The 116,250-nt window shown below is 45.7% G+C and overlaps 2 protein-coding genes across 7 annotated transcripts; one reads left to right on the top strand and one right to left on the bottom strand.

Annotated features, from left to right (window-relative positions):
• Positions 1-22,466: 22,466 nt before the first annotated feature.
• On the bottom strand, positions 22,467-87,422 carry LOC115659419 (zinc finger protein 850-like). Of its 3 annotated transcripts, XM_030579505.1 has the most exons (7): positions 87,201-87,282; positions 85,173-85,228; positions 59,675-59,757; positions 48,138-48,264; positions 35,803-35,805; positions 25,356-27,090; positions 22,467-25,103 (listed from the first exon to the last, which is right to left on the bottom strand). In XM_030579505.1, exons 3-7 carry the CDS (start codon positions 59,696-59,698, stop codon positions 24,944-24,946), a joined length of 2,049 nt encoding a protein of 682 aa, XP_030435365.1. In that variant the 5' UTR covers positions 59,699-59,757; positions 85,173-85,228; positions 87,201-87,282; the 3' UTR covers positions 22,467-24,943. The 3 variants fall into 3 exon arrangements, with proteins under 3 accessions (XP_030435365.1, XP_030435363.1, XP_030435364.1); XM_030579503.1 differs by lacking the exon at positions 85,173-85,228 and having other exon boundaries at positions 87,201-87,422; XM_030579504.1 differs by lacking the exons at positions 35,803-35,805; positions 87,201-87,282 and having other exon boundaries at positions 85,173-85,206.
• LOC115659421 lies at positions 87,309-99,860 on the top strand. 4 transcript variants are annotated; one of them, XM_030579510.1, is made up of 6 exons: positions 87,309-87,380; positions 98,526-98,645; positions 98,739-98,822; positions 98,913-99,026; positions 99,120-99,186; positions 99,284-99,860. In XM_030579510.1, the coding sequence occupies exons 2-6, from the start codon at positions 98,532-98,534 to the stop codon at positions 99,298-99,300; spliced, it is 396 nt and encodes a 131-aa protein (XP_030435370.1). In that variant the 5' UTR covers positions 87,309-87,380; positions 98,526-98,531; the 3' UTR covers positions 99,301-99,860. The 4 variants fall into 4 exon arrangements, 3 of the variants coding, with proteins under 3 accessions (XP_030435370.1, XP_030435369.1, XP_030435371.1); XM_030579509.1 differs by having other exon boundaries at positions 99,120-99,197; XM_030579511.1 differs by having other exon boundaries at positions 98,913-99,021; positions 99,120-99,860.
• The last annotated feature ends 16,390 nt before the right edge of the window (positions 99,861-116,250 follow it).

Genomic DNA, 116,250 nt, shown 5'->3' with positions numbered 1-116,250 from the left:
ATTATATTTTGGATGTTTTTTCAATGTTTTCAAATGTACTGATTTCAATTACAACACAATACAAAGTGTACAGTGCTCACTTTACACCTCTATCCCAATATAACGTGACCCAATATAACACAAATTCGGATATAACGTGGTAAAGCAGCGCTCCAGAGGGCGAGGCTGTGCATTCCGGCAGATCAAAGCAAGTTTGATATAACGTGGTTTCACCTATAACACAGTAAGATTTTTTTTTTTTGGCTCCCAAGGACAGCATTATATTGGGGTAGAGGTGTTTATTATATTTGATTACAAATATGTGCAGTGTTAAAGAGAGAAACAAAAGAAATAGTATTTTTCAGTTCACCTCATACAAGTACTGTAGTGCAATCTCTTTAATGTGAAAGTCCAACTTAAAAATATAGGTTTGTTTGGTTTTTTTGTTAGGGAACTGCACTCAAAAACAAAACAATGTAAAACTTTTGAAGCTGTAAGTTTACTCAGTCCTACTTCTTCAGCCAATTGCTAAAACAAACAAGTTTGTTTACATTTATGGGAGATAATGCTGCCTGCTTATTTACAATGTCACCTGAATGTGAAAACAGGCATTCACATGTCACTTTTGTAGCCAGTATTGCAAGATATTTACGTGCCAGATATGCAAAACATTGATATGTCCCTTCATGCTTTGGCCACCATTCCTAAGGGTTCACTTCCTACTACCACCAAGGGGTAAAGACTCTCTAGGCTATAGCCAAGGTAGTGGACAACTGGAGGAATGTAGATTCACTGCCCTCCCTGCTCCCAGGAGAGGAGTGGGAGGAGGCACTGGAAGAACCCAGTCCTAGTTTCAAACCCAAAGTTTATGGGTGGCAACAGAGCTTGCCTTACCATGAGGCGAACTGAAGTGGCCACCTCAGGTGCCAGAGTGTGGGAGGCGCCACTAGGCCCCAGAGTGTAGAAAATTGTGTCTGCTGCTGGTGCATATGTAATCTCCCTGCTCTAGATGCACAGAGCTGGTTGAGTGCTGTGCTGGAGGAAGCAGGGCACAAGAGACATGGCAGGCAGGCAGCAGAAAAGGTGAGAGGGAATAACAGAAAGCAGCAGGAGTTGCAGGGAGAGAGAGAGAGAGAGAGAGAGAGAGGAGGAGGCACCTCTTATGTACCTCTCCAGCATCCCCAAGAGCCTGGACTGATTCACACCAGCTTCTCAGGGAGCTTCCTGTTTCCTGCTGCTTCCCTGAACCCACTTGAGAACAGGCAGTCAGCTGAAGTAGTAGGAGCCAGTTATATCTTCCCTCACTCAGGCCCTGATACCAGCCTGTTTATTTGTCCCCTTCAACTGAGTGTTGAGAGCCACTCTAGCTGGCGCAGAACAGCAGTCATGAGTGAAAGAAGAAAACGCCCCTCAGGGGGCAGCATTCAGAAAAAGACAGAAAGCAAAGGAAGCTTTTCTAGCTAAGCAGGAAGGAGCTCTCCTGAGATACCTAGACACAAATGTTCAGGGTGAGCCTTCCAGCCCCAGTGAGGATGTGAGTGGTGAGGAGATACCTGATCTTCCAATTAGTCAGAGTGCAGGTGACCTGGCAGCTACTGCAGCATCCATATCTCCATCTCAAATGGATGTAAACTTGCACATTCCTGAAGAAAAGTGTAGATCAGAGAAGAGTGTGGTGGAGGTGCAAGAAACAGCTGCTGCTGAGTTTAGTTCCTTAAATCTAGATTCAGGACTGTGGACCCACTTAGCAGTAGCCTGAGGGACTTCCTTGCACTGCCTGGGCCACAGCAAGTGAAAAACTTCATGTTCCCCAAAGACAATGAAAATAGAAGTTTCCATCCAACACATCACTGGCGTGAAATCCCCAGTGGTGACAAAGTGGAGAGGCCATGGCTTGTGTACTCAAACCCAGAATACTGCATACTGTTTTTGTTGCAAACTCTTCCAGTCTAATGTTCCAGCCACATTGGGTTCTACAGGAACAAAAGACAGGAAAACTCTGGCTAGAAATCTGGCATGCCATGAGAAGGCAGCAAGTCACCACACAGCATTCCATAGGTGGAAAGAGCTTGAGATGAGACTAAGATTAAAGGCCACCATAGATGATCAGCATCAAGAGAAGACTGCATCAGAGTCTCTTTACTGGAAAAATGTTCTGAAAAGGCTCATTGCCATTGTGACAATGCTTGCTACCCAAAACCTAGCACTTCAGATCGGCTGTATGTGCCAAACAATGGAAACTTCCTTCAAATTGTGGAGCTGATGGCTGAGTTTGATGCTGTACTCCAGGAGCATCTAACAAGAGTCACCACCAAATGTACACACACCACAAACTTGGGAAAACAATTCAAATTGATATCATACAGTTACTGGCAACAAAAGTCAAAGAGAAGATTGTGGCAGATCTGAAGACAGCAAGATATTACTCTGTTATTCTGGACTGCACACCTGACATCAACCATATGGAAAAAAATGACTGTTAATGGCATGTTTTGTAACAACAACAGAACTAGTGAAAATGTCCCTGTAGTGGTGACTGTCAGAGCATTTTCTAGAATTTATTGACATTGATGATACTACAGGAGCTGGTATAACAAATGTGCTTCTTAAAAAGCTGGAAGATACGGGAATTGCGATAGCTGACATGAAAGGTCAGGACTACGATAATGGTGCCAACGTGAGAGGAAAGAACAGAGGAGTGCAAACACGGATCCGAGAGTTAAACCCTTGAGCTTTTTTTGTCCCATGCAGTTCTCATTCATTGAACCTGGTGGTCAGTGATGCAGCATCAGCTTCTAGTGAGGCTGCTGAATTTTTTAATGTAATTCAGAGCATCTATGTATTTTTCTCTGCATCAACTCATCAATGGCAAGTTTTGAAGCAACCTCTGGGAACATCCTCTGACATTGAAACCACTGAGTGCCACATATGGGAAAGTCAAGTGGAGGCGATAAATCCTATCCAACACCAAACTGGGAAGATAGATGATGCCATAGTTGCCATTATGGAGGATAATGCTATGACAGGAACTGTTCATGGGAGAACAGTGGCAGAGGGAAATGGAATCACCAGAAACATACTGTGATAGACCCAGGCCAGCTGGGAAGAGCAGAGTGATAGAAGGGAGCTATACTGGCTACTGGATAAGCAGCTTCTGTTCCCTGAGTGACCAGAGCAGGGGCTGCTCCAGACTAATGAGAACACCTGACTCCAATGAACCTGCTAAGAGTCAGGTGAGGCTGTTAAGCACCTGACTCTAAGGCCCTTCTGATGCTATAAAAGGGCTCACTCCAGTCAGGCTAAAGGGAGCCAGGGGGGAGGAAGTGCATGTGAGGAACTGGGAGCAAGAGGTGTGCAAGAAGCTGAGTAAGTAGGCAAACTGCTGGAGGACTGAAGTATAAGTGTTATCAGACATCAGGAGGAAGGTCCAGTGGTAAGGACAGAGGAGGCCATGGGGAAGTAGCCCAGGGAGTTGTAGCTGTTGCGCAACTCTACCAGGAGGCACTCTAGACAGCTGCAGTCCACAGGGCCCTGGGTTGGAACCTGGAGTAGAGGGCAGGCCCAGGTTCCCCCCCAAAGCTCCCAACTCCTGATCAAACACACGAGGAATTGACCTGGACTGTGGCTTCTACCAGAGGGGAAGGTCTCTGGGCTGTTTCCCAACCCACAGGGTGAATCTGTGAGGCGAGCAATTCTGCCAATAAGCACAGGACCTACCAAGGTAGAGGAAGAACTTTGTCACAATACATATCTTCAAATTTCTGTGTGGCTTAGTGTTGTGGCATGACCTACTGTTTGAAATAAATGTTGTAAGCAAGAGATTCCAAGGTGTTGACCTTGCTATATCTGGAGCAATGGAACAACTGGACAAAGCAAAGTCATACCTACAGTCTCTTATGGGTCAGATGAGGGATTTCAAAACGTTCTGAAGACTGCACAGAAGTTGTCAGAGGAACTTCCCACTGAAGCTATTTTCCTCCCCATTCAAGCATCCAAGAATCACCAAAGAAGACATTTTGATTACGAGGCAGAGGGTAATCCCATAAGAGACTCCAAACTACAATTCAAAGTTGAATTCTTTAACCAGGTGCTAGATTGTGCAATATAGTCAGTTGAAGAACATTTCATGCAGCTCAAGGAACACAGCAGTACATTTGGGATGTTGTATGATTTTCCAAAACTCCTCACTATACCCGAAGAAGACCTGCACCAGCAATGCAGGGCACTAGAGACTGTGTTGACACATGACATGCATGATATTGATGCAAGTTATTTAGGTGATGACCTGAAAGCCCTCTCAACATACATTTCAGCAGCATCAACTCCAAAGGCTGTTCTGGAATATATGTGCACAAATAAGATGACCACCCTCTTTCCAAATGCTTTTGTTGCTCTGCGCATACTTCTAACACTTCCTGTAACAGTTGCCAGTGGAGAACGCAGCTTCTCCAAGCTGAAGTTAATAAAAACACACCTACGCTCCACAATGACACAGGAGAGGTTGGTTGGCATTGCAACCATCTCAATAGAGCATGAGCTGTCCCAGACTGTGGACCTTTCAGCAGGAAGCAATTCAAATCTTTGCAACCAAGAAGGCATGGAAAGCACCACTTTGATTATTCAAACAGATAAAAATGCCAGTGTTTACTGTGCAGACAAGAAAAGTCACATTTGCTGTTTAGGCGTTTGAAAGTTAAGTGTTACTTAACATTTTTTTGAACAAGGCATTTTAAGTTTTTTTCCTTTATTGGGATAGGTAGCAGAGAAGTACCATGAGAAAAGTAGAACAGGAAGAAGGCAAAATTGAGACCTTTCAAAGTTTTGGCCCAATCAAGGGAGCGTGGGGGCGTCATTTGAGCTCTCCACCTCAGGTGCCAAAATGTTGTGGGCCAGCCTTGGGTGGCAAAAGTGACAAGACTGAAAAGCCTACAGATATTTAAAAAACACCATAATAGAAGCTTAAACTATTTTTATACCTCTGTGATACAGCATGCCATAGGGCAGCAGGAGAGGGTTAGAAGGGAGCCTTATTCCCTGTAAAGGGAAGAAAGTTTGCTAGATTAATTAGAGCACCTGAAGCCAATTAGAGCATCTGCAGTCAGTCCCATGATAAAAACCCCTGATTCAATCAGACAGTGTGGGAGCTGGAGCAGAGAACAGTTTGAAGGGAAGCAGAGGAAAGTTTGGAGAAGTGCTGCTGGGGGCTAAGAAGCCCAAGACCCTAGGTAAGGGGCACCTGGCTTGTGCAGAGGGAGGGCAGGAAGCCCCCCCCCCAAGCTGAAGGGCAGGAGAGGGAAGTAGCCCAGTGGAAGAAACCATCAGTTCAAGTGATTTACCACTATCCTCAGGGCCCCTGGGCTGAGACCTGGAGTAGAGGGCTGGCCCAGGTCCCTTCCCCTCCTCTAGGACATTAGTGGGGCAGGTAATATTCCAATTCAGGGGCAAGAAATGGCACCCTGAAACCCCCCCCCCAAAAGAAGAGACCACAAGACCCATCATAATAGTGCCGGCAATTTGCCACACCTCAAATAAGCAAAAGACACAGAAGCAAACAACAATATATTTTTTTCAAGTACATGAGAAGCAGGAAGCCTGCCAAGCAATCAGTGCGGCCACTGGACACTCAAGGGCCTAAAGGAGCACTCAAGGAAGACACAGCCATTGGGGAGAAGCTAAACGAATTCTTTTCATCTGTCTTCACTGAAGAGCATGTGAGGGAGATTCCCACACCTGACCCATTCTTTTTAGCTGACACATCTGAGGAACTATCTCAGATTCAGGAGTCAATAGAGGAGATTTTGGAACAAATTGATAAATTTACACAGTAATAAGTCACCAGGACCAGATGGGATTCACTGAAGAGTTCTCAAATAACTCAAATTATAGAATTATTAACTGTGGAATGTAACCTATCACTTAAATCAGCCTCTGTGCCAGGTAACTGGTGAATAGCTAATATGGCACCAATTTTTTTAAAAGGCTCCAGAGTTACACACCAGTAAGCCTAACTTAAGTACTAAGCAAATTCATTGCAACTATAGTAAAGAACAGAATTTTCAGACCAGTAGATGAACACAGTTTGTTGGGGAAGAGTCAACATGGCTTTTCTAAATGGAAATCATGTCTCATCAATTTATTAGAATTCTTTGAGGGAGTCAAGAAACATGTGGACAAGGGTGAGCCAGTGAATATAGTGTACTTGAACTTTCAGAGTCTTTGACAAGGTCCCTCTCCAAAGGCTCTTAAGCAAATTAGGCAGTCATGGGATAAGAGGAAAGGTCCTCTTGTGGATCAGTAACTGATAAAAAGATAGGGAGAAAGAGTAGGAATAAATGGTCAGTTTTCACAATGGACAGAGGTAAACAGCAGGATCCCACACCGATATGAACTGGGACCAGTGTTGTTCAATATATTCATAAATGATTTGTAAAAAGGGGTTAAGAGTGAGATGGAAACGTTTGCAGAAGAGACCCATCTTGAGTAAATTTGGTAAATCCAAAGCAGAGTGCAAAGAATTACAAAGGCATCTCACAAAACTGGATGTCTGGACAACAAAATGGCAGATGAAATTCAAAGTTGATAAATGCACGTTGGAAAACATAATCCCAACTATACATACAAAATGACTAGGTTTGTTACCACTCAAGAAAGATCTTTGCATCATTGTGGATAGCTTTCTAAGAACATCCACTCAACAGCAGGAGTCAAAACCACTAACAGAATGTTAGGAACTATTAGGAAAGGTATAGATAAAAAGGTAGTAAATATCACAATGCCACTGTAAAAATAAATGGTACACCGACACCTTGAATATTGTGTGCAGTTCTGGTTGCCCCATCTCAAAAAATAAATATTAGAAATGGGAAGGGTACAGAGAAGGGAAATCAATATTAACTCTATGGAACAGTTTCTGTATTAGGAGAGAGAAAAAGGACAGGGACTGTTCAGCGTGAAGAAGAGATGACTAAGGGGGTATAAGATAGAGGTCTGTAAAATCATGAATGGTGTGGAAAAGGTGAATAAGGATGTGTTATTTACCCTTAAACATAGCACAAGAGCCAGAGGTCACCCGATTCAATTAATAGGCAGCAGGTTTAAAACAAACCAAAGGAAGTACAGTTGAACTCCGTTTATCTGACCCTTCGTTATCCGGCTTTGTGTATTAACTGCACAACCAGCGCACATAGGTCCAGAAGCAGCTGCTCTGTCCTGTGGGCATTAGGTGGTGATGCAACATCACACTTATCTATTCTCTGAATTATCCAATTTTTAAAATTATCCGATCTGGCCCAAGTCCCTATTCGATCAGATAAACAGGGTTTGGCTGTATTTCCCCATCCAACATACGCCCAAAACTATAACTGGGTTAAAAAGGGAATTATTAGATAAGTTGATAGAGCATAAGTCCAACAATGGCTGTTAGCCAAGATGGTCAGGGATGCAACCCCATGCTGTGGGTGTCCCTAAACCTGTGACTGCCAGAAAATGGGATGGGGTGAGAGGGATGACAGATCACTCAATACACTTACCTGTTCTGTTCACCCCTCTGAAGCATTTGGCACTGACCACTATAGGAAGACAGGGTACTGGGCTAGACAGACCATTGGTCTGAGCCAGTATGGTCATTCTTATGTTCTTAACTGTTTGTTTATGCTCACCATCTTTGGGTAAATCACATGCCTGATACCTCAGATCTCTGCCCCCACAGTTAATTTGCTAAAAGAAAACTGGTTCACAGTGAACCTGCAGCAGTCAGGTGTAGATGACTTCCAGATGGTTATAGCAACCGCTTCTGGACCAAATTCACCCCCTTCTTGCATGTCTTCTGACACTGCAGAGTCAGGGCAAGCTCCTTGCAAAACTCCAGAAACATCACTTTCTGCATATGAAAGTTCTGCAGCCACGGCTGGTCATCCCAGGCCTGCATAACAATGTGATCCCACCAGTCTGTGCTTGTGGCCCTTCTCCACAGGTGCTGAACTACATAGGAGGCATCAGCAGTTACACCAAGAATCATGAGCAGCATCAGCCAGTTGACTTGTATCTTCCTCCTCTGACAGGAGCCTTCACTAGCTCTGAATCTGCCACCAGCATCTCACCTATGTTTTGCTCACCTTATGAAACAGGAGTGAAAATGCAAGCATGACAAATTCTTCAAATGGGGCCTCCCCAATGTTACTGGCTCCAGTTGCCGGCAGCTTGCAGACCCAAAACACAGCTTGGCTGGCTGTATTGGTGGGTGAGACAACTTCTGATAAAGTGCTGTGGGAGGGACACTCAAGTGTTTCCATGGTGCAGAAGGAACAAAGGGCTGAAGAGGCTACAGCTGGGAGAGCCCTAGGAAACCTGGGAGCTGATTTGACTAGGTCTGCACAGTGCACTGTGGGCACGTGAACGCTAGTGTGAGACTCAGGTCTTGAAATTCTAAACCCAGGGTCACCGTTCAGTGTGGACTCTCCTGCACAGGCTTAGAAACACTGAGCCAACAGATCGAGTCCCACACACCCGGGCTCACATTGCAGTGACTGTTACAGTCTGGGGGAGACGGTTACACAACTTGTCTCCTTCCGTAATTTTCCTCTTCACAGAAAGTTTATTTTAAAGTTGATCCACATAAATTCCATTTGAAACAGAAATAATTAAAGTCTCTATTGGGTGTCTCTACTCATATACGCTACTTCTCTCAACCCCTTTGGAGTGAGGTTTTACTTCAGCACTGCTTAATCCAAAGGGGCTGAATTACAGCAAATAAACTGAGTATTAGTCACCATTTCCTATAATACTGGTGAGGGGGAGAAAAAGGAAGAGAACCAATATAATTTGCAGTATTACAATATAATTCTGGTTATCACATAATCAGTCTTATTCTGTAATAATTAACATAATCTTTAATTCCATTATCACTAGTAACAACAAACATATTCAAAGATTACAAATTCTTATTATATGCATTATTTCCCTCTCAATCCTCATTTCCTCCAAATGAGCCCTGTAGTGCTCTGTCCTCCACTAACACAGGTGCCTTCCATTTCCGTGAGTTCATTTGTCTCTGGGGTATGTCTACACTGCAATGTAAGACTGGGCTTGAGCCTAATCCCCCTTGCATCTACACTGCAATTGTGCTAACTCATGGCTCAGACCCAGGACCCTGCAGGGCTGGAGGGCCCAAGCTGGACTTATCTGAGACCCAGGTTCTGGGTCCCGTTTTATTGCAGTGTAGATATGGCCCCATTAAACTGGGGTCCCAGGAATATGCTGGAAGTATCCCACCTCTCTCACACAAGGTATCTCTGCAGGGGGAGGGAACTCCAGTTCTTAGGAAGAGACAGGTATTTGTAATGGACAATTCGATCACTAGAAACATAGATAGCTGGGTTTGCGATGACCAGAAGAACCGCATGGCTTGCAGACTCTTTTGAATAGTTGCTGCAACAGCTGAGGAAGCTCTTAGACGGACTGTAATATGGATGGTGAGCAGTCAGCTTCTTGTGCCCTGCACAGGATATGCCATGTTTGTCTTTCTTCCACAGTACAGAAGCGACTTTGTCTGTACAAAGTGCAAGCTGGTCTCCATCTTGGAAGAGGAAGATGCAAGGTCTGGAGAAACAAGTATCAACCTTGCATAAGAGAAAATGAAGATTTCCTGGACAGACATCAGGGTATGCTTCTATGGGCACAACATTCTGAAGAATTGGAGCAGGCTGCACAGTGGGGACAGAAGGATGGTAAAGAAACTTGGCAGCATGTGACCTCCAGAAGAAGAAGAGGAGCATCCACGTACCAGCAATGTAGATACAGGTGAGCAACCATTTTCATCTTCTCTGCACAGGTACTAATGCAGAGAGTGGACTAGATGATACATCTGAGGGAAGGGAGCAGAAGGAGACTCCACTGATTGGAAGTCATGAGAAGCATTGTCCTAGGGATGGGCATTCCATGACCACCGCTTCCAAGAGGAGGAGGCGGGTGGTGGTGGTTGAGGACTCCCCCCTCAGGGGGACTGAGTCATCTATCTGCTGTCCCGACCAGGAAAACCGAGAGGTCTGCTGCTTGCCACGAGCTAGGATTCATGATGTGATGGAGACTGCTGAGACTCATCAAGCCCTCGGATTGCTACCCCTTCCTGCTTCTCCATGTGGGCACCAACGATACTGCCAAGAGTGACCTTGCGCGGATTACTGCAGACTACATGGCTCTGGGAAGAAGGATAAAGGAGTTTGAGGTGCGAGTGGTGTTCTCGTCCCTCCTCCTTGTGGAAGGAAAAGGCCCGGGTAGAGACTGTTGAATCGTGGAAATCAACGAATGGCTATGCAGGTGGTGTCAGAGAGAAGGTTTTGGATTCTTCGACCATGGGATGGTGCTCCAAGAAGGAGGAGTGCTAGGCAGAGACAGGCTCCACTTAATGAAGAGAAGGAAGAGCATCTTCATAAGCAGGCTGGCTAACCTAGTGAGGAGGGCTTTAAACTAGGTTCACCGGGGTAAGGAGACCAAAGCCCTGAGGTAAGTGGGGAAGTGGAATGCTGGGAGGAGGCACAAGCAGGAGAGCGGAAGAGGGGAGGACTCCTGCATCATACTGAGAAAGCAGGATGATCAGTGAGTTATCTGAAGTGCCTATACACAAATGCAAGAAGCCTAGGAAACAAGCAGGGAGAACTGGAAGTGCTGGCATAGTCAAGGAATTATGATGTGATTGGCATAACAGAGACATGGTGGGATAAATCACATGACTGGAGTATTGTCATGGATGGATATAAAGTGTTCAGGAAGGACAGGCAGGGCAGAAAAGGTGGAGGAGTTGCATTCATAGACTCATAGACTCAAGGACTGGAAGGGACCTCGAGAGGTCATCGAGTCCAGTCCCCTGCCCTCATGGCAGGACCAAATACTGTCTAGACCATCCCTAATAGACATTTATCTAACCTACTCTTAAATATCTCCAGCAATGGAGATTCCACAACTTCCCTAGGCAATCTATTCCAGTGTTTAACTACCCTGACAGTTAGGAACTTTTTCCTAATGTCCAACCTAATTCTGCTCTCTTACATACATTGTATGTAAGAGAGCAGAATGACTGCTTAGCGCTCCAGTATGAAACTGCAGAAAACCTGAGAGTCTCTGGATTAAGTTTAGAAGTGTGAGAAACAACGGTGATGTCGTAGTGGGAGTCTGCTATAGACCACCAGACCAGGGGGATGAAGTGGACAAGGCTTTCTTCTGGCAACTAGCAGAAGTCACTAGATCACAGGCCCTGGTTCCCATGGGGGACTTCAATCACCCCAATACTGCTGGGAGAGCAATACAGTAGTGCACAGACAATCCAGGAAGTTTTTGGAAAGTGTAAGGGACAATTTCCTGGTGCAAGTGCTGGAGGAACCAACTAGGGGCAGAGCTCTTCTTGACCTGCTGCTCACAAACAGGGAAGAGTTAGTAGGGGAAGCAAATGTGGATGGAAACCTGGGACATAGGTGCTGACTCCGTGGGTCACCCACAGAAAAAAATTGGTGGATGCTCAGCATCCACTGGCAGCTCCCCGTGGCCCCGTCCACCCAGCTGCTCCAGCTCACCTCTGCATCCTCCGCTAGTGCACCATCGTGTCCTTCTTGTCACCCCTCCCAGAGCTTTTGCCATGAAAGAGCTGATTCGCGGGGGAGGATGGGGAACGTGGCGCACTGGAGGAAGAGGCGGGCCAGAGTGGGGATTTGGGGACGGGATCCAAAAGGGTCCGGGAGGGGATGGAATTAGGGTGGGGACTTTGGGGATGGGGTTGGAATGGGTTAGGGTCAGGGGCTGGGATGGAGTGGAGTCAGGGTGGGACCAGGGGCAGCGAAAGAGATGGGGGTGGCGCAGGCACCCACTGGTGCAGGAGAACGTTTGCACCTATAACCTGGGAGGCAGTTACGAGATGATCAAGTTCAGGATGCTGACACCAAGAAGAAAGGAGAGCAGCAAAATACGGACCCTGGACTCCAGAAAAGCAGACTTTGACTCCCTCAGGGAGCTGATGAGCAGGATCCCCTGGGAGAATAACCTGAGGGGGAAAGGAGTCCAGGAGAGCTGGCTGTATTTTAACAAATCCTTATTGAGGTTGCAGGAACAAACCATCCCGATGTGTAGAAAGAATAGTAAATATGTCAGGCGACCAGCTTGTCTTAACAGTGAAATCCTTGCTGATCTTAAATGCAAAAAAGAAGCTTACAAGAAGTGGGAGACTGGACAAATGACCAGGGAGGAGGATAAAAATATTGCTCAGGCATGCAGGAGTGAAATCGGGAAGGCCAAATCACACTTGGGAGTTGCAGCTAGCAAGAGATGTTAAGAGTAACAAGAAGGGTTTCTTCAGGTATGTTAGCAACAAGAAGCAGGTCAAGGAAAGTGTGGGCCCCTTACTGAATGAAGGAGGCAACCTAGTGACAGAGGATGTGGAAAAAGCGGAAGTACTCAATGATTTTTTTGCCTCGGTCTTCTCAGACAAGGTCAGCTCCCAGACTGTTGCACTGGGCAGCACAGTATGGGGAGGAGGTGACCAGCCCTCTGTGGAGAAAGAAGTGGTTCGGGACTATTTAGAAAAGCTGGACGAGCACAAGCCTGTGGGGCCAGATTCACTGCATCCAAGGGTGCTAAAGGAGTTAGTGGATGTGATTGCGGAGCCACTGGCCATTATCTTTGAAAACTCACGGTGATCGGGGGGGTCCAGGATGACTGGAAAAAGGCTAATGTAGTGCCCATTTTTTAAAAAGGAAGGAGGAGGATCCAGGGAACTACAGGCCAGCCATCCTCCCCTCAGTCCCTGGAAAAATCATGGAGCAGGTCATCAAGGAATCAATTCTGATGCACTTAGAGGAGAGGAAAGTGATCAGGAGCAGTCGGTACGGATTCACCAAGGGCAAGCCATGCCTGACTAATTGCCTTCTCTGAGGAGATAACTGGGTCTGTGGATGAGGGGAAAGCAGTGGATATGTTATTCCTTGACTTCAGCAAAGCTTTTGATATGGTCTTCCACCGTATTCTTGCCAGCAAGTGAAAGTACGGACTGGATGAATGAACTATAAGATGTATAGAAAGCTGGCTAGATCGTCGAGCTCAATGGGTAGTGATCAATGGCTCCATGTCTAGCTGGCAGCCGATATCAAGCAGAGTGCCCCAAGGGTTGGTCCTGGGGCCAGTTCTGTTCAATATCTTCATTAATGATCTGAAGCAGGGGTCGGTCACCTACAGTATGCATGCCAAAAGTGGCACACAAGCAGATTTTTTTTTTGAGGGCACACGGAGCAGGCTGAGCTGCTCAGCCTGCTGCTGCTCTGGGGTTCCTGCTGCTGGCCCCTTGCCAGCCAGGGTCCCGCTGCCAGTCCCATTCAGCACCTGCTGCTGGCCTGGGGGAAGGAACCCCAGGCTGGCAGTGGGCTAGGACCCCAGCTGGCAGGAGCTGGAGGCTGAAACCCCTGATTGGCAGCTGGCTGAGCCGTTCAGTCCCTGCTCTGGGGTTCCGGCTGCTGGCCTCTTACACAGTACTCCAGATGAGGCCTCACCAATGCTGAATAGGTAGGGGAATGATCACATCCCTCGATCTGCTGGCAGTGCCCCTACTTATACATCCCAAAATGCCACTAGCCTTCTTGGCATCAAGGGCACACTTGACTCATATCCAGCTTCTCGTCCACTGTAACCCCTAGGTCCTTTTCTGAAGAATTGCTGCCTAGCCATTCAGTCACTAGTTTGTAACAGTGCATGGGACCTTTCCATCTTAAGTGCAGGACTCTGCACTTGTCCTTGTTGAACCTCGGATTTCTTTTGGCCTAATCCTTTAAATTGTCTAGTTCCCTCTGTATCCAATCCCTACCCTCTAGCATATCTACCACTCCTCCCAGTTTAGTGTTATCTGCAAACTTGCTGAGGGGCAGTCCATGCCATCCTCCAGATCAGGGGTCAGTAACCTTTCAGAAGTGGTGTGCCGAGTCTTCATTTATACACTCTAATTTAAGGCTTCGCTTGCTGGTAGTACATTTTAACTTTTTTTTTTTTTTTAGAAGGTCTCTCTATAAGTCTATAATATATAACCAAACTACTGTTATATGTAAAGTAAACAAGGTTTTCAAAATGTTTCAGAAGCGTTATTTAAAATTAAAGTGCTGATCTTATCAGTTTAGTGTGATCCTTTCCATTGCTTTTTCTTGCTGAGTTTTCCACTGTTTGGCACATATTTGGATACTTTAAGCTGCACACAGGCTTCTGAGTGATCAGTTGTTAACTGGCTCCGAGAGGGACAGAGGACAGATTTCATGTGTGAAAATACCTGTTCATACAGGTATGTGGATCCAAATGCTGAAAGCATTGCAAACACAATTTTCTTCAAACAGTTACATTTCACTGGCAGGGATGTCCAGCAGGTCAGAATAGAGGCCCCATGTCTCTCTCGGTAGCTTCAAGTGCACTCCGCAGATCCACAAACTTTAATGTCCACAATTCTGAGCTTTTTAACTGAATGAGTTGCCTTTCGAAATCTTCAACACCCATCCACTGAAATACAGACAAATCCAAGTCGCTTTTGTTGAACTTTTCAGGTTTAATTAGAAAAGAGAGCATTGGGCCAAATTGCTGGAAATCTTGAAACCTGTCAGAAAATTCTGATTCCAGTTCTTGCATGTACTTTCCAATCTCATTGACACTGAGAGTGCAATGTGTCAATAGCTCTTTTATGTGTTGGGGAAGTAGCGGAAAAGTAGAAGATTGACTATCCCTGGAAAAAACTGCTAGTTTCACAACAAATGCTTTCCAGGCTTCATAAAGATCCAGAACTATTTGCCCTGCACCCGGGAGACAGAAGTTGAGTTCGTTTAGGTGAGCGGTGATATCAGTTAGAAACATGATCTTACACAGCCATTTTGTCATCATCCAGTTCAGGGTAGTTTTTGTTCTTTTTCTGACAAAAAGGCCTTGATTGCCTCAAAACAGTTTACGAAGTGCACCAAAATCTTGCCACGACTTAGCCACTGAATGTTGCTGTGAAGTGGGATGTCGTTATAAGCACAGTCCATCTCTTCTAGCAGTCCTTGAAATTGTCTGTGAGTAAAAGCAGATTGAGCAACAAGGAAATTCACAATTTTCACCACAGGTTTTCTTGATGGATGATACAGTGAAATTTGACTGTCTGATGGCCAATTTGATCTTCAAGTAACTTTACAAATCCCTTCTGTTTTCCGACCATGACAGGGGCACCATCTGTTGTCACACAAAATATTATTCTGACGTCAACTCCTTGTTCTTCAAAATGGTTTACAAAACTTTCCAGTGTATCTTCCCACATTGTTTTGCCATGCAGGGGTTTTAGGCCACAAAGTTCCTCTTGGATTTCATCGGAAGCACGATCTCTTGCAATAATTGCCAAATGTGGAATGTCGTTTATATCCACGCTCTCATCAACTGCAACACTAAACACTGCTGTGTCTTTCAATGCAGTAGTCTGCTTTTCCTTAATGTTTTCTGCCATTTCACTTCTGCGTCTCTCAACTGCTCTGGCAGAGATGGGCAGTTCTTTTATTCTAGATATGATTGTTTCCTTATTTGACAAATCATTGAACAAAATCTCCGAACTGCTGAGAAACTTTTTATATATTCCCCATCTGTAAATGACTTTCCATGTTTTGCAATGCACTGTGCAATCTTGTAACTTCCTTCCGTAACTTGACTTTTACTTACACTTAAGCTTTTAAGAACACTGCTTTGCTTCTCATAGGTTGCTACTGCCTTTTTGATTTATTCAGTCTTGTCTGCTTTGTCAAGAAAGATTTTTCTCGTGCTTCATTTCAAAATGTCGAACACTTGATGTGCGACAAACAACACTTTTATAACAGAAAGCACAAATAGCATGGTCCTTCTTTTCAATAAATCCAAATGCATCTGTCCAAGCAGGCTGAAATGATTGGAGATCTAGCTTCACTTTCTTAGGAGCTGCCATTTTGTCAAATGTTCCCTTCAACTCTCAGTGGGGGGGAAAAATGGTGATAGAAGGCAGGCACGAGGTCAAACACAGTATAGTTTGAGATAAGCAATTTTAAGATGGGGATGCTGAGTTGCACCCCCTCTTGCCTGGTGCGCAACCCTCACTGTCTCAGGCTGTGGACAGTGGCCCACAGCGGAGAGGCTGCAGAGCACTGATCCAAGGCCAGGAGCAGAGCCCAAGGTAGCCTGCAGGGACTCCAGGCCAGAAAGCAGGCTGAGCAAGGCTGGAGATCCAGATCCTGGCTGCAGGAGGTCAGCGGCTGGAATCCAAGATTGGCAGCTGAGGTGAGTGGAGCTGGTAGGCCTGAGCAGGGCTAGAGGCCTGGACTCTGTCTGCAAGGGGGCCACCAACCAGAAGCAAGGTGAGTGGAGCTGCGCAGTATAATGCTGGGGAGGAATGTAGGTACCAATGACATAGGGAAGGATAGGAGAGAGGTCTTGGAGGCCAAATTTAGGCTGCTAGGCTGCTCCAGCCCCATAATCATTTTTGCTGCCCTCCGCTGGACTCTTTCCAATTTTTCCACATCTTTCTTGTAGTGTGGGGCCCAAAACCAGACACAGTACTCCAGATGAGGCCTCAGCAATGTCGAATAGAGGGGAATGATCATGTCCCTTGATCTGCTGGAAATGCCCCTACTTATACAGCCCAAAATGCTGTTAGCCTTCTTGGCAACAAGGGCACACTGTTGACTCATATCCAGCTTCTCGTCCACTGTAACCCCTAGGTCTTTTTCTGCTGAACTGCTTTCTGGCCATTCAGTCTCTAGTCTGTAACAGTGAATGGGATTCTTCCGTCCTAAGTGCAGGACTCTGCACTTGTCCTTGTTGAACCTTATCAGGTTTCTTTTAGCCCAATCCTCTCATTTGTCTATGTCAATTACATCATGTAATGGCAGACAGCTGAAAAGTGACAAGTTTTTAAAGTGCTTCTCTACAAATGCTAGGACACTAAATAATAAGATGGGTGAACTAGAGTGCCTCATATTAAATTAGGATAGTGATATAATAGGCATCACAGAAACTTGGTGGAATGAGGATAAGCAATAGGACAAAATAATACCAGAGTACAAAGTATATCGGAAGGACAGAACAGGTTGTGGTGGTGGGGGAGTGGCTCTATATGTAAAAGAAGGCATAGAATCAAATGAAGTGAAAATCTAAAAGGAACCAAAATATACCATAGAAACTCTCTGGATAGTAATTCCATACTCTAATAATACGAATAGAGCAGTAGGGATATATTACCAACCACCTGACCAGGATCGTGATAGTGACTGTGAAATGCTCAGGGAGATGAGAGGCTATAAAAATAAAAAAAATCAATAATGGGGAATTCCAACTATTGCCATATTGACTAGGTCACCTCAGGACGGGCTAACATTTTTTGATACCTTAAATGACTGCTTCTTGGAGCAGCTAGTCCTGGAATCTACAAGAGGAGAGGTAATTCTTGATTTAGTCTTAAGTGCAGCACAGGATCTGGTCCAAGAGGTGAATATAGCTGGACTGGTTGATAATAGTGACCTTAATATAATTAAAACACCACAGCAGCCCAGCACTGTAGCATTTAATTTCAGAAAGGGGAATTACACAAAAATGAGGAAGTTAGTTAAACAGAAATTAAAAGGTACCATGCAAAAAGTGAAATCCCTGCAACCTGCATGGAAACTTTTGAAAGACACCATAATAGAGTCTCAACTTATATGTTTTTTTAATTGGGGGTATACCTTTAAGAGAACCAAAAAAGTGTCACCGTGGCTAAACAACAAAGTAAAAGAAGGAGTGAGAGGCAAAAAGGCATCCTTTAAAAAGTGGAAGTTAAATCCTATTGAGGAAAATAGAAAGGAGCATTAACTCTGGCAAATGAAGTGTAAAAATTAGGACCATCAAGCAATTAAAAAAATTGATTGTGCTATTAATTTCACTGTTAAACTGTATTCTATTAATGTTTATTTAAATATTTTTGGATGTTTTCTACATTTTCAAATATATTGATTTCAATTACAACACAGAATACAAAGTACAGTGCTCACTTTATATTTTTATTACAAATATTTGCACTGTAAAAAAAAGAAGGAATTTTTCAATTCACCTAATACAAGTACTGTAGTGCAATCACTTTATCATGAACGGTGAACTTACAAATGTAGAATTATATAACAAAAAAAACTGCATTCAAAAATAAAACAATCTATATTTTAGAGCCTGCAAGTTCACTCAGTCCTACGCCATGTTCAGCCAATTGCTCAGACGAACAAGTTTGTTTATGTTTGCAGCAGATAAATGCTTCTTGTGTACAATGTCACCCGAAAGTGAGAACAGGTGCTGTTGTAGCTGGCATCGCAAGATACTTATGTGCCAGATGCACTAAAGATTCATATGTCCCTTCATGCTTGAACCGCCATTTCAGGGTCCATGCTGCTGATGGGTTTTGCTCGATAACAATCCAAAGCAGTAAGGACTGATGCATCTTCATTTTCATTATCTGAGTCAGATGCCACCAGCAGATGGTGGTTTTTCTTTTTTGGTGGTTCGGGTTCTGTAGTTTCTGCTCAGAATGTTGCTCTTTTAAGACTTCTGTTTAGCATATCTGGCAAGTAAATACCTTGCAATGCCGGCTACATAAGTGCCAAGCAAACGCCTTTTCTCACTTTCTGGTGACATTGTAAACAAGAAGAGGGCAGCATTATCTCCTGCAAATGTAAACAAACTTGTTTGTCTCTTAGTGACTGGCTAAAAAAGAAGTAGGACTGAGTGGACTTGTAGGCTCTGAAGTTTTATATTGTTTTGTTTTTGAGTGCAGTTATGTAACAAAAAAAATTCTGCATTTGTAAGTTGCAGTCTCATGACAGAGGTTGCACTATAGTACTAGTATGAGGTGACTTGAAAAATACTATTTCTTTTATTTTTACAGTGAAAATATTTATAATAAACATACACTTTGATTTCAGTTACAACACAGAATTATATATATATATATATATATATATATATATGAAAATGTAGAAAAACATCCAAAATATTTTAAGTTAATCGCATGAGTTAACTGCAATTAATCGACAGCCCTCACATTAACCGATTCTCTTCTGACTACCAATCTGTAAGCACACTATGAGAGAACACCCTGGGTTTGCAAAAGAGCTAACTGATCAGGCCTTTGGTAAAATGAGTGGCTTCCTGGTAACATGCATGGTGGGCAGTAAAGTTTTCCCACAGTGCACCACGGTCCTAACGCTAAAGCAGCCACAATTTTGGGGGGGGGGACATTAGGATATGGTTACGTTGACTCAGGTCTGTTGTGTGGACTCCAGAGCCCTAGGTTCCAGCATGGGTTAGAAAAGTCTTAACATAAGGTTAAAATGCAATGCTGACACTCAAACCCAGGGTTTCTTCACACGCGTCATATGATTCAAATCCCACTAAGCTGGGGTTACATTGCAGTGTAGACATACCCACCATCTTCTGCTGTAAGTGTTGGTGGAAGAGGTCTCATGAGGTGGAAAGATTTGCATTGTGAGAAAATCACCTGTATTCTATTTTCACATTTTCTAATCTGTCAGAGTAGCAAAAGGTGATGCAAATGCATAAAACACAAGAGCAAAGCTAAGAGACAAAAGCATAGAATCAGGACTCAACATTCTGGTATCTTGCAGTTTGAATTTGGAGTCTGATGCATTCATTCCTTTACTGAGCATCATCACATGCACAGCATGGAAGTTCTTCTTGTCCAAAAAGGCCGTCAGATGGGGATCCAGGGAGAAGAAATGTCCTCTGAAGGCATCAACTGTTTCTCTTTTTGCCTCATGAAATTTTGGATGCAAAAAGCAAAGGACAATTTCTCCCAATTTAATCACGGCATCCTTTGGGACCAAAATTAATGCCACTGAACTAAGGGGCAGTGTTCTAAAAATAAATAGTTAGCTGGGCCATAGGTCATCATAGTTTCCATCTCTGCAGTGAAAATCAACTGCTGGGTACCTGCTATTTCTACCCGAGTTCTTGTATAATCCTTAGCCTTGGTTCAGGTAACTTGACACTTTTTGTGATAGGATCCTTACCAAACCACATCAAATGTCAGTAGTGTTAGTGAGGAATAGCTTCCCCAAACATACCCAGTATTTTTTAATCTCATGGTACAGATCTAAGATAGAGACTAGATCCAGGCCTGGGTTAGAATCCCTGTCACCCATTAAAGGTAGGGTGTTTATTAAAAACAGGTATAATTCTGCAGCTATGTCACATTCAACACTGAGTTCATTTTATACACATTTGCAGCATCTACAAGGGGTGAGCTCATCCAAAAATGTCACTTCCATTTTCTCCATCTCTATGGAGCTAGGGATTGGGCTTCCCAAATAGTAGGCAGTGTGCACCTGATTTGGAAGAAAATGCCTTCAACAGTAACCTCTTGCACAGCTTTGACCACAATTGGTTTGGGATCCAAATCCAATCAGCTTTTTGCTGAGCTCCAAATCAGTGACTGGTGTCATAAACAGATAGTTAAGGGTTAATAAAACAGGAGTACTTCATCTCTTTTGCCTGTAAAGGGTTAACAAGTTCAGTGAGCCTGGCTGTCACCTGACCAGAGGACCAATCAAGGGACAGGATACTTTCAAATCTTGAGGGAGGGCAGTTTTTGTGTGCGCTGTTAGTGTTTGGTGGTTGTTCACTCTGGGGGCTCAGAGGGACCAGACATGCAACCAGGTTTCTCTCCAATCTCCCTGATACAGGTTCTTATAGATTCAAAATAGTAAGTACTAGGTGATAAGGCGAGTTAGGCTTATGTTTGTTTTCTTTATTTGCAAATATGTATTTGGCTGGGAGGAGTTCAAATTTGTATTTTGCTGAAAGGATTTTAATTTGTACTTGTATACTTAAGCTGGGAGGGTATTCCCAGTGTCTCTAGCTGAAAGACCCTGTAACAAATTCCATCTTACATTTACAAAGATAATTTTACTGTTTTTCCTTCTTTAATTAAAAGCTTTTCTTGTTTAAGAACCTGATTGTTTTTTTTATTCTGGTGAGACCCCAGGGGACTGGGTCTGGATCCACCAGGGAATTGGTGGGGAGAAAGGTTATTTTCTCTCTGTGTTAGGATTATTGTCTCTCTCTCTCAGGGAGAGTCTGGGAGGGGGAAAGAGAAGGAGGGGGGAAGGTGCATTTTCCTCTCTGTTTTAAGATTCAAGGAGTTTGAATCACAGTGATCTTCCAGGGTAACCCAGGGAGGGGAAGCCTGGGAGAGGCAACGGTGAGGGAAAGGGTTTACTTTCCTTGTGTTAAGATCCAGAGGGTCTGGGTCTTGGGGGTCCCTGGGCAAGGTTTTGGGGGGACCAGCGTGTACTAGGCACTGGAATTCCTGGTTGGTGGCAGCGCTACAAGTACTAAGCTGGTAATTGAGCTTAGAGGAATTCATGCTGGTACCCCATCTTTTGGACGCTAAGGTTCAGAGTGGGGGATTATACCATGACAACTGGGGAATACACTTCCCAGATCATCTGAAACAATATTGCCATAACCATCTGAATAACAGTGCAATGACCAAACTAAATTAAAACCCACAATGCTTCATAACACTAGCTAACCAAACTGGACCAGAGGGATTTGCAGCTGGGCAATTGAGTTAATTGAATCAGTATTCTCTTCAGCTAAACTAAAGTGGAAAAATACAGCTTGTGAAATCATGGCAGTGCTGTTGCAGTGACGGCTACCATGGAAGAATGGAATCTTACTAAAACCTGATTTCTACCATGGAACTATTATTCAGGGATGTAAATTTGTTTTATTACAAACTACTAATTTGTCTGGATAAGGTATATTGGAAAATCAGTTCTTTAAAAGTAAAAGGTGAAAAGTGTGATAACTGATAAAAATATAATTCATTATTGTAACAACTATAAGTAGAAAAATGGTATTATATAACCAAAATAGGAAAGTAGTCAATAGTGAATTTATAAAGTATGTTATATTTGAAGTCATTTATATTCATGTTACATTCTCTGTAACTATTACTAGGGCTCTACCAAATTCACAGTCCCAGTTTGGTCAATTTCACAGTCATAGGATTTTAAAAATCATAAATTTCATGATTTCAGATATTTAAATCAGAAATTTCAGGGTGTTGTAATTGTAGGGGTCCTGACCCAAAAAGGAGTTGTGGGGGAGGTCGCAGAGTTATTGTGGGGGGGTTGTGGTATGGCTATCCTTACTTCTGTGCTGCTGCTGGCAGGGGTGCTGCCTTTAAGAGCTGGGCAGCTGGACAGCGGTGGCTGCTGGCCGGGGCCCAGCTCTGAAAGCAGAGTCCCTGCTGCCAGCAGCAGTGCATAGTAAGGATGGCGTGTTATGGTATTGCCACCCTTTCTTCTACACTGTTGCCTTCATATCTGGGACCTTAGTCAGCGGCTGCCACTCTCCGGTCATGTAGAAGTAAGGGTGGCAATACTGTGAGCCCCCTAAAATAACCTTGCGACCCCCCCCAACACCCTTTTGGGTCAGGGCCTCCAGTTTGAGAAACACTGGTCCCTGCTGTGAAATCTGTATCGTACAGGGTAAAAGCAAACAAAAGACTGTTTCATGGGCAAAACCCAGATTTCACTGGTTGTGACATATTTTTCATGGCCATGAGTTTGGTAGGTCCCTATGTATTACCATACAGTAGATGCTGTGACCTCTGTAAAAACTCCTCGTTAGTATCTGTGCTGGAGAATACAAGCTTAGCAAAAACTAAGGTACAAGAAGCCTGTAAGATACACTTAAATACAATAGCTTCTTGGTGTTGTGCTATCCCTGGCTACTACAATATAGTTGGAATTAGGAGAGAGAAAGTCTGTAACTTCTAGAGTGTTCGCCAATATTAATAGTATATACACTGCTAACATTATATATAATATCACATATTTTTCTTGAATTGTCCTCATGTTAAGATCTTCCAAAATGCTTTTTCATCTACGTTAAACAACGAGATAGCCGAAGTATTTTCATTTCAGGAGTAGGCATAAATATATCAGGAAAAGAGAGAATGCTACACTTGGAATATTCAAATTATAATTCTTGTCTTGAGTACATGCCTCTCCATTTTTGCTCAGTGTGTAATTGTCAAAATGTAAAATATACGCCATGTTGAAAATTACAACATATCCCTCACACAGAAAGTGTAACAATCATTGTCTATGAAAAACATGTCACAGAAAACAGAGAAGAAAGATGTATCAGATAAAGTGATATGGGGAAAATTGTGAAACTCCCCCTCAGTTAGATACAATTAGAGGAGGGATAAGCACAGGATCTTTGAGACAGTGTGAGCTCTGCAATCCTGTCTTCCAGAGGGATTGGTAACCTAGGCACTCTTCCTTTCTGTATTATGATGTATTAATCTTTGACTAATAATCCTTAATTAATAAATTGATTAAGCCTAGCTATTGGACATCTCTTGTTATACATTTATATTCCACCCACAACAAGTGTGCTTGTGTCCAGTTACTTCAGTTAGTTGCACAATTTGTGGTATGCTGTTGTTCATCACTGCAGAGTAGAAATTTTAAAACACTACTGTTTCCTTGGTACCGTGCCCAGTAACTTAGAGCATTCTGTCCCAGTAACTGAACTGCACTAGAACTTCCTGCCTGTCATCGCGGAGGGGTGAGGAGCAGCCACAAATAAAAGAAATTTTGTTGTACCAAATGGTCATTTGTCTCAAAATCCTCAGTAAACCAGAGGTAAATTCTGTCAAACAAAGGTAATATCTAATTGTGAGACCAAACCATCTTCAGGAAAGAGAAAAACTCACAACACAGAGGGTTTTAAAACATCTTCAGTTTCATATAAAATGAATTTCCAGAGCAGGTTATATCTGATAAATCAAAACAGATTCTCTCATTGTGTTCTCCTCTGGTCCATTCAAGCTTTCTTCACTCTGTGCCACCTCATTAGTATTGTCATGTTATGTACAAAAGATTTAAGCTTCATCACAAGAGGGAAATGCAGAAAACTTTCCCATCTGCAAACAATCCCAGCTCAGCAGGAAAAAGCCCAGAAGCAACTTTGCCAATAGATGGAAACAGAGATGAAAGCACAGAATGGTTACTCTGTGTTTGGGATCCATTCAAATCCCCCATCCAGGTCTATGACACTTTCATTTCTAGCCCCAGTGAGTCTGATTTAGGATCAAATTGTGACACCTAAGAACAGGGAGCACACAGAACATGGCATCACGTGACACATTGGGAGGTGCAGGGGTAGAACATAAGGAGAATAAACACTATTGTGCCTTACACAGAAGCTATTGCTGCTGGGGCGAGGGGGGAGTGTCACAGTGATGGGGAAGGAGGGAATCCCTTTGACGCACCCTATCTCCTTTAGGTATCACAGAGGCTGAAATGATACATTTCAGCCCTCTCCTGCTCTTTGTTCTATTTCAATCTATTTTAATTGAGGAAAATGGTAGAAAAAATACTTCTGTCCAGCACAGCCCTGAGCCAGGTGAGAACAACAAGGATTGAGACAATCTGTCCCCAATGGGGAACACAGTGATAACAATCACATTGTAATGTGGAAATGGTATCAACGTGATCCTCGGGGTTTGTCTACACTAGGAAAAATTATGGAGCTGAGCTCAGGTGAAGGGGAAAACTAACCCAGCCACTGTATCCAGGTTATGTCTGCACTGCAAATGTACTTTTGTTGTTACAAGAAGATTGCTACGCTGAGCAGTTACCTCCACATACAATCCCAGTGGAGACAAGGCACAGGTAACTTACCTCAGTGCAGCTAATCAAGGTCAACCCTATCACCCTCAGCTGGCGCTGATGGATATTTCTGGCAGGAGCAGGACACTCCCAAAGACAAAGGACTTGATATAAAGGATCATGAAAATCACCCCCAAAGAAAGGGGAGGTGCAAAATAGAGGCAGGCAGCACACAAGGAACTGAGACACCACACTGAATGCCAGCCCTGGTCAAGGCATTTATGGCATTACTTGCCTATATGGATTCTCTTATGTTTGATAAAAGTTGAGCTCTGACTAAAACTCTTCCCACACTCAGGGCACGTGAAGGGTCTCTCTCCTGTGTGGAGTCTCTGATGTGTGATCAGGTTTGAGTTCCGACTGAAGCTTTTCCCACACTCAGAGCATGTGTAGGGCTTCTCTCCTGTGTGGATTCTCCGATGTGTGATCAGGTTTGAGTTCCGATTGAAGCTTTTCCCACACTCAGGGCAGGTGTAGGGTTTCTCTCCTGTGTGGATTATCCAATGCCTAATAAGGTCTGAACTCTCACCGAAGGATTTCTTGCACTCAGTGCACGAGTAGGGTGTCTCACCTGTGTGGATTCTCTGATGTGTGATAAGGGCTGAACGCCAACAGAAATTTCTCCCACACTCAGAGCATGTGTAAGGTGTCTCTCCAGTGTGGACTCTCTGATGTGTGATCAGGTTTGAGTTCCGACTGAAGCTTTTCCCACACTCAGAGCATGTGTAGAGTGTCTCTCCTGTGTGGATTCTCCGATGTTTGATGAGAGTTGAACTGTGATTGAAGCTTTTTCCACATTCAGGGCACGTGTAAGGCATCTCTCCAGTGTGGATTCTCTGATGTGTGATAAGAGCTGAGCCGTGACTGAAGCTTTTCCTACGTTCAGGGCATGTGTACGGCCTCTCTCCAGTGTGAACTCTGTAATGTGTGATGAGGGTTGTGCTCTGACTAAAGCTTTTCCCACACTCAGGGCACGTGAAGGGTCTCTCTCCTGTGTGGAGTCTCTGATGTGTGATCAGGTTTGAGTTCCGACTGAAGCTTTTCCCACACTCAGAGCATGTGTAAGGTGTCTCTCCAGTGTGGACTCTCTGATGTGTGATCAGGCTTGAGTTCCGACTGAAGCTTTTCCCACACTCAGAGCATGTGTAAGGTGTCTCTCCAGTGTGGACTCTCTGATGTGTGATCAGGCTTGAGTTCCGACTGAAGCTTTTCCCACACTCAGAGCATGTGTAAGGTGTCTCTCCAGTGTGGACTCTCTGATGTGTGATCAGGTTTGAGTTCCGACTGAAGCTTTTCCCACACTCAGAGCATGTGTAGGGCTTCTCTCCTGTGTGGATTCTCCGATGTGTGATGAGCTGTGAGCTCCGGTTGAAGCTTTTCCCACACTCAGGGCAGGTGTAGTTTGTCACTCCTCTGTGGATTCGTTGATGACTAATAAGGGCTGAGCTCCAACTGAAGCTTTTCCCACACTCGGAGCATGAGCAGAGTGTCTTCCCTACATGGATTCTCTGATGTGTGATGAGGTTTGAGCTTCGACAGAAGCTTTTCCCACACTCAGAGCATGTGTAGGGCTTCTCTCCTGTGTGGATTCTCAAATGTGTGATCAGGTTTGAGCTCTGGTTGAAGCTTTTCCCACACTCAGAGCAGGTGTAGGGTTTCTCTCCTGTGTGGATTATGCAATGCCTAATAAGGTCTGAACTCTCACCGAAGGTTTTCTTGCACTCAGTACACGAGTAGGGTGTCCAACCTGTGTGGATTCTCTGATGTGTGATAAGGGCTGAACGCCGACAGAAATTTCTCCCACACTCAGAGCATGTGTAGAGTGTCTCTCCTGTGTGGATTCTCCGATGTGTGGTGAGATTTGAACTGTGATTGAAGCTTTTTCCACATTCAGGGCACGTGTAAGGCATCTCTCCAGTGTGGATTCTCTGATGTGTGATAAGGGCTGAGCCGTGACTGAAGCTTTTCCCACATTCATGGCATGTGTACGGCCTCTCTCCAGTGTGAATTCTGTAATGTGTGATGAGGGTTGAGCTCTGACTAAAGCTTTTCCCACACTCAGAGCACGTGTAAAGTCTCTTTCCCATATTAATTCTTTCATGTTGAATAAGGTCTGAGCCACTACTGAAGCTTTTCTCTGGCCTATGCTGATTCTGACAGGCTTTTGCCTCTCCACAGTGCCCAGAAACTTTCTCTTTGCATCTTCCTGCTAATGTCCTGCGTGGTTCCAGTTTCTGAGTTGGTTTAATGGATGCCTCACCTATCTGAGCACCTTTCTGGAGCTCCCTTTCCTCAGAGCCCTGGAGATCTGGGACCCATGGCTCTTCCCCACGTTCCAGCTGAGAGATCACATCAGGTTTAGAAACTGGAAACCCTGCATAAGAGAAAAAGACCAAGAGAGATCAGCTGAATTTGTGGGATACTAGTCACCATTCCATGGTTTTACCTTCAGCTCATTTTAAGCATCCTGAGGCCATCTTCCTGGGATCCGAGCAGCAGGACAGTTATTATTAATCAGGTTTATTATAGTAGTGCCAAAGGGCCAATAAAAAATGGGGTCCCATTGTTCGAGGCATTGTATAAACAAGGTAGTAGATTGCCCAATGCCCTGAGGAACTTACAATCTATATAGACAACACACACACCGGGTGGGGGAGAATTAGACTACACAAGCAGAATGAACAATGTAATGGCAGACAGATATGATAAACACAGGCATAACTTGATACTATTGTATTTAACTGTGATGGGGTATACAGTCCCCATAGTTGGCCTGATGGATATAAAGGACACTACTGGGCACAGGCAGCCTCGGTCTCTCCAGCTTGCGAAGCATGCCTCAGCTGGAGGAGCGGGTTAAAAGATGCTTAGAAACCCAGGGAAATAGGAGGCGGGAGAGTGACCAGGCTGAAGGGAAAACAGTTCCTTCTCCTGAAAAGCCACTTGGAAGGTTGGCGCTGGAATGGAAGCATGATGCTGGTGAGGCCCACAGGTAGTGCCATCTCCAACCGCCTCCCCCTTTTTCTGACAACCAGCAGGCCCCACAGGGCTCTGCTCTTTTGAACTCCAGGGGGGTTCTTGAGTGGAAGATGAGTTGGTGTTGGTCCTGCTTTGAGCAGGGGATTGGACCTCCTGAGGTCTCTTCCAACCCTGATAGTCTATGATTCTATGAGCATCAACCAGAGACCTTGGAAGAGGCCGTTGCCATGGTGGAGAACTACCTGATGTCCCTTGGGTCTATAGCTGAAATGCCAAAAGCCAGTCTGGTGCACCTCCGGGGCCCCAAGTCCCACTGAACCCAAACCTCACTGAGGGTGATGAGGGGGATACAACGGCCAACAGAAGTGCCAGAAGCCCACCTTCAGTTAGCCAGGAGACATCTGAGTAAAGCAGAGTAACCTTATCCAAAGGGGCCATCCTACTCAGGAGAATTAATGGTGAAACCTCTTTCTCCTATGGGGGCTAGTTGCATGTGAGCAGCCAGGCCATTTCAGGTGGGACTGCCCATTCATGGACTATAATTATGGGCAGGCCTGGAGAGTGGATAACTCGGCTCAGAAAAGGGGCACAGGGAAAACATTAATCTCCTTGCTAGTGAATGGAGTAAAAGTACAAGGACTGAGAGACTCTATCTGCAGCCAGACTTTAGTCAGGGAATGGTTGGTGGGGTTGGGAAGAGAATCTAGATGCATCATCTTCCTCCAGTGTATCCACGGGGACATGCAACCCAGTCCGATTAAACAGGTGCAACTGACTATGCAAGACCACACTGAGACAGTGCAGACCAAAGTGGCCAAAGACCTGGCCTCTCTGGTCATACTTCGGCATGACTGGAAGTTTTTCAGGAAGGATGTCCAGGGATGTCATGGAGCATCTGCAGAGGGGCTAGAGCCTCGACTAGAAGAACAAGGAGGACAGCAGCTGACCATGGTGGCCAAGAGGAAGTGCCAAGAGGAGATGGTTCCATTGGAAGCCAAAGATCCAGGAGAAGGACCACCCTCATGGGAAAATGACTTTTCACCTGAACTTAACTGGAGCAGTAGGGGTCTGCTACCACCTTTCAACCTGCACCTGATGTCTAGCAAATAAACACTGTGCGAGAGCAAATGAGGACCCAACCCTGAGTCAGGTTTATGAATGTCTCACCCATGTGGATGACAAAGTGTTAGACCCGCAGCAGCTGAAATAGTGGCCCTATTTTGAATTGCTAGAGGAGAGAGCATATCAGTTGATGAAGCAGGCTGAGACAGGGATGGTCAATGCAGCTTTGGTACCCAGGAATTTCCAAAGGGGAGATGCTTCAGTTAGCCCATGCAGTGCTGTGCCGGGGCACTTGGGGACAGAGAAGACACTCAACAGTGATCATGGAGTTCTACTGGCTGGGCATCCACCCCAGAGGCACGGGACTATTGTGCCTCCTGCCCCAAGTACCAGCGGGTGAGCCAGAAAAAGTTCTCAAAGGCCCCCTTGGTACTATTCCCCTCTGCAGGGGTCCCTCTGACAGGCAGGTGCTGGGATTGGGGGACAGGGGAAGGATCACTGGAAGATTGCCCTGTTGTGTTCATTTCCAAGGAAGCATCTGGCATTGGACCCTGTCAGAAGACAGAATACTGGGATAGATGGACCATTGCTCTAACCCAATATGGCTGTTCTTACATTCTTATGGACAGGTATAGAGTTGGTGGGTCCGCTGAAAACGTCTGCAGCCAGGTACTAATATATATTGGTGATCCTGGATTGTGCTACCAGAGACCCTGGGCCATTTCCCTCTGGTCAGAAATGGCAGCTTTCATTGCCAGTAAGCTCATAAAAGTATTTGCCTGAGTAGGGATCTGCAAAGAATTACTGACAGAGCAAGGGGCAAACATCATCTCACAGTTAGGCCTGGTCTACACTGGGGCGGGGTGGGGGAGGATATCAAGCTAAGTTATGCAACTTCAGCTATGTGAATAATGTGGCTGAAGTCAATGTACTTAGATTGCCTTATCGTGGTGTCTTCACCGTGGTGAGTCGACTGCTGCTGCTCCCCTGTCGACTCCTCCTGCGCCTCTTGCGGCAGTGGAGTACAGAGGTCAACGGGAGAGCGCTGGGGGTTGACTTATCGCGTCTAGACTAGATGCAATAAATCAACCCCTGCTGGATCGATTGCTACCGGCCGATCTGGTGGGTAGTGTAGACATACCTTTAGTGAACTAATTGTACGACTTGATATGGGTCAAATCCTGGAAGATGTCAGTATACCACCACCAAACTGACAGTCTGGTGGAACAGTTTAACAAAACATTAAAGAGTTGTGATAGTTCAATCCACTGATATGTGACACTGGGACCATCCCACCTGTCCTGCTCACCCCGTGAGGTGTCCCAGGCACCCACAGGTTTCTCCCCATCTATAATAATAGGAGATATACCTCTCTCCTAGAACTGGGAGGGACCTTGAAAGGTCATTGAGTCCAGCCCCCTGCCTTCACTAGCAGGACCAAGTACTGATTTTTGCCCCAGATCCCTCAATGGCCCCCTCAAGGATTGAACTCACAACCCTGTGTTTAGCAGGCCAATGCACAAACCACTGAGCCAATTACACAAAGAGAAACAATCAAGGGGAATCTCGGATCTCCTCCATGAGACATGGGAAGGGCAGAACTCCAGAACAACCAATGTAGCGCAGTATGTTATACAGCCAAGAAAGAAACTGAAGACCCTGGGGGCACTTGCGAGGCAAAACCTGGAGAAGGCACAACACAACCAGGAGCAGGTCAAAAGCAAGGCCTGTCTCTGAGAGCTCCAACCTGGAGACTGAGTGATACTTCTGCTGCTGACATTGAAATCCAAGCTTCTGGCCTGATGGCAAGGCGCCGCCAAGGTGGTAACACAGGTGTGGGAGATTGATTCTGAGGTCCGGCAACCCAGAAGAAAGAAGACAACCCAGGTATATATTATATCAGCCTGCCCAAGGTTTGGAAGGGACAGGAAGGCCTCCTTGCCATCTCTTTCCCTCCTGACCCCAAACTTGGCCCTCAGGCCCCCACACCCAAGATAACAGCACGGTACTGGTAGGGAAGAACCTGCGGCCCAGCCAACAGCAGTGAGGAAATGGGGTAGAGTGAATAGGCTGGAGGGAAGCCAGGTCCTTCAGACATGCCACATGGAAAGTTGAACTTGGTAGGGAACCACGATGCTGGTGAGTCCCAACTGCAGTGCCTTCACCAAACCCTGCCCTTTCCTGAGAACCAGTGGGTCCTGACGGGCTCTGCTCATCTGAGCTCTGTTCAGTTCCAGATTGTTTGGACTCTAAGGGAGCATGCCACAAGCTGAAAGAGAAGAGAGGTAGGAAGTAGCTCAGAGTGGCAGACTCACATCCTCTGCATGGAGGAGTTAGCTACTGTTTATTCCCACAGGGTCCAGGGCTGGAACCTGGTGCAGAGGGAAGGCCAAGGCCTCCCTACCATGTCCCACTTGAGAGCTGAGCCAAAGATGGGCCAAAGTTGTGATGCCTGTGGCCTAAAAGCAGGCGTAGATATCTCTACATCCACCACACTTTGGAGTGAGAGATGGGAAACCAGATATGCTGCCACCTACCCTTCCTGAACTGGAATGTTATGAATTTTACCTGTATACTTGAACTAGCCCTTGAAAGCATGAAAACGTTACTAAGTATTATACTGAGATAGGCCATATTATATCAGCCCATAAAGTATTCACACACCTTTGTATCAATGTGTCATGTCTTTGTGTGTTCCTGGGTCATGGCGGGCAGGGGGGAGGAGGAGATGGGTTTCCTGTGGAATCTGCTATCAGTGGGGGGTGATTAATGTCAAATTCCAAGACTGATTGTGCAGATATCCAGTGTTTGACACTTTGTCCCCCTTTGGTAAGAGCAGTGACTGGTGTTACCTGTTTAAGGAGACTGGGGAGTTTGGGGCATAAAAGGCTGTTTGAGCTGACTGAGGGGGGTGTCCTCGAGTACGTCTACGCTGCAGAAATAAAACCCGACAGGGAGCCTGAGCCTGGGTCTGCAGACTCGGGCTCACAGGGCTCACACTGCGGCACTAAAAATAGCCGTGTACTTTCCTGCTCAGGATCTGAATCTTGGGGCGGCATGTAGGTCTCAGAGCTTTCATTTCTTACAGTGTTTTTAGCTAATTTATCTACCACGTCATTCCTGTTATTCCAATATGCTCTGGGATCCAAGCTAATGCTACATGTGTCCCCATCTGTACTCTGTTCTGAGACATATAATTTCACTGATTAAATCACTTCGGCATACTGAGACACCCTTTTTTTATCACCATAAGGCCTCAGACTGAGTCCAAAAAAATAAAATAAAAGACTACCGCTGTTGGACATATATCCCAGATCCAATTTAATGCTAGCATTATTACTATTAGTTTGGCTGCAATGACAGCCACATAATCAGACATTCTTTTAGATTCACTAATTCCAAATTTTGATACACAACATATTGTCCCTGGTGCTTCTGTTTTTTCTTGTTCAGACCCATCTGTATATATTTGACAAAACTGACTCCAGTTGTCATCTATATACTGGTACACTTCATTTTTAATACCTACTGTCACTTTTCTTTCCTTAAATATATAAAATAAATCTAAATCCACATTTGAACATGTGACTTCCATCCATAAGGGGAAGTTACTCACCTTGCAGTAACTGAAGTTCTTCGAGATGCCTGTCCCTGTGGGTGCTCCACTCTAGGTGTCGGTGCGTCCTGGTGCTGTTGATCGGAGATTTTCGGAAGCAGTGCCTGGTCAGGATGCAGGCACACAGTTGGTATCTCCCGTCTTGTTGGAATCTTCCTGAGCGCCTGCGTCCCGCATCCCCCTCAGTTCCTTCTCTACCGTGGAGTGATTATACTAGTACTGCAAAGTAGAGGGAAGGAGGGTGGGGAGTGGAGCACCCACAGGGACACACATCTTGAAGAACTTTAGTTACTGCAAGGTGAGTCACTTCCCCTTCTTCTTCTTCGAGGGCTGTCCTTGTGGGTGCTCCACTCTAGGTGAATGTGTAGCAGTTCCCACTATGGTCAGTAGGACTCTGGAGATCCGCCAGTGAGTACTGTAGAGAGTACTGTATGGCCTACTATGGCGTCTGCCGTGGTGTCTTGCGTGATAGCATAGTGTTTGGCAAACGTGTTCAGAGGGCCATGTAGCCGCTTTACAGATGTCAGAAATGATGAGAAAGACGGTTCGAAGAGTGAGCCCCGTGTTGCCAGGAGCGGAGAGTTAGGCTCAGGTGGCACTGAGAGGTCACACTGAGTGAGGAACTATTGCTCCTGTTCCCTGGGCTGTGCTGAGCCTGGACTGTGCTCTAGCGCATTAGCAAGTGAAAGCGGAAGTGTCAGCAGTGCCACGGGTCTGCTGGAGGTGCCCTGCAGGGGGTCCGCTGCTGATACTGGGACAGGAGGCAAGCTTAGTGCCAACGTTCTTCCCGGCACTGGGGCAGAGGGCGTAGTCGGCACCGCGGCTATTTTTCGCGTGGAGGGGGTCGGTGTTGCGGAAACTTTCCCAGTACAGGAGGTCGGGTTCCTGCCTCTGCGGTTTGTTGAGGCTTCAGAAAGGGCTGAGGCACCTGCCTGTGGCACTGTCAGCACAGAGGGTAAGGATCTTGTGGGATACCCCTTACCCTTGGCAGAGTCTCTCCTGTGAGACTGCTGCTTCTTGCCTCTGCTCCCGAGAGGATGAAGCAACACTCCCAACTGGTTCAGATCTGGCTGGGGAGTGTGTGGGAGTGGGTTTAACTTTCCCTGTCTCCAAAAGTGGCTGCAGGGATTTTTCCATCAGAAGCAATTTAAGCTGCAGGTCTCTGTCGCGCCGAGCCCTTGACTTGAGGCTTGTGCACTTTGCGGGGGTGTGGGTTTCCCCAAGGCACTTCACACAATGTGAGTGCCCATCTGACCGTGACATGGAGTCCTGACAGGAAACACACTTTTTGAATCCTGAAGCCCCTGGCATTGTGAATTAGAAATGGCAGGGTAGTGTCTCAGTGGGAGACAAGTCTGAAGCAAAAAAGTTTTTTTGTTTTTTTTAACTAAGTAACTATGTAACTATACTAAAGGAAGGGAAACAACTGGGATGTAACTAATAAGTATTTCTGTATTCTTTGTTAATTTTTCCTACAGAGACCAGGGAAGAGAAGCAGCACTGCCCTGAGTCCCGTCTTCATCCGGGGAAAGTTGAGAAGGAACTGAGGGAGGTGCAGGACACAGGCGCTCAGGAAGATTCCAACGAGACGGGAGATACCAACTGAGTGCCTGTGTCCCAGCCAGGCACTGCTACCGAAAATCTCCGATCAACAGTGCTGGGATGCACTGACACCTAGAGTGGAGCACCCCAGAGACAGCACTTGAAGAAGAACTAATTTTCCCAAGACTAAAAGTTTTGACTGAATTTAACTTTTGCTTTACCTTCTGCACCCACATTTTAACTCAAACGGCATGTGGAGTTCTAAGAGGTTGTGCTACAGTTCATCTATTGAATTCCCAGCAATCCTCACATTTATTGGGTACTTTCATCATTGCAACCAAGGCTGGTGGGAACCAGAGAGGGGATGTGAGGCTGTAGACAGGCTGCTGGGGTCAGAGCTGCTGAACTAGGGCTGTCTAGTGCACACACACTCAGCGTATGACCTATATGCTGGTAGGCTAATTCTCAACAGCCTAGGTTGGGAGCTACAGCAGCAAAGCATTGTGAGGCACCCATGGTTGCAGGGTTAGTGGTGACACATCCCCCCATTGGTGTGTATTGCCCCCGAACCCAATGACAGTTGCTGACATCCTAACACTCTATCCTCTCGTATACTTTTACTTCTTTCATCACTGCTCAGTTCCAATGGTACCCTATATGTGACGGGTTGGATCACAGAAAACCGTGGGAATTGTCAACTGATGTGCTGGAACTACCTCTAAGCCTGTTTTCCCTGGCAGCTTGGGACTTCAGAACCCTGACTTGTTTGAGCCAGACAAGCTAGCCTGCTGCAACACTGACCCAGGTCTGAACCATGTCCCCCAACAGCTGCAGGCTTAACTGAAAACACCTTAAGGAATGTTCCTGTCTCCAACACTCAGATGTCCAGCTCTCGGTGGGGGTCGAAATCCCAAATAAATTCATTTTACCCTGTATAAAGCTTATACAGGATGAACTCAAATTGTTTGCCCTCTATAACACTGATAGAGAGACATGCACAGCTGTTCCTCCCCCCCCCCCGGTATTACTACATTCTCTGGGTTAATTAATAAGAAAAACATGATTTTATTAAATACAAAAAGTAGAATTTAAGTGGTTCCAAGTAATAACAGAACAAAGTGAATTACCAAGCAAAATAAAATAAAACGCACAAGTCTAAACCTAATACAGTAAGAAAGTGATTACAGATGAAATCTCACCCTCAGAGATGTTCCAGTAAGTTCCTTTTACAGAATAGCTTCCTTCTAGTCTGGGTCCAGCAATCACTCACACCCCTGTTGTTCCTGTTGTCCACACTCCTTTGTTCCAGTTTCTTTCAGGTATCCTTTGGGGATGAAGAAGCTATCTCTTCGGCCAGATGAAGACCTAATGGAGGGGCCTCCCAGGGGCTTAAATAGACTTTCTCTTATGGGCGGAGACCCGCTCCTCTCTCCTATCCAGAATCCAGCTCCAAGATGCAGTTTTGGAGTCACATGGGCAAGTCACATGTCCATGCATGACTGAATTTCTTACCAGCCAGGCCACATTCTCAGGAAAGCTCAGACGTGGATTGGCGTTTCCAAGTTCATTGTTAGCTTAAGTGTTTCTTGATTGGGAAGTTACTGAGAATAGTCTTTTCTCAGGAAGCTGACCAACTGCTTCACTGAGGCTACTTAAAATTAAACAAGTACATAGCCAGTATTCAGAACTTCAAATACAAAAATGATACATGCATACAAATAGGATGAATATACCCAGTAGATCATAACCTTTGCAGGGATATGTTACATGGCATATCTAGCATAAAACATATTCCAGTTATGTCATATTTACTTTCACAAGCATATTTCCATAAAGCATTATGGGGTGCAACGTCACACTATACATCCCCTTCTTCACTCCAGGTACCTACTTTTGTAGCTGGCAACTTAACTTTCCCTAGCATTGCAGTTTTTAGCAGTTTGTTGATCTGCTGTTTTTACATTGAGCTACAAGATCCCCATCTTGCAACCTCCTTGCTCTTACTATATCCCCTCAGCTTTTTGTAACCCAGTCAGCTACTTTCACAGGGTTAACATCATCTGCTCTCATTGCTTTGGCGAGGGATCTTAGTTATAACAGTTCAGGTTAGTTCCTTCCTCAGCTTTGCTTTTTTGCATCTGCTTCTACTTTATTTTTCTTTTCAGCTTTGAATCCATTCTCCCTCCCTACTAGGCTTGAAAGTGACTTCATTTTAGGGTCAGAAAATATTCCAGTTCCAGCTCTGCCCACTTCTGTCCTCTACGCAACTCCCCCCCTCCACCTAGCTCCCCCTCCTCTGGCCAGCAGACAATCAGTTAATCACCTCCCAGGTGCAGCACATAACTAATTAGGGTTCTCTCCTTTGCCTCACAGGGGCTTCATCCCTATTCCCATCCCATATGCCCCTCCCTTTCAAAAACCTTGCTTCAACCCACAGCAAGACCTAAAAGCTGTGCCTCTACCTGCCCATGTGCTTCATTGCTTCCACATCCCTCTTTAGCTGGTGCACCTCCTGGAGCAAGTGATTCTCCTCCTGCAGCCTTTCTAGCAAGTTTCCTCTGTGTCTCTTAGCTGCAGATCGCACTCTTTGCATGATCTCATCTGTTTCTTGCATTTTGTGCAAGCAGGGTCATGTGAGGAGTCATTGGAAAAGTTATGATTTGCTGAATATGATTATCCTATTTGTATGTATGTATGATTTTTGTGTCTAAAGTTATGAATATTGACTATGTATCTGTATTTCAAATGTGCTTAGGTAACCCACACACCTCCTGTGTGTGGTGTTCTGTCCCAGCTAGTGGCACCGAGACCACTTAGAGAGTAAGATTAATGAGTTTGCTCTTCAACCTTAGCTAACAGCTTATGCAGTAAACTCCAGAGGTCCTCAGTTCAATCCCAGCTGCTGACAATCAGGGTCTGTTGGTGTTACACTTAGTCTGGATAACACCCACAACTAGCATTTCAGGCACAACACTGAAGAAGCCAGACAGTGTTAATGGTTCATCAACAAAGGTAATGGACAGTGGAAGAACTTAACTTTCCTGTAAAATTCCAGACGGCCTGTAAGTAATGTCTGCTATGACTCACCAATGTATGCAAGGGTATGTGACCAGGCCTCTGGACTCCATCTTGGAAGGTTTGTATTTTTCCACACACTGGTCTGGGAACTGGTTTTGGAAGAAAGGGTTCCCGCTCTATGCTTAAACTATATAAGGCAGGGAGTGACATCCTTGGTTGTTCTTCACTCCCAACACAAGAAGACTGCTGAAAACACCTGAGGAACAAAGACCGAAGTGGGGGAAGTGCTGGACCCAGGCTAAAGGGATTTCTAGCCTGTGTATGAAAATCTGGGGATTCCAAGCTGCAAAGGAAACACAATTTGTACCTTAAGAGTCTGCAAGCCTGCTTGTACCATCTTACGGTGAGAAACTCCCTAATTTATATCCAATCTATCTAGTATGTTAAGCTTAGTTTGCTTTTTTGTTTATTTACTAGGTAAGCTGCTTTGATCTGTTTGCTATCCCTTATAATCACTTAAAATCTATCTTTTGTAGTTAATAAACTCATTTTATGTTTTAATTTAAACCCAGTGTGCCTTTAAGCAAAGTGACTGGGGAAAAAAATCTCAGCTTGATTGAACACAGGCTTGTTGCATTTCCTCTCCACACCAAGGGAGAGGTTAACTGTTTAATAAATTCATACTGGTTGGGGTTTGGACCAGGGCAGGATGTTACAGCTCTGGCTGGGAAGCTGATGGTTATTTTTGCTGTAGCCTCTCTATTGTCAGTTCATGCGGTGGCTGGTCACAGAGCTTGCATGTAACTGCAGTGGGCTACACGGCTGCCCCTGCTCCTCCTGAGTCCTCCAGCCCTTGCTTGCAGGGCCGCATTCCAAAAGGGGCTTTAGAGCTGCAGGTCAGGGCCCTGCAGCCCTTAAAGGCCTTGTGTTATGGGTGGCTCTGCCTGCTGGCGGGGGGGGGGGCAGGTTCCCCAAAAGATCCTTCTGATGCAGAAAGTAGTGCAGCGCTGAGAGCCTGTGGCGTAGAGTGAGGTGCCAACTGCATCAGCAATAAGGCATGCTGAGCAGCTGTCGTCTATGTGCTGGTGCTATTGTGCAAGCAGCATTGGGCTGTGGCACTGTAATCAGAGCAGTTGTCGGTGCTGTCTCCTTTAGCACTGTCGATGGTGCCGTGGTGGAGACGGGCAGCTTAGAGTGCTTAGACTCTGTACCGGAGTGCTGGGTTATGGCAGCAGCTGCCGTGTGGGTGGTGTCAGAGGTGCCTGGAGCATACCGTGCAGCAGCTGAAGCCCTAAGTGAAATCCAGTCCTGACCGGCCATCAGGAAAAGTCTGCCTGCTTTATTGGGAGTGGTAAGCATTAGATGCTTGGTGCGCGAATTCTGTTGATTAATGCTAATAAACATACATTAAGGCTCTTTCACTGGGAAAAGATGCCGTTAACCCATAGACGGCCATTGCAGGAAGAGCAGAAGGTGAAGGCTCTAAATTTGTGCAGGCAATAAATGCCACTAACAATCATGAACTGCTTTGTGCTGTGTCTCACAGCAAACTGACAACTATGAAATCGTCATGTTCCCTGCGGTCCTTTTTGCAGCTCTGGAAGTACTGGAGAATCGTGCATTCTATACTTGCAATGCTCATAACAATCATGCAGATTCCATGCTTCTGTGAGAGATGGCAGACAGCAACAAGTCCAGCACAGGATCATGGGAAATTAAAAGTAAGCACAAAATTATGGGATAGAGTTGATATGACGATATGGGATGGAGAACATTGCATTACAGGACGTTGACCTCTTGCTCCTGGTCACACCTGTGCGACTCGTTTCTGCCCCACCATGCCTTGCCAAAACTACCCAAAATATAGTGTGCTGATGGTGGAAGGTTGCTCACTGGGATATCTACCCATGTGCACTGATGCATGCTCTCCTAGTGATTACGTGCAGAGGGGGGGAAAAGGATCACATATGTACCATGTACTAAATGAAGCAGCTGTACGCTGACACAACTTGCACTGGCAACATTTTGTAGTATAGAAATGGTCACAGTGTTATCCAGCTTCACTACATGTTGTCCAAAGGAGTGGGGAGGGGAAAGACAACTCCTTCCATACAAGTTTCTTTTTTCAGGCCCTACTAGCCTTGGTTTTCTCTTTCTCTCCTGCTTCTCCCTCCCTTGTACTTCCTCTCTAGGCTCTTTTATCCAATCTCCTTGTTACTGGGTTAATTAGATCATTTGCTTCACTGCCCCAGTCTGATTTGGTAATGAGGAGCTCCTCTCTTAATCAAGCCCTGCCCAGGGCCTAATGGGTTAAACAATGATGAGAGCACTGGTTCAGTTGCTGATTCCCAGCACTCTGTCACAAACTCCAAGAAAAGACTCTGAATAGGGAACCCTCAGGGCTGAGCCGAAATCAGTGAACCACTCCAATTCTGAAAAGAGACAAAAGCCCGGGGCTCTGTAAGAGAAGAGCAGCCACAGGGTGTTATCCATTACAGAGGCGACATTGCCAGTGTGTCTCATGAAAAGCGGATCACAGCTCTCTGGGCTGGACATGTGTGCTAAGGCCTGACCAGTGGGGAAGAACACATTATTAGACATATTATTGCCTTTAGTTTGGATCTTTGCCTTAAGCTGAGTTAAATACACTTCTGGGTGGTTTATTATAGCCAGGCCTGGTCCACACTACAGCGTTAAATTGATTTAAACAGCGTTAAATCGATTTAACGCTGTACCCATCCACACTACAAGGCACTTTAAATCGATTTTAAGGGCTCTTAAAATCGATTTCTGTACTCCTGCTCAACGAGAGGAGTAACCCTAAAATCGATATTACTAAATCGATTTAGGGTTAGTGTGGACGGAAATCGAAGTTATTGGCCTCCGGGAGGTATCCCACAGTGCACCAATGGCCGCTCTGGACAGGTAAATGAACTCTACTGCACTGGCCAGGTATACAGGAAAAGCCCCGGGAACTTTTGAATTGCATTTCCTGTTTGGCCAGCGTGGAGCTCTCAGCAGCACAGGTAACAATGCAGTCTCCTGAGAATAGGAAAAGAGCTCCAGCGTGGACCACACAGGAGTTATTGGATCTGATCGCTGTATGGGGAGAAGATTCTGTGCTATCAGAACTGCGTTCCAGTAGACGAAATGAAAAATCTTTTGAAAAAATTTCTAAAGCCATGAGGCAGAGAGGCCATACCAGGGACTCAGTGCAGTGCAGAGTTCAAGTGAAGGAGCTCAGACAAGCGTACCATAAAACCAAAGCAGCAAATGGCAGATCCAGATCTGGGCCAAAAACATGCCGCTTCTACGCTGAGCTGCAGACAATTTTAGGGGGCTGCGCCATGACAAGGCCTCCCTTGTCTGTGGATTCCGAGGTGGGGGTAATAATCTCACCCATGGCTGAGGATTCAGCGGAGGGGGAAGATTACGAGGAGGAAGACCTTGCTGAAAGCACACAGCATTCCATTCTCCCCAACAGCCAGGAGCTTTTCGTGACCCAGACAGAATTAAACTCCCAGCCCTCACAAGCCACTAGCACAGACAGTGAAGCCATGGAAGCGACCTCTGGTGAGTGTACCTTTGTAAATATAAAACATAGTTTAAAAGCAAGGGTTTTTTAATGATTGATTTGCCATGAGGGCTTGCATGCATTAGCTGGCATTAAAGTTACTGGAAAAGTCTGTTAACATGTCTGGGGATGGAACGGAAATCCTCCAGGGACATCTCTATGAAGCACTCCTGGAGGTACCCCAAAAGCCTTTTCAGAAGGTTTCTGGGCAGGGCAGCCTTATTCCGTCCACCATGGTACGAAACTTTACCACGCCATGCCTGGAGCATGTAATTGGGTATCATTGCATGACAAAGCCTAGCTGCGTATGGTCCCGGGGATTCCTGGCATTCAAGAAGCATAATTTCTTTTTCTCTGTCTGTAATCCTCAGGAGAGTGATATCGTTCATGGTCACCTGGTAAAAATTAATGTATTTTATTAAGAGGACAGAGATGACCATTCCTACAGTGATGCTTTCCTGCGGCTTAAAAGAAATCCTTCCCTTGCAGTTAGCCATGCGAGGGGAAGGGAAACAGCTGCCCATTCCTACGGGGAGGTGTCTTTAATGGCGCTGAGATTTTTAGCATTTGGACAGCAGGAATTTTCCCTGCTAATAGCCAAGGAGGGGGGGAAAGGGTGAGGGGATAGGGTTTCAGTGACCTGCCATTACAGTAGACATGCAGAGTGGGAGGGAACACCAATTCACAATTTCCTCTAGTGCTGATCCTTCTGAAGGCATAAGAAAAAAAGCAAAATATGTGCTTTTTAGCAGTTGGCTGCCCAGCAGGAATTTTACCTGCTAATAGCCACGCAGGGGGGTGTTGCAGGGGGAAGGGACAGGGTGATCTGCCATTAGATGTAGGCCTTACCATGACCGCCTGCAAGCTGAACTGTAATCCCAGGACCTGCGTCTGTGTTGATCTGTTACACTACAGCCGCAGGCACTAAATACTAAAAGAATCCAAAGGCGACCTTGTAGTGAAGTGACGTGCTACGTACAGTGAATAGTGTAGTTCACTGTGAAAGAGTATAACCATTGTTCTGTGAAATGTATCTCTTATGATCCTTCTATCACTCTTTTCCCCCACTCATGCAGCTGCAAATTTTTCAAGCCTCCCTACTCCAGCCCGAAGGCTAGCTCAGATAAAGAGGAGGAAGAAGAGGACACGGGATGAGATGTTCACAGAAATCATGGCAGTAACCCGCAATGAAAGAGCTCATCTGGGGAAGTGGAAAGACGTGGTAGCAAAGTACAGGAAAGATGCCAGTGAACGTGAGGACAGGAGGGACCAACGTGAGGACAGGAGGGACGCTCGAGATGAGATGTGGCGGCAGGAAGATCAGATGTGTAGGCAGGAAGATCAGCGGTGGCGGGATGCAACGCTGGAGCTGCTGCGCGATCAAACTGACATCCTCCGAAGTCTGGTGGAAGAGCTGCGGGGTCACAGAGTGCCACTCCAGCCCACGTTTAACCTCCCTCAGTACTCACCATGTTCCATATCTTCCACACCCAGACGTGTAAGAATGCGTGGGGGAAGGCTTTCTGCACCTGCCCACTCCACCCTCGTGGACAGTCCAACCAAAAGGCTGTCATTACATTGAAATGTCTTTAATGGCCTTTTTCTTCCCTCCTATCCTCCTCCCAAACCACTCCTGGGGTACCTTTTTATTTCTCTTAGTCTTCTTATAATTACATGCTATTCAAAGCAAGTGGGAGGGTGGGTTGGTTACAGGGAATGACTTTATTTCCATAAGCAAGCTGTAATGGAATGGAGAGGGTAGGTTGCTTGCAGCAGGATTCAAAACAGGGGGGAGGTTCATGAAGGGGAAAGAAACACAGCAGTCACACCGTACGCTAGCCCATGATGAAACTCGTTTTCAAGGCTTCTCTGATGCGCACCGCTTCCTGGTGTGATCTTCTAATCGCCCTGGTGTCTGTCTGCGCGTAATCAGCGGCCAGGTGATTTGCCTCAGCCTCCCACCCCGCCATAAAGGTCTCCCCTTTACTCTCACAGAGATTGTGGAGCACACAGCAAGCAGCAATAACAAAGGGGACATTGGTTTGGCTGAGGTCTGAGCGAGTAAGTAAAGTTCTCCAGCGACCTTTTAGACGGCCAAATGCACATTCTACCACCATTCTGCACTTGCTCAGCCTGTAGTTAAACAGCTCCTGACCACTGTCCAGGCTGCCTGTGTATGGCTTCATGAGCCATGGCATCAAGGGGTAGGCTGGGTCCCCAAGGATAACTATGGACATTTCAACATCCCCAACTGTTATTTTCTGGTCTGGGAAGTAAGTCCCTTGCTGCAGCCGTTTAAACAGAGTAGTGCTTCTGAAGACACGAGCGTCATGAACCCTTCCTGGCCATCCCACGTGGATGTTGGTGAAACATCCCTTGTGATCCACCAGTGCTTGCAGCGCCATTGAAAAGTACCCCTTGCGGTTTATGTACTGGGTGCCCTGGTGCTCCGGTGCCAAGATAGAGATATGGGTTCCATCTATGGCCCCCCCACAGTTAGGGAATCCCATTGCAGCAAAGCCATCCACTATGACCTGGACATTTCCCAGAGTCACAACCTTTCGTAGCAGCAGCTTAATGATTGCTTTGGCTACTTGCAACACAGCAGCCCCCACAGTAGATTTTCCCACTCCAAATTGATTCCCGACTGACCGGTAGCTGTCTGACGTTGCAAGCTTCCAGAGGGCTATTGCCACTCGCTTCTCCACTCTGAGGGCTGCTCTCATCCTGGTATTATGGCATTTCAGGACAGGGGAAAGCAAGTCACAAAGTTCAAAGAAAGTGCTCTTACGCAGGCGAAAGTTAAGCAGCCACTGCAAATCGTCCCACACCTGCAAAACTATGCGGTCCCACCAGTCTGTGATTGTTTCCTGGGCCCAAAATCAGCGAGCAATGGGTAGAATCTCCCCCTTTACCATCAGGAGCTCCAAAGCGCGGGGGCCCGCGGTTACAGAGAAATCAGTCTCCAGGTCCTCATCACTCTCGTCGCCGCGCTGCCGTAGCTGCCTCCTCCTCTCCTGCGTTTGCAGTTCATGGTTCACCATAGACAGCATGAGAATGCGTGAGCTGTTTACAACATCCACGATTGCGGTACTGATCAGAGCAGGGTCCACGATTGCTGTGCTATGGCGTTTGCTCACTTCACCCAGTAAAAAACGCGCGAAATGGCTGTCTGCTGCTTTCAGGAAGGGAGGGGGTGAGGCTGTACCCAGAACCACCCATGACAGTGATTTTTGCCCCATCAGGCACTGGGGTAGTAACCCATAATTCCAAGGGTCAGGTAAGACTGCAGGAACTACGGGATAGGTACCCCCAGTGCAACGCTCCGGAAATCGATGGTCGCCTGGAACCATGGACGCACACCACCGAAGTAATGTGCCCTAGTGTGGATGCATAAAATCGATTTTATAAAACCTGTTTTATAAAATTGATTTTATTAATTTCTATTTTACTCTGTAGTGTGGACGTGGCCCCACGATCAAATGACTGATACTAAAGAGTGTGTTAAGCGGAGGGGAGGCTGGCGCCCCGGGGTGCACTGCTTCCCATCGAGGCAGCAGATCACTGTACATAGTGGGTGCCCAAAGACAAGGGAGTGGGCACTTCAGTGTAACAAGTTGGGTGCATTAACTGCTAGCTTGCAGAGGGAACTCGTAGAGCACAGCGGTGTGCTTGTGCTGCCAGCAGCGAGCAGGTTTGGGAGAACTTCCCCCGGTGGGCACAGCCGAGGATCTCTCACGCTGTATGGAGCTGGTAGTGATTCACCCCAGACACCTCGGGAACCCCGACAGTGTCACAGTGAGATCCTGGAGAACCCATTCCTAGCTAGCCCCTGGTTCCTTCCTGTGTCTGCACAGTGACATGAGTCACAGGTAGGGCAAATGGCTTCACCTTTGGCCTCTTGCACCAGGCTGTGCATCCTTTCAGCATTCAGTGGGGTTTTTACCACACGGGGTTTGACAAGGGGTCTCTTATTCCCAGCATCTCTCCACCCAAGTAAAGTCCTCCCAGTAACCACCTTCCACTCCTGCTGGGGATGATGAGTCTGAGCACACCGGACACATGCCCAGTGCCTGGGGAGGGAGCTCATCCTCCAGCTCACCCTTTAGCCAGAGGAGATGGCTGTGAGACTGCTTTCCTCCGGAAGTTCAGTCACATAGCTCACTAGATGAGGCTGAGCTACAGGCAGCCTTCTTGGCTGGACACAGGATGGGTAAGCCCCTTGGGCCTGGACACACCCCATCTTCTCCAGCCTTGAGCAGCGCACCCATGTATGCCCGATTTTCCTACAGATGCCACATGTCAGGTTTTCAGGATCCCTTGGAGCTGGTCTACCCACATTGCCTGTCACTCCTGGTTTCAATTTACTTGAATCCCACTTCTGGGGTGCCCTGGTGCAACCCCCCCCTTGGTTTTGGGTCCCCCAACTTGGTCCAGACCCTTTGGTGTTCTTCACTATGGGTCCTACTGTCCACAAACTCTTCTGCCACCTGGAACGTGCTACATGGATCCTCGGGATTCTTGTCCACTACCCACATTTGAAGCTCATGGAGACATATCTCACAGAGTTGCTCTAACTTACCAGGTCATATAAACTTTCCAGCATAGTGGCACCTGCATCTTTACCCCCTTTGCAGAGATATTTTACCACCAAGGCGGCAGTTTCCATATACAGTAAAGTCTTATATAACACACATTTATAGAGCGCGTTTTTGACACAACACGGTTTTCCTATAGTGACCCATTTTTATGATGCGCACACTATTTTTATATAGCGCACAATCATAGGAGGGAGTTAAGGCGCGGGAGGGTGCTCGGGGTGCCGGATCTGGGGGGGGCGCTTGCCTTGGGTGGCTCCCCACAAGTGGCTCCCCATGTCTGTTGTTCCTCGTGGAGGTGGAGGCGCGGTCAGGGGGCTCTGCACGCTGCCTCTGCCTGAAGGTGCTGCCCCTGCAGTCAGCGCTCGGGGAGGGATGAGGCGAGCGCCCGGAGCCATCTAGCTGCATCTCCACCAGGAACAGCAGGCACAGGAAGCCACCTGAGGTGAGGACCTTCCGGATCCCGCACCCCAACCTCCTGCCCTAAGCACCCTCCAATATGTACAACTATGTCATGTCTGGGAACCTAACCCTATTTTTCCCATATATTCTTCAGTTTACATAACCTGTTTTCTAGGAACGTAACTACCGTGTTATAGAAGGATTTACTGTACATTATACCCTGGGTCTTGCATATCCCAAACCTTTTCTTATGAGCCACAGGTGTCAATTCAATCTTAAGCAGTAGAACCCTCGTAGTCCCAGTAATCAAATCCACCCTTACTCTATCGCTTTGGCATTGAGTAAGGGGTAAGACAGTGGAGTCGGTCAATGGGATCAACCTGGTTCCAGTCACAAGCCTTCTCCTTAAACTGGGCCAGCCATTTGGCATCTAGGCTCCCATAGACCTAGCTTCTTGTGATCTCTCCCCACTTTCCCCTATATGGGACTTTCTGCTTCTCCATACCTCACTTCAAGCTATCACTGCTCTTCCTGGTTTTTCCTCTGCTCCTCCTCAGGTTTGTCCTCTTGATCAAATCGCTCCCTTTCATGGTCTGCTAGTCTCTGTTCCTCCATCTGAATCTCCTTTGCTTTCTGGTCCAACTCCCACTGCTTTAACTCTAGCGAAGGGGGAACTGGGTTGTCAGGATGTCCCCCTGCTGCTGCTGCAGGTGCCTCTGTGGCCCTGAGACTCTCTCAAAATCCCACGTGGGTTTAGACCTACATTGATCATCCTTCTCCAGCCATGCACTCAGCTGAGCCTTGTGTAATTCCCAATACTGAACACTCTCCCACTGCACAGCTCTGTGATGCTCTTCTTAGGGAGGTGGATATACTCCATTTTTTCCTACTTTCCTTTGACCAGTCTTGTTTTCACTGCTACAAGTTACGTATTGCAAAATCCTCCTGTTGCATTCAGAATCCCACCAGCTGCCACCAACTGTCATGGATCCTCCAGGTCTGTCCTATACCTCAGCTTTTAAACAGTCCCTAGAGGAACCTCCCTTCAGTGTGACAAATCCCCAATGGGTCCCACTCTTCCCTCAGGGTAGGCTATGCAGCCTCAGTGCCTCTGAGACTGAGCCTCTGGGCTCCAGCTCTCCTGCCTCACACAGTGAGCTGTGCCCAGCAAGTCCAGCTGAGATAGACTCCTGGTCAGAGACTGTTACACTCTTCAGGGATTAATGCGCCCAGCAAGTATCTGCAGTGATACCCAGCAGCCTTTTCAAAAAGAGCAGGGTTTATTAGTCAACTGGAACGCAGCCTGGGCAAGTCCTTAGGTTAGCACAGAGAAGTAAAGGTTAAGACATAATCCAGACTGGACAAAGCCTTGAGCCACATTGCTGTAGGAACCCATTGGGTGTCCTTTCCCTGTGTCTGTCCCTTTGTCTAGTTCCAGGAAAGCTCCCTGTTTCTGGGAGCCCCCTTCTTCCTGCTCCTCGGAACACGCTGAGTTCACATGCGCTCTGCCCAGACAAGCTGGGAACCTCTCAGTGATAGGTGTCAAGTGTTCAGTCCTGGGGGTTACTGGGGACTCTGTAAGATCTTCCATTGATATGGGTTAGTCATAGTCAGTGTCTTCATGAGCCATTTGTATCACCCTGTGACAGCTCTTCACACTCAGAGTAACACCAAATACAGAGGGCAGCCGAGGGATGTATTGGAATAACAGAAATTTTACCAAATTCCCACATCCGCCCACACACAGCTGGTCACAGCCCTCGGAGAGAAGCAAAGCACAGGCTGGACTGTAGGCCAGTGAATGCATGAAGAGTGAAGGGACTGCAAGCCTCAAACCTTGGTCAAGATGCAGCGACTCCCATGTCCCTGCCCACAGAGAGGTGATGGCTGGAGGCCTGGTACCTGAGAGGGCATTCCTTGAGCAGACTCTGGAGGGGGTCAAAGGTGTAGCTTCCCCCAGACCTGTGATGTCAGACAAGCGCATTTTGGGGAATTAGGGGAATTATCCAGTGAGTCAGGTACAGTAGGCAGGAGTATTAACACACACGTGTCTGGGGAAGGCTGGAGAATAATGCATAATTCAAGAGCAACAGACAGACTAATTCCTCTGGAAAAGGACAATGTAAGAAACAAGAATTTGGCAATGTGACCTCAGAAGGGACCGGCTAAAAGATCCAAAGAGCCTGGAGGGAAGGCAGACCATGACTGCTGGAGAGGGGCAGAGGGAGGAGAAAGACCTAGCAAGTCAAGAGAACTCTCCACTACCACCCTGTGACATCATCGATAAAGTGGTACATTTGTGCCGGGCAGAAGTTGTCCTCTGGGAGGGAAGAATGAAGCAAGGACTTCTGCAATGGTGGCCAGGTCACAGTGGGTAGATACGGCAGTGAGGGGTTGCGTGGGGAGCAGTGAGTGGTGGATGGAGGACAAGAGTTTAATATTTGGAAAAAAAAAAGTTAAGTAAAAATGGCCAATACCAAATATACACATGTCCGGGGATGGACATAAGGCAAAAAGCGGGGCATGGAAACCAGTCAAAAGTTACAGGCTGAATAAAGGCCAGAGTTACTACTACTCGGATTCTGTAGAGACCCCACAGCTTCTAATAACCAGGGAACAGGAATCCTTACCCAGTGAGGCCACAGTGGCATAGTTCTCCTGCGTCACCTCCCTGTAGAGGGTTCTCTGAGCAGGGTTTAGCAGAGCCCATTCCCCCTCCGTGAAGTACACAGCCAGCTCCTCGAAGGTCACCGCCCCCTGAAAGAACAAGAGTCGCCCTGTGAATACTGCTGCCCAGTGACAACACGCAGTATTCACAGGAGAGCAGGGCCAGTAAAATTAATGCTCTGGGAGGGAAACGATAGCAGAGTCCCAGCCCTGCACCACTCAGAGTTGCCAAGAGGCATCGGGCTGAGGGGAGAAAGAGAGCCCCTTGTCCCTGCCAGCACACACAGGGAGCAAGGGTCTTCATATTTATCACACAAGGGCTGGTACAGGAGATTGAACCCCAGCAGGGTTCAGGGACAGCGCCCTGTAGGAATCCCAAAACCCTAACCATCAAAACACAACAGATAGCAAATGGAGGAAAGGGGAAGTCAACAGGAAAGAATACAAATCAGCAGTTTCAAATTGTAGAAAATTCATAAGGGAAACAAAGGCTTGGTCTACACCATGAGTTTATCTTGAATTTAGCAGTGTTAAACCAAATTAACCTGCACCCGTCCACAAAACGAAGCCCTTTATATCGATATAAAAGGCTCTTAATACCGATATCTGTACTCCTCCCCAAGAGGGGAGTAGCGCTGAAATCAGTATTGCCATTTCGGATTAGGGTTACTGTGGCCGCAATTCGATGGTATTGGCCTCCGGGAGCTATCCCACAGTGCACCATTGTGACCGCTCTGGACAGCAATCTGAACTCGGATACACTGGCCAGGTAGACAGGAAAAGCCCCGCGAACTTTGAATTTCATTTCCTGTTTGCCCAGCATGACCATGCAGTCCCAGAATCAAAAAGAGCTCCAGCATAGACCGTACAGGAGATTCTGGATCTGATCGCTGTATGGGGAGACAAATCTGTTCTATCAGAGCTCCGTTCCCAAAGACGAAATGACAAGCATCTGAAAAAATTCTTCAAGGCTATGATAGACAGAGGCCACAGCAGGGACTCACACAGTGCTGTGTGACAAGCGTAATGAAAAGCCAAAGAATCAAATTGATGCTCATGGAGGGGTGGTGGAACTGAGGACTCGAGCTATCCCACAGTTCCCGCAGTCTCCGAAAACCATTTGCATTCTTGGCTGAGCTACCATGCCTGAAGGGTCAAAAACATTGTCACGGGTGGTTCAGGTTCGTCAATCCTCCCCCCCCCCCTCCACATGAAAGAAAAGGGAAAAAATCGTTTCTCACCTTTTTTCAATGTCACCATATGTCTACTGGATGCTGCTGGCAGACGCGGTGCTGCAGCGTTACATATCAGCAACCCCTTCCCTTCCCTTCCTGATGGCAGATGGTACAATAGGACTGGTATTCGTCATCATCATCCCGTAAGTGCTCCTGGCTGGCCTCAGTGAGGTTGGCCGGGGGCGCCTGGGCAAAAATGGGAATGACTCCCGGTCATTCCCTTCTTTAAGCTTTGTCTCCTGGAGATTCAGTCCTGCCTGAAATATCATAGCAGCTGGAGGCTGCCTCCCCACTGTTTTATCTCAATAAAGTCAGTGTTGTTTCTTATTCCTGCATTCTTTATTATTTCATCCCATAAATGGGGGGATAACTGCCACGGTAGCCCAAGAGGGGGGTAGGAGGAGGGAAGCAACAGGTGGGGTTGTTGCACCCCCTAGAATGGCATGCAGCTCATCAATGTCTGGGGCTCTGACCTGGAGCGGCTGTTTGCCTCTCTGGTACTTTAGCAGACTTGCCTGATATTCTAGGCAGGACTGACTCTCTCTTTAGACAAAATTTAAAGAAGGGAATGACCGGGGGAATCACTCTCATTTTTGTCCATGCGCCCCCGGCCGACCACATGGGCCGACCAGGAGCACCCATGACAGCAGCAGACGGTACAATATGACTGGGAACCGTCGCTGCTAACTTGCAAAGGCAAGGAGATGCTGCTGTTTAGCACTGCAGTACCGTGTCTGTCAGCAGCATCCACTGGACATACGATGACAGTGAAAAAAGGCTGAAAAGGCTCCATGGTTGCTGTGCTATGGTGTCTGCCTGAGCAATCCAGGGAAAAGGGCACAAAATGATTGTCTGTCATTGCTTTCATGGAGGGAGGATTGACTGACGACATTTACCCAGAATCACCTGTGACACTGTTTTTGCCCCATCATGCATTGTGATTGCAACCCAGAATTCCAATGGGTGGGGGAGACTGCGGGAACTATGGGATAGCTACCCACAGTGCAACGCTCCGGAAATCGATGCTAGCCTCAGTACATGGATGCACACTGCCAAATTAACGTGCTTATTGTGGCCGAGCACTCGACTTTATACAATCTGTTTCCAAATACCGGTTTCTGTAAAATCAGAATAATCCTGCAGTGTAGACATACCCAAACGGTCAGAAGGGGAAATCTAAGGCCAATATGATGGATTTTTTTAAAGTATATTAAGAACATAAAGAATCCTAACAATGGTATTGGGCCATTACTATGACAGAATTATCAGTGATCATATGGAGACAGCAAAAACATTCAATGAATACTTCTGTTCTTGTACCTGGGAAAAACTCTTTCCATTCCAGTAACACATGAGGATATTAAACAGCAGCTACCATAGATACACATTTTCAAATCAGTGAGTCCAGACTCCAGATAACTTTCATCCAGGAGTTTTAAAAGAACTGGCTGAGGAGCCCATTGGACCATTACGGCTGATTCTCAATGGGTCTTGGAACACTGGGAAAACTCCAGAAGAATGGAAGAAAGATAGTCCTGTGTCAATTGGACTATCAGCAAGATGGCTGATGTTAGTACAGTGGATCCTGCACGTTTTTTGGTGGGGGGGCACTAAGACACTACCCCTTGCCCCCACTCTTGGGGTGCCAAGTGGCCCAGGAAGGTGGTAAAGGAGGGAAGTGGGGAAGGGGTCTGGGTTTGCTCCTCACTCTGAGCCCCAGCCCCTCTCAATCCCTGCGGGTTCTTACCCTCTTCTCCTTGGGTGGGGTACCTTTTGTCCTTTAGACGCTGGGGTGGGATTCTCCCTCTTACTCAGTCCTCTGGTCTTTCAAATCTCACAGCACACCTCCATGCTCCAGTCCTCTCTCCTTCCTTGCACACCCTGTCTGCCTGAAGCAGGGAGTTTTATTAGGTTCCTGCCAGGGCCTTAGTTGACTACAGATGTTCCAATTAACCTGTAGCAACACACCCTTGTCTAAAGTGAACCACGCCTTAATTAGCTTAGGGCTTATGTATTTCCCCTCTACCACTCTCCCACTGCTCCCTGGCCCTCCTGTATCACATACTCCCCCCCCCGCCACAATACCATGGGGTTGGGCTACTTGGGATGAGAGACGGTGTTGTTGTGAGTCCATGTTGCCATGTATCAGAGGGGTAGCCGTGTTAGTCTGGATCTGTAAAAGCAGCAAAGAATCCTGTGGCACCTTATAGACTAACAGACGTTTTGGAGCATGAGCTTTCGTGGGTGAATACCCACTTCCTCAGATGCATGTAATGGAAATTTCCAGGGGCAGGTATATATATGCTAGCAAGCAAGCTAGAGATAATGAGGTCAGTTCAATCAGGGAGGATGAGGCCCTGTTCTAGCAGCTGAGGTGTGAAAACCAAGAGAGGAGAAACTGGTTCTGTAATTGGCAAGCCATTCACAGTCTTTGTTCAATCCTGGGCTGATGGTGTCAAATTTGCAGATGTTGCCATGTTGGCTTCCATCTCTATGCTGTATCTGGATGTGGAAAAGTTGTAGGGATAGGAACCATCTTGTCACTCATACATTCCTCTCCTAGTTTGTGTGCATCCGTTGGAGTGGGGTTTGGACTACCGCCCAAACAGGTAGTACCATAGAATCTCCATGGCCCATTTAACCACTAGGCATTCATTTTCTACTACGGCGTCCCGTTGCTCCCTGGGCAGAAGCTTTCGGCTGAGGTAAAGGATTGGGTGCTCCTCATCCCCCACCATCTGTGACAGTCCTGCCTCTGAGGCATCTGTTTGTAGGATGAACTCCTTTTTGAAATCTGCGGCTATGAGCACTGGATGGCTGCAAAGGGCCATCCTTAGGTCTGTGAAAGCTTCTGCTGCTGCCTCAGTCCACTGAACTATCTCTGGGCCCCTAGCTCTTGTCAGAGGCGCTGCCCTTGTGGCAAAGTCAGGGGTGAACTGGCAAAATAGTACGCCCCCACCCCTAAGAATGCTCCGACTTGCTTCTTGCGGAACGGGCAAGGCCATTCCTGTATTGCCTTCACTTTGTTCCATTGGGGCTTCACCAGGCCCCTTCCGACTACATACCTGTGGTATCTGGACTCGGCTAACCCTATTGCACGTTTGGATGGGTTAGTGGTGAGGCCAGCCTGTTTGAGAGCATCTAGTACCGCTTGCACTTTCCCCAGGTGCGTCTCCCAGTCAGGGATATGGATCGTCACATCATCTAAATAGGCGGCAGCATAGTTGTCATGGGGTCGAAGTAATCTGTCCATCAATCATTGGAAAGTTGCGGGGGGGGATGGTATATTGGAAGAGGCCATTGGGTGTAGAGAAAACAGTTTCTTCCTTACTGTCCTCAGCCAGGGGGATCTGCCAGTATCCTTTTGTCAAGTCTAAGGTGGTCAAGTATCAGGCCTTGCCTAACTGATCCACCAGCTCATCAATACGTGGTATCGCGTAGGCATCGAATTGGGATACCTCATTTAACTTTCGGAAGTCATTACAAAACCTCAGGGTGCCATCGGGATTGGGGATCAAGACAATAGGGCTGGACCACTGGCTGTGTGATTCCTCAAACACCCCAAGTTCCAGCATCTTCCTTACTTCTGCTCTAATTTCTTCTCTTTTTGCCTCTGGTATACAATATGGTTTTATTGTCACCCTTGCTCCGGGACAGGTGACAATGTGGTGTTGGATCAGCATTGTACAACCTGGTTGTGTGGAGAACACGTCTTGGTTCCGCTGGATCATTTCAATGACCTCTGTTCGTTGTTCTGGGGCTAATTTGGGGGATATCTGTACCTGCCCTTGTGGGCCAGCTGTCTGGGATGGAACCGGCAGGACAGCCAGGCGAAGAGAGGCTGCTAACAGGGAGTTTCACAAGGGAGTTTGGAAGGAGAGTGGGAAGGGGGCAAGGTTCACTTGCTATTCTTTAAAACCTGTAAACTAAACTACATTCAAAACTTCTTGATTTAAAAAAAACCCTTTCATTAACTAGGTAGCTGCAGGAGACAATGCAGGCAGAAGCCCAGCAGCAGAGTGGGGGCTATCCAATTTATTGCGCTGAGTGTAGCATGTATGATTACCTGCCCTGCGGGAGTATGGCATACCTGTGCATTCGGTGCAAGGAGCTCCTGGCCCTCAGAGACCGCGTAGGGGCTTTGGAGGCCAGGGTGGCAGAACTGGAGGAACTAAGAGAGGCAGAGAGGTATGTTGATGAGGCTTTCCGGGACACTGTAGAATTATCCCACCTCCACTCAGACAGCCCCTGCGCTGTTGAGGAGGATGAAAGGCCCAGGGAAGCAGAGCAGTCAATGGGAGCAGAGGGAAACCTTCCCATAGTTGGGACCCTCCTTCCAGATGGTGTTAGAGTATCCTCTCACACTGAGGTTACCTCTCTGGGGGAGGGAACTCCAGTTGCTAGGAAAAGGCAGGTGTTAGTAATGGGAGAGTCAATCATTAGAAACGTAGATAGCTGGGTTTGTGATGACCGGGAGAACCATATGGTGACTTGCCTGCCTGGAGTGAAGGTTGTGGATCTCTTGAGGCATCTGGATAGACTTATGTGTAGTGCTGGTGAGGAGCCGGTGGTCGTGGTACATGTAGGTACCAATGACATAGGGAAGGGTAGATGAGATGTCCTGGAAGCCAAATTTAGGCTGCTAGGGAAGAGACTGAAATCCAGGACCTCTATGGTGGCATTCTCAGAAATGCTCCCAGTTCCACGCGCAGAGCCAGGGAGGCAGGCAGAGCTTCAGAGTCTCAATGCATGGATGAGACAATGGTGTAGAGAGGAGGGGTTTATGTTCATTAGAAACTGGGGAAATTTTTGAATGGGGGCAGCCTATACAGGAGAGATGGGCTCCACCTAAACCAAAGTGGAACCAGACTGCTGGCACTAAACATTAAAAAGGTTGTAGAGCAGTTTTTAAACTAGGAGATGGAGGAAAGCCGACTGCTGCAGAGGAGCACGTGGATTGGACACAGACTTCTCTTAGAGGACAGTCTATTGACAGAGATTCTCTAGGTTATAGTCAGGACCAGAGGATGGAAGAGGATAATGTAAGGGCCAGATCAGACGAGAAACTTTCACAAAGAATTGGATACATCGGAAAGGAACAGACAAACAGTGACAAATTTTTACAGTGCTTGTACACAAATGCTAGAAGTCTAAATAATATGATGGATGAACTAGAGTGCCTTGTGATAAAGGAGGCTATTGATATAATAGGCGTCACAGAAACCTGGTGGACTGAAGACAATCAAAGGGACACAATCATTCCGGGGTACAAAATATATCAGAAGGACAGAACAGGTCGTGCGGGAGGGAGGGGAGGAGCTATATGTGAAAGAAAATGTAGAATCAAATGAAGTAAAAATCTTAAGTATTCCATAGAATCTCGATGGATAGTAATTTCCTGCTCTAAAAAGAACATAACATTAGGGATCTATTATCACTGACCAGGACAGTGATTGTGATGATGAAATGCTAAGAGAAATTAGAGAGGCTATCAAAATTAAGAACCCAATAATAGTGGGGGATTTCAATTATTGACTGGGAACATGTCACCTCAGGACGAAATGCAGAGACAAAATTTCTCAATACTTTAAATGACTGCTTCTTGGAGTAACTGGTATGGGAACCCACAAGGGGAGAGACAACTCTAGATTTAGTCCTGAGTGGAGCGCAGGAGCTGGTCCAAGAGGTAACTATAATAGGACCGCTTGGAAATAGTGACTACAGTATAACAACATTTAACATCCCTGTGGTGGGAAGAACAACCCAACATTGTGGCATTTAATTTCAAAAAGAGGAACTATGCAAAAATGAGGGGGTTAGTTAAACAGAAATAAAAAGGTACAGTGACTAAAGTGAAATCCCTGCAAGCTGCATGGACGCTTTTTAAAGACACCCAACTTAAAGAGGCCCAACTTCAATGTATACCCCAAATTAAGAAACACAGTAAAAGAACTAAAAAAGAGCCACTGTGGCTTACCAACCATGTAAAAGAAGCATGAGAGAAAAAAGTCATCTTTTAAAACGTGGAAGTAACATTCTAGTAAGGTAAATAGAAAGGAGCATAAACACTGCCAAATTAAGTGCAAGAGTGTAATAAGAAAAGCCAAAGAGGAGTTTGAAGAACGGCTAGCCAAAAACTCAAAAGGTAATAACAAAATGTTTTTTAAGTACATCAGAAGCAAGGGTCAGTCCTAGGACCAATCCTATTCAACTTATTCATAAATGATCTGGAGAAAGGGGTAAAAACTGAGGTGGCAAAGTTTGCAGATGATACTAAACTACTCAAGATAGTTAAGACCAAAGCAGACTGTGAAGAACTTAAAAGATCTCACAAAACTAAGTGATTGGGCAACAAAATGGCAAATGAAATTTAATGTGGAAAAAATAACCCCAACTATACATACAATATGATGAGGGCTAACTTAGCTACAACAAATCAGGAAAAGATCTTGGAGTCACCATGGACAGTTCTCTGAAGACGTCCACACAGTGTGCAGAGGCAGTCAAAAAAGCAAACAGGATGTTAGAAATCATTAAAAAGGGGATAGAGAATAAGATGGAGAATATATTATTGCCTTTATATAAATCAATTGTACGCCCACATCTTGAATACTGCGTACAGATGTGGTCTTCTCATCTCAAAAAAGATATACTGGCATTAGAAAAGGTTCAGAGAACGGCAACTAAAATGATTAGGGGTTTGGAACAGGTCCCATATGAGGAGAGATTTTAAAGAGGCTAGGACTCTTCAGCTTGGAAAAGAGGAGACTAAGGGGGGATATGCTAGAGGTCTATAAAATCATGAGTGATGTGGAGAAAGTAGATAAGGAAAAGTTATTTATTTATTCCCATAATACAAGAACTAGGGGTCACCAAATGAAATAAATGGGCAGCAAGTTTAAAACAATAAAAGGAAGTTCTTCACGCAGCACACAGTCAACTTGTGGAACTCCTTACCTGAGGAGGTTGTGAAGGCTAGGATGATAACAGCGTTTAAAAGAGAACTGGATAAATTCATGGAAGTTAAGTCCATTAATGGCTATTAGCCAGGGTGGGTAAGGAATGGTGTCCCTAGCTCTGTTTGTCAGAGGGTGGAGATGGATAGCAGGAGAGAGATCACTTGATCATCTGTTAGGGGGTACATAAGTCTTTCATTACTTTCAACATGAAGAGAGTCCCTTGGTCTGTCAGGATCTCCTTAGGGATGCCTACCCCAGCAAAAGCCTGCAACAGTTCTTTTGCAATCGCCTTGGACGTGGGGTTTCTTAAAGGAATAGCTTCGAGGTACCATGTAGCATAGTCCAGGATGACGAGTTTGATTCGGTGGCCTGGGCCATTCTTTCTAGTTGGTCCACTAGACCCATTGCGATCCTTTCAAAAGGAACTTCAATTATAGGCAAGAGTACCTATGGGGCCCTTAACAGAGGTCGGGGGCTATGCAGCTGGGGGAAGTAGGCTCTCAAACCCAGGAAAGTCCCTGCCAATTAAAACCGGGTAGAGAAGCTTGAGGACCACCCCTGCAGTCATCTTGGTAGTGTTTCCCTGGATCTCAATCCATATTGGAATTGTGGGCTAGAAATTTACTGTGTCATGGACACATGTCACTCTGGTGCTCTTGGCCTGGCTCAGATGGTCTTGCCCCACTAACTTCCCTGAGACGCATGTGACAGCACTCCCAGAGTCCACCAAAGCTATGGTCTGGATTCCATTCATCTTTACCAGCCTGATGTACTCATGAGGGGGCATTGCAACCCCCACCAGGCTGACTAGGCCACAGTGGTCCTCGGGATCCCCCAGACTGCATTACATGGACTCCTCCCTCTTGGGGCACTGGACTGCTATATGCCCCAACTCCCCACACTCATAACAGTGATATCTCATCCCGGAGGTTGCCCTCTGTCTTGGGTCCTCTGACGCGCTCCCCCAGGAACCCCAGGTCCCCTCCCTCTCCCCCTGGACTCCCAGGTCCCTCTGTGGCCTCAGTCTGCTCCTTGGTGCCTGTTCTTCCCGCTATGGCTTTCCTGGAGTTCTCGATGATGTGGGGCCTCAGGGTCAGGATAGGTTTCCTGAAATGCTGTGTTTCACCTCCTGGAGTTTTGCACAGTTCAAGGGGTTCCAGTTGTCTCTCTACAATAGTGACCAGTTCGTCATAGGTGGAGGGGTCATTCTGACCTACCCAGGCTCACAGGCCCGAGGGTAGTCCCCTCGTATAGCCGTCCAGCACAAGGAGCTCCATCATTTTCTTTGAACTGAGAGCCTCTGGGTGTAATCACTTCCAGGCTAGGTGGATTAGGTCAAACAGTTGTGAACGTGGTGTCTTGTCTTCACAGTACTGCCATTCATGGAACCTCTGGGCTCGCAAGGCTGTTGTTACCCCTGCCCTGGCCAGGATCTCCGCCTTCAGTCGGGGATAATCTGCTGCCTCCTCTGCTGTCATATCATAGTAGGCCTTCTAGGCCTCCCCGCACAAAAATGGGGTGAGGATGCCCAACCACTGGTCTCAGGGCCAGGCCTCCCGCAGGGCTGTCCTCTCAAAGGCCAAGAGGTATGCCTCCACATTATACTTCCGTGTCATTTTCTGCAGACAGTAGCTGGCCCATATGGTCCGCGTCCCATCATACCCGCAACTCAGCTCTGTAAGGGCCTTCACCTGGTTCACTAGTTCCTGCAGCATGGCCCGATCTTGGGTGGCCTGGGTCATCAGCAGGTGATTGGTCTCTTGCTGCTGCTGCATGGCCTCCTGTTGGGCAGCTGCCTGGACCTGGGTAGACCTCCTGCTGGGCGGCAGTGGCTTGCACCAGTGCTTTGACCACATCCTCCATCTTGGGACAGGGTGGTTGTGACCCACCCTGGATTACGTTCACAGTGCAGAAATCCCACTGCTAACATCATGTGTGGCCGATGTTAGTACGGCGGGTCCTGCGCTTTTCTTGGTGCGGGGGCTAAGACGCTACCCCTTGCCCCTGCTTTTTGGGCGCTGAGGTCCCCACTAGTGGCCCGAGAAGATGGTAGAGGAGGGAAGTGGGGGAAGGGGTCTGGGTTTGCTCCTCACTCTGATCCCCAGCCCCTCAACCCCTGCGGGTTCTTACCCTCGTCCCCCTTGGGTGGGGTAACTTCGGTTCTTAGACGCTGGGGGAGGGAGTCTCCCTCCCCTGCTGGGACGGAGTCTCCCTTACTTCGGTTCTCTAGTCTTTCAAATCTCACAGTGCACCTCCAAGCTCCAGTCCTTTCTGTTTCCTCCTCCTCTCCTGACTGCCAGAAGCAGGTGGGGTTATTAGATTCCTGATAGGGCCTTAATTGACTATAGGTGCTTCAATTAACTTGTAGCAACCCTCCCTAGTCTACAGGAAACCACACCTTAATTAGCCTAGGGCTTATATATTTCCCCTCTACCATTCTCTCACTGCTCCCTGGCCCTCCTGTATCACACAATGTTCAGAAGGTTTAAAAGGGACACAAGGAATTATAGGACTGTCCATCTGACATTGATACCAGGAAAGATAATGGAGCACCTGATAAATGTACTAATAAATAATTAAAGAAGAGTAATGCAATTAATATCAATCAACATAGATTTAGAACCTATCAAACTAACTGCATGTCTTTTTGGATGAGATTCAACGTTTGGTTGATAAAGATAGTAATGTTGATGTAAGATACATGGATTTCTGTAAGGCATTTGACTTGGTACAGAATCTTTTGATTACCAGAACAATTCATAATTTACATTGCATACATGAAATACATTAAAACGTGGCTGATAGTCTCAAAACATAATTGTAAGTGGAGAACCATGATTGAATAGGTGTGTTTCTAGTGGGGTCTCACAGAGATTGGTTCTTGGCCCTGTGCTATTTTACATTTTTATCAATTACCTGGAAGAGAACATAAAATTGTCATTGATAAAGTTTGCAGGTGACATAAAGATTGGGGGAGCAGCATATAACAAAAGTGTATCGGTAGGTTCAGGCTCCAGCACTGGGAGTCTGGGAAGTTTTCCCAGTTCTGGCCAGGGGGGTTATTTCCTGTTCCACAAACAGGAAAAGTCCCACTCCCAAGCCTCATGAGTCCATTCCTCAAAAACAAGCCCCAGAGTCAACTACTTCCAGCAGGATGGTCACACCCTGTCCCCTTTCTTTCTCCACATTGTCTATTTCCTGCCCCCCTCCTCCCACCTCCAGCAGCTCCCATTCTCCTGTGCATTTACTGCCCCTCTCCCTCCTCCCTCCTGCTCCCTCACCACCAGCTCCCAGACAATTGCTTACCTGAGGAGGCTCCACTGACGCCATTTCCTTTCCCCTAGGAGGATGGGACGATCCCGAGCAAAATGTGGATGTTATTCTGCAGCCTATCAGGGTGAGAAGGGCAATTGGAGCAATTTTAGAAGCAGTTTTGTCCATTTCATATTATGCATTCATCCCAGGCGTTCTTCCTGCAAAGAGACATTCTAGGTTCTGATGCACTGAGAAACACTTAGGCCTGGTCCACACTATGAGTTTAGGTCGAATTTAGCAGCGCTAATTCGAATTAATCCTGCACCCATCAACACAACGAAGCCATTTACTTTGACATAAAGGGCTCTTAAAATCGATTTCTGTACTCCTTCCTGAGAGGGAAGTAGCACTAAAATCGACATTGCTGGTTCGAATTAGGGTTAGTGTGGACGCAATTCGATGGTATTGGCCTCCGGGAGCTATCCCACAATGCACCATTGCGACTGCTCTGGCAGGGCCAGCTCTGGCTTTTTTGCTGCCCCAAGCATAAAAAAAAAGTGGGGGGGGCACCGGAGCAGCAAAGTGTGTGTGGGGGAACAGCGCCACTGGAACGGCAAAGCAGGTGAGGGGGAAAACACGGCACGGCTGGAGCAGCAAAGCGGGTTGGGCGGGGAACACAGCGCGGCTGGAGCGGCAAAGCGGGGGGGGAAATGGCGCAGCTGGAGCAGCAAAGCAGGTTGGGGGGAACATGGCATGGCTGGAGCGGCAAAGCGGGTTGGGGGGGAACACGGAGCGGCTGGAGCAGCAAAGCGGGTTGGGGGGAACACGGCGCGGCTGGAGCAGCAAAGCGGGTTGGGGGGAACACGGCGCGGCTGGAGCAGCAAAGCGGGTTGGGGGGAACACGGCGCGGCTGGAGCAGCAAAGCGGGTTGGGGGGAACACGGCGCGGCTGGAGCAGCAAAGCGGGTTGGGGGGAACACGGTGCGGCTGCAGCAGCAAAGCGGGTTGTGGGGGGAAACATGGCGCGGCTGGAGCAGCAAAGCGGGTTGTGGGGGGGAAACACGGCGCGGCTGGAGTGGCAAAGCGGGAGGGCAAAACAGCACGGCTGGAGCGGCAAAGCAGGGGGGCGGGAGGAGAAACAACGGCGCGGCCGGCAAAGCCGGAGAAAAACAAAACAAAAAACCCTACAGGGCGGCCGGAGCCAGGGGTTTCCCTGTGCTGCAGAGTTCGCGCCCAGTCTAATGGGGGGGTGTTATAACCTTATTCCCAGATTCTGGACCTTAGCGTCCAAAATTTGGGGGTTAGCATGAAAACCTCCAAGCTTAGTTACCAGCTTGGACCTGGTACTGCTGCCACCACCCAAAAATTAGAGTGTTTTGGGGCACTCTGGTCCCCCTGAAAAACCTTCCCTGGGGACCACAAGACCCAAATCCCTTGAGTCTCACAACAAAGGGAAATAATCCTGATTCCCTTCCCCCTCTCCAGGTGCTCCTGGAGAGATACACAGACACAAGCTCTGTGAAACTACGCAGAGTGAGTCCCCCTCTCCGTTCCCAATCCTGGAACAAAAGCACTTTCCTCTTCACCCAGAGGAAATGCAAATCAGGCTAGCAATCCAACCCACAGCTCTCCCCTTGATTTCTTCCTCCCACCAATTCCCTGGTGAGTACAGACTTAATTTCCCTGAAGTAAAGAAAACTCCAACAGGTCTTAAAAGAAAGCTTTATATAAAAAGAAAGAAAAATACAAATGCTCTCTCTGTATTAAGATGATACAACACAGGGTCAATTGCTTAAAAGAATATTGAATAAACAGCCTTATTCAAAAGAATACAAATCAAAGCACTCCAGCACTTACATTCATGCAAATACCAAAGAAAAGAAACCATAGAACTTACTATCTGATCTCTTTGTCCTTACACTTAGAAACAGAAGACTAGAAAATAAAAAGTACTTCTCCAAAGCTCAGAGACAGCAGGCAAGCAGACAAAAGACTCAGAGACACAATTCCCTCCACCCCAAGTTGAAAAAATCCAGTTTCCTGATTGGTTCTCTGGTCAGGTGTTTCAGGTGAAAGAGACATTAACCCTTAGCTATCTGTTTATGACACGCCCCCCAAATTGCAGACAGTGGGGAAGCTCACTGGCGGCAATTTCCTTCTAGAACTTGAAAATAAACAGATTAATACAACACATGCACCTTTACATATACTACTAAGTATATAACTAACAGACTTTTACATTTTAAGAACACTTTTTAACTACTGGATTCTGGGAAACTCTCACGGGAGAGTGCATCAGCAACTTTGTTAGAAGCTCCTGTGATGTGTTGAATTTCAAAATCAAAATCTTGGAGAGCTAAACTTCAACGAAGAAGTTTCTTGTTGTTTCCCTTGGCAGTATGAAGCCACTTTAGTGCAGCATGGTCAGTTTGTAGTTGGAACCGCCGTCCCCAAACATATGGGCGTAGCTTTTCCAGGGCGTACACAATGGCATAGCATTCCTTTTCACTGACTGACCAGTGACTTTCCCTCTCAGACAGTTTCTTGCTGAGAAACACGACAGGATGGAAGTTGTGATCTGTTGCTTCCTGCATGAGCACTGCTCCTATACCACGCTCAGATGCATCTGTGGTTACTAGGAATGGCTTGTTAAAGTCCGGGCCCTGAGCACAGGGTCAGACATGAGCATCGCCTTAAGCTGGGTAAAGGCCTCTTGACACTCATTAGTCCACTTAACGGCATTTGGCTGGGTCTTTTTGGTTAGGTCGGTCAATGGGCAGCGATTTGGCTGTAGTGTGGTACAAATCGCCTGTAGTATCCGGCCAAGCCTAAGAAGGATTGGACCTGTTTCTTTGACCTTGGGACAGGCCACTTTTGGATAGCATCCACCTTGGCCTGTAGGGGGTTTATGGTTCCTCGACCCACCTGGTGCCCCAGGTAAGTCACTCTGTTTTGGCCTATTTGACACTTTTTGGCCTTAACAGTTAGTCCTGCCTGCCTGATGCGCTCAAAGACCTTTTCCAGGTGGAGTAGGTGTTCGGGCCAGGAGTCTGAAAAAATGGCCACATCATCGAGGTAGGCAACTGCAAATTCTCCCAGTCCAGCTAGTAGACCGTCTACCAGCCTCTGGAAGGTGGCGGGTGCATTTCGAAGGCCGAAAGGAAGGACATTGAATTCATACACCCCCGTATGGGTGACGAATGCTGACCTCTCCTTGGCAAGTTCATCTAGCGGTACTTGCCAGTACCCCTTGGTTAAGTCTATGGTAGAGATGAACTGGGCACGTCCCAACTTTTCCAATAGCTCATCAGTACGTGGCATTGGATAGTTGTCCGGACGAGTTACAGCATTTAGCTTACGGTAGTCCACGCAGAAGCGTATTTCCCCATCTGGTTTGGGTACCAGAACCACTGGAGATGCCCATGCACTGGTAGATGGGCGGATTATACCCATTTGTAGCATGTTCTGGATCTCCCGTTCTATAGCAGCTTGGGCATGAGGAGACACCCGGTAGGGTGGGGTTCTGATTGGGTGAGCATTACCTGTATCAATGGAGTGGTATGCCCGTTCAGTCCGTCCTGGGGTGGCTGAGAACAATGGGGCGAAGCTAGTGCACAGCTCCTTGATTTGTTGCCGCTGTAGACGTTTCAGGGTGGTTGAGAGGTTCACCTCTTCCACGCCACCGTCTTTTTTTTTCCGTCGTAGTAGACACCGTCAGGCCACTCAGCATCATCTCCCTGGACTGTAAACTGACAAACCTGTAAGTCTCTGGAATAGAAAGGCTTGAGAGAATTAACATGGTACACTTTAGGCTTTAGTGAGGAATTGGGAAATGCTATGAGGTAGTTTACAGCTCCCACGGCGCTCTTGGACCGTGAATGGCCCTTCCCATGATGCTTCCATCTTATGGGCCTGTTGCGCCTTCAAGACCATAACCTGGTCTCCTACCTTGAAGGAACGTTCTCTGGCATGTCTGTCATACCAGGCCTTTTGCTCTTCTTGAGCATCCTTTAGGTTCTCTTTAGCAAGGGCTAAAGAGTGTCGGAGGGTGCTTTGTAGGTTGCTTACAAAGTCCAGAATGTTAGTTCCTGGAGAAGGCGTAAACCCCCTCCCATTGCTGCTTCACCCCAACTGTATGGCCCCTTAACCTCGTGACCATACACAAGTTCAAATGGTGAAAACCCTAAACTGGGATTGGTACAGCCCTGTAGGCAAACAGCAACTGCTGCAACACTAGGTCCCAATTATTGGCGAATTCGTTGATGAATTTCTTATCATGGCCCCCAAAGTTCCATTGAACCTTTCCACCAGGCCATTGGTTTGATGGTGGTACGGGGTGGCAACCAAGTGATTCACCCCATGAGTTTCCCACAGTTTTTCCCTGGTCCCCTGCCAGGAAATTAGACCCTGAATCTGTAAGGATGTCAGAGGGCCAACCTAACCCTGGCAAAGATGTCTGTTAGGGCCAGGCACACAGTGTTAGCCCTGGTGTTGCCTAGAGCTACTGCTTCTGGCCATCCGGGTAGCAAAGTCCACTAAAGTCAGTACGTACTGCGTTCCTCTGGGCGTCTTTTTTGGGAAAGGGCCCAGAATATCCACAGCTACTCGCTGAAATGGGACCTCAATTATGGGGAGTGGCTGGAGAGGGGCCTTGACCTGGTCTTGAGGCTTTCCCACTCTTTGGCAATACCTCACAAGACCGGACATACTTGGCAACGTCCTTGCCCATCCCCTCCCAGTGGAAGGAACTTCCCCAACCGGTCCTTGGTTCGGTTCACCCCAGCATGGCCACTGGGATGATCATGGGCTAAGCTTAAGAGCTTCCCCCGGTACTTAGTTGGAACCACCAACTGTTTTTGCGGCTGCCATTCTTTCCGGTGTCCACCAGAAAGAATTTCCTTGTATAAAAGTCCTTGGTCTATAACAAACCGGGATCGATTAGAAGAGCTGAGAGGCGGTGGGGTGCTCCGTGCCGCCGCCCAAGCTTTCTGAAGGCTGTCATCTGCTTCCTGCTCAGCCTGGAACTGTTCCCTTGAGTCTGGGACACCAGTTCTTCCTCAGACTGTGGACTGGGCTTGGTCCCTCTGGAAGCGATGTAGGTGATGGGTTGTTTCCGTTGCTGGTGAACCGCTCTCCGCTGGTGCACCTGAGGTATTTCAGGCTCTGGCCTGAGCCTTTTGGGTATGGCTGTCCTTTTGCTTCTGCCAGTTCTGGCTTGCTGGCCGCCTCTGGCGTTGAGTTTGAAGATGTGGTTGCACTTGCTGGTGCTGGTTGCTGTTCCAGTTCCGGGCCTGGGACTGGAGATGCTGTGGCTGTTTCAGTGGTAGGGCATGGAATCCGGGTCCACTGACTCTGTCTGGGTCTCTGGTACACAGACGGGGCTTCTGTGGACGCTCAGGAACAGGAATGGGTCTGGAAGCTTGCCTGGTTTGGCTACGGGTAACCATTCCCACTCTCTTGGCCCGCCTCACCTGGGTGGCCAAGTCTTCCCCCAGTAGCAGGGGATAGGATAAGTGTCAATAGACTGCAAAAGGTCCCATTCTGACCAGCCTTTGTACTGGACAGGCAGTTGAGCTGTAGGCAAGTCTACAGCTTGTGACATGAAGGGGGTAAATTGTAACTTTGGGCCCTTTGGGTTTGATGAATTTGGGGTCAACGAAGGATTGGTGGATAGCTGACACTTGTGCCCCCGTGTCTCTCCACGCAGTAACCTTCTTTCCGCCCACTCTCAAATTTTCCCTTCGCTCCAAGGGTATTTGAGAGGCATCCGGGCCTGGGGATCTTTGGTGTGATGGTGGTGTAATGAATTGCACTCGCATGGTGTTCTTGGACAGTTGGCCGTGATATGTCCCGGTTCATTACACTTAAGCAGCTTCCATCGATGGTCACTGGGCCGAGGTGAGGTTACTGGAGACTGGTGAGGGTGAAGAGTAGGGTATCTGTGGCATTTACTTGGGTGGTATGTGGGTCTTTGGCTGTCCTCGTTGTAGGGTTTATGGTCTGGGTGCCCCCTGGGGTAATCGTTCCCCCTTGACAGTAGCTTTTTGCTTTCTGCCAGTTCCATCCATTTGGCTCCAATCTCCCCCGCCTCAGCGATAGTTTTTGGGATTTCTATCTTGTATGTACCGTGTGATGTCTTCAGGAACACCATCCAAGAACTGCTCCATTTGTATGAGGAGGTTCACTTCTTCCAAGGTTTGAATGTTGTTTCCTGTTAACCAGGCCTCATAGTTTGTTTGCAATGTAGTAGGCGTGTTTGGGAAATGACACCTCTGGTTTCCATTTTTGGGTTCTGAAGCGCCGACGGGCATGATCTGGGGTTATCCCCATCCTGTATCTGGCCTTGGTTTGAAAAAGTTTATAGTCATTCATTTGCGGCTTGGGCATTTCAGCTGCCACCTCTGCTAAAGTCCACTGAGGTGTGGCCTTAATTCTACCATGTACTGGTCTTCGGGGATGCTGTACCCAGACAGGCTCTTTCAAAATTTTCCAAGAAGGCCTCGGTGTCATCACCTGCCTTGTAGGTGGGAAATTTCCTGTGCTGTGGAGCAATAATTGGCGCCGGGTTGTTAGGGTTGGCTGGCACATGCAGCCCAGCTTTTGCCATCTCCAGTTCATGTTTCTCTGTTTTTCCTTCTCTTCATTCTCTTTTTGTTGTTTTTTCCATTTCTTTTTGTTGTTTTTTCCATTTCTTTTGGTGCTTTTCCATTTCTCGGCGGTGGGCCAACTCTTCTTCTTCTTGCTTCCTTCTGTGGGCCAACTCATCTTCTGCTAGTTTTCTTTTGTGTGCTGCCTCTTGGGCTGCCTGTTCTCTTTGGAAGGCTGCCAGTTTGATGCTTTCTTCCTTTTCTTTTTTCTCCATCTCTTTTTGTTTTATTTCCAGTTGTCGCCTGTGTTCAGCTTCTTTTAATTGGTCTTCGGCCTCCATTTTGTCCTGGTAGACATGGTTCCTGTTTTCTTGTGTTGGGGTGCCCTCCGGTGTTTCTCCTTTTGAACTGCAGGCTCTGTTGCCTCCTGAAGTCTGCCTAGCAACAGTGCTTTTTTCCCTTTCTCTCTCTAGCTAATGTTCAATGAAGGGAAACCAGAAAAACCACTTTATTTGCATGCCTATAGAGTGCTGGTATGACTCTCAATGGGAGTGCTATTGCATGACAACAGACCCTTAACAGTCTTCTCGCTTAACATGCAAACCACAAACTGCTAGAGAGAGCAGAAAAAAAAATTCTCTCTGGTTCCCTTTTAAAACCAAACTGTTTCTCTCTGCTAAAAGCCCTTAGCAGAGAAAAGAAAAATATAATATTCCTACTGGCTTCTGGATTCTGTCTATCTCCCGCACTGCCACCATGTTATAACCTTATTCCCAGATTCTGGGACCTTAGCGTCCAAAATTTGGGGTTAGCATGAAAACCTCCAAGCTTAGTTACCAGCTTGGACCTGGCTACTGCTGCCACCACCCAAAAAATTAGAGTGTTTTGGGGCACTCTGGTCCCCCTGAAAAACCTTCCCTGGGGACCACAAGACCCAAATCCCTTGAGTCTCACAACAAAGGGAAATAATCCTGATTCCCTTCCCCCTCTCCAGGTGCTCCTGGAGAGATACACAGACACAAGCTCTGTGAAACTACGCAGAGTGAGTCCCCCTCTCCGTTCCCAATCCTGGAACAAAAGCACTTTCCTCTTCACCCAGAGGAAATGCAAAATCAGGCTAGCAATCCAACCCACAGCTCTCCCCTTGATTTCTTCCTCCCACCAATTCCCTGGTGAGTACAGACTTAATTTCCCTGAAGTAAAGAAAAACTCCAACAGGTCTTAAAAGAAAGCTTTATATAAAAAAGAAAGAAAAAATACAAATGCTCTCTCTGTATTAAGATGATACAACACAGGGTCAATTGCTTAAAAGAATATTGAATAAACAGCCTTATTCAAAAAGAATACAAATCAAAGCACTCCAGCACTTACATTCATGCAAATACCAAAGAAAAGAAACCATAGAACTTACTATCTGATCTCTTTGTCCTTTACACTTAGAACAGAGACTAGAAAATAAAAGTACTTCTCCAAAGCTCAGAGACAGCAGGCAAGCAGACAAAAGACTCAGAGACACAATTCCCTCCACCCCAAGTTGAAAAAATCCAGTTTCCTGATTGGTTCTCTGGTCAGGTGTTTCAGGTGAAAGAGACATTAACCCTTAGCTATCTGTTTATGACAGGGGGAAGGGGAGGGAGTGGTGGGGGAGAGAGAAGGGGGCGGCCAGCGCTTCAGCGGGGCACTCACCCCACGGCCCTGACCGCCGCGCCGCCTGCCAGGAGGGCTCCGCTCCACTTCGGTCAGTGGGGAGGGAAGGACGCGGGCTGCCCTGCCGAGTTTGCTGGAAGGGGCTCCCCTCCTCCACACTGCTGCCCCCTACAGAGCAGCCAGAGCAGCAAACCAAAATAAAAGCGGCCATGCCGCCCCAGGTTTGGGCGGAATGCTGCCCCGTAAAATCTGCCGCCCCGTAGAATCTGCTGCCCCAAGCACGAGCTTACTCAGCTGGTGCCTGGAGCCGGCCCTGCGCTCTGGACAGCAATCTGAACTCGGATGCACTGGCTAGGAAGACAGGAAAAGCCCCAGGAACTTTTGAATTTCATTTCCTGTTTGCCCTGCCTGGAGAGCTGATTAGCACAGGTGACAATGCAGAGCTCATCAGCACAGGTAACCATGCAGTCCGAGAAATGAAAAAGAGCTCCAGCATGGACCGTACGGGAGATACTGGATCTGATCACTGTACGGGGAGAGGATTCCATGCTAGCAGAACTACGTTCCAAAAGACGGAAAACATTTGAAAAAGTCTCCAAGGGCATGATGGAGAGAAGACACAACAGGGACTCACTACAGTGCCACGTGAAAGTTAAGGAGTTCAGACAAGCTTAACAGAAAACGAAAGAAGCAAACGGAAGGTCTGGTGCAGGGCTGCAGAGATGCTGCTTCTATGCTGAGCTGCATGCAATTCTAGGGGGGACCACCACCACTACCCCACCCTGAGTGCAGATTCCGAGGAGGGGGTACTCTCAGCCATGCCTGAGGATTTTGTGGCTGGGGACGATGAGGAGGAGGAGGAGGAGGAGCTTGTGGAGAGCACACAGCACACCATTCTCCCCAGCAGCCAGGATCTTTTTCTCAGCCTGACTGAAGTAGCCTCCCAGCCCTCCCAAGGCAGTATCCTGGACCATGAAGCCATAGAAAGCACCTCTGGTGAGTGCAAATTTGTAAATATAAAACATGGTTTGAAAGCAAACGTTTTTTAATGATTAATTTGCCCTGAGGGCTTAAGATGCATTCATGGCCAGTACAGCTACTGGAAAAGTCTGTTAACGTGTCTGGGGATGGAGCGGAAATCCTCCATGAAGCTCTCCTGGAGGTACTCCAAAAGCCTTTGCAGAAGGTTTCTGGGCTGGGCAGGGCAGCCTTATTCCATCCTCCATGGTAGGACACTTTACCACTTGCTAGTAGCAAGTAATCTGGTATCATTGCATGACAAAGCATGGCAGCATATGGTCCCGGTGTTTGCTGGCATTCAAGCAACATCCATTCTTTATCTTGCTGTGTTATCATTGGGAGAGTGATACTGTTAATGGTAACCTGGTTGAAATATTGGAATTTAATTAAGGGGACAGAGGTGGCTGTTCGCCTGTGGCTGAAAAGAAATCCTTCCCGGCAGTTAGCCAAGCGGTGGCAGGGGCGTTGACGCTGAGCTGTTCGCGTTTGGCTAGTAGGGATCTTCCCTGCTACCAGCCACGCGGTGGGGGGAGGAGTAAAGTGATCATCCCAGAGAACTGGATGGGAGGGGTGGGTTACTTTGGTTTCTGCTGCTGCACGTTAACATGAAAACCGCAGAACTCAATGGGCTTTGCTTGGTATGGGAAAGGAGGGCATTGCTTTTATGAAGGTTGCAGAAGCCGAAAGACAATGGCTTACCATGGCTGCATGCAAGCCGAATTCTGTTGCCCAGCCGTGCATCTGTGACCTCTAACACTAAAGCCGCAGGCACTCAATATTAAGATGCAAAATGCGACCTTGTACCGAAATCCCATGTGCTATGTAATGTGAATAATGTTGTTCACTGTGAAGAGTATACACATTGTTCTGTAAAATGTATCTTTTTAAATACTTCTCTCCCTTTTTCCTTCCTGCAGCTGCAAATTTTTCAAGCCTCCCTCCTCCGTCCCAAAGGCTATCTCAGATAAGGCGGCGAAAAAATGCACGCAAGATGAAATGTTCTCTGAAATCATGCAGTCAATCCGCCGTGAAAGAACTCATTTGAATGAGTGGAAGGACACAGTATCACAGTACAAGAAAGAGGCCAATGAACATGAGGACGGTAGGGATGCTTGAGATGAGAGGTGGCAGCAGGAAGATCATTGGAGGCAGGATGCAATGCTGCACCTACTGCAGGATCAAACTGACATGCTCCAGCGTCTGGTGGAACTTCAGGAATGGCAGCAGGATCACAGAGTGCCGTTGCAGCTCCTCTATAACCGCCCTACTCCCTCCCATGTTCCATAGCCTCCTCACCTAGGCACCCAAGAATGCAGGGGGGAGGCTCCATGCCCCCTGCCACTCCACCCCAGTGGACAGCCCAAACAAAAGGCTTGTCATTCAACAACTTTTGAAGTGACCTTTTCCTTCCTTCCCTCCTTCCCCACCACACCCCATCCGGGCTACCTTGTCAGTTGTCTCCCTAGTTTTATAATCAATTAATAAAGAATACATGATTTTTAAATGATAGTGACTTTATTTCCCTTGAAAGCAAGCTGTGATCAAAGAGGGGAGGGTGGGTAGCTTACAGGGAATGAGTCAATCAAGGGGGTAGGTTTTCATTAAGGAGAAACAAACAGAACTCTCACACCGTAGCCTGGCCAGTCATGAATCTGGTTTTCAAAGCTTCTCTGATGCTCAGTGCTTCCTGGTGTGCTCCTCTAACCACCCTGGTGTCTTGCTGCACATAATCAGTAGTCAGGTGATTTTCCTCAACCTCCCACCCTGCCATAAATGTCTCCCCCTTGGTCTCACAGAGATTGTGAAGCACACAGCAAGCAGCAATAACAATGGGAACGTTGGTTTGGCTGAGGTCTGAGCGAGTCAGTAAAGTGCGCCAGCCTCCCTTTAAACATCCAAATGCACATTCTACCACCATTCTGCACTTGCTCAGCCTATAGTTGAACAGCTCCTGACTACTGGGGGAGTGATAGCTCAGTGGTTTGAGCATTGGCCTGCTAAACCTAGGATTGTGAGTTCAATCCTTAAGGGGGCCGCTTAGGGATCTTGGGCAAAAATCAGTACTTGGTCCTGCTAATGAGGGCAGGGGGCTAGACTCAATGACCTTTCAAGGTCCCTTCCAGTTCTAGGAGATAGGATATCTCCATAACTTTACTGTCCAGGGTGCCTGTATGGCTTCATGAGCCATGGCATTAAGGGGTAGGCTGGGTCCCCAAGGATAACTATAGGCATTTCAACATCCCTAAGTTATTTTCTGGTCTGGAGAGTAAATCCCTTGCTGCAGCCATTTAAACAGATAAGTGTTCCTGAAGATGCAAGCGTCATGAACCCTTCCCAGCCATCCCACGCTGATGTTGGTGAAATTTCCCTTGTGATCCACCAGTGCTTGCAGCACTATTGAAAAGTACCCCTTGCGATTTATGTACTGGGTGCCCTGGTGCTCCAGTGCCAAGATAGGGATATGGGTTCCATCTATCGCCCCACCACAGTTAGGGAATCCCATTGCAGCAAAGCCATGCACTATGACCTGCATGTGTCCCAGGGTCACTACCTTTGGTAGCAGCAGCTCAGTGATTGCTTTGGCTACTTGCATCCCTCACAGTAGATTTGCCCACTCCAAATTGATTCCTGACTGACTGGTAGCTGTCTGGCATTGCAAGCTTCCAGAGGGCTATTGCCATTCGCTTCTCAACTGTGAGAGCTGCTCTCATCTTGGTATTCTGGCATTTCAGGGCAGGGGAAAGCAAGTCACAAAGTTCCATGAAAGTGGCCCTACGCATACGAAAGTTTTGCAGCCACTGGAAATCGTCCCAGACCTGCAACACTATGCGGTCCCACCAGTCTGTGCTTGTTTCCCAGGCCCAGAATCGGCGTTCCACTGCAGGAACCTGCCCCATTAACACCATGATCTCCAAAGCGCCAGGGCCCACAGTTTGAGAGAATTCTGTGTCCATGTCCTCATCACTCTTGTCACCACACTGATACCTCCTCCTCGCCTGCTTTTGCAGGTTCTGGTTCAGCATAAACTGCATGATAACGCATGAGGTCTTTACAATGTTCATGACTGCTGCGTTGAGCTGAGCAGGCTCCATGCTTGCTGTACTATGGCGCCTGCACAGGTAACCCAGGAAAAAACACACAAAACGGTTGTCTGCCGTTGCTTTCATGGAGGGAGGGAGGGAGGAAGGGGAAGAGGGGCCTGACGACATGTACCCAGAACCATCCACTACAATGTTTTTTGCCCCGTCAGGCCAATGGATCTCAATCCAAAATTCCAATGGGTGGGGGAGACTGTGGGAACTATGGGATAGCTACCCACAGTGCAACGCTCTGGAAGTTGACGCTAGCCTCGGTACTATGGACACACACCGCTGAATTAATGTGCTTAGTGTGGCCGCATGCACTCGACTTTATACAATCTGTTTCCAAAAATCGATTTCTATAAAATCGGAGTAATCCCATAGCGTAGACATACCCAGAGGTATGTACTGGCTGCCCTGGTGCTCCGATGCCAAGATAGGGATACACTGAAATAAAACCTGCTGTTAGCCTACAGGCTACAGAGTTATCCAATTGCAGTGTACACGTCCAGGCTCAGGATCCAGCCCCACAACCAGATTCCCATGAGTCCAAGTCAGCTGACATGGGCCTGCCGTGGGTGTTTTATTGCAGTGCAGACATACCCTTCATGACTTTATTACAGCACAGACCCAGCCTCTCCCACCTGGATTAACCCTCTGGGACATGGTTAAATGTTCTCTGTAATACAGTCTCTGAACCAAATGCTAGAGAAGAGTTAAAGGAGACGATTAGGCGGATTCCCCCATCACTGTTCCCAAGGGCAGCTATCACAGATATTACAAGGGTGTTTGATGCCCAGCATATGTATCGTCTCTCTTGGCAGTGCCCCCTGGAACGCACTAGGCCCGTGATTAGCTTTTGCTAGAACTCTAGCTCTGAGACTGGGCCTTCTTGCGTCAGCAAACCCTGTTTCTCTCTGTGCCTCCCCAGTGAATCCAAACTCCTTTGGGCTCCTGGTAGAGACTTTACCCCTTATGGGAGCAATGCAACCAGCAATAATTTGCAGCAGTGCAGGGCAAGCCTTTTTCCAGCAGCATAGTGAGGGCTCACTTAACCAAGCCCCAGTTTTCCTCCAGTCCTTATCAGCATCCCCATGGGCTTCGGGGAAAGTCAAGGCAGCCAGTTCTTGAACAGTGATGGATTTCTGCCATATCACCACCTGCATCCCTTGGCCTCCCTCATCTCTGACACAGGGTGAGTGACGGAGGGAGGACAGCGGACGCTGTGGTGTGGGGAAAGGCAAAATTGCCCAGGGGTGGCACCATCACCTCAAGGACAGGACTGAACAGGGCACTCCATCTGTCAGGCCTCCAACCATCTTCCTGGAGTGCCTAGCCCCTGCCCCACTAGCCACTGGCAGTATTCACACACCCACTGCTTCCAAAGAAGCAGCACCTATGAGGAACTCAGCTGCCTCTGGGCATGGTTGCCTAACAACCCAATGAGCTCAGCTGGGCCAATAAACCCTCACTAAGTGACTGTGCTCCCTGGCTGGTCAGAAGAGCCCACAGATCACCACTTACACCTTCTAGCAACAGCAGCACAGTGGCGGCTCAATGCGTTCCACACCTGCAGCTGCACCAGACCTGTTTCCTGTCCAGCCCTTGCTACAACTGTGCCTGCTCTGCTCCAGCCCTAGTCCCTGCCTACCTCTCAACTCCTGATTCCTGGCTCTGACCACTGGCTTGTCTCCAGACCAGGCCTCTGGTTCTGACTTTTGGTTCTGTTCTGGCCCATGGCTTGTTTCCTGACCATGACTGCAGTTCTGCCCTCTGATTCTGCTCCAAGCACTAGGTCAGACTCCTGCTCCAACCACTGAGCTGCACCATTACACCTCAGCGTGGGACAGTTTGAGCAGCCCCTAGAAGAGAAGTTGGGAGTTTGCACCATGGCATGGAGCTCCTGTTACCCGCACAAAATTCTCTATCACTTACACACACTAGGGCACCCACCTCTATCTAGTTCCTAGGGTTCAAGGTGTAACCCTATCAATTTAGGCACCCATTCCCTCCAGGCTTAATCTTTTGCAGGTTTATGGGGTCCTTTACCAGTGAAAGAGCCTTACACAGTAATATCCTACTTAACTTCTATTTATTAACATCTACTAAAACAGAATGCACATGCTTACACATACAACGCTCATCACTTCCAATAAGACAGAAGAACTTTTCTTGATGGCCAGTCAGGATCAGGTCCATCTGGGGGATTCCAGTTTTTGCACAGTGTCATTGGCAGAGTGTTGAGGTCTGGCAGCTCTGATGGGACTGTGTCCTGGAGTTGTTTCCCAAAGAACTTCCTTTTGGATCCCAGTTTACATTAAACCCAGAGGGAATGGGTGTTTGCCCGGAGGGAATGGGTGCCTGACCCTAGGAACAGGGTAAGGGTGGGTGCCCTAGAGTATAAGGTTACACCTAGTCCTAGGAACAGAGTAAGAGTGGGTGCTTAAAGTAACAGGGTTACATCTTGAGCCCTAGAAACTAGGTAGAGGTGGAAGCCCTAGAGTGTGCAAGCGACAGAGAATTTTGTGTGGGTAACACTCCCCACTGGAACCACCCCAGCAGGAGCCCAACCCACTTCCTTGGACACTGTTGGGGTCATGCACAAATTGCATGCTCAGGTTATCGTGCTCCGTGATCAGAATGCAGTCCTCCAGGCCCAGGTACATATCCAGCCAGCATCTTCTGTTCCCCCATGACATTGGTAGACTAGGCGCCAGCTTTAGGCCAAGACTGTAGGCATCAGCTGCGCATTGACAAATTCAGAGCTGGAAACCAGACTAACTCAACCATATGTTAATACTGCTCAAGAAAGGTGTTCAACTTGTAAGAACGTGTTTAGTCTCTATACAATGCTTGTGAGCTGCTGCACATCAAGGACTATCAAAATTAAATGGGCATTGTGGAGCACCACAATGCAAAGACTACTTAATGGCCTCTTGCACCCATGAAGGTGAAGGCCTTTCTAGAGCCCTAGGTCTGACATTATGGGATTAAAATATGCCATGTATATCATTTTTGCTACCGCTGTTATGCAATTGCAATAAATCTCGTACAAAGTATGTCATGTAAGGTGTCAGTGGAAAAGTTGTGGTTTGCTGAATGTGATTACCCTTTTTGTATGCATGTATCATTGTTCTACATGAAGTTATGAATGTTGACTGTATACTTGTATTTCAAATGTGCTTGCTCCTGGGTAACACCCACAAGGTAGTTGACATCCAGTCTACTCAGAACATTGTGAATGAACCATTCAAGTTGAGAGCCCATTAAGTAAAACAGTGGGTCAAAGAAGAAGCTCGCCTCCACTTGGTGGGCCTTCCTGGGGCCTTTTAGCCCGAACAAGGACAATGGCTCCTATTATGACTCATCAACATATGCAAGGGCATGTGACCAGTTCATGTGACAATGGACTTCGTCTTGTGCCTGTATATTTCCACTAACTACTGTACCGAGAGCATCTCCACATGGCAGAAAGTATAAAAGGCCCTGCAAACATCTCCATTTTGCCTCTTTCCTGCTCTGATCTCTGGACTATGGTCTTACAGTAAAAGGAGCATTCTAATCAATGGACTGATGACCTTCCAATCTTTTGGATGTTACCAGAGACATTATAAGCCAGCAGTTTATTCTATCACTGCTATAAACCTGATCCAAGAACTTTGCAATGATTGTGTGTATTTGATTCCTTTGACCATTTTAACTCTCTCCTCTTCCTTTTCTATAATAAACAAGCCTTTAGATATTAGATACTAAAGGACTGGCAATGGTGTGACTATTGGATAAGATCTGAGTTATATATTGACCTGGGTATGTGGCTCGTCCTTTGGGGATCAGAAGAACCCTTTGGTTGATGAAACCAGTTTTAAATAACCACTTATCATTTAGTCTAGTATCTGGGTGGTGAAACCAGGGCTGGGATACCTAAGGAGACTGCATTTCTGCCTTATTGTTGGCCAGTATGATGAGACAGAAGTTTACTTTTGTGGACATATCTTACGGAAGAATAATCACCAGTTTAGGGTGAGTCTGCCCTATTTCTCAGCAGTTTGTCCTGAATCTGGCATCCTCGGCTGTGACCCACTGAGACATGCTGACAATAGGCATAACTGAGGCTATCTCTACATTGCACTTATGTCATTAAAACTTTTATTGCTTAAAGGTATGGGGAAAAAAAACCACACTCCATACGACAAAAGTTCTAATGATGAAAAGTGTGGGTGTGGACAGCGCTATGTCGGCGGGAGATGCTCTCCTGCTGATGAAACTTCCGTCCCTCTCTAGGGGTGGTTTTATTTTGTTGTCAGGGGAGCTCTCTCCTGCCAACAAACAGCAGCTACACTGCATGCGTTACAGCGGCAAGGCTTTAGCTACATGGCTGTGCCACTGTCAGCTGCGCAGTGTAGACATAGCCTAACAGTATGAACAAAAGGCTGTGAACCAGAGAACATCTGGCCTTGGCAGAACAGCAACATACCAGGTATTAGCTGACACCTCATAAGAACAATCCTGATCTCAGAGGATGGTACAAGAATAACCGAAGTTCTCATCTAACTACGTAAACAAATTCCCAGGACATGGTACAGGAACGCACCAACCCCTCCTAATGTAAGGAGGGGATGACAGAATAATGCATAAAGATATTTTGTTCAAACTAGCAGGTATAAGGTGGTGCTGGCACTGCAAAGTTGTAGCACTAACAACATATAGAGCATAATATGTAACTTGTTTGTATCCATGTATACAAGGAGAAGTGATACCATCTTTGTCCTGGTCTAAGGGACAGTGTCATGTTCTGTTGATTGAACTGGTACCTTGTTGGAAGCATACCTATGTTACTGGTGCCCCCATAGCAGTTGCATGTACACTATTGTGCTTTGTTGACAATAAACCTGGCCGAGAGCCATTGCCACCGAGCTAACCCAGTGGCCTCTCTTAATGAAGAGCACTGAGGTCTGCAGAATCAGCAACCTGCACTCCCTGCTAAGTGCAGAGCACCCTGGAGCACCAAGAACGGCAGCACTAGCAGCACTGACAACTTTGCAGAGCTAGCACCACTCCGCAGCACTAACAACACTAGTGACCCACCGCTGATTTGGTAAGAAGTTGTGAACCCTAGAGCAGGCAGCTCACCAAAGATTGCAGAAAGCTCCAAGCTAGCGAATCCTCTCATCCCCCAGCTACAGATCCCCTCAGAGTCTGATCAGGTTTGGACACGCCCAAGTAGAGGTGGTCCATATCAGGCCAAAAAGAAAGTGGGGAAACATGGACTGGAATTTGTAAGATAATGGCAAAGACTGTAACCTTGAAGAAGAAGAAGAAGAAGAACAGTAAGAAACGTAGAATATTGCAAACCCTGCCCATGGCTGTTAGATGGCTAAGACAACCAACAACAAAACTGACAGGGCAAGTAACAGAAACAAAAAAAGAGAAAAAGAAGAAACAGAAGCAACAGAGCCCAGGAAAGCACCAGCTCTGCTGGCAGGGCAGCAAGCAATCCAGACACATGATATGTCATAGCAAGCAGAGAAAGAGAACAGAAAATTGGAAACAGCTGTAGAGAATCTGCTAAAAAGAGAATTGCCATCCCCTACTATCCATCTTGGTGAGCAACAGCAGGTGCCGGGTACTTAGATTCATAGATTCTAGGGTCAGAAGGGACCAATGTGATCATCTAGTCCAATCCCCTGTACAAAGCAGGCCACAGAACCCTACCCATCCACTTCTATAACAAACCTCTAACCTATGCCTGAGTTACTGAAGTCTTCAAATTGTGGTTTGAAGACCTCAAGCTGCAGAGAATCCACCAGCAAGTGACCCATGCCCCATGCTGCAGGGGAAGGCGAAAAACTTCCAGGGCCTCCGCCAATCTGCCCTGGAGGAAAGTGCCTTTACTTAGATAGTGCCTGATGGGTGGGAACAGAAATGGAGAAGGGTGGCCTGAGCAAAATTAAGGGATGGAACCTGGGATGGAATGGGGACATGTAGAATGACCCAAACCAAGAGCCACTAAGCAGCCCACGCGTAGGGGCCATCACACTGCAACCAGCACCATACGATGAGAGCTGTGTTCCAGTGAAACTGAAACCCAGATCGATGCCTTGTCAGAACGGGAGAAGTAAGCACACAGGAGGGAGAAGTAGCAAACAATACTTTCCCTACATTGGTAAAGAAGATGGAGGATGAAATGGAATAGGTCACAGAACACATTAGGCAACAGAGGCTGCTTTTGATCACAGGAGAGTGGATAAAAAAGGATTTCAAAGTAAAACACCTAGAGTACGTGGGCCAACACCAGGAATTAATGCATCATCAGAAAAAACGCAGCCAGCAAGAGGAAAAAAATTTAGGCTGGCAAACACAGGCTAAAAATCTTTAAAATATGCATGGAGTTTCCCAGAACTGGTTAACCGCAGCAGGGAACCCCAGCAATCCATTTGGCAGGCAGACAAAAGCAACAGGCACTGGGAGAACATATTCAGGTTTTGTGGAAGCAGGTAGCAACTCCCATTCTCCTCCCAGAGCCAGGAACAAAACCAGGGGTACAGGTTTCCAGCCCTTTGCTTTAACCCATGGAGCCCCACTCCCCACGCAGAGCTAATTATAGAACCTTTTTGCTCAAATATTTTCACATACTGGTTAAGTTTTCCTCAGTGGTCCCAACCTTTTCGTCTGGTGGGTGCCAGATGAAGGACCACGGCGGTGGTGGAGCATCCACCGAAATGCCGCCGAATTTCAAGGCATTTCAGTGGCAACACCTCTCGATGACGCTGCTCAACCACCGGCCAGGATGTGGGTGCATTTAGATGCTCCCGCAGGCACCATGGCGCCCGCAGGCACCGTGTTGGGGACCTCTGCTTTATATCCTCTCTCAGTTTGCCAAGCTCACTGCTGCTGTCTGTACTTCAAAATGACCACACAGAGTTAACGAACCTCTCTTGGCTCATGTTTCCCTTCCTTCCTATATTGCGCTCCACCTGCTCGCTCCTTTCTTCTGCTCTCTTTGTTTTCAAAGTTAGAGTTATTACAGAAACCCCCATCGCAGGAAGAAATGGTGCAACTAAAAACATCACTAAAATACTTAAGGTGGTAACTTTACTTAAATAAGTCCAGTAAAGTAACTATTCTAATGCTTCAGGAATACAACAGCTGAAGAAACTAACTTTTTTGCAGATATGGTTGCTAAGCAACAGAAATGATAACTCTGCTTCTAATCCTAGCCCCTAACATATGAAATGTAGGTTTTCCTTGGTTCCATAGAGTAGCATCCTTAAAAGTACAAAAAGTCATGTCAACTGCATTAAGTTAATTAAATTAATATAACAAAGTGGACAAATAATTTGATAGCATTTTTACCCATTCTTATTAGTTAAAACTTTTAATAAGATAATAACTTTCTTCTTTAAATGTTCAAATCTTTTGTTTACTCATTTGTTTCTAAAATGCATTGCCTAAATAACTTTAAGCACTTAATGCCTTATCTTGGTTCCCCCATACACACATCCCAGGCAGGGCCGCACAGTCTCTGAAATAGGGCAAGTTATTCTGATCAGCAACCCTGTAGAGATAAAGAGGGAAACAAATGATTCTCAAATGTGAGGCGGGAAGTTGATCACTGGGGAATTTAACCCTTCTGCAACCTCCACTGTGAAGAATGACTCAGGGCAACAGGGTCCCTCCAAAAAAGGAAAAGGACTTCACAAGGAAAACACAGGGAACACCTACAAGCTGGAAAGGATTTTTTAAAATCAATAATTGATAATTACCTGGAAATGGCAAAATCTGAAATGTGAAATTTGTGTTCAGTAATTAAAAAGAAAAAGGGGAAAATATGAGGAATTTGTCACAAATTAGAGAAAAGTAGAAAAGTTTGAGGGATTTTATATCAATAATTGATACAAGAACATAAGAACGGCCGTACCAGGTCAGACCAAGGGTCCATCTAGCCCAGTATCTGTCTACCGACAGTAGCCAATGCCAGGTGGCCCAGAGGTACTGAACCTAACAGGCAATGATCAAGTGATCTCTCTCCTGCCATCCATCTCCATCCTCTGACGAACAGAGGCTAGGGACATCATTCTTTACCCATCCCGGTTAATAGCCATTTATGGACTTAGCCACCATGAATTTATCCAGTTCTCTTTTAAACATTGTTATAGTCCTAGCCTTCACAACCTCCTCAGGCAAGGAGTTCCACAAGTTGACTGTGCACTGCGTGAAGAACGTCCTTTTATTTGTTTTAAACCTGCTGCCTATTAATTTCATTTGGAGACCCCTAGTTCTTGAATTATGGGAATAAGTAAATAACTTTTCCTTATCCACTTCCTCCATATCACTCATGATTTTATTGACCTCTATCATATCCCGCCTTAGTCTCCTCTTTTGCAAGCTGAAGAGTCCTAGTCTCTTTAATCTTTCCTCATATGGGACCCTCTCCAAACCCCTAATCATTTTAGTTGCCCTTTTCTGAACCTTTTCTAGTGCTAGAATATCTTTTTTGAGGTGAGGAGACCGCACCTGTACACAATATTCGAGGTGTGGGTGTACCATGGATTTATATAAGGGCAATAATATATTCTCAGTCTTATTCTCTATCCCCTTTTTAATGATTCCTAACATCCTGTTTACTTTTTTGACCGCCTCTGCACACTGCGTGGACATCTTCAGAGAACTATCCACAATGACTCCAAGATATTTTTCCTGACTCGTTGTAGCTAAATTAGCCCCCATCATATTGCATGTATAGTTGGGGTTATTTTTTCCAATGTGCATTACTTTACATTTATCCGCATTAAGTTTCATTTGCCATTTTGTTGCCCAATCACTTAGTTTTGTGAGATCTTTTTGAAGTTCTTCACAATCTGCTTTGGTCTTAACTATCTTGAGTAGTTTAGTATCATCTGCAAACTTTGCCACCTCACTGTTTACCCCTTTCTCTAGATCATTTATGAATAAATTGAATAGGACTGACCCTTGGGGAACGCCATTAGTTACCCCTCTTCATTCTGAGAATTTACCATTAATTCTTACCCTTTGTTCCCTGTCTTTTAACCAATTCTCAATTCATGAAAGGACCTTCCCTTTTATCCCATGACAACTTAATTTATGTAAGAGCCTTTGGTGAGGGACCTTGTCAAAGGCTTTCTGGAAATCTAAATACATTATGTCCACTGGATCCCCCTTGTCCACATGTTTGTTGACCCCTCCAAAGAACTTTAATAGATTAGTAAGACATGATTTCCCTTTACAGAAACCATGTTGACTATTGCTCAACAGTTTATGTTTTTCTATGTGTCTGACAATTCTATTCTTAACTATTGTTTTGACTAATTTGCCCGGTACCAACGTTAGACTTACCGGTCTGTAATTGCCGGGATCACCTCTAGAGCCCTTTTTAAATATTGGCGTTACGTTAGCTAACTTCCAGTCATTGGGTACCGAAGCCGATTTAAACGACAGGTTACAAACATTAGTTAATAGTTCTGCAACTTCACATTTGAGTTCTTTCAGAACTCTTGAGTGAATGCCATCCAGTCCCGGTGACTTGTTAATGTTGAGTTTATCAATTAATTCCAAAACCTCCTCTAGTGACACTTCAATCTGTGACTTTATCGTCTTTAAGCGCTCCTTTTGTATTTCGATCGTGAAGGGCCCCCGCTGGTTGTTTAGCAGGCTTCCTGCTTCTGATGTACTTAAAAACATTTTGTTATTACCTTTGGAGTTTTTGGCTAGCCGTTCTTCAAACTCCTCTTTGGCTTTTCTTATTGCACTCTTGTACTTAATTTGGCAGTGTTTATACTCCTTTCTATTTGCCTCACTTGGATTTGACTTCCACTTTTAAAGGAAGTCTTTTTATCTCTCACTGCTTCTTTTACATGGTTGGTAAGCCACGGTGGCTCTTTTTTAGTTCTTTTACTGTGTTTCTTAATTTGGGGTACACATTGAAGTTGGGCCTCTATTATGGTGTCTTTAAAAGCACCCATGCAGCTTGCAGGGATTTCACTTTAGTTACTGTACCTTTTAACTTTTGTTTAACTAACCCTCTCATTTTTGTATAGTTCTCCCTTTTGAAATTAAATGCCACAGTGTTGGGCTGTTGAAATGTTCTTCCCACCACAGTGATGTTAAATGTTATTATATTATGGTCACCATTTGCAAGCGGTCCTGCTATAGTTACTTCTTGGACCAGCTCCTGTGCTCCACTCAGGATTAAATCTAGAGTTGCCTCTCCCCTTGTGGGTTCCAGTACCAGCTGCTCCATGAAGCAGTCATTTAAAGTATCGAGAAATTTTATCTCTGCATTTCGTCCTGAAGTGAAATGTTCCCAGTCAATATGGGGATAATTGAAATCCCCCACTATTATTGGGTTCTTAATTTTGATAGCCTCTCTAATTTCCCTTAGCATTTCATCATCACTATTACTGTCCTGGTCAGGTGGTTGATAATAGATCCCTAATGTTATATTTTTATTAGAGCATGACATTTCTATCCATAGAGATTCTATGGAACATGTGGATTCGCTTAAGATTTTTACTTCATTTGAATCTACATTTTCTTTCACGTATATTGCCACTCCCCCCCCTGCACAAGCTGTTCTGTCCTTCCGATATAGCTTGTACCCCGGAATTATAGTGTCCCATTGATTGCTCTCAGTCCACCAGGTTTCTGTGATGCCTATTATAACAATATCCTCCTTTATCACAAGATACTCTAGTTCACCCATCTTATTAATTAGACTTCTAGCATTTGTGTACAATCACTTTAAAAACTTGTCCCTGTTTATTTGTCTCCCCTTTTCTGATGTGTCAGATTCTTTTTTATGTGACTGTTTATCATCTGATCTGGCCCTTACATTATCCTCTTCTGCCTCTGCTCCTGACTATAACCTGGAGATTCTCTATCATTAGACTCTCTCCTAAGAGAAGTCTGTGTCCGATCCACATGCTCCTCTGCAGCAGTCGGCTTTTCCCCATCTCCTAGTTTAAAAACTGCTCTACAGTCTTTTTAATGTTTAGTGCCAGCAGTTTGGTTCCACTTTGGTTTAGGTGGAGCCCATCTCTCCTGTATAGGCTCCTCCCATCCCAAAAGTTTCCCCAGTTTCTAATGAACGTAAACCCCTCCTCTCTACATCATCGTCTCATCCACGCATTGAGACTCTGAAGCTCTGCCTGCCTACCTGGCCCTGCGCGTGGAACTGGGAGAATTTCTGAGAATGCCACCATAACGGTCCTGGATTTCAGTCTCTTCCCTAGCAGCCTAAATTTGGCTTCAAGGACATCTCTCCTACCCTTCCCTATATAATTGGCACCTACATGTACCACGACCACCGGCTCCTCACCAGCACTACACATAAGTCTGTCTAGATGCCTCGAGAGATCCGCAACTTTCGCACCAGGCAGGCAAGTCACCATATGGTTCTCCCGGTCATCACAAACCCAGCTATCTACATTTCTAATGATCAGATTTCCCATTACTAACACCTGCCTTTTCCTAGCAACTGGAGTTCCCTCCCCCAGAGAGGTAACCTCAGTGCGAGAGGCAACCCCAGCACCATCTGGAAGGAGGGTCTGTCATAACCTATTCCCAGATTTGGACCTTAGCGTCCAAAATATGGGGGTTAGCATGAAAACCTCCAAGCTTAGTTACCAGCTTGGACCTGGTAAAGCTGCCACCACCCAAAAAATTAGAGTGTTTTGGGGCACTCTGGTCTCCCAAAAAACCTTCCCTGGGGACCCCAAGACCCAAATCCCTTGGGTCTCACAACAAAGAGAAATAAACCTTTTCCCTTCCCCCCTCCAGGTGTTCCTGGAGAGATACACAGAAGCAAGCTCCGTGAATCTAAACAGAGGGACTCCACCCTCCCCGTTCCCAGTCCTGGAAACAGAATTACCGAGAGCTAATCTCTCTTCCCCCCTCACCCAGAGGGAATGCAAAGTCAGGCTAGTAAATCTAACACACCCAGATTTCCCCCTGACTTCTTCCTCCCACCAATTCCCTGGTGAGCATGGACTCAATTCCCTAGAGTTCCCCACTAAAGAAAAACTCCAACAGGTCTTAAAAAGAAAGCTTTATGTAAAAAGAAAGAAAAATACATAAAAATGGTCTCTTTGTATTAAGGTGACAAATACAGGGTCAATTGCTTAAAAGAAATATTGAATAAACAGCCTTATTCAAAAAGAATACAATTCAAAGCACCCCAGCAACTACACACATATAAATAAAAAAAAAAAACATATAAATCACTATCTGATCTTTTGTACTTACAACTGGGAAACAGAAGATTAGAAAGCAAGAGACAGAAATCCTCCCATAGCCGAGAGAGAGACAGGCACAAGAACAAGAACAAAGGACTCACACACAAACTTCCCTCCACCCAGATTTGAAAAAGTCTTGTTTCCTGATTGGTCCTCTGGTCAGGTGTTTCAGGTTACTTCTTTCCAGGTGAAAGAGACATTAACCCTTAGCTATCTGTTTATGACAGGGTCCCAACTATGGGAAGGTTTCCCTCTGCTCCCATTGACTGCTCTGCTACCCTGGGCCTTTCATCCTCCTCAACAGCGCAGGGGCTGTCCGAGCGGAGGTGGGACAATTCTACAGCATCCCAGAAAGCCTCATTAGCATACCTCTCTGCCTCTCTTAGCTCCTCCAGTTCCGCCACCCTGGCCTCCAAAGTCCGTACGTGGTCTGAGGGCCAGGAGCTCCTTGCACCGACTGCACACATACGCCACCCGCCTACAGGGCAGGTAATCATACATGCTACACTCAGTGCAATAAACTGGATAGCCCCCACTCTGCTGCTGGGCTTCTGCCTGCATTGTCTCCTAGTTAATGAAAGGGTGGTTTAAAGAAAAAGGTTTTGGATGTAGTTTGGTTTATAGGTTTTAAGGGGACTAAAGAGGCACAGATAGGACCAAAAAGGGACTCCTGCTTCCTTCCCGCTCCCTTGTCAAATTCCCTTGTGAAACTCCCTGTTAGCAGCCCCTGGTCGCTTGTGCGCGGCTTTATAAAGCCTTGGCCTGAGTGAATGCCCCACCCACTGATTCAGACTCAGCCAATTACCAGAGGCTTCTAGCTTTCAAACCTTCCTTTGAAGCTCACAGCCTCCAACCGCCACAGCACACGGTCCTTCAAATAACCAAACAAACAGACTGACAAACACAAGCTCAGCACACAGCAAGTAACCCCCAAACACAAACACACACTACAGACAGTCACTTACCCCACAGATGCTGTATTTGCTCCTCCTTCACCTGGAGAACTCCCTTGCGAAACTCCCTGTTAGGTAAAGAGGTAAAATCTGAGTGGATTTCATATCAATAGTTGATGATCAGGTAGAAAAAGGGTAAAATGTGGAAGGATTTTATACCAATCAATATTCAAGGATTTAAGAAAAGGACAACATTTGAGATTTGATGTTAATATCAGATGATTAGATGGGGAAAATCTCAGGGGATAATAAATCATAGATAGCGAGAGAGAAAATGGGCAAAATGTTCACGAATTTTCTGTTACTATTTAGAACTGAGGAGAAAATGGGGCAAAAACTAAACATTTCCTAATATAAGAGGAAAACACCAACATCTGAGGGGACTGCATATCGATACTGAAGAACTGGAGGGAAAAGTGAGAATGTTTGAAGGGACTGGGGGGTGGAGGGAGTCTGGCATTTGCAGATCCCTACAGGAGACCCCCAAGATCGTACTACACCCCACCCCAGAAACCAGAGAAGGTGGGTCCTCTCGGCCTGCCTAATGCCTATACAGGCCTCACAGAAGCAGCCACTCAAGAGTCCAGCAGGCTCAGATAAAAGGAGCTGCAGGGGCACAGCAGGTCAGTCAGTCCATGGCTAGGACAAAAGAGTAAAGCAAGGGACTCTTCCCTGGCCTGGTGAGAGAGAAGAATCTGAGAATGGTGGCCCTACAATAAGGCTGTAGATACAAGGGCCTCATAGGAAACAGCCCAGGGAAACAGCAGTGATGGATTGGAGTGAGCAGTACACAGCTGCTGTGTATAGGGTCCCTGGGTTCGAACCTGGGGTAATGGCCGGGCTTCCCTGGCAACAGGTAAAATGGGGTAAGCCCCCAAAAGGGGACAGGCCTCCTCTGGGAGCCTGAACAAAGGGCTGAATTAAAAGGACCCAGGGCTGGGACTGAAGGCCCTAGTGAGGAGAAGTAGACTGCTTCTTTGCTGGACTCTCATGCCCTGGCAAGGGTTCACTGAGACTTTGGGGCTTGGCCCAGCCAACCATGAAATTCCCACTAAGCTGGCCAGCGGCCTGCAGGGAACAGCAGGAGGAGAAAAGGTCTGGGATGCTGCACTCTGCTGCTTAGAGATCCTCCAGAGGTGAGTGCCCCCACTAGGGGATTATACAGCAGTGTACAACAAACAGCACAAAGAGATGGGTTCCCCTTGCCTGATATTCACTGGGGCAGCAGGGAGCCCTGGGCAATGGTGCTTTAACAGGAGCAGGGAGGGTGGAGGAGCCAGAAGGCCTTAGGGGATGGGCAGTGGGGTCTGGCAATGGGACTGGTAGCTAGTGGCTGAAGGGGCCTCGGGTGGGGGAGAAAGGGAATCAATGGGGCTGGGCAGCCTCCCTTCCATGCCCTGCTGCTGGCTCCCACCCCAGATGCAGCTGTGCCCCACAGCTCTCCCAAACTGCACCTATCACCCCATTCCTACTCGGCAAATGACTTGCAGCAACAATTTTCCCCTAAACAAGGACAAATTGCTGCAGAGAAAATGGGTGGGAAACCCCCCAAATCTGAGGAGACTGTAAACTCTGCACTGGGGAGAGAATGGGGCAAACGCTGTGGCCGAGAACAGAGGCACTCAATCCTGGGAGAGGGGAGAAGGGAAAGCGACAGGGGTTTTACAGCCCTATTTGCTAATTCTGGAGCAATGGGGCAGAGCTGGGAGGATCTGATCAGTTTGGGAGAGGGAAGAGGTAAAATCAGAGGGGATTTCACACACCCCACCCCCCGCCGTATGGGCACCTGCTCTTCTCCTCTCCCTGTGATGTCCTGGCTGCACAGAGAAGGGTAAATCTCCCCCACGTCACATGGTCTCTCTGCCCCCCACCCTCCTTTTCCCTTCGCCCCCGCCATATTGCTCCCCCCCGCCGTGTCTTTTCCCATCTCAGTCCCGGGCGGCGCGGTCCCAGCGGGAGTAGACCCCAGGGCGGGGCGGGGGGAGATCCCGGGCTCCCGGGGACGCGGTGCGGAGTCACGTTCCGGCCCGGCCCGGTTACCTGGGTCTCCGGCCCGGAGCTGCTGCCGGCGGAGCCGGGCCCGGGGGCTGCTCCCAGCCCCGCAGAGGAAGCCCCCAGCCCGGACACGTGCAGAGGTGACGGGGGAGGCGCCCAGATTTCTCCTCCCGGATTAGCCCGGCTGCCTGTGGTGGCGGGACGGGGCGGCGGCGCCCAGCCCAGGCGAGTTAGTGACTGGCTGCGGGGGGGGCATGTGCGCCGGCTCAGTCGCTGGTCCTGGCTGGGCTGCGGGGGGGGGGAGCAGCCCGGGACTTCCTCTTCCCTGCCCACTGCAGGCTGGGTCTAGGTTAGACCCACCCCCGCGTCCTCCCCGTTCCGGCCCCATCGCGGCTCCTCCTCCTCCGTAAGGGGGGGCGGGGAGTTCCCCCCCCCCCCGTCTGCCCAACCCGACGCATCCGGAGCCCCCCACGGCGCCCGGATCACTCCACTGACTCCCCCCTGCCCGCACCTGGATCCCCCACGACCTCCGCTGCTCCAGCCCCCACCCGCGGCTGCCTGCAGCGCTCCCCGTCCCGGGGCTCTCTCCGCCCGGGACCAGCCCAGCCCGGGCCCCGCCCGCAGCAGCTCCCGAGCCGGGCACGGCAGGGGGAGACCTCGGGGCGAGGGCTGGGGCCGGGCAGGAAAGTGCTTCTGCCCCCCCGCCCCCCGCCCCCTCGTCCCAGCTCCGCTCCCGGGCCGGGGCGGCAGGTTCCAGCGCTGCTGCAGGCGCCCGACGGGCTGGGCTGGGCTGGGCTGGCTCCTCCAGCTGCTCGGTCCCATCTGCTGAGGCCCCTCCCGGGGCTGGGCCCGTGTCTTGCTGGCCTGGGGCCACAGGGGGCAAACCAGACGGGGGTTGGGCAGAGTCTATGCAGGGGCAAACTGGATGCCCGGGAGGGTCAAACAGCTGAAGGCTGGGGCAGGAGGGGGCCGGAGGAAAATCAGGGGAAGAGGTAGGAGCTAGGGTAAATAATGGGGCAGAGGCACTGCCTGAGAGTGGGCGAGGGGAAAGCCTAGGGGGCAAGAGAGGATAAAAGTGACCCCAGATGGGGTGAACCATCTGCACTGGCTGACCACATGGATGGGTAGAGCATCATGCCTGTAGTGTAGGAAACTACTCCCGGTAGGAATGTGCTACCTGTAGTAGTTACTGAAATATAATGGAGTGTAGAAGAGGCTGTTGTAAAAAACTGCTATCTGATGTAACAAATGCCTACAGATAGCAGGTTGTTCCCTGCACTCATGGCAGGACTAAGTATTATCTGGAAGATCATCCCTGATAGGTCTTTATCCAACCCGCTCCTGAAAATCCCCAATGATGGAGATTCCACAACTTTCTAGGCAATTTATTCCAATGCTTAACCACCCTGACAGTTAGGAAGTTTTTCCTAATGTCCAACCTAAACCGCCCTTGCTGCAATGCTTCTTGTCCTATCCTCAGACATTAAGAAGAACAGTTTTTCTCCCTCCTCCTTATAACAATATTTTATGTACTTGAAAACTATTATCATGTTTCAATCTTCCTTCACAGGTCATGTTTTCTAGACCTTTAATCATTTTTGTTGCTCTTCTCTGAACCTTCTCCAATTTGTCTCCATCTTTACTGAAATGTGGTGCTCAGAACGGGACACAATACTCTACTTTAGGTCTAATCAGCATGGCGCAGAGCAGAAGAATGATTTCTTGTGTCTTAAAACACTCCTGCTAGTATATCCCAGTATTATGTTCATTTTTTGCAACAATGTTACGCTGTTGACTCATGTTAGTTTGTGGTCCACTATGACCCCCAGATCCCGTTCCGCAGTACTCCTTCCTAGGCAGTCATTTCCCATTTTGTATGTGTGCAACTGATTGCTCCTTCCTAAGTGGAGTACTTTGCATTTGTCCTTATTGAATTTCATGCTGTTTACTTCAGATCATTTCTCCAGTTTGTCCAGATCATTTTGAATTTTAATCCTATCCTCCAAAGCACTTGCAACCCCTCCCAGCTTGGTATCCTGCGCAAACTTTATAAGTGTACTCTCTATGCCATTATCTAAATAATTGATGAAGAGACTGAACAGAACCAGACCCAATACTGATCCCTGCAGGACCACACTTGTTATGCCCTTCCAGCATAACTGTGAACCACTGATAACTACTCTCTGGGAATGGTTCTCCAACCAGCTTTGCACCCACCTTGTTGTAGCTCCATCCAGGTTGCATTTCCCTAGATTGTTTATGAGAAGGTCATGCGAGACAGTTTCAAAAGTTTTACTAAAGTCAAGATATACCACATCTTCCGCTTCCCCTCTATCCACAAAGGTTGTTACCCTGTCAAAGAAAGCTATCAGGTTGGTTTGACATGATTTGTTCTTGACAAATCCATGCTGACTGTTGCTTATCACCTTATTTTCTTCTAGAGGTTTTCAAATTAATTGCTTAATTATTTGCTCCATTGTCTTTCCAGGTACAGAAGTTAAGCTGACTGGTCTGTAGTTCCCTGGGTTGTCCTTATTTCTCTTTCTATAGAGTGGCACTCTAACTGCGCTTTTTCAGTCTTCTGGAATCTCTCCCATCTTCCATGCCTTTTCAAAGATAATTGCTAATGATTTAGATATCTCCTCAGTCAGCTCCTTGAGTATTCTGGGATGCATTTCATCAGGCCCTGGTGACTTGAAGACATCTAATATGTCTAAGTAATTTTTAACTTGTTCTTTTCCTATTTTTGCCTCTGATCCTCCCTCATTTTCACTGGCATTCACTATGTTAGACATCCAATCACCACCAATCTTCTTGGTGAAAACTGAAACAAGTCGTTAAGCACCTCTGCCATTTCTACATTTTCTGTTGTTGTTTTCTCCCCCTCACTGAATAACGTGCCTACCCTGTCCTTGGTCTTCCTCTTGCTTCTAATGTATTTGTAGAATGTTTTCTTGTTACCCTTTATGTCTCTAGCTAGTTTGATCTCGTTTTGTGCTTTGGCCTATCTACTTTTATCCTGACATACTTGTGTTATTTGTTTATATTTATTCTTTGTAATTTGACCTAGTTCCCACTTTTTGTAGGACTCTTCTTCGATTTTTAGATAATTGAAGATCTCCTGGTAAAGCCAGGGTGATCTCTTGCCATATTTGCTATCTTTCCTACGCAGTGGAATAGTTTGCTCTTGCGCCCTTAATAATGTCTCTTTGAAAAACTGTCAATTGGTTTTCCCCTTAGACTTGCTTCCCAAGGGATCTTGTCTACCAACTCCCTGAGTTTGCTAAAGTCGCCTTCTTGAAATCCACAGTCTTTATTTTGCTGTTCGGCCTCCTACCATTCCTTAGGATCATGAATTCTATCATTTCATGATCACTTCCAAGAAAGCTGCCTTCCGCTTTCAAATTCTCAACCAGTTCCTCCCTCTTTGTCAAAATCTAGAACAACCTCTCCCACAGTAGTAGCTTTCTCCACCTTCTGAAATAAAAAATGGTCTCCAATACATTCCAGTAACTTGTTGGATAATCTGTGTCCTGCTGTGTTATTTTCCCAACTGATGTCTGAGTAGCTGAAGTCCCCATCACCACCAAGAACATAAAGTTGTTCTTATTTGATGACTTGTTCTAATTTGCTAAAAACTGCTATCTGATGTAGCGAATTCCTACAGATAGCAGTTTCTTACGCAATAGGCTGTGTGAAACTATCTGTAGGAATTTTGTTACCATTAGCAGTGACTGATACTTAAGGTTGTTCTTATTTGCTGACTTGTCCTAATTTGCTAAAACTTGACAGTAGTGTGGGATGGAAACATAAAGTGTTCAGCTTCCAAACGACCCTGCCTGGATTCATTGTAGTGGGATGCCGGACATGTGGAGGATAATTTAAACTTTTAATTTCCTTAGGGTTTGCCTTCAATATACTTCTATGCTGGTGTGATCTCTTACCATTACAGTTCATCAACTCAGCAGGCAGGCACAGGCAGCAATACACTTATCCTTTTGCCTTGACTGAGAGAGGTTTCTGATCAAAGGGAACATGGATTCCAGCAAGCTCCTGGGGGTAATATCTCATTGGAGATGCAAGGGCTTGTTCAGAAAGAGATTTTGAAGTCTGTAGGGTAAAGATGAGCCAGATGGGTTTGTCTCCATGCAGCTATATGTTATTCTTTGTGGGGTGGGTAAAAAGGAGAGGGAACTATTTCCCATTTCCTATTTCCTGTACTGAGGGCCATCTATGCTCATCTGAAATTTTTCCTGGCAGAAGCAATTCCCATCTATTTATTACTGGGTCAAAATATGGCTGCCATCACACAGTCATTAGTGGTGATGGAGGTGAGAAGTCGGCCAAAATGTCCTTTCCTTCCCCCAAACACTCCCATGCATGTGGAAGCTATAATGTTGCTGCTGCCTAAATACCCTAATGGCAGACGGGTAGGGACAGAAGGCCCTGCCAGCTGTACTGAGCACTCCAGAGGAGCCAGGCACTGTGTGGAGTGTTTGCTGCTACACCTATTCTGTACTCATGAGGGCAACGCTCACTCCACAGTGTTCCTGGTGGCCCCAGGGCTTTCCCGGCCTCCACCAGCACAAACACCCTTCCTACCACCTCTGCCTGAAGATTTACCACCTTCTCCTCCACACCATTGCTCAAGCTTTAGAGCCATAGCTAAGCCTGCCATCGGTAAAGTGCACCAAAGGAAGGGGTCTCCCAGGGGTTTAAATAGACTTTCTCCTGTGGGTGGAGACCCCCTTCCTCACTCCTATGCAAAGTCCAGCTCCAAGATGGAGTTCTGGAGTCACCTGGCAAGTCACATGTCCATGCATGACTCAGTCTTTACAGGCAGAAGCCTTTGTCCACATGGTATCTTGTATGTCTCCAGGAAAACTTCTTATGTAGATTGGAGCCTTCCAAGCTCTTTTGTCTGTTAAGTGTTTCCTGATTGAGCACCTAATTTGCACATTCCTCTCCCAAGAAGTGACCAAATGTTCCAAGACTACTTAGAAATCAAGCAATTATACAGCCAATGTTCATAACTTTGAACACACAAATGGTGGCTGCATATAACCAGGATGAACACAATCAGTAGATCATAACCTTTACATAGATATCTTACATGGCATATGTAGCAAAACCCTATTCCAGTTATATCATACGTACATTTATGAGCACCCCCACCCCATAAAGCCTTATAGAGTACACTGTCACACCTAGATCCTCTGTACCCAAAGCAGCAGTTTAGCCCCAAGTTGCCAATTTGACTGTAGACCCCTGCTCCTCTAGCATACGGAGCACTTGAGTAGAGTGAGCAAACAAAAGAAAATGTATTTTTGCGGGATAACAATATAAACAGAAACAAATGTGACTGATGGAAACAAATGGTGACAACCCCCACACCATATATCACCTACACAGGAAGAGTTATCTTTCCTATCTAAGTAGATTCTAACCACCTACATCAGTCACAGACTCATAGAAATTGCCGTTTGCAGGCAACCTCATGACCTCTTTAGTCTAATCCGCTATGCACAGCAGGATCAGCCCCACCTATATGGTCCCAGCCAGGGCTTTGTCAAGGTGACCCTTAAAAACCTGTAAGGATGGATATTACTCCACTTCCAATATAAACACCATCCAAATCATTTTTTTTATATCTAACCTAATTAACCCTAATTAGTCCCTTAATCTTCAATCAATATCTTCAGCTATTATTTAATTTTCCTTTTTTGAATAACATATGCAAAGATCACAAACTTTCCTCGTATATTTTAGGTTTCTTTGATGCCCCACTGTTAACTACTTAAACCTTCACTCAAGTTGTGTTTGCGCCTAGGTAGCTCCCAAACATTTCTGGAGTTCATCTATCGCTGGATCTTTTGACATATGTGTCGCTCCTACTTGTTTCCTCTGTGGATATGTTTGCATAAGGAGGAAAAACACCCCTCTACTTCACACTTTTTCATCTTTCAGGCCGGGAGAAGGTAGAGAGGTGATGTAAATGCATAAAACACAAGAGAAAAGCCACATCTGGTCTGCACCAAAGACATTTATCAGTCTAACTCCATCACTCAGGGGAGTGACAAACCCCTAGGTTGTTGTGAAGACAACACTACGTCGACGGAAGAGCATCTCTTCTCAACATAGCTATCACCTCTTGCAGGAGTGGACTAATAAAGTAGATGGAAAGCTCTCGCCCATTGGCTTACAGTAGCTGCTATCAAAATGCTACACCAGTGCAACTGCACCAGCATCAGCTTAGCTGTTTTGCGTTTGTTCATTTCAGGTCATGGGGTTCTCTATAACCAAGAACTTTAAACAGGTAATGATGTGTCTAATGTCAAGTGCCTTCGAGCCCACCGCTGTTATCATCTCTCCCCTTCCTATTCGAGTTGTAACCAGTGACACTAACATTCCAGTAATACTCATCATCCCACCAGGTTTCCCTGTTCTATTCACTTTCCCCTCCTGAATGAGAATGTCCAGCTTCTCTTCCTTCTTGCCTAGACTCCCCTGCTAAATGCAGTGTTACTTCCCTTCTTGCTTCTAGTGAGTATCTTGCAAGGTATGTACACTGCAGCACAGCATTCCCCTGGGCACACACTTGTGTTACTTCAGGAGGGTTATCGGCAGAGGCTATGTGTGGGGGAGGAGGCATCTAGTGTTACATCCTCTCCCCCACCCCCCTGAGTTGCTGCTAGGTTTGTACTCAGTATGCTCACATGGACTGAGCATGTTCAGTAACACTGCTGAAGTCAGCTGCCCCTGCTCTGCCCCCCACTCCCCATCCCCACTATCGGCAGGCACAGGTCATCACTGGTTATCTGGAAGCCAGGAAGAGCCTCCAACTCATGTATCACATTCTTCCTCCATTGGAAGGTGCCATGGGAGAAAGACAACATGTCCAAATTTTTGGTGGTGCCCAGAACAGGTCCAAGTCCTGCCCCATTCCCAGCCTTGTAAGTCAATATACAGTAACTCCTTACTTAAAGTTGTCCCGATTAACGTTGTTTTGTTGTAAGGTGATGATCAATGAGAGCAGCAGCTCTCAAACTATTTTTTTCATGGACCACTTTAAAATTGCTGAAGGTTTTTGCAGACCACTTAATGATCTTTCCAAATGTTGTTTGTACCATTAGCTAACCATTGTAAAGCGCTTTGGATAAAAGTGCTTGTCACGCGGAGCCTCTTCTCTGTGAGCAGACTATCTCCAGGGCAAGAAGCTTCACAGCTTTGTCCTTCCTGGGTCTGACCTCGGAGCATTCAGCATCCCCTTCCTCACCATGTGCTTCCCACAGCAAACCCGCACAGGCGGGGCTCCCGGGGAAGCCAGAGGGCCCTGCACTCCAACTCTTCAGTCCGATGTGACTCTCAGCCAGCCAGTAAAACAGAAGCTTTATTAGATGACAAGAACATGGTCTAAAACAGTTTGTTGGTACGGAGAATAGGACCAAGTAGCATAGCTAGCGGGGTGCAGGGGAGGCAGCCATTTCCCCTCAGCACATTTTCCAAAAGTAGTGCCTGTCAGGCTGGCACTGGGGGCAGTACGGCCGGAGGAGCCATGGACAGGGGGTGGAGGAGTTCAGTGTGGCCCCAACCTCACCGCAGCCACCTCCTGCGGTGGCTCAGGTCTCAGTGACCAAGTGCTCTCCACCCCTTGGTAATGCGGCACCAGCAGCATCTCCAGGCAGTGGCTCACAGCCCAGTGAAATATTCCACGGCCCCCACATCCCATCGCGGTGAGTGGGGGGAGTCGAAAGGGCCCCTGCGCCTTTAAGGATGCCTGGCTAGCGAGCCCCGTGTGGAGCACACCAAACGCTGAGAGCAGGGCGAGCTTGTGGATCCGGGTTGGCATTTACCCCGGACAGCGACGGGAGAGTCAGGGTTCACCCTGGCCCGGCCCAGCAGCGCCATGGAGCGAGGCTCGGCCAGTGACTCACGAGCCAGAGCCGGAGCCGGGATCCACTCGTGGTGCAGGGCTGGGATCAGCCGGGGACAGGTGGAAGTGCAGGATGGAAGGTGAGCAGCAGGGGTCTGGTGCTTTGCACTGGGGGGTTCCAGGCAAGGGGCTCCCCGGGGCTGGGCCCACAGGGCAGGGGTGCAGGCAGCATGTCTAGCTCCAGTGGGCTGCACTGAGCCAGACAAGCTGTTCTTAGCAGCATGGTAAGGGAGCTGGGGCTGAGGAGTTGAATAAGGGAGAGGGAGTTCCAGGGGGCCAGTCAGCAGGGACAGGGAGCAGGGGGTGGTTGGATGGAGTGGAGTTCTGGGGGGGGGCAGTCAGGGAATGCAGGGGTTGTGTAGGGCGTGGGAGTCCCTGAGGTATCTGAGGGGTTGGGTGTGTAGATAGGAAACAGGGCAGTCAGGAGACAGGGAGCAAGGGGGAACAGATACAGGGTGAGGTCCGGGGGGCAGTTAGGGTGGGGGGTCTCGGGAGGGAGTGGTGAAGGGACAAGGAGCAGGAGGAGGTTGGATGAGTCGGAGGTTCTGAGGGGGGCAGTCGGGGCAGGAAGTGGGTGGAGGTCAAGGGGCAGAGGCCAGGCTGTTTGGGGAGGCACAGCCTTTCCTACCCAGCCCTCCATAAAATGTTGCAACCTCAATGTGGCCCTCGAGCCAAAAAGTCTGCCCACCCCTGAGCTAGCTCTTCAAGAAATTAGGTTCAGTCACTAATTTCAAGGAATTAGACCAATTGTTCACTGTTTTTACAGAGCATTCCAGAAGGTGGTAGACAGAACCCAGAGGAATTGAGATGAATTTCCTGGATAAACTTTATTTTCTTCATACTCTAAACCAGAAATGACACCAAAATTATCACCCCTTCTACTGATTTATGGCTGAGAAGAAAGGTTTCCCAAGAAAGCTTCAACAAATTTCACATTATGTGTCCCTAAGTGCCAGCGTCTTTAATATAATTAATTCGTGATGATTCAGTAAAGGAATACAACCTTTTCTCTATTTCTTTATCAAACTACACTTGTTGTGTCCTTATAACCAAGAACATGAAGAGCCTGGCAGTACATTGAAATCAACAGGGGGCAGTGAATTTCCTGCAAATATTTCTAAAGAAAATTAAACTAAAGTATAGAGAGAGTAGAAGAGATTCCTGTGTATGAGAAGATAGCATTTGAGGTTGGGGACTATGTTTTGCTAATTGATGTGAGAAAAAGAAAGGAAAGGTCATATCTTGATTACCAATTATATGTAGTGTGACAGACCCAAGTAGTAATAGGCTCGATAGTATTCATCACCAAGCAATTTTGACAGGTTTCCACGCCCCTTTTAGGGCTTATGTCCTGCCTTCCTGTCCCCCGTTTCCATTGGCGTGAGAGTGTGGCGCCATCGGACATTTTGAAAAAATGTGTGTGTGCGTGTATGCGTTTGACTAGGGGAAGTGTTGTGTATGTTTGTGCTTGGTGACATGAAGAGAAAAAGGAAATTTGAAAGAAGAGAGGTAAGTCATTAAAGAAAAGAGGCTGGTTATGAATGAATAGAAAGGGTTAGTGAGTTTGAGTAAGGAGAGATGATGGTAAAGAATAGAAAATTTTGAGATAACTGTAAAAAGTGTATTAAATATCAGGGTGGATTAAGAAAAAAGTTAAATAATATTGAAAGCTAGGTTTATAAAGGGAATTTACTAAGGCAAAACCTGTTTGGAAGGCCCAGAATAAAAAGGCATTGAAACTAGTCAATACCAATGTAGGTTAAGAAAAAAAATTAAAAACTAGGTTTAAAAGGGAAATTAACTGAAGCAAAACCTGTTTAGTAAGCACATAACCAAAAACTATAAAGAAATACTAAGAAAAAAGCATTTAAAAACTAGGTTTAAAAAAAATTGACAAAGGCAAAGCCTGTTTGGGAGGCCCAGGGTAAAAAAGTATTAAGGCTATTGACTACCAGTGTAGGTTAAGAAAAAAGCTTTTTAATATTATTAAATAATATTAAAAACAATACAAATAGGTTTAAAAGGGGAATTGACTGAAGTAAAACCTGTTTAGTAAGCAGATGGCCAAAAACTATAAAGGGGGCACTAAAAAAAGCATTTAAAAAACATTAAAACTAAGTTTAAAAGCCCTAAAAAAGGGAAAGGCAAAAACCTGTTTGGTAAGCACAGGGTAAAAAAGTATTAAAACTATTTAATACCAGTGTAGGTTGAGAAAAAAGTTTTTAATATTAAAATACAATAAAACTATTAAATTTCAGTGTAAGTTAAAAAAGAATTTAAAATAATTTCCTCTTTGCAAAGATAAAAAGCTCAGGGTAAAATAAAAAATAAAGAGAGAGAGAAAATTTTTACCTTTGCAGTCTTTTTGTAAAATGAGGCAACTTTTCTGGTTCAGACCCTAGTAAATAAAACACATTAAAATTATTTAATACCAATGTAGGTTAAGAAATTTGCTAAAAAAATACAATAAAACTATTCAATACCATTGTAGGTTAAAAAACATTAAAAACTAGGTTTAAAAGAAAATGTACTAAGGCAGTGTAATAAAAGAGAATAAAAAAGCATTAAAACTATTCAATATCAGTGTAAATTAAGAAAAAAAGAGAGGCTAAAAGAAAGAACAGGACAAGAAAAAAGAGCAAAGATAGAGAGCACATGGTGAAATCAGAATGAGAGAGAAAGAAGCAGGCAGAGTCTGTTTAGTAAGCACAGGGTAAAAAAGTGAACAGAATCAGCGTAGGTTAAAAGAAAAAACAAGACAAGAAAAGGAAAAAGAGAGTCCCCTTTGCAAAGAGCAAAGATAGAGAGCACAGGGTAGGATTAAAGAGAAAGAGAGAGAATTTTTACCTTTGCTGTCTTTCTGTAGAATGAGGCAGCTTTCCGGGTTTAGACCTTCTCAGGCTTTTATCACCGCCTTTGGATCGGACCAATCAGAGGTGGTTTTACAACAGCATCATAGAAATTATTTTTCTGAACCAATCCTAGAGTCCCAAGATTTTAAACAAGAGCCTTTTAAAAATGGGCTATTGTTTACCAATGAGTGTGTGGTTTTGTGTATAAAAACAAGTAGTTTTGCAAGCGGGTTTTTTAAAACAGGGAGCCTAGACACAAAGACATGTCCATGTACAAAACACCTACAGAAGCCAAGAAGCCGGAATTGCCCCTGGGTACACCAGTCCATGTTCAGAAGAGAAGGCCCTTTACAGTTATTTTGCCAATGAGTAAGGGTTGTTGCCGAGCCCTACGTTTCATCCTGTAATAGAACCGAAAAAAGAGGAAGCTTATATGGAGCCACAGCCGTTTGTAAAAGAAAAAAAGGATCATGTGGAAAAAACTGAATGGAAGGCAGGGGTAAACCCTCCTTTTTATAACAAATTAATGAAAAAATTATAAAATGTTTTATAAAAATAAATGGTTAAATATTTTTATTTTTATAGGTGGGAATGGAAGAAGAGCCTATATATGAGGACATGGCAACCAAGGAACCATCACAAAATAGCGATGTTGAAAACCAGCCGATAGACCCCGAGTCATGGAAAGATGGCGATATTGTTATGGTAAAAGCAAGTAAAAGCTTTACCAGTTGTGGAAAAAAAAAGTTATCATATTTAAGCTCTTGAAAAATGACTTTTGTGGGTTTTTTTGGACAGATAACCAAGCCGGGGCCGTACAAGATTACTGCTTTGGTGTGTGACAAATGGCCAACAGTTGCAAAAACAGAAGCACACGAGGAGGTAAAGGTAGCTTAATTTATTAAAAAAAAAAAGAAATATATCTGTGTATGACACTAATTAAATGTAACTATATGGTTCTTTTAATAGTAGGTTGCTGAAACTATGATCGACGGAGCCCTTGCCAGTGGTGGTTCAGAAACAAAGGACACAAACAGGGTGTGCAGCGAGCGGGTGTCAATGGTAAAACCCAAAGAACATGGTGAGGTAAAAGTTACTTTGATGATTTTCAAAGAAATATAAATATAAACATATATAAGAATGGTAAAATAAAACTATATGTTTTGTGTTTAATAACAGGAAGGGGCTACGGTGCCCGAAGATGCATCAGCTGAGGATGATAATAATGATTCAGAATCAGACAAGGGTACGATTGAGGTAGCACAAATAAACTGTAGGTCTTTTTTATTTTTAAATCTTTGCAACAAAGAATTTAAAATATGTTTTTGCTATGTTTTTAACAGACATCTTCAGAGGATGAAAAGAGGTTGCCTTTAAGCAGAATAACCATAATATGTACCTGTTTCTTTTGTGTGAAGCAAGATGTTAAAAAAAAGTCTGTAAAAAGTAAGGAAAGTGACCAGAAAAGCTGTGAAGAAAAAGATGCCGTTATGGCTGATATTATTAGAGCTGTTGTAGTAAAAGCCATTTACCACTGTTTGAAAAAACAACTTTTGGAAAACTGTGCAGCCTGCGTGGTAAATGAGACCAACCCTTTTAGTCACCCTTGTATTTTTTTGGGTTGCTCAGAAGTATTTTATTTCTTCTAAACTAAATGTGGCCCAGCTTTTAAATATAATTATAGCTGAAGGCTACAAACTGAAAAAGCTTAACATAACCACTGAAACTATAACTGAGGTTGTTAAAATGATTAGGGAGGTTGCAGAAACACCTGTCCCGGTGGCCTTGCTGGTAGACCTTTCAAACGAGGTGGCAGCCGATATTGGCCAATCGGTGTGTAGCAGGGTTCGTAAAATGGATTATAAAACTTTTTACGTATCAGCTTCTGACCGTAAAGGCTTAAAAAATATATATTAATTAAGATGTATTGTAAAATTTTAAAAAAATTGTATAACCGTTTTTTATATTATTTTGCTTATGCGTTAAAGTAATGTATATGATTGTACCATATATTACTTTGCTGTAGCTTTAAAATTAAAATGTGTATAGACGTTGTATTAAATAAAAAAAGCAAAAAGAAACTTTTGTGTATACGTGTGTTTTAAAGCAAGACGGGTAAACATGGCAAAGTTGCTAAAGAAAATTTATTACTCTCCCGGAGAAGTTGGAAGTTTTGGGGGTATAACACCCTTATTTTAGGCCGCTAAAAAACGCCGTAAAACTTTAAGCAGAAAGCAGGTTGCCGCTTGGCTTGCGGATCAAGATGCTTACACTTTACATAAACCGGCAAGGCTTAAATTTAAAAGAAATAAAACAGTTGTGTCTAATGTGGATGCGCAATGGCAGGCGGATTTGGTTGATATGGCCGCCTATTCTAGCCACAATGACAGTCGTAAATATATTTTAACAGTGATAGATATTTTGTCTATATACGCCTGGGCTGTAACCCTAAAAAATAAAACAGGAAAAGAGGTGGCAAAGGTGTTTAAAGCTATTTTTACAAAGGGCCGCGTGCCTCAAAAATTACAAACAGACCGAGGAAAAGAGTTTTTAAACAAAACTTTAAAGAATTTGTTTAAGCAACATGGGGTACACCATTTTGTTACCAATAACAAAGTTAAAGCCAGGATTGTGGAGAGGTTTAACAGAACTTTAAAATAAAAAATATGAAGGTATTTTACTGCCCGTAACACCTTTTTGCTACATCGATGTGCTGCAGGCCTTCATAGATGGTTACAACAGAAGTTATCACAGAACTATTAGAGGGCGCCCAATTGACGTGACACAAGCTAATGCGCTGAGTGCGTAGAAAACCGTCTACGGGGATAGTTTTAAAATAAAGACGCCACGTGTAATTTTTAAGAAAGGGAATCACGTAAGAGTATCTAAAATGAAAGGCATTTTTGAAAAGGGCTATCAGCAAACCTTTACTGATGAAATATTTATTGTGTCAGGGGTTTTATTAAGAGGACAAAGGCCTGTGTATGCATTACAAGATTACAAAGGGGAGAAAGTCCCGGGGTCTTTTTACCCTGAAGAATTACAAAAAGTAAACCCTAACCAGAACCGCGTTTACAGGGTAGAAAAAATTTTAGCAAAAAAAGGTTGGGGAAGAAACAAATTTTTTTTGTAAAATGGAAAGGCTGGCCTAAAAAATTTAACAGTTGGGTTAAAGCGTCTCAAGTGCATGACCTTTAATAAAGGGGGAAAAAATGACTGAACGAAGTTTTTACATTACCTTACCAAGCAACACCTCAGCAGGGGCTTTTCCTCAAAATACTAGTTCCAATTTTACAATACAGCTAGCCAAGCCTTTAAATTTAATAGGTCAGTGGGATGTCACTTTATCGGAAATTCATTATTGTCACTCGTGGAACACGCTTCTTTATGATACAACATTTACGTTAGCATCGGAAAAAAAAATTCGAACCTACAACATAGATGCCGGCTATTTTTCAAGCATTCGCCATTTAATAGAAATTATCAACAATAATATAGACAAAGATACCGAAAAACCAAATGCCAGCGTCATTTACAGCTCGGTGACTAGAAGGGTTCAGTTAAAACCAAATGATGGAAAGTACTTTTTTTCCACAAGGGGTAAATTGGCAACAATATTGGCAATGCTTTCAAATCATCCGTGTAGGATAGCACCGTACCCCGCAGACATTACTGGTGGTTTTAACTCTTTATACGTGTACGCGGACATAGTGGAACATCAGTTAGTGGGGGACTACTATGTGCCGCTGTTGCGCTGCGTTCCCATTCACGGTAGCAACAACGAATTTGTTACCATAACGTATGACAAACTGCATTACGTCCCCGTGAGTAAGCAGCATATCGGAACCATTACTATTGAAATAAAAACGGATCAGAATAAACACGTTTCATTTAGTTTTGGAAAGGTAATTGTTAAACTACATCTGCGCCCCCAAAAAGCTGAAGAATGGTAACTATGAAAAACTACGGGGACCCCTTTTTGTATAGAAACTACTACAAGGCCCAGGCTGGTTATGGCTTACCAAGATATCAAGGATTACCTGTTATGTATGGGGCAGGTTTAGGAGGGATATTTCGCAGTCTTTTTAGAAAAGCCGTGTCACTTTTAAAAAGAAGTTTTGACATTATTAAACCCCACATGAAAACAGCCGCAAAAAATATAACCGAAGACATCATAAACCACGTGTCTAGCGCTGTTATAAACAAAATAGGAGCACGCATGCCACAGGAAGGTTCCGGTTTAGTGGTAATGAGAAGAAAAAAAGCAGCGTTGAGCCATCCATTTAAAGGACCTCCTAGGCCCTTTAAAAGAAAAAAAGCTGTCAGAAGACGTCTTAGCCATAAACCTAAAAGGCGCCCTAAGAAGAGGAAGCTTCGCGTTACTCGTGGTAAAAGGGATATATTTTAAAATGGCTTTTATTCATTGTGGCTCTGACGAATGCACCAAATTGGAACTGGATTTATTTCAAATAGCCCCCACACAAACCAGTATTGAGAATAGCTTTTATGTAGAGATGCCTCCTTTGGCCGCTTTAACGGTGAACGCACCTCTTGCATTTTTTATTTCGGGACATGGGGATCATTACTTAGACCTTAACAACACGCTGTTGTAGGTGTGCTGCAAGGTGATAAAAGAAGATGGATCAGACATTGATGACGATGCCAGAGTGGCCCTAACAAACTACCCCATTGCCACTCTTTTTAACCAGCTGGATGTCACTTTAGGCGACCGTCTTATTAGTCAGAGCAACAATTGTTACCCTTACAGAGCCTTACTAGAGCTAATTTTAAACTACAGCCATGACACCCTCGCTACACAGTTTTCAACAGGCGGGTTTTATAAAGACACGGCGGGGGGCCACGAAAGCACCTTTTTGGTTGGCAAGGCCAATGAGGGGTTTATACGCAGGGCTGGACTAACGGCCAGCAGCAGGAAGCTGGATTTGTTGGGACCTTTACACAGCGATTTGTTTTTTCGAGAAAAACTGCTGAACGGCATGGATTAAAAAATTAAACTAACACGTAGCAAAGATGTTTTTTGCCTCATGAGCAGAAATGCCAACCAGAATTATAAAGTTCACATTATTTCAGTGTCCCTGTTTGTAAAATGGGTGAAAGTAACTGTCATAAACAGATAGCTAAGGGTTAATGTCTCTTTCACCTGAAACACCTGACCAGAGAACCAATCAGGAAACCGGATTTTTTCAACTTTGGGTGGAGGGAATTGTGTGTCTGGGATCTTTGTTTTCTGTCTGCCTGCTGTCTCTGAGCTTTGGAGAAGTAGTTTCTACTTTCTAGTCTTCTGTTTCTAAGTGTAAGGACAAAGAGATCAGATAGTAAGTTATATGGTTTCTTTTCTTTGGGTATTTGCATGAATATAAGTGCTGGAGTGCTTTGATTTGTATTCTTTTTGAATAAGGCTGTTTATTCAATATTCTTTTAAGAAATTGCCCTGTATTGTATCATCTTAATACAGAGAGACCATTTGTATTTTTTCTTTCCTTTTTTTATAAAGCTTTCTTTTAAGACCTGTTGGAGTTTTTCTTTACTTCAGGGAAATTGAATCTGTATTCACCAGGGAATTGGTGGGAGGAAGAAATCAGGGGAGATCTGTGTGTGGGTTGGATTTGCTAGCCTGATTTTGCATTTCCTCTGGGTGAAGAGGAAAGTGCTTTTGTTTCCAGGATTGGAAACGGAGAGGGCAAGTCACTCTGTTTGGATTCACAGAGCTTGTGTCTGTGTATCTCTCCAGGAGCACCTGGAGGGGGGAAGGGAAAAAGGATTATTTCCCTTTGTTGTGAGACTCAAGGGATTTGGGTCTTGGGGTCCCCAGGGAAGGTTTTTCAGGGGGACCAGAGTGCCCCAAAACACTCTAATTTTTTGGATGGTGGCAGCAAGTACCAGGTCCAAGCTGGTAACTAAGCTTGGAGGTTTTCATGCTAACCCCCATATTTTGGACGCTAAGGTCCAGATTTGGGACTAAGGTTAGGTTATAACAGTAACGCCGGGGGTTTGTTTGGGGCATGCTGAAGCTTTAATGACCGCCAACGCTAAGTACCCCGTAGACCAGGTGAGCATAAAAGTGTTTAGCATACCAGCTGGCAGTCGTGTCAGTAACCAGGAAAACCTTTTTTGGGGACAGCTACCCACACAGCTAGTAATTGGTTTTATAAATAACGACGCCTTCAGCGGCAGCTACGTTAAAAACCCTTTTAACTTTAAACATTATAACATTAATTTTGTGGCCTTGTATGTAGATGGCAAACAGATGCCAGCAAAACCCCTACAACCCGATTTTGAAAATGGAAACTGTGTGAGGGAGTACATGCAGCTCGTGCAGGCTACTGGAAAATATGTAAAAGACTGCTCGCTCTTAATTAACCATGATGAATTTGCCCAGGGCTATACGCTGTACGCCTTCGATTTGACCCCGGATCAGGAGTGCGCCGATCATTATTCTTTAATTAAAACTGAAAACCTGAGAGCGGAAATTCGGTTTGCAACGGCTTTGCCCTCTACGGTTAACATGATAGTGTATGGGGTTTTTGATAACGTGCTTGAAGTAAATCATAGAAGAAACGTCCTGTTTGACTATATGTAATCATGAACACTGTGCAGCTACGAGATATTTTATCAAAGGACCCTTCTTTTTTAGATGTTTTTCCTAGCGACTTGCTTCCGAAAGGTTTTGTGTCCAGAAGACCTTTGGGGCTTATTGGTAACACTCACCCCCACAAGTTACCCGGCGAACATTGGCTGGCCCTTTATTTACCAAAACAGGGGCCTGGCGAGTTTTTTGACTCCTACGGATTTTCCCCAGACAGCAACTTTTTTCCTAAGTCTATTATGACTTTTTAAAACCGTAACTCTAATAATGTTGTGTTTCATTAGAGACAACGACAGGACCCTCTAGCTGTAACCTGCGGTTATCATTGTATTTTTTTTAAAACAGCGTAGTAGGGGTTTATCTTTTGATTGCATTTTAAAATTGTATACCGATGATTTACCAGAAAATGACCGCTTGGTGGTGCGATTTGTAAAAGGGAAAAGATCGGGCATGCCCAGGCATGTTTCAAACATGTTTCAACATGTTCAAACGTGTTTGTCTTGTCGTGTGTTTAAAGAGACGCACCAATAAAACACATTTTCAATTTTGTTTACGTCTTTTATTTTACACCGTTAACCATTCGATTTTTCGTTTTTTAACAGGGACGTTTTTAAAAGGGGTGATGCTACTTGTGGCATTGACAGGCTGTAGCCCTATTTTTAGACGTTCTAAAAATTGTTTATTGGTAACATGTCGTAACCTTTAGCGTTATGAGCAATAAAAGTATATCCCTTAAAGCTCTTGTCTACAAAGGTTTGAACGAACTCACTAATGCATTTTTCCCCCTTAAATTCCCAGCTAGTTTTTTTATCTAAATGCAAAGCATAAACATAATTTGGCACGTGTACCCCTGTTTCTTGCATACATTCAAATCATAAAACACATAATCCTCCCCCTCTTCTGGAGACCAAATATTACGCATATAACATTTGTGACCCTCTATGTTGTCGGTTTTTTGATAGCACTGGGATCACGTTTTGCTTATACATCTGTGATTTTTAACCTCGTAGAAGCCGCACTTATCGCAAAAACTTCTGTTTTTACAATCAACTTTACCGCTGTTTGCCAAAGCGCTGTGCCTTTCTAAACAGGCCTCAGACCTGCAAAATAGCTTACAGCTGGGGCATCTCTTTTTTTCAGCAACCACTTCAAGGCACTTGGCACTATTACACGTACGGCAGTGGTTTTTACAGGTGTGCTGGTGTTTGTGGCTATAGGGGGTGTAACAGTAGTTGCACAAATATGGTGCACCTATAAAGGCTTTAATATTTAAAATGCCGTAATAATGTTTGTGATGTAACAAAACAAAAACAGTTTGAAAACGCTGTACACCACACGTTGTAAAAAAGCACCAGTTTCCATTTTCATAACACATAATGATAATAGCCACCCCCAAGCGCTCTTCAAAAGAGCTCACGTCTGTAAAGCTAATCGTTTTTTGGTCTGAAAGCCCCAACTCCTGATGAAGGTGTCTGTCTCCCTCTAACAGTTGGGCATCTGTAAGTTTTTTATCGGATAAAAGACCCAGCACGCTACCGGCAAAACACAGGTTGTTACCCTGGTTATTTAAATCCAATTAAATGTTTTCTTTTTTTTTCAATAATTTTACTGTACGTGATAGTTTATAGGGGTCTTACAGACCCGACTCCACCAACTCTGTTTCTAATAATTGTAACAACCAGGAGTAAAGTTCCAGACCCCACAATCTCTGCGTTACTTTGCAACACATTAATGATGTTATTTAAAAAATCTACGGCCTTTAAATTTTCCCAAGGCCGCCGTAAAGATAAAAGTGGGTGATTTAGCCCTGGGGCATCTAAGCATAGCTGTACAAAATCTTCAGGGCCCACCTGATTATTAATATCATCTAGCAAATTTTGAATAGCGATGTCAACAGCCGCCATGGCTTCTGTGAACCCCGTTACTCAGTCCAAATTAGCAAAATGAAATTCTTGAAAATATTCATAAGCTTTAAACTCTATTTGGGATCTTATCCAGTGTCTTACACTTTCCAAATACACCTGAGGTGGTGCATTAGGAGCGAGGGAATCTGGACCTTCAGAAGAAGAAGGGGTCGGAGGGTCTATTTCCCTTTCTTGGTTGGGGGGCTGTTGTTTTTTTAAAATAGCTTTGGCTTTTTTAATTTTTTTGGCCAAAAGCCTTTTCAATATTTTAGTTTTTTTCCATTTTTTTCCAACCCCTTTTTACATTTTTAGGTTTAATGTTTAGTCACACCCTTCCTTCCCCCTTCAACATGCTTTCCACCTTTTCAATTAGTGCACGGGTATCTGCTATTTTTTGGTCTAAAACCACCCTTTCTTCTGGAAAATTTTGCTTTTGAAACACCTCAAGAATTAGCTTTGAAAACTTCTTATCTATTAAACGCTTTAAAGATGTACAAACACTAAACAGCTCGTTACAAACAACAACTGATGCAGCAAGCCCTACAGGGAGATTGTTATTTGTAGCAAGGGTTTCGCGGGACCCAGAAGCCGGGGGGTTAACTTCTTCACCCTGCTCAAACCCACCCCTAAACACTGTTGCTTCTACAGGGTTGTTTGTCTTTACCTTTTTTAAAGCTAATTCATTTTGGGTTGGAAAGGCTTAGGGCTGTCGAAAACTAGGGGCTTTAACCCCTTTGCCTCGGTCCCTGGAAGTTGTAGAGGTAGCTTTTTTAGCTTTGAGCTGTTCAAAATTGGGTGGTCTGAGCCCCTTCCCCCCTGCCGCTGTTTTAGAGGTAGACTTTTTGGCCTTTTTTAAGGCCGGCTGGTTCTGTGTAATAAGGGATTTGGACGTGCAGGGCTGTTCAAAATTGGCTGGTTTAATACCCTTGTTTCCAACTGCTGCTGTCTCAGAGGGAAACGTTTTGCCCCTCTTTAAAGGTTGCTGTCTTTGTGTAATAAGGGATTTGGACGTGCAGGGCTGTTCAAAATCGGTGTGCTTAATACCCTTGCTTCCAACTGCAGCTGCCTCAGAGGGAAATTTCTTGGCCCCTTTAAGCGAGCTTCCCTTCAACATTTCTTCTTGAGAAATAACGCTTGATAAGTCTGCCAATACACATAAACAAAATGTTTTTTAGCACATAAGCCCTGTATGTTCCTTTTTTTTTTACTAACAACAACAAACATATTCCCCAAATATATATATTTTAAAAGCCTTTACATAACCCCGCTAAAAACGTTTTTGCAGTAAGGGGGTAAAAACAGCGTTTAAATACAATGTACAAAGTAAAGTGCTATTTTAGCTTACACCACCTGGGGGCAATACAACTGCAACAATTTTAACAACTTTTAGCAAAACTTTTTTGTGCAGTAAAACCTTTAAGGGCAAAAAAACGCTTCTTTTTTACTAACAATAACAAACATAACCCCCTAAAAATGTACACTATTTTCAACAACAGTTTTTTAAACACATATTTAAAAACAGTTCACACCTTCTTCTGTAATTTCAGGAAAACCTAACGGGTGGTTTTGACTTCCATCTTGTTCTAAATTAAAAAAATAAAAATTTTAAAACCCTTTTTAAAAAAATAAATTATACTTGTGTAGCATATTAATTAGCTTACCAAAATTTAAAGCTTCCAGCGCGAAATCTGGATGGTCAAGAAAAAAGGCCTCGTCCTATTTAAAAGAAAAAATATTGCCTTTTAACTAAGCACAACACAGGTATAATACCGTGGTGGCACACACAAACCATAGTAACTTTTCTTACCATGTTGTTGCTTCCCATAATGATAGAAGTCTTGTATTAGCAATATTTCTTTAACAGCATTGTTCAGTTTTTTGTCCTCTATTTATAGGTTTAAACCTGTTTTAAAAAAAGGTTTTGCCCCCCCCAAATTAAAATTTAAAAAGGTGTTTCTTTAAAAAAACAGGGTGTGTAAAGGGCATTTTTCTAGGAAAAAAGGTGGGTGTGGGTTGGGGGGTTGGGGGTGCCTATATACTTTAGCTTTTTTAACTTTAATGGTTAAAAATGTTATTTTTTATAGTAAATGTGTTTAAACAGTTAATAAAAAGCCTTTGTAAATGGTAATATATCCATTTACACCTTTGTAACCAAAAAGTTTTTAAAAACTGCAACCTGTGTTTTTTAATTTGTTTTATGGCCTTGGTTTTTTAAAACAAAACTTTTTTTAAAAATAAACCCCGTTAAACTTATTACTAAAAACTTTTACAAAACTTATTTTACATTGTTAGTAAGTTAAAAAATTTTAGGCATTACTTTAAAAAACACATTTTAAAATGGTGTTTAGCTTTTGTTACAGGGTTCTGGCTGTTTAGATAAGAGCAAAGGGAGGGGTCTTACTTGTTTTTTTTTGTTTTTAAAAAAAGGCGGGAAGGCTTTGGCTACACACTTTAGCTTTTTAAACTTTAATGGTTAAAAAGTTTAGTTTTGATAGTAAGTAAGTTACTATGCTTTTTAATACCTGTTTTTGGCGTTCTTTTGTTTTAAAAGGAGACCTTGTTATGTTCTATTCTTTTTATTTTTAATTCACTAACTCACAAAGGCTGTTTTTGCTAACAACGGCTTTTGCTGCAAAAGCCTGCTGTTTTAACTTTAAAATGGCCCATGTTAGCCTAAAATTAAAAAAAATAACCTTTTTTATTACAATACATTAGTTTTATAGCCCTAAATTGTTTTTGCAAACTTACATGTTATTAAAACAAACTTTTTTTCTAATTTACTGGTTTACAAAATAAGGGGTTTATAAATTGTTTGTTACTAAAAGCCTGGGCTGCTTCTGCCTGCTCTTTTACATTTTAATAAAACACTTGTGTCAAGGAGGATAAATAAAAAATGTGTTTTCATTTAGGCATGTCTTTTCAAGTGTTTATTCCCTTAAAAGCCTTTCACCTCTCTTTGTTAAAGAGTGGGGAAAGAAGCAATCTTCTTCTCTCTAATCCACTGGCTTACAAAACAAGGAAACTATAAACCGTCTGTTACTAAAAACCTGGGGTGCTTCTGCATAATTTATTATTACAACACATACAAAAGGGTTGTGTCTTAGGTTTGTCTTATCCCTTTGCAAAACTTAATGTAACTTTAACATGTGTTTGTTAAAAAGTTTGGGTCAGAAGCAACCTTCTTGTCTCTAAATCACTAACTCACAAAGGCTGCTTTGCTAACAGGCCCTTTGCTTCTTTGTCTTTCTAATTCACAGGTTTACAAAATAAGGGGTTTATAAACTGTTTGTTACTATTAACCTGGGGTGCTTCTGCATATTTTTTTTATTACAACACATACAAAAGGGGTGTGTTTTATTCTTTTGCAAAACTTAAGGTAACTTTAATGTATTAAAAATAGTGTATTACTAAAAGCTTATGGTTTTAACTTTTATAAAAACTCCTTTGTAAAAGGGCTACGTGGGGGGAAAATGCTGGAGATCTGTTTCTTTAGATAAGAAAAAACAGTTAAAAGGGAGGGAAAAAAGGGGATGAGGAAAAGAAGGGGGGAGTTGGCTCTTGTTTAAAATCTTGGGACTCTACGATTGGTTCAGAAAAATAATTTCTATGATGCTGTTGTAAAACCACCTCTGATTGGTCCGATCCAAAGGCGGTGATAACAAGCCTGAGAAGGTCTAAACCCGGAAAGCTGCCTCATTCTACAGAAAGACAGCAAAGGTAAAAATTCTCTCTCTTTCTCTTTAATCCTACCCTGTGCTCTCTATCTTTGCTCTTTGCAAAGAGGACTCCCTTTTTCTTTTTCTTTTTCTTGTCTTGTTTTTTCTTTTAACCTACGCTGATTCTGTTCACTTTTTTACCCTGTGCTTACTAAACAGACTCTGCCTGCTTCTTTCTCTCTCATTCTGATTTCACCATGTGCTCTCTATCTTTGCTCTTTTTTCTTGTCCTGTTCTTTCCTTTAGCCTCTCTTTTTTTCTTAATTTACACTGATATTGAATAGTTTTAATGCTTTTTTATTCTCTTTTATTACACTGCCTTGGTACATTTTCTTTTAAACCTAGTTTTTAATGTTTTTTTTAACTTACACTGGTATTGAATAGTTTTATTGTATTTTTTTAGCAAATTTCTTAACCTACATTGGTATTAAATAGTTTTAATGTGTTTTAATTACTAGGGTCTGAACCAGAAAAGTTGCCTCATTTTACAAAAAGACTGCAAAGGCAAAGATTTTCTCTCTTTTTTTTTTTTTGATTTTACCCTGAGCTTTTTATCTTTGCAAAGAGGAAATTATTTTAAATGCTTTTTTAACTTACACTGAAATTTAATAGTTTTATTGTATTTTAATATTAAAAACTTTTTTCTCAACCTTACACTGGTATTAAATAGTTTTAATACTTTTTTACCCTGTGCTTACCAAACAGGTTTTTGCCTTTCCCTTTTTTAGGGCTTTTAAACCTAGTTTTTAATGTTTTTTAAATGCCTTTTTTAGTGCCCCCTTTATAGTTTTTGGCCATGTGCTTACTAAACAGGTTTTGCTTCAGTCAATTCCCCTTTTAAACCTATTTGTATTGTTTTTAATATTATTTAATAATATTAAAAAGCTTTTTTCTTAACCTACACTGGTAGTCAATAGCCTTAATACTTTTTTACCCTGGGCCTCCCAAACAGGCTTTGCCTTTGTCAATTTTTTTTTAAACCTAGTTTTTAAATGCTTTTTTCTTAGTATTTCTTTATAGTTTTTGGTTATGTGCTTACTAAACAGGTTTTGCTTCAGTTAATTTCCCTTTTAAACCTAGTTTTTAATTTTTTTTCTTAACCTACATTGGTATTGACTAGTTTCAATGCCTTTTTATTCTGGGCCTTCCAAACAGGTTTTGCCTTAGTAAATTCCCTTTATAAACCTAGCTTTCAATATTATTTAACTTTTTTCTTAATCCACCCTGATATTTAATACAATTTTTACAGTTATCTCAAAATTTTCTATTCTTTACCATCATCTCTCCTTACTCAAACTCACTAACACTTTCTATTCTTTCATAACCAGCCTCTTTTCTTTAATAACTTACCTCTCTTCTTTCGAATTTCCTTTTTCTCTTCATGTCACCAAGCACAAACATACACAACACTTCCCCTAGTCAAACGCATACACGCACACACACATTTTTTCAAAATGTCCGATGGCACCACACTCTCGCGCCAACGGAAACGGGGGACAGGAAGGCAGGACATAAGCCCTAAAAGGGGCATGGAAACCTGTCAAAATTGCATGGTGATGAATACTATTGAGCCTATTACTATTGACCCAGGCCAGTGGAGTACAGTAGTCTGGTAGAGGGCAAATATACAGGTCGTGGGCTGAGTAGTTTTCTGTTCCCTGAGTGACCAGAGCAGGAGCTGCACTAGAGTAATCAGGAACCTGCTAGAACCAATTAAGGCAGACAGGCTGATTAGAACACCTGCAGCCAATTAAGGCAGGCTAATCTAGGCACTTGGGTTTAAAAAGGAGCTCACTCCAGTCAGGGAGGGGAAGTGCGTGTGAGGAGCTGGGAGCAAGAGGCATAAGGAGCTAGGGTGACCAGATCATCCAGGTCAAATATTGGGACATGGGGTCAGAGGGGAAAAAAATGGCGGCAGAGGCAAAAAAAACAAACAACCCCCCCATCCCTGATTCCTCATCCTTCTGTAAGCCCTGGAGGGAGGCCTGGGAGACTCATGGGATCGCAGGGCTAGGGTGAGTGAGAGCCCAGCCTGGCCCTGAGCAGGCAGGACTCGGGCACGGTACCTGGAGGGAGAGTAGGGGGTGGCCTGCTGAGCCAGGTGGCAGCTGGTCTCCCCACCTGGGCAGCAGGACTTGGGAGCAGCCGCTGCTGCAGCTCCCACTGCCACGGGGGGAGGAAGCAGCTGTTAGCTAAGCTCGGTGGCTGTGGCTCTGGCGCCCACGAATCCCTTGAGCCCGGCCTGCTGCAGGGCCCCAGCGTGCATGCTGTGTGCGCCCAGCCCCTGGCCAGTCGCATCTGGGCTGGCTGCCCAGCTGGTGCAATCCTGCAGGGCAGCCCTGGAGTGGGGGCAGCAGGCCCCAGCCCCCCCATCCTGCTCGGGTCCCGCAGGGGAACGAACAGGGCTGGGCTGCCGATGCCTCCGCTGCGGGTTTGCACCAGCTGGGCAGCCAGCCCAGATGCGACTGGCCAGGGGCTGGGTGCAACGTGCACGCTGCTGCGTCCCCACAGCAGGCCCAGGCTTGGGGGGTTTGGGCCTGGGCACCAAAGCCGCAGCCACCGAGCGCCACGTGCTTGGCCACTTCCTCCCCCCGCGGCAGTGGGAGCTGCAGCAGCGGCTGCTCCCAAGTCCCGCTGCCCAGGTGGGGAGAACAGCTGCCACCTGGCCCCGCAGGCCAGCCCCTACTCCCTCCAGGTACCGCACCCGAGTCCTGCCTGCTCGGGGCCAGGCTGGACTCTCACTCATCCCGGCCCCATACTCCCATGAGTCTCCTGGGCATGGCATGCTTGGCAAGAGGCGGGGATTTGGGGAGGGAGCCAATGGGGGAAGGAGGGGCCAGAGTCAGGGCGGGGGAAGGCTTGAGCCCTTCCAGGCTCTGGAGCCTTTGCTTGTTTGTCCAGTGTCCTGACCTAACATTGGTCGGGACGCAGGACAAACAAGCAAATATCAGGACAGTCCAGATAAAATAAGCACGTCTGGTCACCCTATAAGGAGCTGAGAGTGAGAGGGTGTGCTGCTGGAGGACTAAGGAGTACAAGCGTTATCAGACACCAGGAGGAAGGTCCTGTGGTGAGGATAAAGAAGGTGTTTGGAGGAGGCCATGCGGAAGTAGCTCAGGGAGTTGTAGGTGTCATGCAGCTGTTAAAGGAGACACTATAGACAGCTGCGATCCACGGGGCCTGGGCTGGAACCTGGAGTAGAGGGCGGGCCCAGGCAGTGATTTCCCTACACTCCCCCTGAATTTCCCCAACACCCCTCCCCAGTTTTGTGAGCTAGTTACATACCAATTTAGTGAATGTTTGGAAATCTGAATTTAAACTGAAACTTTAATACACACTTTAAAAGCTTATAGAGTGTATGATAAAATATGTGTATCTGAAAAAATATACTAGATTTGAAAAGTATGAACATAGACTAGCTTCCTTGCTTCCTTATACAGCTGTTGTTTTTTATGATGTCAGTGCATTCATTTCGGTGATGTTGGCCAACCTAATAATTTCAAATGATGATTTGCAAGCAAAGTCTAAATAAGCTGTTCCTGACAGCTAGTGATGAGCTGGAGCTGTGGGGAAAGGCTTCAGGGCCAGATTATATTTACATTCACACCTAATCTACCTAGGTATCCAGCAAACAGAGCTGTGTTGTCCAAGTGATAGATTTTGACTGGGGTTGGGTTACAAACCACTTGAATGTGTAGGGAAGAGGGGATGAAATGTTGTTCTTATTGTATGAGTAAAGGGCAGTAGAACTGTACTTAGCCTGTGATGATTTGAAGGCATCAAGAGAGAGGGTGGGGACATGTCCCTCTCCACTGTTTAAAGACAGAGCTGATTAGGCTCCATAGAGAGTCTTTTGTTCTGTTAAGTGACCACTGCAGCTGAAATCACTGACAATCAGGTCTAAGTGCTTAGTCCTGTTGTGGGGACAGTGTTCCTGTGGGTACAGTGTTTTTGTGTAAGAGACAGCCCAGACTGCACTAGCAGCGAGCGAAGTTCCCACACTGAGATCTCAGCTGAAATCACTGAGAGCTGATGGAACCTCAAGAGACCAACTCGCAGAGGTCACAGTGGCAGGTGGCAGCAGAAGATGCCTGCGCAGTGCCATTGGCAACAGAGTGGTGGAGTGAACGGTGGCACAACGAACAGCCGTGACCAGACGAACAGTGAGCAGCTGGAGGAACAAGCAAGGTGCCTTATTGTCCCCCACCTGGAAGGTGTACTCATGTGAAAGCACCTCTGAACTCTGAGTCTCCACTGACCAAGGACAACACCGGTGAGTGGAGTGCGATGGAGGGAAAAGTGAGGGGCATGTTAAATAAACATTTGTTTGTTGGACTATATTTTAGTCACTTTGCTCCAGATTGCTAGATTTGTGACTGGGAATGGAAATTTATATAAATATGTTTCCTAGTAGGCCAAGATTTTTAAAATGCATTATTTGCCAAGGTTGTTATCTCACATTGTTGCTATCTTGGGAGGTCATTATGTTGGGGAGTTTTCTGTACTAAACATTTTTATTATTATAATTAATTTTTACATAAGAATGGTCATACTGGGTCAGACCAATGGTCCATATAGCCCAGTACCCTGTCTTACAATAGTGGTCAAGGCCAGGTGCTTCAGAGGGAATGAACAGAACAGATAATCATCAAGTGACCATCCCCTGTTGCCTATTCCCAGCTTCTGGCAAACAGGCTAGGGACACTAAGAGCATGGTGTTGTATTCCTCCCCATCCTGGCTAGTAGCCACTGATGGACCTATTCTCCAGGAATTTAACTAGTTCTTTGTATAATCCTGTTACAGTTTTGGCTTCATAGCATCCCCTGGCAAAGAGTTCGCTAGGTTGACTTTATATTGTGTGAAGAAGTACTTCCTTTTGTTTTTTTAAAACCTGCTGCCTATTAATTTCATTGGGTGACTGCTAGTTCTTGTTTATGTGAAGGATTAAATAAAATTTCCTTATTCACTTTCTTCACACCAGTCAAAGTTTTGTAGAACTCTATCATATCCCCTTAGTCATCTCTTTTGTAAGCTGAAAATTCCCAGTCATTTTAATCTCTCCTCCCTGTTTCATACCCCTGATCATTTTAGTTGCCCATTTCTGTACCTTTTGCATTTCCAGTATGTCTTTTTTAGGATGGGTGACAAGATCTGCACACACTTTTCAAGGTGTGCACGTACCATGGATTTATATAGAGCAAATATAATAATATTTTCTGTCTTATCATCTATCCCTTTCTTAAAGATTTCCAACATTGTTTGCTCTTGGGACTGCTGCTGCACATTGAGTGGATGTTTTCAGAGAACTATCCACAATGACTCCAAGATCTCTTTCTTGAGTGGTGACAGCTAATTCAGATGCTATCATTTTGTATGTATAGTTGAGATTGCTTTCCAGTGTGCATTACTTTGCATTTATCAACATTGAATTTCATTTGCCATTTTGTTGCCCAGTCACCCAGTTTTGTGAGATCCCTTTGTAACTCTTCGCAGTCTGCCTGGGACTTAACTATCTTGAGTAGTTTTGTATCATCTGCAAATTTTGCCACCTCACTGTTTACCCATTTTTCCAGATGAATATGTTGAACAGTACTGGTCCCAGTATTGACCCCTCAAGGATACCACTATTTATCTCTCTCCATTCTGAAAACTGATGATTTATTCCTACCCTTTGTTTCCCATCTTTTAAACAGTTACTGATCCTTGAGAGGACTGCCCTCCTATCCCATGATGGCTTACTTTTCAAAAGTCAATTTAAATTAAATACTTTTTTTTTAAATGTATATTTTTTTAGAAATCTAGATCTGTTATGTGTTTTGGTGTAACTTGCATTTTCCTTACGTTAAATTTGCCTTATCCTAACAAAACATTTACTTTATTCACTTTCTTCACATCAGTCAAGATTTTATAGACCTCCAGCATATCCTCCCTTAGTCATCTCTTTTCTAAGCTGAAAATTCCCAGTCATTTTAATTTCTCCTCCTGTTTCATACTCCTAATCATTTTAGTTGCCCATCTCTGTACCTTTTGCATTTCCAGTATGTCTTTTTTGGGATGGGGTGACCAGATCTGCACACAGTAT

The sequence above is a fragment of the Gopherus evgoodei genome, chromosome 11 (assembly GCF_007399415.2).
Source record: "Gopherus evgoodei ecotype Sinaloan lineage chromosome 11, rGopEvg1_v1.p, whole genome shotgun sequence".
Taxonomy (NCBI): Eukaryota; Metazoa; Chordata; order Testudines; family Testudinidae; genus Gopherus; species Gopherus evgoodei.
Note: the sequence above shows the minus strand (reverse complement) of the source record. Positions and strands in the feature narration are given on the sequence as shown.

Bases quoted from the DNA above. Each gene is read 5' to 3' on its own strand.
- LOC115659419 (XM_030579503.1), bottom strand. From the start codon at position 59,698: ATGGCGTCAGTGGAGCCTCCTCAG. The intron at 48,265-59,674 runs GTAAGCAATTGT...TTGTTCTTTCAG, and splicing joins CGTCAGTGGAGCCTCCTCAG to GGGGCGGTGACCTTCGAGGA. The intron at 25,104-25,355 runs ATGCTCTGAGTG...GAAGCCCTACAC, and splicing joins ACTGGAGAGACACCTTACAC to ATGCTCTGAGTGTGGGAAAA.
- LOC115659421 (XM_030579509.1), top strand. From the start codon at position 98,532: ATGGAAGAAGAGCCTATATATGAGGACATGGCAACCAAGGAACCATCA. The intron at 98,823-98,912 runs GTAAAGGTAGCT...TTTTAATAGTAG, and splicing joins AAACAGAAGCACACGAGGAG to GTTGCTGAAACTATGATCGA. The intron at 99,198-99,283 runs GTAGCACAAATA...TGTTTTTAACAG, and splicing joins CAGACAAGGGTACGATTGAG to ACATCTTCAGAGGATGAAAA.